The 140,388-nt window shown below is 41.3% G+C and overlaps 3 protein-coding genes across 5 annotated transcripts; all 3 read left to right on the top strand.

Moving 5' to 3' along the window:
• The first annotated feature begins 26,107 nt into the window (after positions 1-26,107).
• Positions 26,108-85,899, top strand: Anhx (anomalous homeobox). Its single transcript, XM_087601103.1, is given in 9 exon segments — positions 26,108-26,204; positions 26,982-27,238; positions 74,471-74,598; positions 76,944-77,067; positions 77,880-77,906; positions 77,908-78,057; positions 79,425-79,557; positions 85,337-85,455; positions 85,725-85,899. Coding segments are annotated over 9 exon segments (1,095 nt in total). The 5' UTR covers positions 26,108-26,170; the 3' UTR covers positions 85,848-85,899.
• On the top strand, positions 46,396-51,962 carry LOC147998219 (odorant-binding protein 1a-like). 2 transcript variants are annotated; one of them, XM_087600973.1, is made up of 7 exons: positions 46,396-46,531; positions 47,534-47,673; positions 48,594-48,667; positions 50,015-50,125; positions 50,797-50,895; positions 51,128-51,162; positions 51,753-51,962. In XM_087600973.1, the coding sequence occupies exons 2-6, from the start codon at positions 47,651-47,653 to the stop codon at positions 51,145-51,147; spliced, it is 327 nt and encodes a 108-aa protein (XP_087457099.1). In that variant the 5' UTR covers positions 46,396-46,531; positions 47,534-47,650; the 3' UTR covers positions 51,148-51,162; positions 51,753-51,962. The 2 variants fall into 2 exon arrangements, with proteins under 2 accessions (XP_087457099.1, XP_087457100.1); XM_087600974.1 differs by lacking the exon at positions 46,396-46,531 and adding an exon at positions 46,830-47,065 and having other exon boundaries at positions 51,753-51,961.
• A 28,417-nt stretch (positions 85,900-114,316) lies between the features above and the next one.
• On the top strand, positions 114,317-134,203 carry LOC108348181 (odorant-binding protein-like). 2 transcript variants are annotated; one of them, XM_087598928.1, is made up of 7 exons: positions 114,317-114,421; positions 127,849-127,988; positions 128,417-128,487; positions 129,351-129,461; positions 133,094-133,195; positions 133,379-133,408; positions 133,991-134,200. In XM_087598928.1, exons 2-6 carry the CDS (start codon positions 127,939-127,941, stop codon positions 133,393-133,395), a joined length of 351 nt encoding a protein of 116 aa, XP_087455054.1. In that variant the 5' UTR covers positions 114,317-114,421; positions 127,849-127,938; the 3' UTR covers positions 133,396-133,408; positions 133,991-134,200.
• The last annotated feature ends 6,185 nt before the right edge of the window (positions 134,204-140,388 follow it).

The raw sequence follows: 140,388 nt of genomic DNA, 5'->3' as shown, positions 1-140,388 counted from the left end.
ATCTAAACTTCAACTCAATATTTACAGACTTTAACAAAGCAATTTTAAACTTCATATGAGAGAAGAAACAAAAACAAACAAAATCCCAGGATAGATAAAACAGTCCTATTAAAAACAAAAACAATCAAAACATAAAATGGTAAAAGACAAAAATAAACAAAAACTTTCACTATCTGTGACCTCAAGCTGTACTTCAGAACAATATTAATGAAAACTGCCTGGTATTAATATAGGAAATGTGACCAAGTCGGCTCAGTCACCAGGGTCTTAAGGGTGAGAGTGAGGCTTGAAAAGAAAAAGACAATTAGAAAACACTATGACTCCAGCCAGTGCTGAGGCTGAAGCAGGTTTAATTTTCTCCAGTCTGCATTTCTACCATTCTAGGTCATGCAAAAAAAAATTGTCAGTCTTAATTCATAAAAGAAGTAGTTAAAGAACAAACGAAGCATAAAGGTCCACGATTATTTTATTCAGGGTTATAACAAGACCCATCAAGATACAAAGAATACTTTCCTAACCTGTATTCATCTTGAGCTTACTTGTCCTAGATCAATGTCAAATTCCTAGAAGCAGTCCCCAAAGCACTCCACATCCGCCCCTTACTTATTTCAAAAACAAGACTGTGCCTGTCTTATGTTGTTCTGACAAGAATGCCTTCCTTACCCTTCTTGGAATATGCATTTTCAAACCAATTTAATTCTGTCTTTGGTTGCTAAGGGGGGGTCTGTGCAGTATCTTACCCCTCATTGGCTGCCATCCTGTTAAATTAATGACTCTTTATGGGGATTCATTTTTAGGTTCAAGCCACGTATATGACCACCAATATGTTGATGCTGTTAAAGGCAAATTTTATCACAATGGTCAGGAATAAATGTATTCCCAGGACAGGAAGGGACAACATGATCAAGCTATATAAGCTATTCAGGAACCCAAGCAACAGAAACCAAGAATACATGGCACCATCGGAGCCCAATTCTCCCATCATGATGCTGGAGGACTTCAAGAAAGACGTGAAGTCCTTCTTTAAATGAGGAAAAAGAATACCCTTGGCAGGGAAGGGAGAGGCAAAGATTAAAACAGAGACTGAAGGAACACCCATTCAGAGCCTGCCCCACATGTGGCCCATACATATACAGCCACCCAATTAGACAAGATGGATGAAGCAAAGAAGTGCAGACCGACAGGAGCCGGATGTAGATCGCTCCTGAGAGACACAGCCAGAATACAGCAAATACAGAGGCGAATGCCAGCAGCAAACCACTGAACTGAGAATAGGTCCCCCGTTGAAGGAATCAGAGAAAGAACTGGAAGAGCTTGAAGGGGCTCGAGACCCCAAAAGTACAACAATGCCAAGCAACCAGAGCTTCCAGGGACTAAGCCACTACCTAAATACTATACATGGACTGACCCTGGACTCTGACCCCATAGGTAGCAATGAATATCCTAGTAAGAGCACCAGTGGAAGGGGAAGCCCTGGGTCCTGCTAAGACTGAACCCCCAGTGAACTAGACTATGGGGGGAGGGTGGCAATGGGGGAGGTTTGGGAGGGGAACACCCATAAGGAAGGGGAGGGGGGAGGGTGATGTTTGTCCGGAAACCGGGAAAGGGAATAACACTTGAAATGCATATAAGAAATACTCAAGTTAATAAAAAAAAAAGAAAGAAAGAAAGACGTGAAGAACTCCCTTAGAGAACAAGTAGAAGCCTACAGAGAGGAATCGCAAAAATGCCTGAAAGAATTCCAGGAAAACATAAATAAACAAGTAGAAGCCCATAGAGAGGAGACACAAAAATCCCTGAAAGAATTCCAGGAAAACACAATCAAACAGTTGAAGGAATTAAAAATGGAAATAGAAGCAATCAAGAAAGAACACATGGGAACAACCCTGGATATAGAAAACCAAAAGAAGAGACAAGGAGCTGTAGATACAAGCTTCACCAACAGAATACAAGAGATGGAAGAGAGAATCTCAGGAGCAGAAGATTCCATAGAAATCATTGACTCAACTGTCAAAGATAATGTAAAGGGGAAAAAGCTACTGGTGCAAAACATACAGGAAATCCAGGACTCAATGAGAAGATCCAACCTAAGGATAATAGGTATAGAAGAGAGTGAAGACTCCCAGCTCACAGGACCAGTAAATATCTTCAACAAAATCATAGAAGAAAATTTCCCTAACCTAAAATAAGAGATTCCCATAGGCATACAAGAAGCCTACAGAACTCCAAATAGATTGGACCAGAAAAGAAACACCTCCTGCCACATAATAGTCAAAACACAAAACGCACAAAATAAAGAAAGAATACTAAAAGCAGTAAGGGAAAAAGGTCAAGTAACATATAAAGGCAGACCTATCAGAATCACACCAGACTTCTCGCCAGAAACTATGAAAGCCAGAAGATCCTGGACAGATGTCATACAGACCCTAAGAGAACACAAATGCCAGCCCAGGTTACTGTATCCTGCAAAACTCTCAATTAACATAGATGGAGAAACCAAGATATTCCATGACAAAACCAAATTTACACAATATCTTTCTACAAATCCAGCACTACAAAGGATAATACATGGTAAAGCCCAACATAAGGAGGCAAGCTATACCGTAGAAGAAGCAAGAAACTAATCGTCTTGGCAACAAAACAAAGAGAAGAAAAGCACACAAACATAACCTCATATCCAAATATGAATATAAGAGGAAGCAATAATCACTATTCCTTAATATCTCTCAACATCAATGGCCTCAACTCCCCAATAAAAAGACATAGATTAACAAACTGGATATGCAACGAAGACCCTGCATTCTGCTTCCTACAGGAAACACACCTCAGAGACAAAGACAGACACTATATCAGAGTGAAGGGCTGGAATACAACTTTCCAAGCAAATGGTCGGAAGAAGCAAGCTGAAGAAGCCATTCTAATATCAAATAAAAATCAATTTTCAACTAAAAGTCATCAAAAAAGATAAGGAAGGACACTTCATATTCATCAAAGGAAAAATCCACCAAGATGAACTCTCAATCCTAAATATCTATGTCCCAAATACAAGGGCACCTACATGCGTAAAAAAACCTTACTGAGCTCAAAACACACAATGCACCTCACACAATAATAGTAGGAGATTTCAACACCCCACTCTCATCAATGGACAGATCATGGAAACAGAAATTGAACAGAGACGTAGACAGACTAAGAGAAGTCATGTGCCAAATGGACTTAACAGATATATATAGAACATTCTATCCTAAAGCAAAAGGATATACCTTCTTCTCAGCTCCTCATGGTACTTTCTCCAAAATTTACCATATAGTTGGTCAAAAAACGGGCCTCAACAGGTACAGAAAGATAGAAATAATGCCATGCATGCTATCAGACCACCACGGCCTAAAACTGGTCTTCAATAACAATAAGGGAAGAATGCCCACATATACGTGGAAACTGTACAAAGCTCTACTCAATGATAAACTTGCCAAGAAAGAAATAAATAAAGAAATTAAAGACTTTTTAGAATTTAATGAAAATGAAGGTACAACATACCCAAACTTATGGGACACAATGAAAGGTGAGCTAAGAGGAAAACTCATAGCACTGAGTGCCTGCAGAAAGAAACAGGAAAGAGCATATGTCACCAGCTTGACAGCACACTTAAAAGCTCTAGAATAAAAAGAAGCAAATACTCCCATGAGGAGTAGAAGGCAGGAAATAATCAAACTAAGAGCTGAAATCATCCAAGTAGAAACAAAAAGGACCATACAAAGAATCAACAGAACCAGAAGTTGGTTCTTTGAGAAAATCAACAAGATAGATAAACCCTTAGCCAGACTAACGAGAGGACACAGAGAGTGTGTCCAAATTAACAAAATCAGAAATAAAAGGGGAGACATAACTACAGATTCAGAGGAAATTAAAAAAATCATCAGATCTTACTATAAAAGCCTATATTCAACAAAACTTGAAAATCTGCAGGAAATGGACAATTTCCTAGACAGATACCAGGTACTGAAATTAAATCAGGAAGAGATAAACCAGTTAAACAACCCCATAACTCCTAAGGAAATAGAAGCAGTCATTAAAGTTCTCCCAACCAAAAAGAGCCCAGGTCCAGATGGGTTTAGTGCAGAATTCTATTGGACCTTCATAGAAGACCTCATACCAATAGTATCCAAAATATTCCACAGAATTGAAACAGATGGAGCACTACCGAATTCCTTCTATGAAGCCACAATTGCTCTTATACCTTAACCACACAAAGAACCAACAAAGAAAGAGAACTTCAGACCAATTTCCCTTATGACTATCGACGCAAAAATACTCAATAAAATTCTGGCAAACCGAATCCAAGAGCACATCAAAACTATCATCCACCACGATCAAGTAGGCTTCATCCAAGGCATGCAGGGATGGTTTAATATACGGAAAACCATCAATGTGATCCATTATATAAACAAACTGAAAGAACAAAACCACATGATCATTTCATTAGATGCTGAAAAAGCATTTGACAAAATTCAACACCCCTTCATGATAAAAGTCCTGGAAAGAATAGGAATTCAAGGCCCATACCTAAACATAGTAAAAGCCATATACAGCAAACCAGTTGCTAACATTAAACTAAATGGAGAGAAACTTGAAGCAATCCCACTAAAATCAGGGACTAGACGAGGCTGCCCAAACTCTCCCTACTTATTCAATATAGTTCTTGAAGTTCTAGCCAGAGCAATCAGATAACAAAAGGAGGTCAAGAGGATACAGATCAGAAAAGAAGAAGTCAAAATATCACTATTTGCAGATGATATGATAGCATATTTAAGTGATCCCAAAAGTTCCACCAGAGAACTACTAAATGATAAAAAAAACTTCAGCAAAGTGGCTGGGTATAAAATTAAATCAAATAAATCAGTAGCCTTCCTCTACAAAAAAGAGAAACAAGCCGAGAAAGAAATTAGGGAAACGACATCTTTCATAATAGACCCAAATAATATAAAGTACCTCGGTGTGACTTTAACCAAGCAAGTAAAATATTTGTACAATAAGAACTTCAAGATTCTGAAGAAAGTGGCTATTAGCCCAAATGCTTGAATTACCCTAGATGCCTAGAACAAATGAAACTCAAGACGGATGATCAAAATGTGAATGCTTCACTCTTTCTTTAAAAGGGGAACAAGTATACCGTTGGCAGGGACTAGAGAGGCAAAGATTAAAACAGAGGCTGAAGGAACACCTTCAGAGGCTGCCCACATGTGGCCCATACATATACAGCCACCCAAATAGACAAGATGGATGAAGCAAAGAAGTGCTGGCTGACAGGAGCCAGATGTAGATTGCTCCTGAGAGTCACATCCAGAATACAGCAAATACTGCGGCGAATGCCAGCAGCAAACCACTGAACTGAGAATAGGACCCCTGTTGAAGGAATCAGAGAAAGAACTGGAAGAGCTTGAAGGGACTCGAGAACCCATATGTACAACAATACCAAGCAACCAGAGCTTCCAGGGACTAAGCCACTACCTAAAGACTATACATGAACTGACCTTGGACTCTGACCTCATAGGTAGCAATGAATATCCTAGTAAGAGCACCAGTGGAAGAGGAAGCCCTGGGTCCTGCTAAGACTGAACCCCCAGTGACCTAGATTGCTGGGGGGAGGGCGGCAATGGGGGGAGGGTGGGAAGTGGAACACCTATAAGGAAGGGGAGGGGTGAGGGGGATGTTTGCCCGGAAATCGGGAAAGGGAATAACACTCCAAATGTATATAAGAAATACTCAAGTTAATAAAAAAAAGTAAAAAAAAAATTAACTCAAATAAATCAGTAGTCTTCCTCTACACAAAAGAGAAACAAGCCGAGAAAAAATTAGGGAAACGACACCCTTCATAATAGACCCAAATAATATAAAGTACCTCGGTGTGACTTTAGCCAAGCAAGTAAAAGATTTGTACAATAAGAACTTCAAGACACTGAAGAAAGAAATTGAAGAAGACCTCAGAAGTTGGAAAGATCTCCCATGCTCATGGACTGGCAGTATTAATATAGAAAAATGGCCATTTTACCAAAAGCGATCTACAGATTCAATGCAATCCCCATCACAATACCAATCCAATTCTTCAAAGAGTTAGACAGAACAATTTGCAAATTCATCTGGAATAACAAAAAACCCAGGATAGCTAAAACTATCCTCAACAATAAAAGGACTTCAGGGGGAATCACTATCCCTGAACTCAAGCAGTATTACAGAGCAATAGTGATAAAAACTGCATGGTATTGGTACAGAAACAGACAGATAGACCAGTGGAACAGAATTGAAGACCCAGAAATGAACCCACACACCTATGGTCACTTGACTTTGACAAAGGAGCCAAAACCATCCAATGGAAAAAAGATAGCATTTTCAGCAAATGGTGCTGGTTCAACTGGAGGTCAACATGTAGAAGAATGCAGATCGATCCATGCTTATCACCCTGTACAAAGCTTAAGTCCAAGTGGATCAAGGACCTCCACATCAAACCAGACACACTCAAACTAATAGAAGAAAAACTAGGGAAGCATCTGGAACACATGGGCACTGGAAAAAATTTCCTGAACAAAACACCAATGGCTTATGCTCTAAGATCAAGAATCAACAAATGGAGTGGCTATTAGCCCAAATGCTTGAATTGCCCTAAATGCCTAGAACAAATGAAATTCAAGACAGATGATCAAAATGTGAACGGTTCACTCCTTCTTTAAAAGGGGAACAAGAATACCCTTGGCAGAGAAGAGAGAGGCAAAGATTAAAACAGAGACTGAAGGAACACCCATTCAGAGTCTGCCCCACATGTGGCCCATGCATATACAGCCATCCAATTAGACAAGATGGATGAAGCAAAGAAGTGCAGACTGACAGGAGCCGGATGTAGATTGCTCCTGAGAGACACAGCCAGAATACAGAAAATACAGAGGCGAATACCAGCAGCAAACCACTGAACTGAGAATAGGACCCCCGTTGAAGGAATCAGAGAAAGAACTGGAAGAGCTTGAAGGGGCTCGAGACCCCATATGTACAACAATGCCAAGCAACCAGAGCTTCCAGGGACTAAGCCACTACCTAAATACTATACATGGACTGACCCTGGACTCTGACCTCATAGGTAGCAATGAATATCCTAGTAAGAGCACCATTGGAAGGGGAAGCCCTGGGTCCTGCTAAGACTGAACCCCCAGTGAACTAGACTGTTGGGGGGAGGGAGACAATGGGGGGAGGGTGGGGAGGGGAACACCGATAAGAAAGGGGAGGGGGGAGGGGGATGTTTGCCCGGAAACTGGGAAAGGGAATAACACTCGAAATGTATATAAGAAATACTCAAGTTAATAATAATAAAAAAAAAGGAATCAACAAATGGGATCTCATAAAACTGCAAAGCTTCTCTAAGACAAAGGACACTGTGGTGAGGACAAAACGGCAACCAACAAATTGGGAAAAGAACTTTACAAATCCTACAACAGATAGAGGCCTTATATCCAAAACATAGAAAGAACTCAAGAAGTTAGACCGCAGGGAGACAAATAACCATATTAAAAAATGGGGTTCAGAGCTAAACAAACAATTCACAGCTGAGGAATGCCGAATGGCTGAGAAACACCTAAAGAAATGTTCAACATCTTTAGTCATAAGGGAAATGCAAATCAAAACAACCCTGAGATTTCACCTCACACCAGTGAGAATGGCTAAGATCAAAAACTCAGGTGACAGCAGATGCTGGCGTGGATGTGGAGAAAGAGGAACACTCCTCCATTGTTGGTGGGGTTGCAGACTGGTACAACCGTTCTGGAAATCAGTCTGGAGGTTCCTCAGAAAATTGGACATTGAACTGCCTGAGGATCCAGTTATACCTCTCTTGGGCATATACCCAAAAGATGCCCCAACATATAAAAAAGACACATGCTCCACTATGTTCACCGCAGCCTTATTTATAATAGCCAGAAGCTGGAAAGAACCCAGATGCCCTTCAACAGAGGAATGGATACAGAAAATGTGGTACATCTTCACAATGGAATATTACTCAGCTATCAAAAACAATGAGTTTATGAAATTCGTAGGCAAATGGTTGGAACTGGAAAATATCATCCTGGGTGAGCTAACCCAATCACAGAAAGACATACATGGTATGCACTCATTGATAAGTGGCTATTAGCCCAAATGCTTGAATTACCCTAGATGCCTAGAACAAACGAAACTCAAGACGGATGATCAAAATGTGAATGCTTCACTCTTTCTTTAAAAGGGGAACAAGTATACCCTTGGCAGGGAAGAGAGAGGCAAAGATTAAAACAGAGACTGAAGGAACACCCATTCAGAGCCTGCCCCACATGTGGCCCATACATATACAGCCACCCAAATAGACAAGATGGATGAGGCAAAGAAGTGCAGACTGACAGGAGCCGGATGTAGATCGCTCCTGAGAGACACAGCCAGAATACAGCAAATACAGAGGCGAATGCCAGCAGCAAACCACTGAACTGAGAATAGGACCCCCGTTGAAGGAATCAGAGAAAGAACTGGAAGAGCTTGAAGGGGCTCGAAACACATATGTACAACAATGCCAAGCAACCAGAGCTTCCAGGGACTAAGCCACTGCCTAAAGGCTATACATGGACTGACCCTGGACTGTGACCTCATAGGTAGCAATGAATATCCTAGTAAGAGCACCAGTGGAAGGGGAAGCCCTGGTTCCTGCTAAGACTGAACCCCCAGTGACCTAGACTGTTGGGGGGAGGCGACAATGGGGGGAGGGTTGGGAGGGGAACACCCATAAGGAAAGGGAGTGGGGAGGGGAACGTTTGCCTGGAAACCGGGAAAGGGAATAACACTCAAAATGTATATAAGAAATACTCAAGTTAATTTAAAAAAAAAAGTAAAAAAACTCAGGTGACAGCAAATGCTGGTGAGGATGTGGAGAAAGAGGAACACTCCTCCATTGTTTGTGGGATTGCAGACTGGTACAACCATTCTGGAAATCAGTGTGGAGGTTCCTCAGAAAATTGGACACTGAACTACCTGAGGACCCAGCTATATCTCTCTTGGGCATATACCCAAAAGATGCCCCAACATATAACAAAGACACGTGCTCCACTATGTTCATAGCAGCCTTATTTATAATAGCCAGAAGCTGGAAAGCACCCAGATGCCCTTCAAGAGAGGAATGGATATAGAAAATATGGTACATCTACATAATGGAATATAACTCAGCTATCAAAAACAATGACTTTATGAAATTCATAGGCAAATGGATGGGACTGGAAAATATCATCCTGAGTCAGGTAACCCCATCACAGAAAAACACACATGGTATACACTCATTGCTAAGTGGCTATTAGCCCAAATGCTTGAATTGCCCTAGATGCACACAACACATGAAACTCAAGAAGGATGACCAAAATGCGAATGCTTCACTCCTTCTTTAAAAGGGGAACAAGAATACCCTTGGGAGGCAAAAGGGAGGCAAAGTTTAGAACAGAGGCAGAAGAAAAACCCATTCAGAGCCTGCCACACATGTGGCCCATACATATACAGCCACTCAGTTAGATAAGATGGATGAAGTAAAGTAGTGCAGGCCGACAGGAACCGGATGTAGATCTCTCCTGAGAGACACAGTCAGAATACAGCAAATACATATGTGAATGCCAGCAGCAGTCCACTGAACTGAGAACGGGACCCGAGTTGAAGGAATCAGAGAAAGAACTGGAAGAGCTTGAAGGGGCTCGAGACGCCGTATGAACAACAATGCCAACCAACCAGAGCTTCCAGGGACTAAGCCACTACCTAAAGACTATACATGGACTGACCCTGGACTCTGACCTCATAGGTAGCAATGAATATCCTAGTATGAGCATCAGTGGAAGGGGAAGCCCTTGGTCGTGCCAAGACTGAACCCCCAGTGAACATGATTGTTGGGGCAAGGGTGGTAATGAAGGGAGGATGGGGAGGGGAACACCCATATCGAAGGTGAGGTGGAGAGGTTAGGGGGATGTTTGCCCGGAAACAGGGAAGGGGAATAACAATCGAAATGTAAATAAGAAATACTCAAGTTAATAAAGATGGGAAGAAAGAAAAAAGAAACCAACTCCCCCCACCCCCTAATCTTACAGGGAAAGCCTTTGGGATCTTCTATTCATTCTTTTTTTTTATTAACTTGAGTATTTCTTATATACATTTCAAGTGTTATTCCCTTTCCCGGTTTCCGGACAAACATCACCCTCCCCCCTCCCCTTCCTTATGGGTGTTCCCCCCCCAACCCTCCCCCCATTGCCGCCCTCCCCCCATAGACTAGTTCACTGGGGGTTCAGTCTTAGCAGGACCCAGGGCTTCCCCTTCCACTGGTGCTCTTACTAGGATATTCATTGCTACCTATGGGGTCAGAGTCCAGGGTCAGTCCATGTATAGTATTTAGGTAGTGGCTTAGTCCCTGGAAGCTCTGGTTGCTTGGCATTGTTGTACTTTTGGGGTCTCGAGCCCCTTCAAGCTCTTCCAGTTCTTTCTCTGATTCCTTCAACGGGGGACCTATTCTCAGTTCAGTGGTTTGCTGCTGGCATTCGCCTCTGTATTTGCTGTATTCTGGCTGTGTCTCTCAGGAGAGATCTACATCCGGCTCCTGTCAGTCTGCACTTCTTTGCTTCATCCATCTTGTCTAAATGGGTGGCTGTATATGTATGGGCCACATGTGGGGCAGGCTCTGAATGGGTGTTCCTTCAGTCTCTGTTTTAATCTTTGCCTCTCTCTTCCCTGCCAAGGGTATTCTTTTTCCTCATTTAAAGAAGGAGTGAAGCATTCACATTTTGATCATCCGTCTTGAGTTTCGTTCGTTCTAGGGATCTAGGGTAATTCAAGCATTTGGGCTAATAGCCACTTATCAACGAGTGCATACCATGTATGTCTTTCTGTGATTGGGTTAGCTCACTCAGGATGATATTTTCCAGTTCCAACCATTTGCCTACGAATTTCATAAACTCGTTGTTTTTGATAGCTGAATAATACTCCATTGTGTAGATGTTCCACATTTTCTGTATCCATTCCTCTGTTGAAGGGCATCTGGGTTCTTTCCAATTTCTGGCTATTATAAATAAGGCTGCTATGAACATAGTGGAGCACGTGTCTCTTTTATATGTTGAGGCATCTTTTGGGTATATGCCCAAGAGAGGTATAGCTGGATCGTCAGGCAGTTCAATGTCCAATTTTCTGAGGAACCTCCAGACTGATTTCCAGAATGGTTTTACCAGTCTGCAATCCCACCAACAATGGAGGAGTGTTCCTCTTTCTCCACATCCTCGCCAGCATCTGCTGTCACCTGAGTTTTTGATCTTAGCCAATCGCACTGGTGTGAGGTGAAATCTCAGGGTTGTTTTGATTTGCATTTCCCTTATGACTAAAGATGTTGAACATTTCTTTAGGTGTTTCTCAGCCATTCGGCATTCCTCAGCTGTGAATTCTTTGTTTAGCTCTGAACCCCATTTTTTAATAGGGTTATTTGTTTCCCTGCGGTCTAACTTCTTGAGTTCTTTGTATATTTTGGAAATAAGGCCTCTATCTGTTGTAGGATTGGTAAAGATCTTTTCCCAATCTGTTGGTTGCCGTTTTGTCCTAACCACAGTGTCCTTTGCCTTACAGAAGCTTTGCAGTTTTATGAGATCCCATATGTCGATTCTTGATCTTAGAGCATAAGCCATTGGTGTTTTGTTCAGGAAATTTTTTCCAGTGCCCATGTGTTCCAGATGCTTCCCTAGTTTTTCTTCTATTAGTTTGAGTGTGTCTGGTTTGATGTGGAGGTCCTTGATCCACTTGGACTTAAGCTTTGTACAGGGTGATAAGCATGGATCGATCTGCATTCTTCTACATGTTGCCCTCCAGTTGAACCAGCACCATTTGCTGAAAATGCTATCTTTTTTCCATTGGATGGTTTTGGCTCCTTTGTCAAAAATCAAGTGACCATAGGTGTGTGGGTTCATTTCTGGGTCTTCAATTCTATTCCATTGGTCTATCTGTCTGTCTCTGTACCAATACCATGCAGTTTTTATCACTATTGCTCTGTAATACTGCTTGAGTTCAGGGATAGTGATTCCCCCTGAAGTCCTTTTATTGTTAAGGATAGCTTTAGCTATCCTGGGTTTTTTGTTATTCCAGATGAATTTGCAAATTGTTCTGTCTAACTCTTTGAAGAATTGGATTGGTATTTTGATGGGGATTGCATTGAATCTGTAGATTGCTTTTGGTAAAATGGCCATTTTACTATATTAATCCTGCCAATCCATGAGCATGGGAGATCTTTCCATCTTCTGAGGTCTTCTTCAATTTCTTTCCTCAGTGTCTTGAAGTTCTTATTGTACAGATCTTTTACTTGCTTGGTTAAAGTCACACCGAGGTACTTTATATTATTTGGGTCTATTATGAAGGGTGTCGTTTCCCTAATTTCTTTCTCGGCTTGTTTCTCTTTTGTATAGAGGAAGGCAACTGATTTATTTGAGTTAATTTTATACCCAGCCACTTTGCTGAAGTTGTTTATCAGCTTTAGTAGTTCTCTGGTGGAACTTTTGGGATCACTTAAATATACTATCATGTCATCTGCAAATAGTGATATTTTGACCTCTTCTTTTCCGATCTGTATCCCCTTGATCTCCTTTTGTTGTCTGATTGCTCTGGCTAGAACTTCAAGAACTATATTGAATAAGTAGGGAGAGAGTGCGCAGCCTTGTCTAGTCCCTGATTTTAGTGGGATTGCTTCAAGTTTCTCTCCATTTAGTTTAATGTTAGCAACTGGTTTGCTGTATATGGCTTTTACTATGTTTAGGTATGGGCCTTGAATTCCTATTCTTTCCAGGACTTTTATCATGAAGGGGTGTTGAATTTTGTCAAATGCTTTCTCAGCATCTAATGAAATGATCATGTGGTTCTGTTCTTTCAGTTTGTTTATATAATGGATCACGTTGATGGTTTTCCGTATATTAAACCATCCCTGCATGCCTGGGATGAAGCCTACTTGATCATGGTGGATGATTGTTTTGATGTGCTCTTTAATTCGGTTTGCCAGAATTTTATTGAGTATTTTTGCGTCAATATTCATAAGGGAAATTGGTCTGAAGTTCTCTTTCTTTGTTGTGTCTTTGTGTGGTTTAGGTATAAGAGTAATTGTGGCTTCGTAGAAGGAATTCGGTAGGGCTCCATCTGTTTCAATTTTGTGGAATAGTTTGGATAATATTGGTATGAGGTCTTCTATGAAGGTTTGATAGAATTGTGCACTAAACCCGTCTGGACCTGGGCTCATTTTGGTTGGGAGACCTTTAATGACTGCTTCTATTTCCTTAGGAGTTATGGGGTTGTTTAACTGGTTTATCTGTTCCTGATTTAACTTCGATACCTGGTATCTGTCTAGGAAATTGTCCATTTCCTGAAGATTTTCAAATTTTGTTGAATATAGGTTTTTATAGTAAGATCTGATGATTTTTTGAATTTCCTCTGAATCTGTAGTTATGTCTCCCTTTTCATTTCTGATTTTGTTAATTTGGACGCACTCTCTGTGTCCTCTCGTTAGTCTGGCTAAGGGTTTATCTATCTTGTTGATTTTCTCAAAGAACCAACTTTTGGTTCTGTTGATTCTTTCTATGGTCCTTTTTGTTTCTACTTGGTTGATTTCAGCTCTGAGTTTGATTATTTCCTGCCTTCTACTCCTCCTGGGTGTATTTGCTTCTTTTTGTTCTAGAGCTTTTAGGTGTGCTGTCAAGCTGCTGACATATGCTCTTTCCTTTTTTTTTTTTTTTTTGTAGGCACTCAGCGCTATGAGTTTTCCTCTTAGCACAGCTTTCATTGTGTCCCATAAGTTTGGGTATGTTGTATCTTCATTTTCATTAAATTCTAAAAAGTTTTTAATTTCTTTCTTTATTTCTTCCTTGACCAGGTTATCATTGAGTAGAGCATTGTTCAATTTCCACGTATATGTGGGCATTCTTCCCTTATTGTTATTGAAGACAAGTTTTAGGCCGTGGTGGTCCGATAGCACGCATGGGATTATTTCTATCTTTCTGTACCTGTTGAGGCCCGTTTTTTGAACAATTATATGGTCAATTTTGGAGAAAGTACCATGAGGAGCTGAGAAGAAGGTATATCCTTTTGCTTTAGGATAGAATGTTCTATAAATATCCGTTAAGTCCATTTGGCTCATGACTTATCTTAGTCTCTCGACATCACTGTTTAATTTCTGTTTCCATGATCTGTCCATTGATGAGAGTGGGGTGTTGAAATCTCCCACTATTATTGTGTGAGGTGCAGTGTGTGTTTTGAGCTTTAGTAAGGTTTCTTTTACGTATGTAGGTGACCTTGTATTTAGGGCATAGATATTTAGGTTTGAGAGTTCATCTTGGTAAATTTTTCCTTTGATGAATATGAAGTGTCCTTCCTTATCTTTTTTGATGACTTTTAGTTGGAAATTGATTTTATTTGATATTAGAATGGCTACTCCAGCTTGCTTCTTCTGACCATTTGCTTGGAAAGTTGTTTTCCAGCCTTTCACTCTGAGGTAGTGTCTGTCTTTGTCTCTGAGGTGTGTTTCCTGTAGGCAGCAGAATGCAGGGTCCTCGTTGCGTATCCAGTTTGTTAATCTATGTCTTTTTATTGGGGAGTTGAGGCCATTGATATTGAGAGATATTAAGGAATAGTGATTATTGCTTCCCGTTATATTCATATTTGGATTGAGGTTATGTTTGTGTGCTTTCATTCTCTTTGTTTTGTTGCCAAGACGATTAGTTTCTTGCTTCTTCTAGGGTATAGCTTGCCTCCTTATGTTGGGCTTTACCATTTATTATCCTTTGTAGTGCTGGATTTGTAGAAAGATATTGTGTAAATTTGGTTTTGTCATGGAATATCTTGGTTTCTCCATCAATGTTAATTGAGAGTTTTACTGGATACAGTAACCTGGGCTGGCAGTTTTGTTCTCTTAGGGTCTGTATGACATCAGTCCAGGATCTTCTGGCCTACATAGTTTCTGGCGAGAAGACTGGTGTGATTCTGATAGGTCTGCCTTTATATGTTACTTGACCTTTTTCCCTTACTGCTTTTAATATTCTTTCTTTATTTTGTGTGTTTGGTGTTTTGACAATTATGTGACGGGAGGTGTTTCTTTTCTGGTCCAATCTATTTGGAGTTCTGCAGGCTTCTTGTATGTCTATGGGTATCTCTTTTTTTAGGTTAGGGAAGTTTTCTTCTATGATTTTGTTGAAGATATTTACTGGTCCTTTGAGCTGGGAGTCTTCACTCTCTTCTATACCTATTATCCTTAGGTTTGATCTTCTCATTGAGTCCTGGATTTCCTGTATGTTTTGGACCAGTAGCTTTTTCTGCTTTACATTATCTTTGACAGTTGAGTCAATGATTTCTATGGAATCTTCTGCTCCTGAGATTCTCTCTTCCATCTGTTGTATTCTGTTGGTAAAGCTTGTATCTACAGTTCCTTGTCTCTTCTTTTGGTTTTCTATATCCAGGGTTGTTTCCATGTGTTCTTTCTTGATTGCTTCTATTTCCATTTTTAATTCCTTCAACTGTTTGATTGTGTTTTCCTGGAATTCTTTCAGGGATTTTTGTGTCTCCTCTCTATGGGCTTCTACTTGTTTATTTATGTTTTCCTGGAATTCTTTCAGGGATTTTTGTGTCTCCTCTCTATGGGCTTCTACTTGTTTATTTATGTTTTCCTGGAATTCTTTCAGGGATTTTTGCAATTCTTTCAGGCATTTTTGCGATTCCTTTCTGTAGGCTTCTACTTGTTCTCTAAGGGAGTTCTTCACGTCTTTCTTGAAGTCCTCCAGCATCATGATCAAAAATGATTTTGAAACTAGATCTTGCTTTTCTGGTGTGTTTGCATATTCCATGTTTGTTTTGATGGGAGAATTGGGCTCCGATGTTGCCATGCAGTCTTGGTTTCTGTTGCTTGGGTTCCTGCGCTTGCCTCTCGCCATCAGATTATCTCTAGTGTTACTTTGTTCTGCTATTTCTGACAGTGGCTAGACTGTCCTATAAGCCTCTGTGTTTGGAGTGCTGTAGACCTGTTTTCCTCTCTTTCACTCAGTTATGGGGACAGAGTGTTCTGCTTTCAGGCGTGTAGTTTTTCCTCTCTACAGGTCTTCAGCTGTTCCTGTGGGCCTGTGTCTTGAGTTCACCAGGCAGCTTTCTTGCAGCAGAAAATTTGGTCTTACCTGTGGTCCCGAGGCTCAAGTTCGCTCGTGGGGTGCTGCCCACGGGCTCTCTGCAGCGGCAGCAACCAGGAAGAATTGTGCTGCCGTTTCCGGGAGCTTCAGTGCACCAAGGTTCCAGATGGTCTTTGGCTTTTTCCTCTGGCATCTGAGATGTGTGAGCAGAGAGTAGTCTCTTCTGGTTTCCCAGGCTTGTCTGCCTCTCTGAAGGTTCAGCTCTCCCTCCCAAGGGATTTGGGTGCAGAGAACTGTTTATCCAGTCTGTTTCCTTCAGGTTCCAGCGGTGTCACAGGCAGGGGTCTTGCCGCTCCTGGGCCCTCCCCCACGGGAGCCCAGAGGCCTTATACAGTTTCCTCTTGGGCCAGGGATGTGGGCAGGGGTGGGCAGTGTTAGTGGTCTCTTCCGCTCTGCAGCCTCAGGAGTGCCCACCTGACCAGGCGGTTGGGTCTCTCTCTCACAGGGTCTGGGAGCAGAGAGCTGCTGCGGGCCGGGATCCGCGGGTGTGGGACTTCCGGTAAACACAGAACGTGCCCGGTCCTAGAGGAATTCTGCTTCCGTGTGTCCCAAGCTCACCAGGCAGCTTTCTTGCAGCAGAAAAGTTGGTCTTACCTGTGGTCCCGGGGCTCAAGTTCACTCGTGGGGTGCTGCCCACGGGCTCTCTGCAGCGGCAGCAACCAGGAAGACCTGTGCCGCCGTTTCCGGGAGCTTCAGTGCACCAGGGTTCCAGATGGTCTTTGGCTTTTTCCTCTGGCGTCCGAGATGTGTGTGCAGAGAGCAGTCTCTTCTGGTTTCCCAGGCTTGTCTGCCTCTCTGAAGGTTCAGCTCTCCCTCCCACGGGATTTGGGTGCAGAGAACTGTTTATCCGGTCTGTTTCCTTCAGGTTCTGGCGGTGTCTCAGGCACAGGGGTCCTGCCGCTCCTGGGCCCTCCCCCACGGGAGCCCAGAGGCCTCATACAGTTTCCTCTTGGGCCAGGGATATGGGCAGGGGTGAGCAGTGTTGGTGGTCTCTTCTGCTCTGCAGCCTCAGGAGTGCCCACCTGACCAGGCGGTTGGGTCTCTCTCTCACAGGGTCTGGGGGCAGAGAGCTGCAGTGGGCCGGGATCCGCGGGTGTCTCTTCCATTCACTCTTAAAAGTGAGTGCAAGCCCAACAGTTTGAGCACCGTTTGTAGTGGTTATTAGTTATCTGCTCTAAACTCCCAGGACAATACTCATTTGCTTCTCCTTACCTGCCAGAAGTGTTGGCTTCATGAAAGAAGCACACATGCAGCGTTATGTTTAATATGTCCTAAACAGCTCAAAGGATGGGCCATTCTTGCTATCCCAGAACCTATTGGGGCTGCTTCCCTGACTCTTACATGGGTCGATACTTTCTCTCCTGCTCCCTCTAATCTGAACTCTCTGCTTTCTTGTCATTCTAATCCTCCTTCTTCTCTTTCTCCCGTCTGGCAAATCTAAAGTCCTGTCTCTGTCTCTCTGCTCAGCCATTGGCTGCTGGCAACTTTATTTTCTAATCAGAACCAACTGTTGGCAGGAAACCTCAGCCCAGACACATGGGGGCCTGGTGAGATTTTGTGAGCTGAATTAACACAAATAGCATTAAAACCAATGCACAATAGTTTAATATACAAAACTCAGTAAATTTTATCCAGCACATAAGCAAAAGAAAAAGCACATGATCATTTCAGTGGGTGCAGAAAGGGTCTTTAATGAACTCCAACACCCATAGAGAATAAATGTCTTTGAAAGAATAGGGATACAAGATACATACTTAAATATAACAGAGGCAATTTACAACAAGCCTATGGCCTATATCAAACTAATTGTAAAGAAACTGCGAGCAATTCCACAGAAATTAAAAATAAGACAAGAAACTCTCTCCATACTTATTTAGTCTAGTACCTGAAATTGTACCTCAAACAGTAAGACCACACTGAAGGAGATCAAGGAGATACAAATTGGAAAGGAAGAAGTCAAAGTATCTTTATGTGCTGCTGATGTGATGCTATGCATAAGTGCCCCAAAAATTACACTAGGAATTCCAACAGCTGATAAGCTGATAAACACTTTCAGCATAGAGGCTATAATGAATACCATAATCAATAATATAAAATACATTGGATGCCTTGTAGTAGGAGATGCAATGGCAGATGAGCTTCCTGGAGATGACCTAATCTCTTGGGTAATTTTCCTGCAGAATAATATAAAGATAGACTGTCGTAAAACAGTATTGTTTACATGAATGAATGATTTTAAAAAGTCCTAATCTGATTTAAATATTTTAGTAAGTTGGAGTAATTGATAGAAAGTTTAAAGAGATGGTTTAAGTTGTTTTGCTAGAAAGATAAAACAAAGTTAAAATTAAGAGAAGAATGTGCCCTCCCTTGTAGAATAGTGAGGGCTTCATGGGGTAGAAAAGGAATACAGTGCACTTTCATGCAATTACAAGCACATAATTGTACTTAGAAGAGAAAAATAGGCTTGGAACAAGTTAATGATCAAAGAAAACCTTCATTCTAGGTTTGGTCTGAGTTCCTGGATCTTGTGATCTGTGGATGTGGCCATATGTTTCAGTGTGCACCATGAAAAGGCAAGATTATGAAAAAGAATAAATCATTCTATTATGAGCATACAATAGAGAATAGATGATTAACCACTTTAGTTGAGCAAAATGTCAAAAACAAGATCTAAGGTACATGAGGGTCTGTTTCTTTGTAAATATAAATTGTCATCAGCTCAGCATAGGAGAAAACATGCTACTATAGACTGCTTAGCTTAAATTTTGTTAATGACAAAAGGATTACTGCTTTGGGGTTATGAACTTGTGGGGTAAAGAACTTGTGGAGAGAAAGATAAATGGGAAATGTTTAGTAAGGCATGAGTTTCAAAATCAGAATACACAATCAATAATCTTATTATAATTTCCTTTTCTGTAATAATTTTAAGCTATTCTTGAATATGTTCTTATGGTGATTGTTTTTAGAGAATATGTAATTTGTGGCCATGAGGTAATCTTTTTCTTACATAGAGCCTTTGTATAAAAAGTCTAACAGAAAAAATAAAGTTGTTGGAAATTTGTTCCATCTACAAAATCCGTGTGTGTGCATATATTTGTATATATGTAAAGAATTTGGATCATTGCTCCATCTACCCACTATGTGAATCTGTATTTCAATTTATGTATATATGTAATATATATTATATGTATATATGAGATATGTATATGTATGTATACATGGGGGTATGGGTGTGTATGTGTGATGTCATTGGATCTTGCTTATTGGAGCTTGCTTCACCGTGTGTGTATGTGTGTGTGGTTGTGTGCCTGCTTTGTATCACTGACAACCACACATCCCCTCCTTGGATTGCTGAACATACTGTTAGAGCTAGTATTTGACAATAATACACTATACACTAAATACTATAATGAATTTCTAAATTGAGAAGTCAATAAACATTCTTCTAAAAAGTATGATCTGGTATTTTTGTGAACTTTAGAAAGTGGTATGTGACTTTTTCTAGAAAGTTGTGAAGGAAAAACTATTTAATCCAGTTAGGGCACCAATGAGGAACCAAAGAAATTATTCTACCCATGTTAAACTTAGTGAACAATTGAGGCTCTTCGATTTACTTTCAGAAGCATTGTGATGGGCCACTTATATACATATAAGTAATTCAAAAGCAGCAAGCAGCTGCATCACATTTTTTTAAATTTCTTTTTCTTGGATATTTTATGGATGTACATTTCAAATATTATCCCCTTTCCCCCTCTCCTATACAACTTCCCCCTGCCCCTGCTTCTATGAGGATCCCCTACTCCCACACACCCACTCCAACCTCAGTGCCCTAGCATTCCCATACACTGGGGAAACAAGCCTTCACAAAACCAAGGGCTTTTCCTCCTATTGATGCTGGACAATGCCATCCTCTGCTACATATGTGGCTAGAGTCATGGCTCCCTGCATGAATAATCACTGGTTGGTGGTTTAGTCCCTGGGAGCTCTGGTGGGGTCTGGTTGGTTGATATTGTTGTTCTTCCTATGTTGTTGCAAACCCCTTCAGCCCCTCCAGTCTTTTCTCTAACTCTTCCATTGGGGTCCCCTTGTTCAGTCCAATGGTTAGCTACAACCATCCTCATCTGTATCAGTAGGGATCTGGCACAGCCTGTTTGGAGACACCCATATGTGGCTCCTGTAAGCAGGCACTTCTTGGCATCAGCAATAGTGACTGAGTTTCTTCAGTTCCTGTTGTACTCTTTGTCCCTGTATTTCATCCTGTATTTTGGAGCATTCACCAGCTGCAATAACAAGCAATTAATACAATTAGTTTGTAGGTATGTAAGAGCTTATGTTTGGTAATTTAGCCTCAGATGATTCAAGTGAAAATGTTCCTCTAATAAATTTTATTTCTGTTTATATTATTTATGGGAGAAATAGACATAGGCACTTGCTCCCTTAAAAAGATTGTTTCTATCTTTACATAAGCACTCTGTTTTCTTTTGTTTTCTGTGAGAGAACAGTGACACACAGTAATGGATAACACAGGCCTAGTAACTAGAGATCCTGGCAACAGGGAGATGGTGGAGAAATTTCTTACTGTAAATGGATCAAAGACATCAATGCAAAACTTGAAATGCTGAATCTGTACAGTAAACGGGCCATGAAAGAATACCCGGACATTGGCATGACTCATAAGTCTAGAGACTGAACTACCAAGCAAAGAAATTAGACTGGATGAACCTAGGCCTTCCTGTACATATGTAGCAGATGTGTGGCTTGGTCTTAATGTGAGTTCCAAACAACTGAAAGGGGTGGGGTATATCCCAAAAGCTGAGACCTGTGTGTGAGATATGTTCTAGCTGGACTGCCTTGTCTAGCCTCAGTACGAGAGGATGTGCAAAGCCTTGCAGAGACTTGATGTGCTGAGTTGGGGGTAAATTCAGGGGACTCCCACCTGCTTAAAGGAGAAGTGGAGATGGGATGAGGGAAGGATTGTGGGATGGGGTGTCCAGGAGGGGGCAGTGAGCAGGGTGTAAGTGAATAAGTAAAACATTACAAATTTTTTTCTCAAAAAGGCGCTGACCCTGGCATGACCAATAGCTCCTAGACTTGAAAGTCCCTGCCCCCACTGACTCAACATTAATGGCCAAACAAGGATTCTTATGCAGGATATTTTACCACTATGCTTACTTGTACATGCTTGAAAAATCCTATACAAAGTCTTCCCCTCTGTCCAGTCCTCATCAGTCTGTCATCATTCAGAAGCAGCTGTTCTATGATTATGTATTCAAATTGAACGTATTCTATCAGCCTAAGGGTCTTTACTATAAATGGTCATACACTGTATTAATTTCTCTTGCTCTCTTGTGACTTCTTCTATTAACCATGACAACCATGGTAATTGAGGGTTATCCCCTTGAATAGCTGTTACCAATCCACTCCAGTCTTGGGGAATAATTCTATATTCAGTAGTACAATTACTTAGAGTTTCACACAGGGACAGTGCATCCCTTAAGTCATCCATCATTACCACTTAAAATATCTTAGGTCCATCACTTCCATAAGATACCATCTTATCTCATTATAATGGTGTAGATTATCCCCATTAGCAACATATGCTTTATAGCTAATAGGAAGGCTGTTGGTGAAATTTTGACCAATAACTGCCTGTTCTGAAAAGGTGCTATGTGTTCAATCCTGTTTCCTGAAAAAGGCTGTCTTGTCTCAACTGGGCATCCTCCCACTTATATGAAGAATAACAACCTATGTGAAAAACCTTTGTTGACTATCAGCATTGCTTCCTACCAGTAAGTGGATTTTCATGGACCATTTGGGACAAACCATGTGAAACAGTCAGGAGTCATAACTTGCTCTGTGAGGTTCTGAAATATGTTTGAGTCAGAAACAAAAAAAGTAGGAACCAAAATTAATCATACTGGTGACCAAGTATTTAAATTTATGAACCTATGGGAAATTGACATTTCTATTTTATTTTTCAGTTTTATCTATCTTATCCATCTGTCTGTCTATCTCTCTATGTATATGTCTGTCTGTCTGTCTATCTATCTATCTATCTATCTATCTATCTATCTATCTATTCACTTTGTATCCCGACTGCTCCATTCCTGTCTCCTACCAGGCTCACAGCTCCAAAACCTTTCCCACTGAACCTCACTATTCCCTGAAAAAGAGAAGTCCCCATTGCATACTGCCTCACCATGGGACACCCATTTAAAAGAGGACAAACTATAGTCTCTCCCACTAGGACCACACCAGACAGTACAGTTCAGGGAAGGGGTTCTAGTGGAAGGCAACAGAGTCAGAGAGAACCTCTGCTCAAAGAAAAGCATGCAGAGGTCTTTGAGGAGGAAATTAATAAATTCCTTAAAAATATACAAGAAAATACAATTAAATGAGTGAAGGAAAAGAACAAAATGGATCAAGACCTGATAATGGAAATAGAAGCAATAAACAAAACAGAAACTGATGGATTCCTGGAGTTGTAAACCCAGAAAAGAGAATAGGAACAACAGACACAAGCATCACTAACAGAATACAAGAGACTGTAGAGAGAATCTCCTGTGTAGAAGATATGAGAGAAGAACCTAATACATGAGTCAAAGAAATATTAAATCTAAACATTTCCTTTCATAAGACATCCAGGAAATCTGGGATACCATGAAAAGACCTAACCTAAGATCAATAGGAATAGAAGAAGGCAAAGAGTCTCAGCTACATCCCAGAAATATTTTCAATAATAACATACAAGAAAAATATTTCCCAACAGAAGACCAGTTAGATTGGACTAGAAAACAAAATCCTATGGCCACATAATAATCCAAACACTAAATTTATAGAAAAAAGAAAGAATATTGTGAATATTATAAGTTGCAAACTAACATACAAGCAATGACCTACCAGCAGCACAACTGATTCCTCAACAGAGATTCTAAGAACTAGAAGGGCCTGGACAGATGCCTTATAGCCTCTAAGAAACCTCATTTGCCAACCTAGACTACTATAGCCAGCAAAACTCTCAGTTAACACAGATGGAGAAACCATGATATTAAACAAACCAAATTAAAACAGTTTCTATCCATAAATCCAGGCCTACAGAAAAATACTTGAAGGAAGACTATAAGGGACACTCTTATTGTAAACACCAGCACAACTAAACGTAGGCAGCCTCAGATAGAAACAATATCTTTATGGTCTCTTGGCTTTACATATTTTGGGGAGAGCTGGCACTGTGACTACTTTCTTGTTGGCAATATAGGCTCTTGGTATAAAGCCCAGGCTGGCCTCAGATTCATAGTGCTCCTGATATAGATTCACCACTGAGGATGTCACACATAACATCTATTTTATTGTGGTTTTGTATTGATTTTGTGTAGTGTATGTATGTGTGTGCTGATATGTGGGAAAGTTTGTGTATGAATGATACATGCATATGTATGTGTGAAAGCTAGAGGTCAAACTTAGGTGCCACTGCTTCTCAAGTGTCATCCACCTTGTCTTTTAGAGACAAGTTCTTTCACTGAGACCTACTTTATTTAGGGTCTCCAGCCAGACAATTCCAGGCATCTACTTTCCTTTGTCTCACTAGGGACAGGCTTACAAACTTGCGCCACCAAGAGGAACTTGTTACTTGGTTGCTGAGCATTAAAGTCATGTTCTGTCCTTGATCTTGAGGTACACACACTTTCCCAGCAGAACTATGTCCTCATGCCCACTTTATTCTGATTTTTCACACACTCTTCCAGTTATCTGAAAAATTGTCTCTCAACATACCAATGATTTACCATCTGGTATTTTAATAATGATTGCCCCTTGTTGCTCTGGAGTTGTACCTTTGCCTGATGTAAGCTTTCATTGGAGTATGGGAATGGAGGTGGTGTATACTTGTCTTAGTCAGGGTTCTCTTGAGTCACAGAACATATGGGTAGTCTCTATATAGTAAGAGAATTGGTTGATAACTTACAGTCTGTAGTCCAACTCCCCAACAATGATCAGCAGCAGCTGTGAATAGAAGTCCAAGGGTCTAGCAGTGGCTCAGTCCTACAAGGCAGGCAGACATGCAGGCAGGCGAAAAAGAGAGACTCTTCCTTCTTCCAATGTCCTTATGTAAGTCTCCAGCAGAAGGTGTGTCCCAGATCAAAGGCGTGTACCACCATGCCTGGATCTGGGACTTGCTTTGTCCCAGGTAGCCTTGACTTCAGAGATCCCCTTGCCTTAAGCTCCTGGGATTCATAGCCACTTTGCCTCAAGATCTTCACACTGAGATCCAAGTCAGAAACTTGTATCTCCCAGCCTTAAGATCAGGATCAAAGGTGAACCCTCCAATTCTGGATTGTAGTTCATTCCAGATATAGTCAAGTTGAGAACCAGGAATAGCCACTAAAGTGGTATAACAAGTCCCAAGACTCAATAGGCCCTGAGACCATAGCACACCAGACTCCCAGATGGTGCCTTTCAAGTTCAACTCAAGCTGCAATAACTATCATGTAGATGGTTCCACTTGCCAATACTAAAACAAAGACCCAATCCATCAAAATCCATATAGATCTAGGAAATTCTCTAAATGTACTAAGCTTGCAGTTTTGCTGCTGTAGTTCTTTTTCTGGCTAACAGTTCTTGTTAATGAAAGTATGTCAACCCAGGACATGGTTGATATGTTAAAAGCTCACTCCCTCCCCCCAGAAAGGTTCATTGTTGAACTGGGATCCTGAACACACAGTTTACTTGCCAACTGACTAAAGAAGACATTCTATTGGCTTGAACTCATGTCCCTGCAGTCTTCTCTGATGAATAACCAACAAACAATGGGATGTTGTGGAGGAAATGCTGCAACAGAAAAGCTTTTGCCTTTAGGAGTCAAATTTTCATCAACTTTTCAATATCCAGGTATTGCTTGCTGTGTGTAGTTTTGTTATCTTTGCTTCATCTCAAATCACAATAAAATTGTGAACAAACCATCATACAACTGGAAAGGGCTAGCACCACAAACTAGTTTGGTTTTGAACACACCAACTTGATAAAAGGTTTTATTTTAAACAGTGAACTATACAATGATTATATGATACAAAAGCCATGAATACATATGAAAGAATACCAGGACATAGAAATAAACAGAACACTTTGCTAATATGTACATGCACAGATAGGTAAACACATCTTGAACACACCACACTCGCCTGTAGATACTACACATACATTTGCATATGAATACAGACATGTATCATATACCTATGCGCGCGCGCACACGCACACACACACACACACACAATCTCTGAGTATTTAGAAACTATACAATGCTCTCTGCTAAAGGCCTGCAAAGCTCCACAACTTGGCTATCCTTTAGGGCTTATATCAGGAGTGCCTCTAATCCCATATGGCCAAGGACAAATCAAGGAGCACAGTGGACCAGAGTGATCCAACAAGGAAGACCCATGATGTGCCCTGGACCAACTTTCCCCCAGTGTGCTAAATAGCAGGCATCTTTGCTTCTTGTAGGCATATGCAATTTTTAAAGTGGCCTCTGGCCGGGTGGAGCAGAGACTGAAATTTGGATACTTTGTAGCTGTAGCTTGCAACCCATGGAGAACTAGCCCTGGAAGCTACAAAAGCTGTGATGGGGGATTTCAGAGGGAGGTGTGGGAAGAGTATAGGGTGGGACGATGTTGCAGGGAGGTGCTTCAGGTAGGCCAATGGGTGGTGGTGTCCAGAAGCCAGATGGGCTCTAGTGCAGACTATTGTGCCTTCCCAACTCCACATCCGGTGTTTGGAGTCTAGCATCTACGAGCATCTCCTTCCGTAAGACCATTTTGAAAAGGTACCAGGCACTGTGGGCTGGCTTTCTGGTCCCATTGTGGGTGGGGTTTCATTGAAAGCCCCTTTCTTCTCAGATAAAGGTCTCACAACACACAGAACCTGTACCTCATCCAGGAGGGAGCTGCACAAAATACTGAATGAAAACGGAATCCCAAGATAGAACTGCTCCAGGTTTGTGAGAACCATGAACCCTTTTCTGTTGAGATTTCATGAGTCACCTGATGTACACCCCAATGTGTGAAGGAAGTAGACTGGGGGAGGCTCTTGCTAGCAGGCATAGCAGGCTGGGCACCCTGCAAGCAGACTGTCCTCAGCCTCACTTTTGGAGGATATTCCGTACAAACAGGATCTCTGCGCTGAGGTTTTATGCCTGAAAATCTCTCGACATGTTGCACCGATGTCCTCGGTGCGGGGGGGGGGTCTCTTCAAGCTTCAAAATTTGCTGAGAAATTGCTGAGATTTGTGTTCTAGCAGCTCCCTCCTGTTGTAAGATGCTCCAGGACCCAGCATTTCGATCTGGAAATCAGTGTTCCATGCTCTGAAAAGAGCGATTGTCTGTAATTGGATGACCGTCATGTCACCCATGCAGCAGATGCCAAGGCTTCTGGGAAACCCACAGAGGATACAGCAAAGAGCAAATGGAAACCCAATCCTAGCTTCTGTGAAACCATGGAGCATAGGAAGAAGGATTGAGGCTCAGAAAGTTGAGATTGGGTGGTTGCAGAGTGCCCTGCTCAGTGGTCTCTGCACAGTTGCTTTCATCAAGAGCAGGGTTATTTTGGGGAGCTAGAAGGAGGATGTGAGAAAGCACCCGAGCTTTTCCCAAGTGAGTTATGCCACCTTGGACATGGTATAACCTGAGGCTCAATATCATCTGTCTCGTGTAATGGGTCTGAAGAGTGGTGGATAGAAACTAGTTGATATCAGTGTTACTCTGAATGTTCTCAGTTGACAGGATGCAGGACTTCCTGAGGCTGCTGAGGGAGCATGGGGACACCAGCTCTCCCCGACCAGACTTGTTGACCCTGGCAGGCAAGCTGTGTTGGGACTTCCAAGACAACCCTGTTCAGGTGCTACATTTGGTGGAAGCCATTCTGAACAGCAAGCTTTGCTGGGATCTTCTGAACAATGCAGACGTGAACCTGGTATGTGCTCAGGTCCTGTTCCAGCAGGAGCAGCACCATTTAGCCCTCCAGATTCTAGAGGTATGATGAAGGTATGGTGGTTGGTACAGAGAGAAGTGGGGACACAGTGTCTCCCACTGTCCTCCGAGGTGTTATGTCCTGAGGCAGCATGCACACTGATTTGAGCAAGTAACACCTAGCTTGGTAACCTTGGAATATACCCTTTTAGAACTCCTTATTTGGTGGGGACCGTGGACCAAGTGGTAAGATAATGTATAGTTCTGATGTCCTTGTGTGGGAAAACTTCTCCTGGGGAGATGAAAACCATTTGTCTGCTCACCCCAGATAGGGAACCCACAACAGACCAAAGTAGCAATACTAGCAAAATGCCACCCCTGGCACCATGGTTTTCACTTAGTAACCTTGTAGACTCAGTATGTGTCCTTTTGGATTCCAATTACCCCAACCTTGGTAAGGCAGTAGGTTGATGGAAGTTACATTGCACAGACATGTCTCTGCAATGGTTTTCCAAATCTGTACAACACTCAGACATTGGAATTATAGCATTTGTATGAGAAAAGCTTTACTTGAGGATGGGCGGGAAAGGCAACATCCCAAACCACCATCCTGTAAGGTATAGTGCAACTAAAATTAACCTTGGCAAAAACAGGCATGACAGTCTATTGTCTTCTGCTCTCAGCAGAGGTCAAGTGATCCCAGAACTTCACAATTTAGAGCATACTAGATTCAAGCATAAACAAGGCCTTATACAGCATGGAAAGGTTCCATACATATATTATCAGTTGCTTATTTGGTCCACCATGGTGGATACAAAGCATGGATACGAGGAGCTAACTTCATTGCTCCCTGTAATCCTTGGTCATTCTCTCTGAGTCAATACATATCCATGTCTTAGAGTTCTTCCTTAGAGCATCCCTACATTTCTCCACACCTGATAATCTCAGCGGGCCTGACTTAAATCCACTCAGTCCTACCACCCAGTGCCAAAGGGGACCATGGTCTTGCTCTGCTCGGCTGCATCTGCCACTTGGTGTTAGCAGTGGGGACATGTATAACTGTTGCCTCCTCTTTGACAATACCTGGCTGACGGAGAGTTCCTGACTGGGTAAACTATCTCCACCCTTAGCATAACTTCAAGTCAGGGAAAATTCCCTTCCTTTGTCTGTGGTGTGTATGCATGTATGTTTGCATGTGTGTGCGTGCATGCATGCATGCGTGTATATGTGTGACTGTGTGTGTGACTGTGTGTGCCTGTGTGTGTGTGTGCCTGTGTGTGTGTGTGTGTGTGTGTGTGTGCCTGGGTGTGTGTGTGTAAATATGGCATAGGACTGGCTTGTTCTTTATCACCTGTAATGTTCTATCCTGGAAGTCTTCTGTGAAGTGGTCTTCAAGCTTTAAGACTTCCAGAAGATCCTTAGCACAAAATTTGTTTTGTTTTGTTTGTTTGTTTGTTTGTTTTTTGTTTTAGATCAACATTTTTCTTAGGAACTCCACTTCCACTCAAATGCAGCCTCATTTGTCTTTGAGTAAACCAGATAGAACTCTTTTCTCCACTTGCCTTTTTTCTCATCTCTGGGTTGCTCTCTAACTTACAGACTCTCCTTACAGGCTGGATTAAGTGAGTTAGATCAACAAAGCCTTTCCTACTAATTAAAGATCTTGTGCCTCCAAAGGGCTCAGGAAAACAGACCAAATCTCCATGGTGGCTTTGAAGGCCCTGCTGAGGCAACTTTTTCTTTGGCACCTCTATGAACATAGCTCTATCTGATCCAGTGAACAGAGACTCAAACACAGCTCCTTTTATTCCTAGTTCCCTCAGTAGCTTCTGCCGCTTGTCTGTGGTCCTTCAAGTCCCTGTTGTTTATTGCCATTTCAGACAGACATCACCAAGTATTCCTAATGGTTTTGATAAGTCAGTATATCAAGGACTTATTTCTCTCACAAGGTCCCAGGTTAAGCATCCTTTGCATTACAGAAAGATTGGTAGTTATATTACTCAGTATTCCTGGATCTACCACAGCAACACAGATCCCATCCACTCCCATGTCTCCCAGCCTTGCAACTCAGGCTGAAACAGGTTCTTTCATTACTTGTTTGAAAGTATCTTCCTTCATTCCAGCTGTTCTTGTGATGAATGGACCACACTAGTTTCTTGCATTGGGCGACGGTCAATGCCCCCCATCTTCAATTTGAATTACATTTTCTACCTCTTTTTCTACTAAACTTTGGACTCAAGGGGTATCTTCAGTGCTCTCTCTCTCTCTCTCTCTCTCTCTCTCTCTCTCTCTCTCATTCACTTTAGTTGCTAAATTGGCAGCTAAGACTAGGGATGTTATCTGCATCTCTCTTTCTTGTTGTAATTGGCCCTGTATAAAAACAAGTTCCTGTATGGCTGCCATCCCAGCCTCAGATGAATTTCTAACTATACACATCGGTGGTCAGGGAACCTCTGCTGCTGATTATATCAATCTGCACTTTTGTGCACTAACTTCAAAGATTGCAAAATTCCTTCTAAGCCTTTAACTGTTTCCAGCAATTCTCTGTAATTACATGGCAGACTCCACTCTTCCGTCTGACAAGCCACCCCATTCCACATGTAGAAGAATGCTGTCCTTGGATTTGTTCCAAGGACACTCCTAAACCCGATGACTCGGTCTTAGTTTCATGTCTCGCTTGCCACAGAAAAGATCATGTAACTGCTGTCAGAGCACACAATCACCCTATATACACTCCACAAGAATGGCCAATGGTAACAGAATTTCCTGGACTGATGCTTTCCCCACAGGCCTCCCAGCCTCAGATATTATCCTTGCATGGATATTGAGGTCCATGTACTCCCTCTTTACCAATTCACCTTTGGTTCTGTTTGGCCCCTGTTTGGGCTCCAATCATGCTGTTTGACATATTTATATATACATATACATAAGCATATACATATACATATATTATATACATACATACGCACACATTTACATATATATATACATATGTAGTCTATATATGTCAATGTGTATTTATACATATATATGCATATAAATGTATATATACACACATACAAACAAAAAGGGGGGCAGCAAGAGAGACAAAACCCTTTTGTCTACTCACCCCAGAAAGGGAACCTATGACAGACCAAAGAATGGATACTACTGAAATCCAGATGTTGAACCAATGAGTTCTATTGGGGTTATTTACAGGAATATGGGTGAGGGATTACTTCCAGTAACAGAAATGACTCAGACATCTCCAAGGCCTACCTCAGCATGTGAGACAGCTCACAAAAACAGGTAGCCTGGAACATACTGCATGACCTATAAGCCGTGACTTATAGGCTTATATGCCTATAAACACAGGTCACTCAAAACATTGGAGGGTGTCCTTTCTACTTGCCTCAATTGGTCTAAACATCTTCTAGACAGCTTGACTGGTTTCTTCTCATTCTAGGCAGCTACTATGGTGTCAGTCTTTGGATCATTGCTTGGTCAAGTGTGTTCCTTGCATCTTTACTCTACTGTGTCTCTGGGTCTTGGCAGCTGGTCTCTGTTAACTCTGCCAGGGTGAGCTCCAGTGAATATGGTCAGATTCAGGGTGCCCATGAAGCTAATTCCTTTTTTAAAAAAATCAGGACCACTGCGTCTGAGACACTGCCGGAACCTGAAGGAAACAGACCGGATAAACAGTTCTCTGCACCCAAATCCCGTGGGAGGGTGAGCTAAACCTTCAGAGAGGCAGACACGCCTAGGAAACCAGAAGAGACTGCACTCTACACACACATCTCGGACGCCAGAGGAAAACACCCAACGCCATCTGGAACCCTGGTGCACTGAAGCTCCCAGAAACAGCGGCGCACATCTTCCTGGTTGCTGCCGCTGCAGAGAGCTCGTGGGCAGCACCACCCGAGCGAACTTGAGCCTCGGGACCACAGGTAAGACCAACTTTTCTGCTGCAAGAGACCTGCCTGGTGAACTCCGGACACACAGAGGCAGAATTCCTCTAGGACCGGGCACCTCTTGTGTTTACCGGGAGTCCCACACCCGCGGATCCCGGCCCACAGCAGCTCTCTGCTCCCAGACCCCGTGGGAGAGAGACCCCACCGCCTGGTCAGGTGGGCACTCCTGAGGCTGCAGAGCAGAAGAGACCACCAACACTGTCCACCCCTGCCCACATCCCTGGCCCAAGAAGAAACTGTATAAGGCCTCTGGGTTCCCGTGGGGGAGGGCCCAGGAGCCGCAGGACCGCTGCGTCTGAGACACCGCCAGATCCTGAAGGAAACAGACCGGATAAACAGTTCTCTGCACCCAAATCCCGTGGTAGGGAGAGCTAAACCTTCAGAGAGGCAGACACGCCTGGGAAACCAGAAGAGACTGCACTCTGCACACACGTCTCAGACGCCAGAGGAAAACACCAAACGCCATCTGGAACCCTGGTGCACTGAAGCTCCCAGAAACAGCGGCGCACATCTTCCTGGTTGCTGCCGCCGCAGAGAGCTCATGGGCAGCAACACCCGAGCGAACTTGAGCCTCGGGACCACAGGTAAGACCAACTTTTCTGCTGCAAGAGACCTGCCTTGTGAACTCAAGACACAGGCCTGCAGGAATAGCTGAAGACCTGTAGAGAAGAAAAACTACACGCCCGAAAGCAGAACACTCTGTCCCCATAACAGGCTGAAAGAAAACAGGAAAACAGGTCTACAGCACTCCTGACACACAGGCTTATAGGGCAGTCTAGCCACTGTCAGAAATAGCAGAACAAAGTAACACTAGAGATAATCTGATGGCGAGAGGCAAGCGCAGGAACCCAAGCAACAGAAACCAAGACTATATGGCACCATCGGAGCCCAATTCTCCCATCAAAACAAATATGGAATATCCAAACACACCAGAAAAGCAACATCTAGTTTCAAAATCATATTTGATCATGATGCTGGAGGACTTCAAGAAAGACGTGAAGAACTCCCTTAGAGAACAAGTAGAAGCCTACAGAGAGGAATCGCAAAAATACCTGAAAGAATTCCAGGAAACATAAACAAACAAGTAGAAGCCCATAGAGAGGAGACACAAAAATCCCTGAAAGAATTCCAGGAAAACATAAACAAACAAGTAGAAGCCCATAGAGAGGAGACACAAAAATCCCTGAAAGAATTCCAGGAAAACACAATCAAACAGTTGAAGGAATTAAAAATGGAAATAGAAGCAATCCAGAAAGAACACATGGAAACAACCCTGGACGTAGAAAACCAAAAGAAGAGACAAGGAGCTGTAGATACAAGCTTCACCAACAGAATACAAGAGATGGAAGAGAGAATCTCAGGAGCAGAAGATTCCATAGAAATCATTGACTCAACTGTCAAAGATAATGTAAAGGGGAAAAAGCTACTGGTGCAAAACATACAGGAAATCCAGGACTCAATGAGAAGATCAAACCTAAGGATAATAGGTATAGAAGAGAGTGAAGACTCCCAGCTCAAAGGACCAGTAAATATCTTCAACAAAATCATAGAAGAAAACTTCCCTAACCTAAAAAAAGAGATACCCATAGGCATACATGAAGCCTACAGAACTCCAAATAGATTGGACCAGAAAAGAAACACCTCCCGTCACATAATAGTCAAAACACCAAATGCACAAAATAAAGAAAGAATATTAAAAGCAGTAAGGGAAAAAGGTCAAGTAACATATAAGGGCAGACCATCACACCAGACTTTTCGCCAGAAACTATGAAGGCCAGAAGATCCTGGACAGATGTCATACCGACCCTAAGAGAACACAAATGCCAGCCCAGGTTACTGTATCCTGCAAAACTCTCAATTAACATTGATGGAGAATCCAAGATATTCCATGACAAAACCAAATTTACACAATATCTTTCTACAAATCCAGCACTACAAAGGATAATAAATGGTAAAGCCCAACATAAGGAGGCAAGCTATACCCTAGAAGAAGCAAGAAACTAATCGTCTTGGCAACAAAACAAAGAGAAGAAAAGCACAAAAACATAACCTCACATCCAAATATGAATATAACAGGAAGCAATAATCACTATTCCTTAATATCTCTCAACATCAATGGCCTCAACTCCCCAATAAAAAGACATAGATTAACAAACTGTATATGCTATGCAGAACCTAAATTCTGCTGCCCACAGGAAACACACCTCAGAGACAAAGACAGACACTACCTCAGAGTGACAGGCTGGAAAACTTTCCAAGCAAATGGTCAGAAGAAGAAAGCTGGAGTAGCCATTCTAATATCAGATAAAATCAATTTTCAATTAAAAGTCATTAAAAAGATAAGGAAGGACACTTCATATTCATCAAAGGAAATATCCACCAAGATGAACTCTCAATCCTAAATATCTATGCCCCAAATATAAGGGCACCTACATACGTAAAAGAAACCTTACTAAAGCTCAAAACACACATTGCACTTCACACCATCACACAATAATAGTAGGAGATTTCAACACCCCACTCTCATTAATGGACAGATCATGGAAACAGAAATTAAACAGAGACGTAGACAGACTAAGAGGTGTCATGAGCCAAATGGACTTAACAGATATTTATAGAACATTCTATCCTAAAGCAAAAGGATATACCTTCTTCTCAGCTCCTCATGGTACTTTCTCCAAAATTGACCATATAATTGGTCAAAAAACGGGCCTCAACAGGTACAGAAAGATAGAAATAATCCCATGCTTGCTATTGGACCACCATGGCCTAAAACTGGTCTTCAATAACAATAAGGGAAGAATGCCCACATATACGTGGAAATTGAACAATGCTCTACTCAATGATAACCTGTTCAAGGAAGAAATAAAACAAGAAATTAAAGACTTTTTAGAATTTAATGAAACTGAAGGTACAGCATAAACAAACTTATGGGACACAATGAAAGCTGTGCAAAGAGGAAAATTCATAGCGCTGAGTGCCTGCAGAAAGAAACAGGAAAGAGCATATGTCAGCAGCTTGACAGGACACCTAAAATCTCTAGAACAAAAAGAAGCAAATACACCCAGGAGGAGTAGAAGGCAGGAAATAAACTCAGAGCTGAAATCAACCGAGTAGAAACAAAAATGACCATAGAAAGAATCAACAGAACCAGAAGTTGGTTTTTTGAGAAAATCAACAAGATAGATAAACCCTTAGGCAGACTAACGAGAGGACACAGAGAGTGTGTCCAAATTAACAAAGTCAGAAATGAAAAGGGAGACATAACTACAGATTCAGAGGAAATTCAAAAAATCATCAGATCTTACTATAAAAACCTATATTCAACAAAACTTGGAAATCTACAGGAAATGGCCAATTTCCTAGACAGATACCAGGTACCGAAGTTAAATCGGGAACAGATAAACCAGTTAAACAACCCCATAACTCCTAAGGAAATAGAAGCAGTCATTAAACGTCTCCCAACCAAAAAGAGCCCAGGTCCAGACGGGTTTAGTGCAGAATTCTATCAGACCTTCATAGAAGACCTCATACCAATATTATCCAAACTATTCCACAAAATTGAAACAGATGGATCACTACCGAATTCCTTCTATGAAGCCACAATTACTCTTATACATAAAACACACAAAGACCCAACAAAGAAAGAGAACTTCAGACCAATTTCCCTTATGACTATCGACGCAAAAATACTCAATAAAATTCTGGCAAACCGAATCCAAGAGCACATCAAAACAATCATCCACCATGATCAAGTAGGCTTCATCCCAGGCATGCAGGGATGGTTTAATATACGGAAAACCATCAACGTGATCCATTATATAACAAAGTGAAAGAACAGAACCACATGATCATTTCATTAGATGCTGAGAAAGCATTTGACAAAATTCAACACCCCTTCATGATAAAAGTCCTGGAAAGAATAGGAATTCAAGGCCCATACCTAAACATAGTAAAAGCCATATACCAGAGAAAGAACTGGAAGAGCTTGAAGGGGCTCGAGACCCCAAAATACAACAGTGCCAAGCAACCAGAGCTTCCAGGGACTAAGCCACTACCTAAAGACTATACACGGACTGACCCTGGACTCTGACCCCATAGGTAGCAATGAATATCCTAGTAAGAGCACCAGTGGAAGGGGAAGCCCTGGGTCCTGCTAAGACTGAACCCCCAGTGAACTAGTCTATGGGGGAAGGGCGGCAATGGGGGGAGGGTTGGGAGGGGAACACCCATAAGGAAGGGGAGGGGGGAGGGGGATGTTTGCCCGGAAACCGGGAAAGGGAATAACACTCGAAATGTATATAAGAAATACTCAAGTTAATAAAAAGTAAAAAAAAGCCATATACAGCAAACCAGTTGCTAACATTAAACTAAATGGAGAGAAACTTGAAGCAATCCCACTAAAATCAGGGACTAGACAAGGCTGCCCACACTCTCCCTACTTATTCAATATAGTTCTTGAAGTTCTAGGCAGAGCAATCAGACAACAAAAGGAGATCAAAGGGATACAGATTGGAAAAGAAGAAGTCAAAATATCACTATTTGCAGATGATATGATAGTATATTTAAGTGATCCCAAAAGTTCCACCAGAGAACTACTAAAGCTGATAAACAACTTCAGCAAAGTGGCTGGGTAAAAAATTAACTCAAATAAATCAGTAGGCTTCCTCTACACAAAAGAGAAACAAGCTGAGACAGAAATTAGGGAAACGACACCCTTCATAATAGACCCAAATAATATAAAGTACCTCGGTGTGACTTTAACCAAGCAAGTAAAAGATCTGTACAATAAGAACATCATGACACTGAGGAAAGAAATTGAAGAAGACCTCAGAAGATGGAAAGATCTCCCATGCTCATGGATTGGCAGGATTAATATAGTAAAAATGGCCATTTTACCAAAAGCAATCTACAGATTCAATGCACTCCCCATCAAAATACCAATCCAATTCTTCAAAGAGTTAGACAGAACAATTTGCAAATTCATCTGGAATCACAAAAAACCCAGGATAGCTAAAGCTATCCTCAACAATAAAAGGACTTCAGGGGGAATCACTATCCCTGAACTCAAGCAGTATTACAGAGCAATAGTGATAAAAACTGCATGGTATTGGTACAGAGACAGACAGATAGACCAATGGAATAGAATTGAAGACCCAGAAATGAACCCACACACCTATGGTCACTTGATTTTTGACAAAGGAGCCAAAACCATCCAATGGAAAAAAGATAGCATTTTCAGCAAATGGTGCTGGTTCAACTGGAGAGCAACATGTAGAAGAATGCAGATCGATCCATGCTTATCACCCTGTACAAAGCTTAAGTCCAAGTGGATCAAGGACCTCCACATCAAACCAGACACACTCAAACTAATAGAAGAAAAACTAGGGAAGCATCTGGAACACATGGGCACTGGAAAAAATTTCCTGAACAAAACACCAATCGCTTATGCTCTAAGATCAAGAATCGACAAATGGGATCTCATAAAACTGCAAAGCTTCTGTAAGGCAAAGGACACTGTGGTTAGGACAAAACGGCAACCAACAGATTGGGAAAAGATCTTTACCAATCCTACAACAGATAGAGGCCTTATATCCAAAATATACAAAGAACTCAAGAAGTTAGACCGCAGGGAAACAAATAACCCTATTAAAAAATGGGGTTCAGAGCTAACAAAGAATTCACAGCTGAGGAATGCCGAATGGCTGAGAAACACCTAAAGAAATGTTCAACATCTTTAGTCATAAGGGAAATGCAAATCAAAACAACCCTGAGATTTCACCTCACACCAGTGAGAATGGCTAAGATCAAAAACTCAGGTGACAGCAGATGCTGGCGAGGATGTGGAGAAAGAGGAACACTCCTCCATTGTTGGTGGGATTGCAGACTGGTACAACCATTCTGGTAATCAGTCTGGAGGTTCCTTAGAAAATTGGACATTGAACTGCCTGAGGATCCAGCTATACCTCTCTTGGGCATATACCCAAAAGATGCCTCAACATATAAAAGAGACACGTGCTCCACTATGTTCATCGCAGCCTTATTTATAATAGCCAGAAGCTGGAAAGAACCCAGATGCCCTTCAACAGAGGAATGGATACAGAAAATTGGTACATCGACACAATGGAATATTACTCATCTATCAAAAACAATGACTTTATGAAATTCGTAGGCAAATGGTTGGAACTGGAAAATATCATCCTGAGTGAGCTAACCCAATCACAGAAAGACATACATGGTATGCACTCATTGATAAGTGGCTATTAGCCCAAATGCTTGAATTACCCTAGATCCCTAGAACAAACTAAACTCAAGACGGATGATCAAAATGTGAATGCTTCACTCCTTCTTTAAATGAGGAAAAAGAATACCCTTGGCAGGGAAGGGAGAGGCAAAGATTAAAACAGAGACTGAAGGAACACCCATTCAGAGCCTGCCCCACATGTGGCCCATACATATACTGCCACCCAAATAGACAAGATGGATGAAGCAAAGAAGTGCAGACCGACAGGAGCTGGATGTAGATTGCTCCTGAGAGACACAGCCAGAATACAGCAAATACAGAGGCGAATGCCAGCAGCAAACCACTGAACTGAGAATAGGTCCCCCGTTGAAGGAATCAGAGAAAGAACTGGAAGAGCTTGAAGGGGCTCGGGACCCCAAAAGTACAACAATGTCAAGCAACCAGAGCTTCCAGGGACTAAGCCACTACCTAAAGACTATACATGGACTGACCCTGGACTCTGACCCCATAGGTAGCAATGAATATCCTAGTAAGAGCACCAGTGGAAGGGGAAGGCCCTGGGTCCTGCTAAGACTGAACCCCCAGTGAACTAGACTATGGGGGGAGGGCGGCAATGGGGGAGGGTTGGGAGGGGAACACCCATAAGGAAGGGGAGGGGGGAGGGAGATGTTTTCCCGGAAACCGGGAAAGGGAAAAAAAAAGAAATGTATATAAGAAATACTCAAGTTAATTTAAAAAAAAAGTAGGGAAGATCCTTGAACACATGGACACTAGGAAAAATTTCCTGAACAAAACACCAATGGCTTGCTCTAAGATCAAGAATTGACAAATGGGACCTCATAAAACTGGAAGGCTTCTTTGAGTCAAAGTACAATCTCATTATGCCAAAATGGCAACCAACAGATACAAAAATATCTTTACCAATCCTACATCCGATAGAGAACTAATATCCAATATATACAAGGAACTCAAGAAGTTGTACTCCAGAGAGCCAAATAACCCTATTAAAAAAGGGGTACACAGCCAAACAAGGAATTCTCCCCTGAGGACTATCTAATGTTTGAGAAGTAACTAAAGAAATGTTCAACATCCTTAGTCATCAAGGAAATGCAAATCAAAATAACCCTGAGATTCCAACTCACACCAGTCTGAATGACTAAGATCAAAAACTCAGGTGACAACAGATACTAGCAAGGATTTGACAAAAGAAGAACACTCCTCAATTGTTGGTGTTTTTGCAAACTGGTACAATCACTATGGAAATCAGTCTGGAGGTTCCTCAGAAAATTCGATATTGTACTACCTCAGGACCCAGCTATACCTCCCTTGGGCATGCATATACCCAAAATATGCTCCAACATACAACAAAGACACATGCTGCACTATGTTCATAGCAGCCTTATTTATAATAGCCAAAAGCTGCAAAGAAACCAGATGCCCTTCAACAGAGGAATGGATGCAGAAATTGTGGTACATCTACACAATGGAGTACTACTCAGCTATCAAAATCAATGATGTAATGAAATCATAGGCAAATGGATACAACTAGTAAATGTCATCTTGAGTGAGGTAACCCAATCACAGAAAAACCCCATGAGAAATGGATATTAGACCAAAAGCTTGGATTACCCAAGATACACTCCGCGGAACTTCAAAGAGGAGGATGACCAAAGTGTGGATGCTTCACTCCTTCTTAAAAGAGGAACAAAAATATTAATAGGAAGGAATATGGAGACAAAGATTGGAGTAGAGACTGAATGAATGGTCATTCAGAGCCTGCCTCGCATGGATATACAGCCCATATATGTACAGCCTCCAAAACTTGATAATACTGATGAAGCCAAGAAATGCATAATGACAGGGGCCTTTTATAGCTGTCTCCTGAGTGGCTGTGCCAAAGCATAACAAATACAGAGGCGAATGCTCACAGCCAACCATTGATGTGAGAATGGGGTCCCCATGGAGGACTTAGACAAATGACTGAAGGAACTTCAAGTGTTTGCATCCCCATAAGAACAACAATACCAACCAAGGCTCTCAGGGACTAAATTACCATCCAAAGTGTACACATGGACAGACCCATGCCTCCAGCTACATATGTAGCACAGGATGGCTTTGTTGGGCACCAATAGGAGGAGAAGCTCTTGGTCCTACCAAGGCTGGATCCACAGTGTAGAGGATTGTCAGGAAGGAGGAAGGAAGGGGGTTGTTCAGGGATGGGGAACACCCTTATAGAAGAAGTGAGGGGGATTCTCATAGGGGGCTTATGGCCAGGAAACCGGGAAAGAGAATACCATTTGAAATGTAAATTAAAAATATACACTACTAAAAAAATAGTAAAAGAAAGAAAAATCATAAATACTCAAAACAAGGACCATGAGAAAAGAAAAACCCAGAAAATTGACAAGCAACTTATTTTAATTTTTAAAAATTATTTTATTTACATCAATCTGTTTCTCCCCTTCCAGTTCTCCTGCAAGAGTTCCTTATCCCATTTCTTTTCTCCCTTGCTTTGGAGAGTATGATCACACATCACATCCCAGCGGGTATTCCCCTACCCTGGGGCCTCCAGTCTCTTGAGGATAGGCACATTTCTCCCCCTGGGACCAGAACAGGCAGTCTCCTGCAATCTAGGTGCCAGGGGTTCTTGGACTAGCCCTTGTATGCTCATTCTCTGGGAGCTCCCAGGGGTCCAGAATAGTTGAGGCAGCTGATCTTCCTAAGGTGTTGCCCTCTCCTTCAGCTTCTTAATTCTTCCCATAATTCAAGCACAGGGGTCCTCAACTTCAGACCAATAGATGGGTGTAAGTATCTGCCTCTGTCTCAGTCATCTGCTAATAGGGCTTCTCAGAGGAAAGCCATACTAGCATCCTGTCTGTAAGCACATTACAGTATCAATAATAGTGTCAGGCTTGTTATCTTGCCATGAGGTAGAGCTGCATTTGGGCCAGTCACTGTACCACCTTTCCTTCAGTCAATGAGTTCGAGTCTTTCCCACTTTACCTTCTAATAGATTTTGTGTATCTGATTTTATGTTGTGTTCCTTGATCCACTTGGACTTGAGCTTTGTGCAAAGTGATATATGGATATATTTTCATTCTTCTACATACAGACTGCCAATCAAAGCAGCATCATTTATTGAAGACATTTTCTTTTTTTTTTCCCATAGGATGATTTTGGCTTCTTTGAAAAAGATCGACTGTCCATAGATATGTGGGTTTATTTCTATGTCTGATGTACAAGGAGGGCTGAAGATACAAAAATTCATCAATGTCGTAAACTATGTAAACAAACAAGAAAAACATAAGATGATCATCTCATTAACTGTTGAAAATGCCTTTGACAAAATACAACACACCTTCTTGCTAGATTGGAGAGATAAGAAAGTCAAGACACTTAAACATAATAAAAGCAATAAATAACAAACTAGTAGACAACGGCAAATTAAATGGAGAGAAACTAGAAACTATCCCACTAAATTCAGAGACAAGACAAGCCTCCCCACTCTCTCCCTATCTATTCAATATAGTACATGCATTTTAAGATACATTCTCCATCTTATCCTAATATAATGATACTTGTTCATATATGTTCATTGCTCCTACATGCATATCAGCTAGGAAAGAAAAATAACATAAATCTCCTAAAACTGTCTTATGGCTAATAAAAAATTGTACATATATACTATGGAATACGATTCAAAAATGAGGAAAAAAGGAATTGTGAAATTTGCAGATAAATGATGTGTTGCCCCATTCAGAGCCTGCCCCACATGTGGTTCATACATATACAGCCACCAAACTAGATAAGATGGATGAAGCAAAGAAGTGCAGGCTGACAGGAACTGGATGTAGATATCTCCTGAGAGACACACCCAGAATACAGCAAATACATAGGCGAATGCCAGCAACAAACCACTGAACTGAGAACGGGACCCCTGTTGAAGGAATCAGAGAAAGAACTGGAAGAGCTTGAAGGGGCTCGAGACCCCATATGTACAACAATGCCAAGCAACCAGAGCTTCCAGGGACTAAGCCACTGCCTAAAGACTATACATGGACTGACCCTGGACTGTGACCTCATAGGTAGCAATGACTATCCCAGTAAGAGCACCAGTGGAAGAGGAAGCCCTTGGTCCTGCCAAGACTGAACACCTAATGAACGTGATTGTTGGGGGGAGGGTGGTAATAGGGAGAGGATGGGGAGGGGAAGCCCATATAGAAAGGAGGGGGAGGGGTTAGGGGGATGTTGGCCCGGAAACCGGGAAGGGGAATAACAATCAAAATGTAAATAAGAAATACTTACGTTAATAAAGATTAAAAAAATGATGTGTTGCCTGGAGCTTGCATCTTTTAGCCTACTCTTTGTATAAGTTCAAAAAGTGAGAAAGGAGTCTGATGATGCAATAACAGCATAGATAAAGGGCTTTTGGTTCAATTCCCTGAGTGTTTAATCACAGTGAACACTGAATTTATAGTCAATACTCTTGGTTGACTCTGAATACAATATAAAAATAATGGTGAAGAGGAAAGGTAAACTTAATTAACCTTTTGATATTTAGGACTCTATAAATAGTAAGGCATTATCCAATACAAAATGTATATGCTTTGACACCAGCAAGGATACATGGAAGCATATTTTCCAATTGTAAAAAAAGAAGGAATCTGATGCAAGCAGAAAACAAAAAATACATAAATTATGATTTGACATAATTTGTATGGATGATGATAATATAATTGGATGGTATAGAAATCCAAAGTCAAATGTACTGCTGGAGGTTGAGACTTTTCAGATGATTTTTCAGTCAACACAAACGAAAGAGTATTGGTTTAAGAATCATCATGGTTGATTCATCCTGATGCTGTATAAATTAAAATAAATTATAGCTTGTATTATAGCTAAGTTATCTATTTTAGAATAACAGTATCCAAATGTTATTATTAATTTTGGAATAATAAAATTAAAATGGTTTGTTAAAATGTCAAGAAGCTTATGGATGTTAGATGTTCTATGCAGAATGATTTTGATAAATAGTTGAATTTAAAATTGACTTCTTCCTACAATGTATTTATTCTTTAGGAAAACACATGGGCATCTATAACCAGAAACTTCTCCCTCATTTACACAATGTATAGATCCGTATCCTGGAAAATCAGAGGGCAATATATTTGAGAGGCAAAGCTGGATAAGATTTAGGATAACTGAACACTCGAAGCTTTAATATCTTGGATATAAGAGAGAAGAAAACTCATTTTGGACAACAATTAATCAACGTCTGAATTATCCAATAAAATAGACAGAGAGGCAGAGGCAGAGAGACAGGGTAAATATTACACAAATTTAGATATTTGGAACTTGGAGACAGGGTGAAAACAGATTTAACAAAAACATATATATTTGATAAGTTATTTAAGTATATTTTTAAAAGAGCACATGTATCAGAATGTATAAATACCTTAAAGGTATTAATAAAATGAACACAGTAAAGATAAATCACTCATAATTTGAACTGAGGAATATAGAAAATAATGAAATGGTGCAATCATGTAGTATGTCACTTTATTCTTTCTGAAAATATAAAATAAAATTACAGCTTGAAATCTTAAAATGTCTGTTTTTGTGCACGATGTGTGAATATTGCCAAAATGGTGGAGGCATTAAATCAACACAGGTGTTTGGGAACTATGAATACATACAGGTGCCTTCTCCTGTTCATATTGATTTTGAGTATTAAGTCCAGAAATACAGCAGCTGGCTTCTTAAGAAACAGAAGTCAGTGAACCATCCATTTGGTTTGAAAAGGTCAACAGAGAAGCATATCATCAATCTGTAATTGGATTATAGTGTGGACTAACTTCTCATTCTCACTAGCAGGCAACAGAAGACAAATGCACGGGAAGAATGTGTGGTTTCTCAGGGATAGCTCCAGTAATGTGCTTTTTTTCAGTAATGTGCTTTTATATTAAAATTTTGTTTGTTGACAATATCACACATAGAAAAGTATTCTGTTAATTCTCCTGTCCCATTTCAACATTCTTCATCTCAAGCTTGTCAAATCCCCTACATACAACAGGTTCCTTTCACAGTATCAGTTATATTTAGCTTTATTAGTGGTCCTATTAGTATCATCAGGGCTATATGTGTTGTTTTGACTTTGTAAATAACTCTTGGGCCTTAATGGCCTCACAGGGTATCAACAGGAAATGTCAGTGTTCTTCCTATCTTGAAACCTATCAGTAGTCTCTAGCTAAGAAAGGAAGTGTGCAGTCCCACGATCCAGGTACTCATTGTTGCTGTCTAGCAGACAGAAAAAAGCTACTATAGTCCCTGCAGGGAAACATACTAGCTTTGAACTAATATCCAGAATACAAAAAAATTAAAACAAAATGTGTCAGAAAGCCCATGGTGGATTTCTTGTGAGAAATTGACATGAAGATAAATGTTTAAAGAGAAGACAAGCAGAGAGAAAATGAGAGGGCTCAGAGACACCTTCTGGAAGGATATCAAAATTGTAGAGCTACTCTGAAAAACAGTGTGGAGAATTCTCAATTGGGTAAAAGTAAATGCACCATGTGTCTCTGTCAACCAATTCTTGGATTATGGACCAAATGACCCAACATGTTTTTTCTCAGATACTTGTTTATATATGTTCATTTCTCCTATATTCATATCAGGTAGGAAAGGAAATATAACATGAATCTCCTAAAACTGTCTTATGGCTAATAAAAATTATACATATATACTATGGAATACTATTCAATGATGAGGAAAATTGGAATCATGAAATTTGCGGATAAATGATAGGTACTTTAATAGATTGTGTTGAGTGAGACAACATAGATCAAGAAAGGCAAATGTGGCATGTTTTGTCTTTTGTGTTCTTCCTAGCTCCAACTCTTCAGATAAAGGTTTAGGAATTACCTGAGACATTATAACAGTCATGCCTAAAGTCAATATCTCCATCAAATCCTTCCCTTTAGGGTACAGGAAACCCTGTGGAAGGGAGATAGAAAGACTATTAGGGCCATGGGTGATGGAGAACACCAAGAAAACAAGGCCTTCTAAATTAATATGATGGGTGGACATATGAACACACTGAAACTGAAGCACCATGCAGAGGGCCTGTATATGTCTGTACCACATGGTGACCTGGAGCTAAGAGTTGTGGACACATGCCCCATTCCCAACTGAGAAGCAAAGTCCAATTGATAGTCACTTTCAAATGAAACCTTAATTTCCTTTGAGGGAATCTCACTGAGGAATCAAGCTAAAGTAAAGCATAGACGCAAGCCTATCCATAGATGGCCAGCAGAAATCAGACTCAACAGCATCTTTAGAGGTTTTTCTTTTCTCACAATGCTCCTTTTTCCTCTTTTGAAAAAAGATTATCTGTTGTTAAAATTTATTTATTTTATTTTATAATAGTATTTTCCACTTTTCAATGAATTATTTATTATTTAATAGTTTTATTTATTTACATTCCAAATATTGCCTGACTATATTCCCCTCTGAGTGTTCTTCCCCCCAATTCCCTTTCCCTTCACCTCTTCTCTTTCCACTTTTAAATACTGTATGTCATTTTCATATATATTATGACTTCTAAGTTAGTGATTTTATGGGATTACAGAGAGTGTGAATGTATATGTATCTGTTTCTTGTGTCTTCCCTTGGGCCCTTTTTTTCTGTTTGTTTTGCCCAATTTAAACATGTTAGTGTGTTGTCTTACTATATTATGTTTTATTTTATTATTATTCCTTAGAAGAGTTTTTGCTTTTTAATGAGAGATAGAAATCCAATACATCTAAATGAGAGGGAAGGTGAGGAGGAGCTGGGAGTAACAGATAGATGGAAATCCTTAAACTGTACACATTGCATGAGAAAAAAATACTTTCAATAAAAGAAAAAGGGCTTAAGACTCACTCTTTACAATAAAATCTTCCATTTGTCACAGCAGTTGGACACCAGTACAATAAAACAGAACCAACCAATATACAGAGATATTGAGCCCAGTCATATTTATTCTACAGATTCAATGCATAAGATGCTGGCTTCATTGCAGAAGAAGGAATGGAAGGATTGTAATGGATCAAGGAAGAGAGAGTTAGAAGGAAGAGTAGAAGAAAGAAGCCACAGCCAAAAGTAATACTCTGACAAAATATGAGTTCAATTGGGAGAACTATAAAACTGATAACTTGTAGATTAGAAGACCATGAAGCAACAAATCTATATTAAGAACTACAGTTAATGAAGGAAGTTGAGAGTAGGAAGAGGGGAACAAATGGTTATTCAACATCACATGGTCAGCCCTGCAAACATATGTACAAGCTAAACTATTTATTGGAGCACTACATACTTGTGTGTGTGTGTGTGTGTGTGTGTGTGTGTGTGTGTGTGTGATTGTATCAAGAATATGTGAAGAAAGCAGTCACAGAATTTAACGGGATCATGTGGGTACGTATGGGAGCATTATGAGGGAGGAAAGGGATGTTGAAAATTATGTTATATTAATTCAAGAACAAAATAAATGGAGATAAAATGGAATGTAATTTAAAGAAAGTGTCACAAAGAACACACCTTTCATGTTTTACAATGATGTAGCTATGTACCAACAAAACATTCAAACAAAATAGCACAGTGCTAAGTATATCTTATTCCATGTGTTAGAGAGTATAGTCCCAGAAGATAAACAATACTCTACAATTTTGATAGTATTTTTTGTTGTTCCTATATATGGCAGATGTTTCCTGTTTCTAATGACAATAGAGATCTTGGATTTGATTCGTAAAGAAGTCAAAATATTACTGAGAAGAGGGACAATTCCTTAAGAAATATATAGCATAAATTTTAGCTTTAATATAGTCCATTTACACATATGCATAGTCTTTCAGAATGTTCTTACTTTTTACAGACTTTTATACTTGCTTTGGTTTCTCCATATCAATAATATTTGTATTTATAAACAGTGAACATCTGACCTAATTTTCTTCTGTATTTATCCAGTTATTTTTTCAATGATCTCTCTTGTAGCTCGGTACATGTTATAGTGGATAGTTTACTGGAAGAATGGAGAAGTCAATATATGGAAAGGCTTAAAAGTAGGAGAAGACTTATGACTCTATCCTTCTAGAAAACTCTCCTTACTCTTTAACATCTTGTCTTGCAAGTAAGTGGTTATTCTCGATCACATTGCCCAGGCCACCTTTTTAATTTCCTTTAACTGAATAGTATTAGGCTAAGATTCAGAATGTGTCTTAAAATGCATGTCACATTATTTAAATGAATCATATAAGATATATTGATAAGCACTGTGATATTTACCCACCACTATTGTTCTGGAGCCAAAACCATTACTTATAAATGCTATCCTAAAGATAGTTCTTTCATTCTAACAGGAAGGCTCAATTAATCACCACAACATATTCTGACCTGAAGGATAATCTTATTAGTTTAAGGACATGAAATCACACATCATCCATCTGGGCCCAGCAGGAAATGCTGGACAGAACTAGGTTGTTGTGATGGGAAATCATTGGTTGATTCCATGTCCCTCCCTCTCACTCACTGTATAAAAACCTTTGTCAGTCCACATCCTCACAACTACTTATCTACTTTGAGCTTCTGTAGAAGAGCAAAGTCTGGTGCCATCATGGTAAAATTTCTGTTGCTGGCTTTGACATTTGGACTGGCTCAGGCTCAGGTAAATCCATGAGGTCTGTGTTTATGTGTGAGCTTCCTCAATAGCACTATTCTGTGGATGTGATGTGTCATTTGGTTAATCCATGCAAGGCCATGAAATAACCTTTTTGACTTTCACTCAGGTACACTTTTCCAATCAGATGTTCTCTAGGATGAAAGAAGTAAAAAAAAAGGGACTGGATTTGTAAAGTATATGAGGACAAAACATTAGCAGTCTCAGTTTCATAATTCTATTTTAATCATGTCCTTGTGTTGCTCTGCATTCGGCTTCATTCCTGGAAACATTATCTTGAACTAACAAATGAAAAATTATTGATGACTATTTCAAATATATTAAGAATTGAGAGAAGAGATGTCAACATTTATTCCTATTATAAAGGGTTATATTCTTTTGAGAGAAGACATGTGAATGCCAACTCAAACTCTAAAAGTCTGTATGGTTTTCTTGTCATTTTTATTGCTTCTACAGATCGGGGGAAAATATAAAACTGTTGCAATTGCTTCTAGCAGGACTGAGAAGATAGAGTTAGGTGGAGAACTGAGGATCTATTGTCGTGAACTTTCTTGTGATGAGGAATGCAAGGAAATGAAAGTCACATTTTATGTCAAGTAAGCAAATTATCCAGAATGTAAACTGAGCAAACTGATTTCACTTACTGCCCTTAATGCTGTGTAATTTACAAGGGGGAATGTTTTGGTTCTGATCATGAAAGCAAAGACCTCATTTTTACCAATTTGATGATAATATTCTATAATGCGGTCATTATCTGGACACCACAGAGAGGTAATCAGTGTCTCTGCTTTCATGAGTACATCCCTAGGAATCATTTGCGTTGGAGGCTGCCACTGAATTTTATCATCTGTATTAGAGAGAGAAACCTCTAAAGAAATCATTTGCAGTTATGTGAAGCATGTGATCACATAGGTCAGAGCCATAGAACTTATATTATTCGATCAGTGATTTCATAAACACCTTCCACAAAAGGATCAGATAAATATAGTCTTAGAATCTTTTTCTGATTGTCTACATTCAAATGTTCTCTCTGACATTTCGATAACTATGTTCAATGCAGGTGTGCATAACTCAGTAAGAACTGAAAATGCTTACAACCATTTCTATCTTGTAGTCACAACTTTAACTTTTAGGTTATGTATAACATCACTTCAAACGCATACATATAAACCCATGTATATATTATGGCTGAACCAGAACAAGAGAATTTTCATACAGAAAATCTTATTTAATGACTCTTGATATTTGTATAAGGATATCACCAGAATCTTCATACCATGGGGCAAAATTGGCACCAATACAGGAAGATAACTCTGTGTCTGCAAACAGTATGCCATTTTCTAAATAAGAATTAGGAAAAATTGAAGTGAGCATCAGTAATTATTTCCTACCACTGTATAGTGATAACTTCATTACTTATAGTACTTTCTCCAATGCATTATAACACTTGAGCATCTTTAATACAAATTTGATGTTGGCAAAGAAGAAATCATAACTTCTCTCATTGATTTTATAGTGAAAATGGACAGTGCTCATTGACCACAATCACTGGGTATTTGCAAGAAGATGGTGAGACCTACAGAAGCCAGTGTAAGTACAGTTCAGCTGCCCAAACGTACTTAGGTCAAGAGCAAATTTGTTTGTTTAGAAATTTATGATTTGCCCCAACCACCTAAGATATGTTACCAAGTTCAAATAAATTCTAGGCCCCCTTAGATTTACTTGGAGATGGCCACTATTATGTAAAGATGTGCATAATTCTGACAATATATTTTCGAGTAATTTTCCCACAGAAACATTCTTTGCAGATAACTTTCCTGTGTTTTTCCTTTCATATGTTGCATAATTTTTATTTGCCAAATCTGCTACTCCCTAGGAGGCCTCAATGTTATCAAACATCTTTGCCAAGTTCTTATCTCTGGCTCCCCTGTTCTTGCATTAAAAACATGGTCTCTCATCCTTGACTGAGGGAAATTTTAGTTTACACTCTTATTTTAAATATTTTATCACATTTTGTAGATTTTAATAATCAGAATATTGAATAATCAACTTAAATTTTAAAAAAGCAGTTATGGATAATATCTCTTAAGCTATTTCAGACTGACTCCTTCAAATTTCTAAGAATTGCTAAAACAATAGTAACATTATTCAACTAAATTATACACAATTTGACTTTTGGCTTGATATTAAAACAGGCAAAACAAACACACAATCAAACACCAGATGGCATATCCTATTGTCAAGAAAATGCTTTCACTAGTTTTAGATGATTATTCAAAAACAGTCTTGGAATTGAAAGGGACCAGATCCTGGAATTCTTTTACTTTCTTGTGACTAACTCTTATCATTGAGTAAGTGGAAATGTTTCACACAAATCTCTCTCTGTCGCTGTCTCTGTCTCTCTCTGTCATAGACACATACACACTGTGAATGTCTGGTAATCTCTAAAAGTTTCATACTTACATCCTTTTCATCAATAATAGAAAAAGGGAAACTGTTTTGTGCATGTTACTAATTAGCAACTATCTCTTTTGCACATGTATACATTTCCCATCAAGTGTTCCTATGTTTTAAAATTAGAGTTTTAACTTCTCATAAAATTTACATGGAGCCTTTGATATCTGGTTGAAAATGTCAGGAACACCTAACCAATTGTCCCGCTAGTCTTGACACAAGATATTCAGAGACATGGAAAGTGTCTCTACACAGGATTTTTAATCAGTTTTGCAGCATAGAAATAGATATTCTTCACATTATTGTGTAGTATACAAAATGAATACCTACAGGAATAGCCATGAATGCATGGGTTATGTATTAGTAAATCAGTGATGATTGCTGCTGTCACGGTCAACATAAATGTTTCACAAATAGGTGACATCAAACAAAGTAGAGAATTAAGTGTCACTAACTTTTGAAATATTTTAATTATCATTACAGTTCAAGGGGATAATCATTATTCAGCTGTGAAGCAGACACAAGAGTATATAGTCTTTTATAGTGAGAATGTTGACAGAGACAACCAGAAGACAAAATTGGTGTTTGTTGTTGGTAAGAATGGCAGGGGATCCCTGAAATAGTAACAAAAGTGCTGCTCTGCAAATAAGGTCTAAGTCAGATTCACCCCCTAAATACGCTGTTATAAGATTTCCAAAGTCCTTTCCAATAACTGATAACCAGAGTCTGTGTGGACCAAACTGTACATTATATTGTAATTTGAGTAGCATGAAACGGAAGGCTGTGGGCAATGAAGGAATTGATTGAAAGAGTTCATGTTCATGCTTCCTCCTGGGAAAATGGAGCATGTGTGATTTTCCCAAATTTCAGATATTTTCAGTGTCAATTCACTAAATGTGTAGAATATTAAAACATAGTGTATAGCCCAAGAGAAATGTGAAGTTTCCATTGACAGGATTTCTTGGCATTTTTATTTTTAAGAGTAGATGGGATTAAGATGTGTAATTTCCATAGACAAATAGTTCCTATGATTTTGTTCATCATGAAATATTGGAAATTGCTTTTATACCAAAATTTTCACCTTATTAAGTGTGTCCATGACCCTTGGGTTAATATTTATTATCCATATTGACCCATCCAGGGTGGATGAATTTGGAGAAGTTGGGACTTTTCATTAAATATCATGGTGGGACACAAAGGAAGCAATGTACATAATGCAGAACTGTCATGAACAGATCTCTGACATTATTATTCCTGGATTGCAGGCAATCAACCTTTAACACCTGAACAAAGGGAAACACTCGTACAATATGTTGTATCAAAGGGCATTCCTCCTGAAAATATTCGAGATGTCCTGGAGACAGGTAAAGTCAACGCATGTTGTTTTTTCTATAACTTATATATGTTTGTGTGTGTGTGTGTGTGTGTGTGTGTGTGTGTGTGTGTGTGTGTGTGTGTGGGTGTGGGTGTGGGTGTGGGTGTGGGTGTGGGCGTGTGTGTCTATCTTCCCTGATTTAGATAGAATTATATTATTTGGGAGCTGTCTTCTTTTTCTAATAATTAAAAGTCTTTTACCCCACCCACTTTCTTTTACAGATACCTGCCCTGACCTGTAATAATGATTTTTGTAGGTGAGTAGAAATGAAAGTCATAAATACTATATCTATGTTTTAATGAAGAAGGCTTTTTGTGTAAAAATTTGACATAAGCATGTGAGTAAAAATTTCTTTTCTTAAATGGAGTAAAATCATGACAGATTGTTACTAGTGCTTGATATTTGAATATCCTATAGTGGCCAGCATGATGTAGAGAATAATTTAATTTATAAAACAATGTTAAAGATTTTGTATGATTCAGAATTTTTAACGTTTTTGTTTTGAAAAATATTCCATCAGAATGTTTTTAACTTGAAAACTTTCAATTTATATAAGGTTTGTGGTACATATTTTCCACAGACTTGATATAAGCCTGTTGATTTTTCAATACATACTTTGTTCACCCTCGATTTAAATTTACATATAGGGCCACTCAGTGTCATTATTTCCTGTAGAAACTCTCTCTATATCCAAATGTATGGGGCACAGGTGATTTCTCTGAAAGGAACTTCTTGTGTATAATTCTTTCTCTATAATCTACATTTTTATATTTAACTTTGTTCTCCTGCAATCCTGGTGATGAAACCTTTACTTTCAGCTCAACCATTTTTTTCATGTTTGCACAGATAACAACAGCATGAGAATTATGCATCATATCCTCCTGATCATGGAATCAGTATCGTATATAATTCATCTTTTCCTTCAAAATACCTTTTTCCTCTACTGTGCAGTCAGGCTACTGCATACCAAAGGCCTGACTTGACTTCTCTTCCTCTGCTCATGATCTATGACTTGTTCTTCACTTTTGGATGATTAAATAAAGTGATTCAAGAAGCAATGATGACCTCGTGAAAATAGTCTCACTCAAAAGGCACATTAACGTAATACATAAATAAATGCAGCACATAAATGTGGACCAAATGGTAACTTTATAACTAAAACTATTTTAGTTTTGAAAATGTCATATTTCTAGAGGCATTTCCAAGAACACAGAAGGGAACATTATAATTTGCTTAGTATTTAGTTTCACCTGTAATTCAGGATAGGAGGGTGAATTATCCCAGCACACTAAAGTATTTCACACAACAAACTCATTGGTTCTAGCTACATTTTCCACATTACTTAAAACAGACAAAATACATCTCTTTTCCAAAAATCCGTGTAAGGGGTTTATGTTTTTGCTTAATGGCTTCATCAATCAAATAAATCTGGGTAAATTTAAATAGTGTAGAAATGAGTCAATCTGTTTTGAGGAATAGAATAAATTCACTGTAATGTTAGTGCATAATGCCAAACCCTACAAATATGCATTTATATACTACATGTTTCTATAAATATCGCAATGATTCCTTAGAATGTAGTTAGCTGTCAAAACATAAAAGGCAGACGCAGTCTTCTTTGAGGGATTGGACCAGTGAAAGGGAGAAGAATCTAGACAATGGTGTTACATCCTGTTTCCTAAAGTCTAATGATGAAACAGGTGCAAAGTAGGATCCATAAACAGCGTATGTAATTAAGAAACCATGACATAGTCTTTTTGTTGTTGAAAGAAGGCTGTTATTTCACATTCCTTTCTGTGCCATGTAAAAAGACGTTACATTAAAAAATCACTTGCCTTTTTTGAAAGTAATAATAATAATTATTATTAATCTTTTATACAGTCCAGCCATTATCTCCCTCTTAGTCCACCCTCAAAGAGTTCCTCATCCCATTCCTCCTCCCCTGTCTCCAAGAGGATATCCCCACACCCCTACAACACCCCCACCCTGTGAGTCCTCTCCACTCCCTAGGGTTAGGGCCTCGAGTTTCTCAAGGGTTAGGTGCATCTTCTCTCATTGAAGTCATACCAGGCAGTCCTCTGAGGTGTATGTGTCAGGGGCCTCATGCCATCTAGTGTATGCTGCCTGATTTTTGACTCACTGTCAGAGACCATAGGGGTCCAGGTCCACAGCTGGTCTTCCTATGAGGTCACGCTTCTTCTCAGCCTCTTCCACAGGGGTCCTTGACTTCAGACCATTGGTTGGGTGTAATTATCTGCATCAGTCTCACTCAGCTGGTTGTTGGGACACTTGGAGGTCAGCTACTCTAGGCTTCTGTCCATAAGCATAGCACAGCATCAGTAATCGTGCCCCGCCTTGGAGCTTCCCCGTGAAATGTGTCCCAATTTGGGCCAGTCACAGACACTCCTTGCCCTCAGTCTCTTCTCTATTTTTGTCCCTGCAGTTCTTTTAGACAGGAACAATTCTTGGTTAAGAGTTTTTGGCTGCGGCATGGCAACCCCATCCAGATACTTGATGCCTTATCTTGCTGTGGGAGGTGGGCTCCACAAGTTCTCTCTCCCCACTGAAGGGCATTTCATCTAAGATCCATCCCTTTGTGTTCTGAGAGTCTCTCACCTCCCAGGTCTCTGGTATATTCTAGAGTTTGCCAGCCTTCCACCTTCTGAGGTTCCCTGTCTCCATTTGTTCTGTTGGTCATTAAGTCTTCACTGCTGCCCTCTTCACCTTAATACCTGGTAATGTTGCCCTCCCTATCCCTCGCCTACCCAGATCTCTCCATCCTCTGCCCCCTGTGATTGCTCTCTTCACCCTCCCAAGTGAGATTGAGGAATCTGCACTTGGGCCTTTATGCCTCTTAACCTGCTTGAGTTCTGTGGATTATATGCTGCATGTTCTGTACATTTTCGGCTAATATCCACTAATCAATGAGTATATTCCATGCACATCCTTTTAGGTCTGAGGTACCTCACTCAGGATGATATTTTCTAATTCTATCCATTTGCGTGCAAAACGCATAATGTCCTCATTTTTAATAGCTAAATAGTATTCAGTTGTGTAAATGAACCACACTTTCTGTATCCATTCTTCTGTTCTGGGACAACTGGGTTGTTTCCAGTTTCTGTCTATCATAAATTAGGCCATTATAAACATAGTGCAACATGTGCCCTTGTGGTATAATAGTGCATCAATTGGGTATACGGCCAGGAGTTGTATAGCTGGGTATTCAGGTACAACTATTTCTAATTTTCTGAGGAACCTCAAGATTGATTTACATAGTGGTTGTACCAGCTTGAAATCCCATCAGCAATGAAGGAGTGTTTCTCCTTCTCCACATCCTCACCAACATGTGATGTCACGTGAGGTTGTTTTATTTTATTCTAGCTATTCATTTTTTAAAATTTATTTTTCTCAGATATTTCATGTATTTACATTTCAAATGTTATCCCCTTCCCCAAACCACCTCCCCCTACTTCTACAAGGGTTCTCCCATTCTCACATACCCACTCTCACCCAAAGGACCTGTCATTCCCCTACATTGGAGAAAAAAGCCTTCAGAGGACCGAGTGCTTTTCCTCCTATTGATGCTGGACATAGCCATCCTCTTCTACACATGTGCCTGGAGTCATAGGATTGCATGCTGCTACAACCACTTTGGAAACCATTCTGGGCATCCTCAGACCATTGGAAATAGTACTAACTGAAGACCCAGGTATACCACTCCTGGGCATGTACACAAAAGATGCTCCAACATATAACAGGAACACATGCTCTACTAAATCTATAGCAGCCTTATTTATAATAGCCAGAAGCTGGTAAGAACACAGACATCCTTCAATAGAGGAATGACACAGATAATGTGGTACATCTACACAGTTGAGTACTACTCAGTTATTAAAAACAATGACTACATGAAGATCTTAGGCAAATTGATGGAACTAGAAAATATCACTCTGAGTGAGGTGACCCAGTCACAAAAGAACACACATGGTATGTATTCATTGATAAGTAGATATTAGCCCAAAACCTCGAATTACCCAAGATACAATGGACAGATTACATGAAGCTCTAAAAGGATGACCAAAATGTGGAACTTCACTTCTTCTTAAAAGGGGGAACAAAAATATCCATAGGAGGGGATATGGAGGCAAAGTGTAGAGCAGAGACTCAAGGAACGGCCATTCAGAGCCTGCCCCACATATGATCCATATATATACAGCCACCAAAAGCAGATAAGTTCAGTGAAGCTAAGAAGTGCTTAGAAATTTTTAAAGCATTTTTCTCATTTATTCTCCATTCTATTAAGATTAATATCTAGAGGAAGCTGATCACCCAGACGTGTGGGCACTCCTGAGTCTGCAGGGCAGGAGAGACTGAGACCTCTGCCCACTTTTTCCGACATACCTGGCACAAGAGGAAAATGTATAGGACCTCTGGGAACAGGAACATAGGGGCAGTCAAGCTGCAGGAGCCCTGTGGTCCAGTTCGCACCCAAATCTGAAGGGACCCGGTCAAACAGGGCCCTGCACCCAAATCTCAGGGGAGGAAGAGCTAGACCTTCAGAGGGGCAGACACGGCTGGGATGCCAGAGAAGAGTACTCTCTGCCCACATTTCTGATTCTAGAGGAAAACGCCTAATGCCATCTGGACCCCTGTGCTCAGGGACCCCGGAGAAGTAGGGACAGGCCCTTCTGGTTGCTGCCCTCATAGAGAACTGGAACGCAGCCCTGAGGAGTGACATCAGGCCTGAGACCAGAGTAAGAAAAACTTTTCAGCTCCAATTGAACTGCCTGGTGGATTCAGTACACATGCCAACAGGAACAGCTGAAAGTCAGTAGAGAGGAACAACTACATGCCTAAAAGCAGAACACTCTGTTCCCATAACAGGCTGAAAGAAAAAGAGGAAAACAGGTCTACAGCCCTCCTGACACACAGGCCTATAGGACGGTCAAGCCACTGCCAGAAATAGCAGAACAAGGTAACACCAGAGTCAACCTGATGGCAGGAGGCAAGCGCAGGAACCCAAGCAACAGAAATCAAAACTACATGGCATCATTGGAGCCGAATTCTCCCAACAAAGCAAACACTAAATATACAAACACACCAGCAAAGCAAGATCTAGATTTAAAAATCACATTTGATCATGATGATTGAGGACTTTAAGAAAGACATAAAGAACTCTTTAGAGAAATGCAGGAAAACATGAGTAAACCAGTAGAAGTGCTTAGAGAAGAAACACAAAAATCTGTGAAAGAATTAAAGGGAAACACACCCAAACAGGTGAACAAAGTAAAAATGGAAATAGGAATAAAGAAAGCACGAATGGAGAACTCAAGAAGTTAGACTGCAGGGAGACAAATAACCCTATTAAAAATGGGGTTCAGAGCTCTCTGCTCCCTAATCCCGTGGGAGAGAGACCTCACTACCTGGTCAGGTGGGCACTCCTGAGGCTGCAGAGCGGAAGAGACCACCAACAGTGCCCACCCCTGCTCACATCCCTGGCCCAAGAGGAAACTGTATACGGCCTCTGGATTCCCATAGAGGAGGGCCCAGGAGCAGCAGTTCTGCTGCATCTGACACACCACCAGAACCTGAAGGGACCGACCGGATAAACACTTCTCTGCACCCAAATCCCATGGGAGGGAGAGCTAAACCTTCAGAGAGGCAGACACGCCTGTGAAATCAGAAGAGACTGCACTCTGCACACATCTCTGACGCCAGAGGAAATCACCAAACGCCATCTGGAACCCTGGTGCACAGAAGCTCCCGGAAAGGGCGGCACAGATCTTCCTGGTTACTGCCGCCACGGAGAGCTCATAAGCAAAACCGCACGAGCAAACTTGAGCCTCGGAACCACAGGTAAGACCAACTTTTCTGCTGCAAGTGACCTGCCTGGTGAACTCAAGACACAGGCCCACAGGAACAGCTGAAGACCTGTAGATAGGAAAAACTACACGCCCGAAAGCAGAACACTCTGTCCCCATAACTGGCTGAAAGAAAACAGGAAAACAGGTCTACAGCACTCCTGACACACAGGCTTATAGGACAGTCTAGCCACTGTCAGAAATAGCAGAACAAAGTAACACTAGAGATAATCTGATGGCGAGAGGCAAGCCCAGGAACCCAAGCAACAGAAACCAAGACTACATGGCATCATCGGAGCACAATTCTCCCACCAAAGCAAACACAGAATATCCAAACAGACCGGAAAAGCAAGATGTAGTTTCAAAATCATATTTGATCATGATGCTGGAGGACTTGAAGAAATCATGAAGAACTCCCTTAGAGAAACACGGGAAAACATGAATAAACAAGTAGAAGCCTACAGAGAGAAATCACAAAAATCCCTGAAAGAATTCGAGGAAAACATAAATAAACAAGTAGAAGCCCATACAGAGAAGTCACAAAAATCCCTGAAAGAATTCCAGGAAAACACAATCAAACAGTTGAAGGAATTAAAAATGGAAATAGAAACAATCAAGAAAGAACACATAGGAACAACCCTGGATATAGAAAACCAAAAGAAGAGACAAGGAGCTGTAGATACAAGCTTCACCAACAGAATACAAGAGATGCAAGAGAGAATCTCAGGAGCAGAAGATTCCATAGAAATCATTGACTCAACTGTCGAAGATAATGTAAAGGGGAAAAAGCTACTGGTGCAAAACATACAGGAAATCCAGGACTCAATGAGAAGATCAAACCTAAGGATAATAGGTATAGAAGAGAGTGAAGACTCCCAGCTCAAAGGACCAGTAAATATCTTCAACAAAATCATAGAAGAAAATTTCCCTAACCTAAAATAAGAGATTCCCATAGGCATACAAGAAGCCTACAGAACTCCAAATAGATTGGACCAGAAAAGAAACACCTCCTGCCACATAATAGTCAAAACACAAAACGCACAAAATAAAGAAAGAATATTAAAAGCAGTAAGGGAAAAAGGTCAAGTAACATATGAAGGCAGACCTATCAGAATCACACCAGACTTCTCGCCAGAAACTATGAAAGCCAGAAGATCCTGGACAGATGTCATACAGACCCTCAGAGAACACAAATGCCAGCCCAGGTTACTGTATCCTGCAAAACTCTCAATTAACATAGATGGAGAAACCAAGATATTCCATGACAAAACCAAATTTACACAATATCTTTCTACAAATCCAGCACTACAAAGAATAATACATGGTAAAGCCCAACATAACGAGGCAAGCTATACCGTAGAAGAAGCAAGAAACTAGTCGTCTTGGCAACAAAACAAAGAGAAGAAAAGCACACAAACATAACCTCATATCCAAATATGAATATAAGAGGAAGCAATAATCACTATTCCTTAATATCTCTCAACATCAATGGCCTCAACTCCCCAATAAAAAGACATAGATTAACAAACTGGATATGCAACGAAGACCCTGCATTCTGCTTCCTACAGGAAACACACCTCAGAGACAAAGACAGACACTACATCAGAGTGAAGGGCTGGAATACAACTTTCCAAGAAATGGTCGGAAGAAGCAAGCTGAAGAAGCCATTCTAATATCAAATAAAAATCAATTTTCAACTAAAAGTCACCAAAAAAGATGAGGAAGGACACTTCATATTCATCAAAGGAAAAATCCACCAAGATGAACTCTCAATCCTAAATATCTATGTCCCAAATACAAGGGCACCTACATACGGAAAAGAAACCTTACTAAGCTCAAAATACACATAGCACCTCACCCAAAAATAGTAGGAGATTTCAACACCCCACTCTCATCAATGGACAGATCATGGAAACAGAAATTGAACAGAGATGTAGACAGACTAAGAGAAGTCATGGGCCAAATGGACTTAACAGATATATATAGAACATTCTATCCTAAAGCAAAAGGATATACCTTCTTCTCAGCTCCTCATGGTACTTTCTCCAAAATTTACCATATAATTGGTCAAAAAACGGGCCTCAACAGGTACAGAAAGATAGAAATAATGCCATGCGTGCTATCAGACCTCCACGGCCTAAAACTGGTCTTCAATAACAATAAGGGAAAAATGCCCATATATACGTGGAAACTGTACAAAGCTCTACTCAATGATAAACTTGTCAAGAAAGAAATAAAGAAAGAAATTAAAGACTTTTTAGAATTTAATGAAAATGAAGGTACAACATACCCAAACTTATGGGACACAATGAAAGCTGAGCTAAGAGGAAAACTCATAGCACTGAGTGCCTGCAGAAAGAAACAGGAAAGAGCATATGTCACCAGCTTGACAGCACAGATAAAAGCTCTAGAATAAAAAGAAGCAAATACTCCCAGGAGGAGTAGAAGGCAGGAAATAATCAAACTCAGAGCTGAAATCATCCAAGTAGAAACAAAAAGGACCATACAAAGAATCAACAGAACCAGAAGTTGGTTCTTTGAGAAAATCAACAAGATAGGTAAACCCTTAGCCAGACTAACGAGAGGACACAGAGAGTATGTCCAACTTAACAAAATCAGAAATAAAAGGGGAGACATAACTACAGATTCAGAGGAAATTAAAAAAATCATCAGATCTTACTATAAAAGCCTATATTCAACAAAACTTGAAAATCTTCAGGAAATGGACAATTTCCTAGACAGATACCAGGTACCGAAGTTAAATCAGGAACAGATAAACCAGTTAAACAACCCCATAACACCTAAGGAAATAGAAGCAGTCATTAAAGGTCTCCCAACCAAAAAGAGCCCAGGTCCAGACGGGTTTACTGTAGAATTCTACCGGACCTTCATAGAAGACCTCATACCAATATTATCCAAAATATTCCACAGAATTGAAACAGATGGAGCACTCCCGAATTCCTTCTATGAAGCCACAATTACTCTTATACCTAAACCACACAAAGACCCAACAAAGAAAGAGAACTTCAGACCAATTTCCCTTATGAATATCGACGCAAAAATACTCAATAAAATTCTGGCAAACCGAATCCAAGAGCACATCAAAACAATCATCCACCATGATCAAGTAGGCTTCATCCCAGGCATGCAGGGATGGTTTAATATACGGAAAACCATCAACGTGATCCATTATATAAACAAACTGAAAGAACAAAACCACATGATCATTTCATTAGATGCTGAGAAAGCATTTGACAAAATTCAACATCCCTTCATGATAAAGGTCCTGGAAAGAATAGGAATTCAAGGCCCATACCTAAACATAGTAAAAGCCATATACAGCAAACCAGTTGCTAACATTAAACTAAATGGAGAGAAACTTGAAGCAATCCCACTAAAATCAGGGACTAGACGAGGCTGCCCAAACTCTCCCTACTTATTCAATATAGTTCTTGAAGTTCTAGCCAGAGCAATCAGATAACAAAAGGAGGTCAAGAGGATACAGATCGGAAAAGAACAAGTCAAAATATCACTATTTGGAGATGATATGATAGTATATTTAAGTGATCCCAAAAGTTCCACCAGAGAACTACTAAAGCTGATAAACAACTTCAGCAAAGTGGCTGGGTATAAAATTAAATCAAATAAATCAGTAGCCTTCCTCTACACAAAAGAGAAACAAGCCGAGAAAGAAATTAGGGAAACGACATCTTTCATAATAGACCCAAATAATATAAAGTAACTCGGTGTGACTTTAACCAAGCAAGTAAAATATTTGTACAATAAGAACTTCAAGACTCTGAAGAAAGTGGCTATTAGCCCAAATGCTTGAATTACCCTAGATGCCTAGAACAAATGAAACTCAAGACGGATGATCAAAATGTGAATGCTTCACTCTTTCTTTAAAAGGGGAACAAGTATACCCTTGGCAGGGAAGAGAGAGGCAAAGATTAAAACAGAGACTGAAGGAACACCTTCAGAGGCTGCCCACATGTGGCCCATACATATACAGCCACCCAAATAGACAACATGGATGAAGCAAAGAAGTGCAGGCTGACAGGAGCCGGATGTAGATCGCTCCTGAGAGACACATCCAGAATACAGCAAATACTGCGGTGAATGCCAGCAGCAAACCACTGAACTGAGAATAGGACCCCTGTTGAAAGAATCAGAGAAAGAACTGGAAGAGCTTGAAGGGACTAGAGAACCCATATGTACAACAATACCAAGCAACCAGAGCTTCCAGGGACTAAGCCACTACCTAAAGACTATACATGGACTGACCTTGGACTCTGACCTCATAGGTAGCAATGAATATCCTAGTAAGAGCACCAGTGGAAGAGGAAGCCATGGGTCCTGCTAAGCCTGAACCCCCAGTGACCTAGATTGCTGGGGGGAGGGCGGCAATGGGGGGAGGGTGGGAAGTGGAACACCTATAAGGAAGGGGAGGGGTGAGGGGGATGTTTGCCTGGAAACCGGGAAAGGGAATAACACTCGAAATATATATAAGAAATACTCAAGTTAATAAAAAAAAAGTAAAAAAAAATTAACTCAAATAAATCAGTAGTCTTCCTCTACACAAAAGAGAAACAAGCCGAGAAAAAATTAGGGAAACGACACCCTTCATAATAGACCCAAATAATATAAAGTACCTCGGTGTGACTTTAACCAAGCAAGTAAAAGATTTGTACAATAAGAACTTCAAGACACTGAAGAAAGAAATTGAAGAAGACCTCAGAAGATGGAAAGATCTCCCATGCTCATGGATTGGCAGTATTAATATAGAAAAATGGCCATTTTACCAAAAGCGATCTACAGATTCAATGCAATCCCCATCAAAATACCAATCCAATTCTTCAAAGAGTTAGACAGAACAATTTGCAAATTCATCTGGAATAACAAAAAACCCAGGATAGCTAAAACTATCCTCAACAATAAAAGGACTTCAGGGGGAATCACTATCCCTGAACTCAAGCAGTATTACAGAGCAATAGTGATAAAAACTGCATGGTATTGGTACAGAAACAGACAGATAGACCAGTGGAAGAGAATTGAAGACCCGGAAATGAACCCACACACCTATGGTCACTTGACTTTGACAACGGAGCCAAAACCATCCAATGGAAAAAAGATAGCATTTTCAGCAAATGGTGCTGGTTCAACTGGAGGTCAACATGTAGAAGAATGCAGATCGATCAATGCTTATCACCCTGTACGAAGCTTAAGTCCAAGTGGATCAAGGACCTCCACATCAAACCAGACACACTCAAACTAATAGAAGAAAAACTAGGGAAGCATCTGGAACACATGGGCACTGGAAAAAATTTCCTGAACAAAACACCAATGGCTTATGCTCTAAGATCAAGAATCAACAAATGGGATCTCATAAAACTGCAAAGCTTCTGTAAGGCAAAGGACACTGTGGTTAGGACAAAACGGCAACCAACAGATTGGGAAAAGAACTTTACCAATCCTACAACAGATAGAGGCCTTATATCCAAAACATACAAAGAACTCAAGAAGTTAGACCGCAGGGAGACAAATAACCATATTAAAAAATGGGGTTCAGAGCTAAACAAACAATTCACAGCTGAGGAATGCCGAATGGCTGAGAAACACCTAAAGAAATGTTCAACATCTTTAGTCATAAGGGAAATGCAAATCAAAACAACCCTGAGATTTCACCTCACACCAGTGAGAATGGCTAAGATCAAAAACTCAGGTGACAGCAGATGCTGGCGAGGATGCGGAGAAAGAGGAACACTCCTCCATTGTTGGTGGGATTGCAGACTGGTACAACCATTCTGGAAATCAGTCTGGAGGTTCCTCAGAAAATTGGACATTGAACTGCCTGAGGATCCAGTTATACCTCTCTTGGGCATATACCCAAAAGATGCCCCAACATATAAAAAAGACACGTGCTCCACTATGTTCACCGCAGCCTTATTTATAATAGCCAGAAGCTGGAAAGAACCCAGATGCCCTTCAACAGAGTAATGGATACAGAAAATGTGGTACATCTTCACAATGGAATATTACTCGGCTATCAAAACCATGAGTTTATGAAATTCGTAGGCAAATGTTTGGAACTGGAAAATATCATCCTGGGTGAGCTAACCCAATCACAGAAAGACATACATGGTATGCACTCATTGATAAGTGGCTATTAGCCCAAATGCTTGAATTACCCTAGATGCCTAGAACAAATGAAACTCAAGACGGATGATCAAAATCTGAATGCTTCACTCTTTCTTTAAAAGGGGAACAAGTATACCCTTGGCAGGGAAGAGAGAGGCAAAGATTAAAACAGAGACTGAAGGAACACCCATTCAGAGCCTGCCCCACATGTGGCCCATACATATACAGCCACCCAAATAGACAAGATGGATGAAGCAAAGAAGTGCAGACCGACAGGAGCCGGATGTAGATCGCTCCTGAGAGACACAGCCAGAATACAGCAAATACAGAGGCGAATGCCAGCAGCAAACCACTGAACTGAGAATAGGACCCCCGTTGAAGGAATCAGAGAAAGAACTGGAAGAGCTTGAAGGGGCTCGAAACACATATGTACAACAATGCCAAGCAACCAGAGCTTCCAGGGACTAAGCCACTGCCTAAAGACTATACATGGACTGACCCTGGACTCTGACCTCATAGGTAGCAATGAATATCCTAGTAAGAGCACCAGTGGAAGGGGAAGCCCTGGTTCCTGCTAAGACTGAACCCCCAGTGACCTAGACTGTTGGGGGGAGGGCGACAATTGGGGAGGGTTGGGAGGGGAACACCCATAAGGAAGGGGAGGGGGGAGGGGGGTGTTTGCCTGGAAACCGGGAAAGGGAATAACACTCAAAATGTATATAAGAAATACTCAAGTTAATTTAAAAAAAAAGTAAAAAAACTCAGGTGACAGCAAATGCTGGCGAGGATGTGGAGAAAGAGGAACACTCCTCCATTGTTGGTGGGATTGCAGACTGGTACAACCATTCTGGAAATCAGTGTGGAGGTTCCTCAGAAAATTGGACATTGAACTACCTGAGGACCCAGCTATATCTCTCTTGGGCATATACCCAAAAGATGCCCCAACATATAACAAAGACACATGCTCCACTATGTTCATAGCAGCCTTATTTATAATAGCCAGAAGCTGAAAATAACCCAGATGCCCTTCAAGAGAGGAATGGATATAGAAAATATGGTACATCTACATAATGGAATATAACTCAGCTATCAAAAACAATGACTTTATGAAATTCATAGGCAAATGGATGGGACTGGAAAATATCATCGTGAGTGAGGTAACCCCATCACAGAAAAACACACATGGTATACACTCATTGCTAAGTGGCTATTAGCCCAAATGCTTGAATTGCCCTAGATGCACACAACACATGAAACTCAAGAAGGATGACCAAAATGCGAATGCTTCACTCCTTCTTTAAAAGGGGAACAAGAATACCCTTGGGAGGCAAAAGGGAGGCAAAGTTTAGAACAGAGGCAGAAGAAACACCCATTCAGAGCCTGCCACACATGTGGCCCATACATATACAGCCACTCAGTTAGATAAGATGGATGAAGTAAAGTAGTGCAGGCCGACAGGAACCGGATGTAGATCTCTCCTGAGAGACACAGCCAGAATACAGCAAATACATATGTGAATGCCAGCAGCAGTCCACTGAACTGAGAACGGGACCCGAGTTGAAGGAATCAGAGAAAGAACTGGAAGAGCTTGAAGGGGCTCGAGACGCCGTATGAACAACAATGCCAACCAACCAGAGCTTCCAGGGACTAAGCCACTACCTAAAGACTATACATGGACTGACCCTGGACTCTGACCTCATAGGTAGCAATGAATATCCTAGTATGAGCATCAGTGGAAGGGGAAGCCCTTGGTCGTGCCAAGACTGAACCCCCAGTGAACGTGATTGTTGGGGCAAGGGTGGTAATGAAGGGAGGATGGGGAGGGGAACACCCATATCGAAGGTGAGGTGGAGAGGTTAGGGGGATGTTGGCCCGGAAACCGGGAAGGGGAATAACAATCGAAATGTAAATAAGAAATACTCAAGTTACTAAAGATGGGAAGAAAGAAAAAAGAAACCAACTCTCCTCACCCCCTAATCTTACAGGGAAAGCCTTTGGGATCTTCTATTCACTCTTAAAAGTGAGTGCAAGCCCAACAGTTTGAGCACCGTTTGTAGTGGTTATTAGTTATCTGCTCTAAACTCCCAGGACAATACTCATTTGCTTCTCCTTACCTGCCAGAAGTGTTGGCTTCATGAAAGAAGCACACATGCAGCGTTATGTTTAATATGTCCTAAACAGCTCAAAGGATGGGCCATTCTTGCTATCCCAGAACCTATTGGGGCTGCTTCCCTGACTCTTACATGGGTCGATACTTTCTCTCCTGCTCCCTCTAATCTGAACTCTCTGCTTTCTTGTCATTCTAATCCTCCTTCTTCTCTTTCTCTCGTCTGGCAAATCTAAAGTCCTGTCTCTGTCTCTCTGCTCAGCCATTGGCTGCTGGCAACTTTATTTTCTAATCAGAACCAACTGTTGGCAGGAAACCTCAGCCCAGACACATGGGGGCCTGGTGAGATTTTGTGAGCTGAATTAACACAAATAGCATTAAAACCAATGCACAATAGTTTAATATACAAAACTCAGTAAATTTTATCCAGCACATAAGCAAAAGAAAAAGCACATGATCATTTCAGTGGGTGCAGAAAGGGTCTTTAATGAACTCCAACACCCATAGAGAATAAATGTCTTTGAAAGAATAGGGATACAAGATACATACTTAAATATAACAGAGGCAATTTACAACAAGCCTATGGCCTATATCAAACTAATTGTAAAGAAACTGCGAGCAATTCCACAGAAATTAAAAATAAGACAAGAAACTCTCTCCATACTTATTTAGTCTAGTACCTGAAATTGTACCTCAAACAGTAAGACCACACTGAAGGAGATCAAGGAGATACAAATTGGAAAGGAAGAAGTCAAAGTATCTTTATGTGCTGCTGATGTGATGCTATGCATAAGTGCCCCAAAAATTACACTAGGAATTCCAACAGCTGATAAGCTGATAAACACTTTCAGCATAGAGGCTATAATGAATACCATAATCAATAATATAAAATACATTGGATGCCTTGTAGTAGGAGATGCAATGGCAGATGAGCTTCCTGGAGATGACCTAATCTCTTGGGTAATTTTCCTGCAGAATAATATAAAGATAGACTGTCGTAAAACAGTATTGTTTACATGAATGAATGATTTTAAAAAGTCCTAATCTGATTTAAATATTTTAGTAAGTTGGAGTAATTGATAGAAAGTTTAAAGAGATGGTTTAAGTTGTTTTGCTAGAAAGATAAAACAAAGTTAAAATTAAGAGAAGAATGTGCCCTCCCTTGTAGAATAGTGAGGGCTTCATGGGGTAGAAAAGGAATACAGTGCACTTTCATGCAATTACAAGCACATAATTGTACTTAGAAGAGAAAAATAGGCTTGGAACAAGTTAATGATCAAAGAAAACCTTCATTCTAGGTTTGGTCTGAGTTCCTGGATCTTGTGATCTGTGGATGTGGCCATATGTTTCAGTGTGCACCATGAAAAGGCAAGATTATGAAAAAGAATAAATCATTCTATTATGAGCATACAATAGAGAATAGATGATTAACCACTTTAGTTGAGCAAAATGTCAAAAACAAGATCTAAGGTACATGAGGGTCTGTTTCTTTGTAAATATAAATTGTCATCAGCTCAGCATAGGAGAAAACATGCTACTATAGACTGCTTAGCTTAAATTTTGTTAATGACAAAAGGATTACTGCTTTGGGGTTATGAACTTGTGGGGTAAAGAACTTGTGGAGAGAAAGATAAATGGGAAATGTTTAGTAAGGCATGAGTTTCAAAATCAGAATACACAATCAATAATCTTATTATAATTTCCTTTTCTGTAATAATTTTAAGCTATTCTTGAATATGTTCTTATGGTGATTGTTTTTAGAGAATATGTAATTTGTGGCCATGAGGTAATCTTTTTCTTACATAGAGCCTTTGTATAAAAAGTCTAACAGAAAAAATAAAGTTGTTGGAAATTTGTTCCATCTACAAAATCCGTGTGTGTGCATATATTTGTATATATGTAAAGAATTTGGATCATTGCTCCATCTACCCACTATGTGAATCTGTATTTCAATTTATGTATATATGTAATATATATTATATGTATATATGAGATATGTATATGTATGTATACATGGGGGTATGGGTGTGTATGTGTGATGTCATTGGATCTTGCTTATTGGAGCTTGCTTCACCGTGTGTGTATGTGTGTGTGGTTGTGTGCCTGCTTTGTATCACTGACAACCACACATCCCCTCCTTGGATTGCTGAACATACTGTTAGAGCTAGTATTTGACAATAATACACTATACACTAAATACTATAATGAATTTCTAAATTGAGAAGTCAATAAACATTCTTCTAAAAAGTATGATCTGGTATTTTTGTGAACTTTAGAAAGTGGTATGTGACTTTTTCTAGAAAGTTGTGAAGGAAAAACTATTTAATCCAGTTAGGGCACCAATGAGGAACCAAAGAAATTATTCTACCCATGTTAAACTTAGTGAACAATTGAGGCTCTTCGATTTACTTTCAGAAGCATTGTGATGGGCCACTTATATACATATAAGTAATTCAAAAGCAGCAAGCAGCTGCATCACATTTTTTTAAATTTCTTTTTCTTGGATATTTTATGGATGTACATTTCAAATATTATCCCCTTTCCCCCTCTCCTATACAACTTCCCCCTGCCCCTGCTTCTATGAGGATCCCCTACTCCCACACACCCACTCCAACCTCAGTGCCCTAGCATTCCCATACACTGGGGAAACAAGCCTTCACAAAACCAAGGGCTTTTCCTCCTATTGATGCTGGACAATGCCATCCTCTGCTACATATGTGGCTAGAGTCATGGCTCCCTGCATGAATAATCACTGGTTGGTGGTTTAGTCCCTGGGAGCTCTGGTGGGGTCTGGTTGGTTGATATTGTTGTTCTTCCTATGTTGTTGCAAACCCCTTCAGCCCCTCCAGTCTTTTCTCTAACTCTTCCATTGGGGTCCCCTTGTTCAGTCCAATGGTTAGCTACAACCATCCTCATCTGTATCAGTAGGGATCTGGCACAGCCTGTTTGGAGACACCCATATGTGGCTCCTGTAAGCAGGCACTTCTTGGCATCAGCAATAGTGACTGAGTTTCTTCAGTTCCTGTTGTACTCTTTGTCCCTGTATTTCATCCTGTATTTTGGAGCATTCACCAGCTGCAATAACAAGCAATTAATACAATTAGTTTGTAGGTATGTAAGAGCTTATGTTTGGTAATTTAGCCTCAGATGATTCAAGTGAAAATGTTCCTCTAATAAATTTTATTTCTGTTTATATTATTTATGGGAGAAATAGACATAGGCACTTGCTCCCTTAAAAAGATTGTTTCTATCTTTACATAAGCACTCTGTTTTCTTTTGTTTTCTGTGAGAGAACAGTGACACACAGTAATGGATAACACAGGCCTAGTAACTAGAGATCCTGGCAACAGGGAGATGGTGGAGAAATTTCTTACTGTAAATGGATCAAAGACATCAATGCAAAACTTGAAATGCTGAATCTGTACAGTAAACGGGCCATGAAAGAATACCCGGACATTGGCATGACTCATAAGTCTAGAGACTGAACTACCAAGCAAAGAAATTAGACTGGATGAACCTAGGCCTTCCTGTACATATGTAGCAGATGTGTGGCTTGGTCTTAATGTGAGTTCCAAACAACTGAAAGGGGTGGGGTATATCCCAAAAGCTGAGACCTGTGTGTGAGATATGTTCTAGCTGGACTGCCTTGTCTAGCCTCAGTACGAGAGGATGTGCAAAGCCTTGCAGAGACTTGATGTGCTGAGTTGGGGGTAAATTCAGGGGACTCCCACCTGCTTAAAGGAGAAGTGGAGATGGGATGAGGGAAGGATTGTGGGATGGGGTGTCCAGGAGGGGGCAGTGAGCAGGGTGTAAGTGAATAAGTAAAACATTACAAATTTTTTTCTCAAAAAGGCGCTGACCCTGGCATGACCAATAGCTCCTAGACTTGAAAGTCCCTGCCCCCACTGACTCAACATTAATGGCCAAACAAGGATTCTTATGCAGGATATTTTACCACTATGCTTACTTGTACATGCTTGAAAAATCCTATACAAAGTCTTCCCCTCTGTCCAGTCCTCATCAGTCTGTCATCATTCAGAAGCAGCTGTTCTATGATTATGTATTCAAATTGAACGTATTCTATCAGCCTAAGGGTCTTTACTATAAATGGTCATACACTGTATTAATTTCTCTTGCTCTCTTGTGACTTCTTCTATTAACCATGACAACCATGGTAATTGAGGGTTATCCCCTTGAATAGCTGTTACCAATCCACTCCAGTCTTGGGGAATAATTCTATATTCAGTAGTACAATTACTTAGAGTTTCACACAGGGACAGTGCATCCCTTAAGTCATCCATCATTACCACTTAAAATATCTTAGGTCCATCACTTCCATAAGATACCATCTTATCTCATTATAATGGTGTAGATTATCCCCATTAGCAACATATGCTTTATAGCTAATAGGAAGGCTGTTGGTGAAATTTTGACCAATAACTGCCTGTTCTGAAAAGGTGCTATGTGTTCAATCCTGTTTCCTGAAAAAGGCTGTCTTGTCTCAACTGGGCATCCTCCCACTTATATGAAGAATAACAACCTATGTGAAAAACCTTTGTTGACTATCAGCATTGCTTCCTACCAGTAAGTGGATTTTCATGGACCATTTGGGACAAACCATGTGAAACAGTCAGGAGTCATAACTTGCTCTGTGAGGTTCTGAAATATGTTTGAGTCAGAAACAAAAAAAGTAGGAACCAAAATTAATCATACTGGTGACCAAGTATTTAAATTTATGAACCTATGGGAAATTGACATTTCTATTTTATTTTTCAGTTTTATCTATCTTATCCATCTGTCTGTCTATCTCTCTATGTATATGTCTGTCTGTCTGTCTATCTATCTATCTATCTATCTATCTATCTATCTATCTATCTATTCACTTTGTTTTTTTTATGTATATAAATATACATTTATTTACACATCCCTGCATAAAGCTAGTAACTTGTGTTACACAATAAATATCAGCACCTCTGAGTTTTCCTTATTCTCACCGGCTCCCACCCTGTACAGAGTCAGAACTTCTGAAAACTCTTTTTTATAAAAACTCTTGAATATCAAAATAATAGTATCTTAACTATGGTTTTATTGCTTTGATGAAACACCATGACCAAAAAGCAAGTAAAGGGTTTATTTGGCTTATACTTCTAGATCACAATCTATCACTGGAGGAAGTCAGGACAGGAACTCAAACAGGGTTGGGCCTGGAGGCAGGAGCTGATGCAAAGGCCATGGAGGGGCACTGCTACTGGCTTGCTCAGCCTGCCTTCTTTTTTTTTTTTTTTTTACAAGCAAATAAACCCTTGAGCATTTATTTTTTTTTGTTACAAATTTCTTTTTTTTTTTATTAACTTGAGTATTTCTTATATACATTTCGAGTGTTATTCCCTTTCCCGGTTTCCGGGCAAACATCCCCCTCCCCCCTCCCCTTCCTTATGGGTGTTCCCCTCCCAACCCTCCCACCATTGCCGCCCTCCCCCCATAGACTAGTTCACTGGGGGTTCAGTCTTAGCAGGACCCAGGGCTTCCCCTTCCACTGGTGCTCTTACTAGTATATTCATTGCTACCTATGGGGTCAGAGTCCAGGGTCAGTCCATGTATAGTCTTTAGGTAGTGGCTTAGTCCCTGGAAGCTCTGGTTGCTTGGCATTGTTGTACTTTTGGGGTCTCGAGCCCCTTCAAGCTCTTCCAGTTCTTTCTCTGATTCCTTCAATAGGGGACCTATTCTCAGTTCAGTGGTTTGCTGCTGGCATTCGCCTCTGTATTTGCTGTAATCTGGCTGTGTCTCTCAGGAGTGATCTACATCCGGCTCCTGTCGGTCTGCACTTCTTTGCTTCATCCATCTAGTCCAATTGGGTGGCTGTATATGTATGGGCCAAATGTGGGACAGGCTCTGAATGGGTGTTCCTTCAGTCTCTGTTTTAATCTTTGCCTCTCCCTTCCCTGCCAAGGGTATTCTTTTTCCTCATTTAAAGAAGGACTGAAGCATTCACATTTTGATCAGAAAGCATTTGACAAAATTCAACACCCCTTCATGATAAAAGTCCTGGAAAGAATAGGAATTCAAGGCCCATACCTAAACATATTAATAGCCATATACAGCAAACCAGTTGCTAACATTAAACTAAATGGAGAGAAACTTGAAGCAATCCCACTAAAATCAGGGACTAGACAAGGCTGCCCACACTCTCCCTACTTATTCAATATAGTTCTTGAAGTTCTAGGCAGAGCAATCAGACAACAAAAGGAGATCAAAGGGATACAGATTGGAAAAGAAGAAGTCAAAATATCACTATTTGCAGATGATGCGATAGTATATTTAAGTGATCCCAAAAGTTCCACCAGAGAACTACTAAAGCTGATAAACAACTTCAGCAAAGTGGCTGGGTATAAAATTAACTCAAATAAATCAGTAGCCTTCCTCTACACAAAAGAGAAACAAGCCGAGACAGAAATTAGGTAAATGACACCCTTCATAATAGACCCAAATAATATAAAGTACCTCGGTGTGACTTTAACCAAGCAAGTAAAAGATCTGTACAATAAGAACTTCAAGACACTGAGGAAAGAAATTGAAGAAGACCTCAGAAGATGGAAAGATCTCCCATGCTCATGGATTGGCAGGATTAATATAGTAAAAATGGCCATTTTACCAAAAGCAATCTACGGATTCAATGCACTCCCCATCAAAATACCAATCCAATTCTTCAAAGAGTTAGACAGAACAATTTGCAAATTCATCTGGAATCACAAAAAACCCAGGATAGCTAAAACTATCCTCAACAATAAAAGGACTTCAGGGGGAATCACTATCCCTGAACTCAAGCAGTATTACAGAGCAATAGTGATAAAAACTGCATGGTATTGGTACAGAGACAGACAGATAGACCAATGGAATAGAATTGAAGACCCAGAAATGAACCCACACACCTATGGTCACTTGATTTTTGACAAAGGAGCCAAAACCATCCAATGGAAAAAAGATAGCATTTTCAGCAAATGGTGCTGGTTCAACTGGAGGTCAACATGTAGAAGAATGCAGATAGATCCATGCTTATCACCCTGTACAAAGCTTAAGTCCAAGTGGATCAAGGACCTCCACATCAAACGAGACACACTCAAACTATTAGAAGAGAAATTAGGGAAGCATCTGGAACATATGGGCACTGGAAAAAGTTTCCTGAACAAAACACCAATGGCTGATGCTCTAAGACCAAGAATCGACAAATGGGATCTCATAAAACTGCAAAGCTTCTGTAAGGCAAAGGACACTGTGGTTAGGACAAAACGGCAACCAACAGATTGGGAAAAGATCTTTACCAACCCTACAACAGATAGAGGCCTTATATCCAAAATATACAAAGAACTCAAGAAGTTAGACCGCAGGGAAACAAATAACCCTATTAAAAAATGGGGTTCAGAGCTAAACAAAGAATTCACAGCTGAGGAATGCCGAATGGCTGAGAAACACCTAAAGAAATGTTCAACATCTTTAGTCATAAGGGAAATGCAAATCAAAACAACCCTGAGATTTCACCTCACACCAGTGAGAATGGGTAAGATCAAAAACTCAGGTGACAGCAGATGCTGGCGAGGATGCGGAGAAAGAGGAACACTCCTCCATTGTTGGTGGGGTTGCAGACTGGTACAACCATTCTGGAAATCAGTCTGGAGTTTCCTCAGAAAATTGGACATTGAACTGCCTGAGGATCCAGCTATACCTCTCTTGGGCATATACCCAAAAGATGCCCCAACATATAAAAAAGACACGTGCTCCACTATGTTCATTGCAGCCTTATTTATAATAGTGAGAAGCTGGAAAGAACCCAGATGCCCTTCAACAGAAGAATGGCTACAGAAAATGTGGTACATCTACACAATGGAATATTACTCAGCTATCAAAAACAACGACTTTATGAAATTCGTAGGCAAATGGTTGGAACTGGAAAATATCATCCTGAGTGAGCTAACCCAATCACAGAAAGACATACATGGTATGCACTCATTGATAAGTGGCTATTAGCCCAAATGCTTGAATTACCCTAGATCCCTAGAACAAACGAAACTCAAGACGGATGATCAAAATGTGAATGCTTCACTCCTTCTTTAAATGAGGAAAAAGAATACCCTTGGCAGGGAAGGGAGAGGCAAAGATTAAAACAGAGACTGAAGGAACACCCATTCAGAGCCTGCCCCACATGTGGCCCATACATATACAGCCACCCAATTAGACAAGATGGATGAAGCAAAGAAGTGCAGACCGACAGGAGCCGGATGTAGATCACTCCTGAGAGACACAGCCAGAATACAGCAAATACAGAGGCGAATGCCAGCAGCAAACCACTGAACTGAGAATAGGACCCCTGTTGAAGGAATCAGAGAAAGAACCGGAAGAGCTTGAAGGGGTTGAGACCCCATATGTACAACAATGCCAAGCAACCAGAGCTTCCAGGGACTAAGCCACTACCTAAAGACTATACATGGACTGACCCTGGACTCTGACCTCATAGGTAGCAATGAATATCCTAGTAAGAGCACCAGTGGAAGGGGAAGCCCTGGGTCCTGCTAAGACTGAACCCCCAGTGAACTAGACTGTTGGAGGGAGGGCGGCAATGGGGGGAGGGTTGGGAGGGGAACACCCATAAGGAAGGGGAGGGGGGAGGGGGATGTTTGCCCGGAAACCGGGAAAGGGAATAACACTCGAAATGTATATGAGAAATACTCAAGTTAATAAAAAAAATCAGTTATTGGGTTCCCTGCTTAAGGAACCCCCTTGCAGGATGGAGTGTTTTAATCTGGGAGGAAAATGTCACACAACACATGTGGTGACACATTTGACAAGGATACCTGACCTTAAGCTTACCACAGAGGTTCATAACTGCAATCTGAACATTTGTGAGACCTTGCCAAGACTGTGGCTAGTTTTCAGGCCAGCCTGCGATAAATGATAACACACAATCATTCGGTAGGAATGTAGTAAACAGAGAGGGACTACATGGTTGTTCTGAGGAGAATACAGAATGGTGGTTAGTAGCTTTGGTGATCAGAACACCTGAAGTGGGACTAGAATCTCACTGAGACAGTTCGTGCCTAGAGCCAGAGAAGGAGAACAAGCCATGGTGAAGATGCTATGCTTTCTTCTTTGTACTGGAGTGACTGAGTAGAGGACTGGCTGGCTTATTTTTTGGAGGGTTGTGGGGCTTAAGCTGAGAAAGCAGGCCTCTGATCTATTCATGTCTGGCATGATGTCTGCTATGTCCTGTGTGGTAACTGGCTGGGCCAGGGTGTCACCTCCTCAGAGCCTGCTGGTACAGGAGAACTCTTACATTTGGCTGATATTGGTGGTTTGCAGACCCAGATGATTGCCTTTCCCAAAGGCTGGGTTGGTATGGATGATCAATTTGCCACCTAATCTATGGAGGATAAAGGTGACTGGGTTTCAGCAGGTTTTTCTTACAGGTGTGTCACGTGCCAGGAGGCAGCCAGGAGCTGACACATCTCTGGAATAACATCCACTACCACTTGACCATGAGGAGGCTGGGTGTCACCAAGCTGAGTTCAGCACAGAGGTTTCGATGCACAAAGAGGTATTTGCTGATTGTCCTCTGTGCAGGCTCCATGGGATTTCCAGGAAAGGAATGTGACCTCCAAATCCCAAGGGGCTGAGCAAACAAGGACAGGAAGTCACCTTAGCTGTATTTATTACACTATAATGAACTGTATGGCTCCCATGTTTGTCAAATCCTGGTGTGCCTGTCAACAATCTGATGCTTCAGTGTTTCGAAGGCTGGAAATAGATGACAAGAGGCAGCTCTGGCATCTTGACTGTATAGATTTCTCTTCATCGCTAGACACAGAGCCTGTGGATGGAGATAATGAGTAGTATAGCTAATTGAGTTTTGCTTAACTACTTCTCATATCATTTACTCCCCATGCCCTAGGCATCATGCTATCTCCTGGGGAATGCAGGAGGAGATTGTTATCAATTATAGTCTCACCTTCATCACTGATGGAGGACAAAGCTGGCATGGAGCAGACAAAACACCCCTGCCTGAGATGGTTTTAGTTTGTTTGTTTTTTGTGTTTGTGTTTGTGTTTGTGTGTGTGTGTGTGTGTGTGTGAGAGAGAGAGAGAGAGAGAGAGAGAGAGAGAGAGAGAGAGAGAGAGAGAGTTACAAGGCCAGATTTTACTAGACACTGAGACTGTGAAGCCTTTGCTTATCATCCACAGCCTCAAACTAGAGATGGGGGACAGAAGGTTTTGACACTTGGAGCAATGCAGGCTTGCTGAGTCACAGGGTCCTCTCAGTAGATTATCAGCCTTGTGATGGGAGATAGGGCCATTTCACCGCAGGGGCTGATAGCCCAGCAGAGTGCAGCTGAGCAGTAACAGTGTCATGTCCCTGTGTTTGTGAAGTGTTCTCAGAGTGCTGGGTGCTTGCAGGTTGTGGGTGTAGACCAGCCGTATTTCCTGCAGCTGTCCAAGGGATAGGTTCAATAGAGAAGAAATAAAATGAATTTCCTCATGTAGGGCTATGCCAACAGTAAGAGGACTCAGACAGATCAGGTCTTTGCTATTGGGAAGGGGCACACATTTGACCATGTGATTAGTTATAAGCCCAGCCAGGCCTTGGATGAGAGTGGGGAAAACACACAGACAAAATTTTCAGGCTGGAAGATCACAAGCCAAGATTGAGAGGTACCTGCTGTCTTGGAGCAGATAGCAGACACCACAAGAGAGTTTGAGTTTGTTCTCAAATACAGTTTGGTTCTCAGCCTGTGACCATAGGAAAAGGTGGTGCTTGGTTCACATCCCCCATCCCAGGGACTCCTGAGACATTTGACAAGCAACCTCAGAAGGATGCGGGCAAAGACCAGAACATGGGCTTTGGTGTAACTATGCTGGTCAGCCCTGCAGTGTTCTGAAGGCCAGCTGTGGCCCAGGACTGAAGTCTAGGCAAGAGGAGTTCCCTACTGAGTATGAATTCTCATGCCCAGGGCACTTTGTTCTGGTTGTGTCTGGGCAGGAGGAGGCTCTGGGTTTACAGGTGAATTCCATTTGGGATGTGTTAAATGAGATGGTCCTTGGATGTACAGGCATGGCACACATATGTCATATCTATATGTCATGTATTCCTCAGAAAAGTGACCTTTAATACATGTTGTGTGTCCTTTATTAAGAAATTCTAAAGGAAGAGCAGGAAAATCAGTGTAGGAAAAAGGGAATGATAGCTACATGGTCCCTTCAGCCATCCTGAAATCCCTGTGCTGTGTAGAGACCAGAGGGAAAAACAATACCATGGGCCTCCTGCACGGTGCAGGGGCTCTCCAAGCCAGGAAGAGCAGCAAGAGGAGGAGAATGGAGGACATGAGGGATTGAGAAGCATAATTTAGAGGATGAGTGAGATGGGCCAAGTGGAAAAGACAGACAGACAGACAGACAGACAGACAGACAGACAGACACACACACACACACACACACACACACACGAAGGTTGCAGTCATGATATTGGCCATTCTCTGAGAAGTTGTTCTGCTAGGGACCAAGTCAGGAGGGCAACTAGAGGGATTCATGTATAAGGTGAGAGATTCATAGCTTTGCTAGCTCATGGAGATGACCCTGAGTAAGAGAAACAGATGGTGCAGAACAGTGTTAATAAACCTGATATGAACAGAGCAGGAGAGAGATGGTTCTTGTGCTGGTCTGGCCATGGGGGGCCTGTGCTCAATCATTGGGTGAGAGTAGAGAATGGTGGACCACCAGTCGGCATCTCAGAAAGAAGGAACCAGGCTACTCTCAGTGACTGGGACTGAGGTGCAGGGGTGGACTGGAGAATGCTTCTCAGAACTCCCCTGCTGAGAAGTCCCAGGCGCTGTGATGATGGAACTTGTGCTATACGTGTTATATAAATCCTCCTGCCCCCCCCCCGTAGGAATCCACCATCCCTTACCATCTGTCTTGAGAGTCCTAAGAACTGGAACTTTCCCCCAGAGGTTCACAGCTATCTGCAGGACTTTGCCAGAGGTGTAAGTGCTTATCCCAAGAAGGTCCAGTTGGTAAGGAAAACACCCACTCTAGGTGGCTTATCTGCTACACTTCCAGAGACTTCCCTCATCCATAAACCCTGTCTCCCTACCCCCTCCAGAATTAACTCTTCTCTCTTCTTTCTAGGAAGCTCTCCCTACCTCCTCTCAGCAGACTTCCCTCCCTCACTTCCCCAAGGTGCCTCATTGTCTTCTTCCCAGAACCATCTTTTGGTGGCTACCCTCCACTATGTAACTTCTTGAGCTTTCTGTGTCTCCTCCTGGGCTCACTGGGGTCCACAGCCCCCTCCCTGGTTTTATTTGCCCCCAGCCCCCATGTTCCCAACATCTCTGTGAGGCCTGGTTTTCTCATGAGGGTCTGCCACTTCCCAGCCTGGTCAATTCCCAAATGCTCCCCAGTTCTATGCTTGTGATTCTGAGCTGAAAGTCCCAGTGTAGAAGAGAATGGACATTGTTTGGGACAGTGCAGACACTGATCCAAGAGCTCAAGGTAGTTTCAATCTGGCCCTTTTTTAAAATTAGGTCTTGGGTTTGGGTACTCATGAATGTCAGCTGGTCCAGAATGGTATGTGTGTGTGTGCATGTGTGTGTGTGTGTGTATGTGTGTGTGTGTGTGTGTGTGTGTGTGTGTGTGTGTCTAGCTACTTCTTCAGCACATGTTTCAGAGACAATCTGTTTTTCCCTGCACCAGTTCACTGATCACAATATCTGCATCCTTTCAGGGGTCAAACTGGCTGTACCCAGTTTGCTATGTGAATATTAGCTGCCCAGACACTTTTTTGAACCCCTGTAACTGAAGGATGTTTTCTTTGGGGGGGGTACAGGAAAAACTGGCTTTGGAGACAGGCTTGAAATACTGAGCAGGTGTACAACTGGTTTGCTAATTATCGGTGGCATCAGAAGGCTCTTCTCCAGCATGTGGCAAGAGCCCAGATGGCCATATCAGAAGTTCCTGGGGAAAGGATCATGTTCCTGAGCCAGTGCAGCTCTCAGGAAACCATTGTGAGTTTCTGACTGTATCTCAGTGCTCAGATGAGCAACCCAAGGGACAGTTGGGGACTGATTTCTGACAAGATCTAGCTGACTGTGAATTGCCCCTGCCATGGCTGTGTGTGTCTGGAGGTGGGGTTTGACATAGCCTTTAGGACCTAAAATGAGTTATTTGGGAAGTGAATCAGTCTCCAGGCTTCGAACTATTAGTTTGCACTGAAGTAAGACAAAGCGACAAAAATATTGGTATGACTCAAGATCACTTGCATCCCCCCCCCTCATTTGTTTCCAGCTGGATGTGAAGGAAGTGGGACTCTACAATAACCAGAGACCACCCAACAATCTAAGGGGCTGAAGTCCCCAGCTGTGAGGTTTTCTAGAGACAACACAACACCACAACCACTGGGTTTCAGGTAGTGTCATTCACTCAGGCCAGGGAACAGGTCTCCTCTTTAGTCCCCTCCTCCTTTAGTTGGAGACCAGAGCATAATTTATCCTTAAACCCAGCCCTTTCCCTTCTGGGCCCTAACATGGTGGTTTGCTTTTATTATATTTTTCCTCAAGATTTGGTTGTCCTTTTATTTCATGGAGTAAGCAGCAGCCTGTATGTACCTCACCTTCTGGGCCTCCATGTGCTCTACTCCCCTGTGATAAGAAAGACAGGAGCCTCCTGCATACAACTCGGTGCTGGTCAGTCATAGGGTCAGTGCCAGACTGGACACTGCCCAGGTGTGTGAACCCCTCAGTTTCTTGTGAGCTCTTACCTATGAAATGGGGATGTGGCAGGGCCTACCATATAGGCTATGGGGAGGGGGTGTTTAACAAGAGATCTGATCATGTTTGGGGCACATTAGCCCTGATAAACATTCATTAAATCACTGTCAGCTTCTGCCTAATGTTTCTTTAATATTAACCACCATTTATTCATTTGACATTAGGGTCTTGCAAATCATTCTCTCTTTTCTGGTTCTGTGTAATAAACAATTGTAATTATATGTGACTCTGGGCATGTCGGGAGCAGCCCTTGGTAGCTGCAAGGAAGATCAGGCAGGATCATTAGTGGCAGTGATGTGCAACCTTCCACAGCATCATTGGTGTCAGCCCATACTACCAACTTTGCCTGGATTCTCCTCTAACACCTACCCATTCCACCCTGGCCTCTACCCACCAGGGCACATTGTTTGCTTATGTTCCCCAGGTCACTATATGGATGGGAAAGGCACCCGGAGTGGCGAGGTCATCATGCTGCCAGCCTCACACCCATGGCCCCTGCCAATGGGCCTGGCCTCTGCTCTCTGGCTGCTGGCAGTAACATGCTTGATTCCTCCGTGAATGTCCCTGCATCTTGTATGATGCCCCTTACACTGCCATCCTCCAAGGAAGTTTTCCTCCCAGTGGAGCAACTGGAGCAACCGTTTCATAAACAATATCTGAACTCTGGGATGGGGATGGATCTTGAAGTTGTTCCTATGTCCATGGCTGTTGCTGCCCTCAGTGATCTCAGCCATGCAGGTGAGTATACCATACACAGACTGTGATATTTGGGGCCAGCCCCAACAACTACACAGGTCCTCAGGTACTGTGTTGGACTAGATGTGTGGATGTGGCCACCATGTACTTGAATCAGGAATGTTCAGTGAAGTCCAGAACTACTAAGTCAGAACAGAGTCTTCAGAAATATCCAAGATTATTTTCCATTTGTGTCTCTTATGGGGAAAATTCTCATGAATGGCCAACAAGAAAGAGTTAAAATGGGTAGCAATATTTAACTGCCTGCATACATCAGCATCCCCAGCTGTCCTACCTTACCTGTGAGTACCTGTGCAGCAGAGGAAGGCAGACACATGAGACATGTCCCTCCACACCCTGCACTTCATTCTGGGATAAAAACTGCCTGGAGTTTGTTTTTCAGCACCTTTGCAATTTTTTGTCTCCAATGGGATTATGTGACTTTTCATCTTACAAGGCCAGTGGGTTTGCTTGCATTTCTTAGCATTCTGTGAGCAAAATGCAGGCTTTCATGTCTAGCAGTTTTTAATTTCCTCCTTAAAAAAAGCTTAAAGTAGCTGATTTTGTTCACATTTCTAATGCTTCACAGAATTTCTAGCATGCCATTTGTAAACTTACTTCTGGGGTCCTCCTTTGCCCAGTCTCTAGGTAGATGAGGGCTCCTCAGGTCTGGGATTGTAGTTCATGCCAAAGGCAACCTTCATTCCCCACGCCTGACTTTGCACAAGTCCTCCATGCACTGCGGCTCTTACATGACCGATCACATTCCCACATGCCTGCAGGACCAAAGGAAGGTGAACTAGAAGTGGGGTAAAGCTGTAGTTCTCAAAGCCCACCCCCAGGAATAAACTTTCTACAGCAAGCCTCCATCATCTAAAGGTTCCATATCCCCCACCCATGCAAAAGCACCACCAAAGGAGGGCCAAGTTTTCAAATACCTTGGCTAAGTGAGACTTTCTCACTCAAAGCGCCACAGGCTCCACTTATACTCTCTCTCTCTCTCTCTCTCTCTCTCTCTCTCTCTCTCTCTCTCTCTCTCTCTCCCCATCTATGTGTGTATGGACAGTTCCTACATGCCAGCACACACAGGGAAGTCAGGTTTGGATCCTAGCATTCTACCTTGTTTAAAACAAAGTCTCTTGTTAGACCGTGAACCACCAGAGTTTCTTTGGTTGATACATACTCCCATCTTGGCAGTGAGAACAGAAAGGCTACATATCCATGCTTTGCCATCCAGATTTTGTAAGGGTCCTTGAACTCAGGTCCTCATGGCTACCTGACAAGACCCTTACACACTGAGCCATATTCCCAGCCCAAGTTCCACATTTTAGTACTTGTGCCACTCTGCAAGCCACAGGCTTCCCTGGTACCTGAACTTCCAAAGTTGTAGCAACTGGGTATGCCCATTTTCACTTTTGTTTCTCATAGAAAAGATTTAAAAAAACCCTGCTGTGTTGTGTGTGATATAGGATATCTGCCTTGGCCCTGCAACCTCACAATATTTATTAAGAGCGGTGTCTTTCAAATTCTTCAGAAATGAAGAAATCAGAAATGAAGATTGAAGTATGCACAACATGTCCAGAAAGAGCTTTTTGACCTTAGAATGTCTTGGGCAGTGGGCACCACATTAGGCAGATAGATATTCTTGTGGTCGGGCAGGAGGCTAGAATAAACCTTGTCCTAGGCCTCATGTTCTGGTCTGAGGTCAGTGTTATGTTAGTGCTGACAATACTAGCCCATCATGGACCCAGGGAAGTATGAAGCCTGCATAAAGCCTGCCCTTAAGGCTTCTCTCCTGCCTGTGTGCCCAGTTAGAGATGACCAAATCTACTAGCTTGTCTTTTAGACTCGGCCACCTTCAGAGAAGCTCTAACCTGCAGCAGATAGGAACAAATACAGAGACCCCCCCCCAGTAGACACGCAGAGAGAGGGAGGGAGGGAGGGTTAGAGAGAGAGGAAGAGAGAGGGGAGGAGACAGGGAGGGGGAGACAGGGAGAATTGGGATTACACATCTCTAAATATGATGATCAGAGGTCTCCATCAAATCCCTCCCCCAGAGCTCAGGGAAACCACAGAAAAAGAAGTTGAAAAACTGTGAGAGCCAAAGGTGTTGGAGGACACCAGGAGTACAAAGCCCTATAAATCAACTGATCCAAGCTCATATGAACTCACAGAGTCTAAATCAACAAGCATAGGGCCTACAGGGGTCTGTACCACATCCTCCGCATAAATATTATTGCTTTCAACTTAGTGCTTTTGTGGGACTCATGAGTGTGTGAAGGAATGGGCCTCTGATTGTTTTGCCTTCTCTCGGGACTCCTTTCCTTCTGTTGGTTTGCCTTGTCCAACTTCAACGTGATTGTTTTTATTTTACCTTATTATAGTTTTGTTTGTTGTATTTTGTTGGTATCTCCTAGAAGCCTGTTCTTTTTAAATGAGAGACAGATACGCAGTGGATCTGGATGGGGGAGGGTGGTGGAGAGGAACTGGGATGAGTAGTGGGAAGAGAAACTGCAATCGAGATACATTGTATTTTCAATAAAAGGGGGTGGTGGTGGAAGAGTCAAAGACCTTTCAAGACACTCCCTGGCTAATGTAGTGAGAAAGCCAAAGGCAGAGTGTGGCAGCAATGGCTTTTCCCTCAAGAACATCTCAGTGAAGTAGTGGGTAAAAAGTGGAAGCACCGAAGCGGCAGTGTGGCCAATGCCTGAAGTACAACTTGCATGACTTTGCTAACTGGAGAAATTGAGACTCTGCCTTTGGACAGTGGGAAGCCCACAGTGGCAAAGGCTAGATCAGAGTCAAGAGATATGGACTTTCCCTCAGTTCCTGGAAGTCTATGATAGGTCTTAGAGGTGGTGGCTCTGTCCATTCTTTCCTTGGGAGGGAAGCTGAGTCCTAGGGATGGTAAACTCCTTTTTGTACAGTCAACTTTGTGTCCTGCAGACAAGTGGCTGTGCCCAATGTGTGTGCATGCCTTCCTTTCACCTGTGGTTTGTGGAATTTTGTTATCTGTAGGATTTACTGAGCAGTGGATAAGCCATCCTCAGAGCTTGCACCCAGAGGAGGGTCCAGGACCCAGAAGTGGGCAAGCAGCTTCCACTGCAGTCTCTAAAATTCATCATCAACATAGGTAATCCTGAAGGGCCCTGGGCTTTCTGTGGGTCACAAGATATGATTGGGTTTCCTTTGTAGACTCACTTTTTCAGAGTTTGAGATCGTATCTTTCCTTATGTCTTTCTGAAAAACTTAACACTTTTTCTCAAAAAAAAGAAGACCCCAAACACAGGCAACATGGGTGGGCATCCCACACTTTGGATAGTGTACAGGCTCATTGCTGGCATAGACCCCTTGGTTTTATTACCCTGTTCCTCATGTTTATTTCACAAACAAAGCCTGCTGGTTTCTGAGAGGCATGGAGGTTTTACCTCTTGATATTGCAAATTGTTGTCTGAAAAGTATTGAAAGTCCTAAGAGATACCAAGGTATGGACTGTTAAGACAGAAGACCTGTCAGCAAACACTTCTTGGCATCAGCAATAGTTACTGGGTTTGGTGGTTCTGTGTATATGGGCTGGATCCCCAGGTGGGGCAGGCTTTCGATGACCTTTTCTTCAGTCCCTTCTCTATTCTTTGTCCCTGTATTTCCTCCCGTGAGTATTTTGTTCTCCCTTCTAAGAAGGACTGAAGCATCCACATTTTGATCTTCCTTTTTCTTGAGCTTTGTATGATCTGTGAATTTATTTTCTTAGAGATTCCAAGCTTTGGGGCTAATATTCACTTGGTGTCCGGGTTACCTCACTCAGGATGACATTTTCTAGTTCTGTCCATTTGCCTAAGAATTTCATGCTGACAGGAGCCAGATATGGATGTCTCCTGAGAGGCTCCTGGTACAGAACCTTACTGATTCAGATGAGGATGCTTATTGATACAGATGAGGATTGAGCATGGGGACTCCAATGGAAGAGTGTGAGAAAGGACTGAAGGATCTGAAGGGGTTTGCAACCACATAGGAATAACAACAGTATCAACCAAACAGATCCCATCAGAGCTCCCAGGGACTAAACCACAAACCAATGAGTACACATGGAGGGACCCATGACCCCAGTCACATATGTAGCAGAGGATGGCATTGTCCAGTATCAATAGGAGGAAAATTCCTTGGTCCTGTGAAGGCTCATTTCCCAAATGTAGGGGAATGCCAGGGTGTTGAGGTGGGAATGGATGGGTGGGAGGGAGAGCACCCTCATAGAATCAGGGGGAGGGGGATGGGAGATCGGGGAAAGAGGATATTACATTTGAAATGTAGATACAAAAAAAATCCAAGAAAAATAAAAGAAAAGAAAAAAGAGGATCTGGCTTTCTGAGGCATGAGTCCAGTGGTCCTGTGGTAGAAAGATAATATCCAAAGTCACAAAGGATTGCAGATGGGAAGATGGATAGTGTCCAGGGTGGTCCAGTCCTCTGTGATTGAGAGAAGATGCCCAAGGTTTTCACAAGACTGCAGATAGGGTCAGGATATGGAGTGGTCTGAGGTCTTCTGGTATAGAAAAGTTGGCAAAGATCTCCATGTTGGCCACTGGCTCCAGAAAGCTGTAACTGTTGTCTGGGCCTTCTGGTGGAGAGGGAATTGCTACTGCTCATCCCATTTCGGTGGACACTTCTCATGTCTACACTAGCGTCAACCAAGTCCATGATTCCAGGTCATGATAGAAGCTTCCTCATCCAGCATGTCTCTGATACTACTGCTCTATGGGATGCCCTTCAGTTGTAATGATTAGCTGCATCACTGAGTGTGACACTGTTCCTAGGGGAGATAAGAATAAATGTCTGCTCACCCCAGATAGGGAACAGATGGCTACTCATGCCATGCAGGGAACAGGTGACAAAATAATGATAAAAAGTCCATCCTGGTGAATGGCTGTGTTTACTGGGGTAAGGAGTTGCTTACAGAGCAGGCATGACCAAGGGTAGTTGGGCATCACCAAACCGCAACCAGTGTAGGTGATGACTCATGAGAGCTGAGACCCCTGGAGCACTCTTGCAAGCTGCTTGTCAAGTGCAGCATCCTTGCTAGGCAATTTAGCTCATCAGAGGGAGTCTTCTCCGGGCAGCTCGGCTGGTCAGAGTCCCTGCCCTCAGCCGATGCTTGCTGCTTCAATTAACTCTGGGGAGGGACTTTTACAGATCTTAAAGTTTCGGCTTTCCCAGACATTAAGTTAGTTTATTTCCCTAGTCTCATATGCCTCGCTGCTTCTTCCTGGAAGGAACGTCTCAAATCTGAGAATATGAACCCACGACAGTTCAGTAGGAATCCATGTAAATAGAATCATATACTGTGCACTAAAGTTTGTTTTAGAAAGGTGGCATAAGGTCTCTTTGTGTAGATCTCCTTAGCCTCTAAATGCCCCTATCCTCCTGCTATAGCCTGTTGAGTGCTGTAATTGTCAACCTGGGCTCCATGCCCCAACCTTGTTTTTTTCTTTTTTTATCCATTTGTTTCTTTTTTATTTGCTCTAGTGGCCAGTGCTTAGTGTGTCCACTGTAAGATTTGTCCTGCTAGGACTCGGTTAGCCTCAGTGATGACCTCCTCAGTTGCTCCCTATGACTTGCTAGATGAGGCTGATCACATTAACATGTTTCCCTCTGCGCAGATTGCCTCGTCTGAACAATGGTCACGATTTCGTCAATTACTCAGAATGTCTTAGATGTATAGATGTAGGACTGTGGGGATCATGTGACCCAGTGTTGCCATGAGACAAAACCTTTTCTGATGTGAGAAGCACAGTTGTATAAGATAGAGCTCTTCTCTTTCAGTTCTCTGGAAGTGATGCCAGCATTACCTGCCATGCCAGCACCTCTGTCCACGATGAAGCTGAGCCAACCCTTGCCCTTCAGCAAGGTGAGATATTCTGGGGTTTGCATGGTTTTCTTCTCAGAGCTACTAGTACTGCTGGGTGGCCAATAAGGAGCAGAAATGACTTCTGGGTGGATGTTACTAGATCCAAAACTGCGCTGGAATTTAGGGTAGAGGGCCGTGGTAGATCCTCTCCTAAGTTCAGAATAGGTTTTATGTTGCCAGGAGGTACTCTGGTGGGAAGGCAGGTATCCTGAAACCTGGCTGAACATGACTCTGTTTGTAATGCTGTGCTGTTCTTTGTTTTCTTTCAGGTACAAAGGGCTGATGACCAGCCCTCATGAGATGCTTTCTGGGGAGCCACAATGCTCCTTGAGTTTTCTGAGGGACCCCTGGGCCAAACCGCCCATGTAGAGATGGAGCAGCACATGGAATGAACAAGTGTGGACTGTGCATCTGTTCAAAACGAGTTTCAGAGATTCACTGTGAACAAAAATCGATGTTCCCAGAGTTCCTCACAAGTGAGTCTGCTGGGAAGCCCCAAGAGCATCTTGTCATACTACACTGTTTGAGTAGTTTGGGTGGTAAATTTCTTTATTGCAAAGTTTTTAGAGAACTGTCTGTGGTGTCATAAGTCCACGGTGGTTCTGCTCCACTCAGGTAATGATAGATGTTTAGTTGAGCCTCCCAACAAGTGCTGGGAAAAGGCTCACTAGGTCAGAGAAGAGTATTCCACTGGTGAACCCTCCTACTGCCATGTACACAGGGACACCCTCTTCCACTCATTAACTTTGTGAGTGGGTTCAGAGAGTGATTTCATATTTTTCTGGACATGAGACCCACCTCCTTGAGTGCTAAGTTGCAAAGTTAACTAGAGTCAGTCCAGATAGGGTTCAGCAGAACAGATTTACTTGCCACCTGTCATTTGTTATGCTTCTGAAAGAAATGTTTTATTAACTTAAATTCCCAGGACTCTTATGACCTCTTCGTTTACTGTGGGTACTGTATAACAAGGTATAGACCCCCTCTGGATGCTTTGGTTATAGCACCTGGTTCTATTTCCTTCCTCTGAATACATTGGGTATTGCATGGAAAATTGTTACCTGCTTTGGGATACATAGAGCACTACATGGGCCTCTATCTCCTTCTTCAAGATGTTTTGGATCATGCATGTGAAGCTATTGCCCTTTCCTAGATGGTTTGGGTAGTTCATGGTACTCTATCTACCTTCTCTGTCCACTATGGTGTTGCCCTCTTATGGGTACCTTGGGTATTGCATAGAGCTGTATCACCCTCCTCTGTAAAGGTATTGCCCTTGTTTAGATGCTTTGAATACTACACAGGGTGGTTAGCTCCCTTCTCTGAGCACATTGTATACTGCAAGGAGCTCTACTGCCCTTTTCTAGTCACTGTGGGCATTGCATGGGAAGGCATCACATTCTCTGGCTGCTTTGAATCTGCACTGGAAGTTAATATCCAATTTTTTGGATGCTACAAGTGCTTCACCAAAGCTTTCTTCTGGATGTTTTAGGTGCTGTATAGGAATTTTTATCTGCTTTTGGATACTTTCGATACTGCATAGGAAGCTAGCAACTTCCTGTTGCTTTGGGTACTTTACAAGTCTCTATCACCCTCTCATGGATGCTTTGGATACTGCATCCTTAAGTGATGGGCTTGAAGCAGAAGTGTAAGCTAAATAAAACCTTTCTTCCTTCATCAAGTTGCATTTGGTCCTGGTGTTTCATCCCAGCAGTAGAAACCCTAAGACAAGAAGGTACAAGAAACTGACATGGAACAATGTTAACTCTTTTTTTTTAGTTAACTACTTATTGAGTCAGTAATAAAATATTTTCCTCCAGGGGCACATTTAAGACCAGGTGGATTCGATACTGAACCCATCCAACCACTTTAAAAAGAAGTAAACAAGGAGCGGCAGGACCCCTGCCTGAGACAACGCCTGAACCTGAAGGAAACAGACCGGATAAACAGTTCTCTGCACCCAAATCCCGTAGGAGGGAGAGCTAAACCTTCAGAGAGGCAGACAAGTCTGGGAAACCAGAAGAGACTGCTCTCTTGACACACATCTCGGACGCCAGAGGAAAACACCAAAGGCCATCTGGAACCCTGGTGCACTGAAGCTCACGGAAGGGGCGGCGCATATCTTCCTGGTTGCTGCCGCTACAGAGAGCCCTTGGGCAGCACCCTGCGAGCGAACTTGATCCTCGGGACCATAGGTAAGACCAACTTTTCTGCTGCAAGAAAGCTGCCTGCTGAACTCAAGACACAGGCCCACAGGAACAGCTGAAGACCTGTAGAGAGGAAAAACTACATGCCCGAAAGCAGAACACTCTGTCCCCATAACTGACTGAAAGAAAGGAAAACAGGTCTACAGCACTCCTGACACACAGGCTTATAGGACAGTCTAGCCACTGTCAGAAATAGCAGAACAAAGTAACACTAGAGATAATCTGATGGCGAGAGGCAAGCACAGGAACCCAAGCAACAGAAACCAAGAATACATGGCACCATCGGAGCCCAATTCTCCCACCAAAACAAACATGGAATATCCAAAGACACCAGAAAAGCAAGATGTAGTTTCAAAATCATATTTGATCATGATGCTGGAGGACTTCAAGAAAGACGTGAAGAACTCCCTTAGGGAAACAAAGGAAAACATTAATAAACAAGTAGAAGCCTACAGAGAGGAATCGCAAAAATCCGTGAAAGAATTCCAGGAAAACACAATCAAACAGTTGAAGGAATTAAAAATGGAAATAGAAGCAATCAAGAAAGAACACATGGAAACAACCCTGGATATAGAAAACCAAAAGAAGAGACAAGGAGCTGTAGATACAAGCTTCACCAACAGAATACAAGAGATGGAAGAGAGAATCTCAGGAGCAGAAGATTCCATAGAAAACATTGACTCAACTGTCAAAGATAATGTAAAGCGGAAAAAGCTACTGGTCCAAAACATACAGGAAATCCAGGACTCAATGAGAAGATCAAACCTAAGGATAATAGGTATAGAAGAGAGTGAAGACTCCCAGCTCAAAGGACCAGTAAATATCTTCAACAAAATCATGAAAGAAAACTTCCCTAACCTAAAAAAAGAGATACCCATAGACATACAAGAAGCCTACAGAACTCCAAATAGATTGGACCAGAAAAGAAACACCTCCCGTCACATAATTGTCAAAACACCAAACGCACAAAATAAAGAAAGAATATTAAAAGCAGTAAGGGAAAAAGGTCAAGTAACATATAAAGAGAGACCTATCAGAATCACACCAGACTTCTCGCCAGAAACTATGAAGGCCAGAAGATCCTGGACAGATGTCATACAGACCCTAAGAGAACACAAATGCCAGCCCAGGTTACTGTATCCAGCAAAACTCTCAATTAACACTGATGGAGAAACCAAGATATTCCATGACAAAACCAAATTTACACAATATCTTTCTACAAATCCAGCACTACAAAGGATAATAAATGGTAAAGCCCAACATAAGGAGGCAAGCTATACCCTAGAAGAAGCAAGAAACTAATCGTCTTGGCAACAAAACAAAGAGAATGAAAGCACACAAACATAACCTCATATCCAAATATGAATATAAAGGGAAACAATAATCACTATTCCTTAATATCTCTCAATATCAATGGCCTCAACTCCCCAATAAAAAGACATAGATTAACAAACTGGATACGCAACGAGGACCCTGCATTCTGCTGCCTACAGGAAACACACCTCAGAGACAAAGACAGACACTACCTCAGAGTGAAAGGCTGGAAAACAACTTTCCAAGCAAATGGTCAGAAGAAGCAAGCTGGAGTAGCCATTCTAATATCAAATAGAATCAATTTCCAACTAAAAGTCATCAAAAAAGATAAGGAAGGACACTTCATATTCATCAAAGGAAAAATCCACCAAGATGAACTCTCAATCCTAAATATCTATGCCCCAAATACAAGGGCACCTACATACGTAAAAGAAACCTTACTAAAGCTCAAAACACACATTGCACCTCACACAATAATAGTGGGAGATTTCAACACCCCACTCTCATCAATGGACAGATCATGGAAACAGAAATTAAACAGTGATGTCGACAGACTAAGAGAAGTCATGAGCCAAATGGACTTAACGGATATTTATAGAACATTCTATCCTAAAGCAAAAGGATATACCTTCTTCTCAGCTCCTCATGGTACTTTCTCCAAAATTGACCATATAATTGGTCAAAAAACGGGCCTCAACAGGTACAGAAAGATAGAAATAATCCCATGCGTGCTATCGGACCACCACAGCCTAAAACTGGTCTTCAATAACAGTAAGGGAAGAATGCCCACATATATGTGGAAATTGAACAATGCTCTACTCAATGATAACCTGGTCAAGGAAGAAATAAAGAAAGAAATTAAAAACTTTTTAGAATTTAATGAAAATGAAGATACAACATACTCAAACTTATGGGACACAATGAAAGCTGTGCTAAGAGGAAAACTCATAGCGCTGAGTGCCTGCAGAAAGAAACAGGAAAGAGCATATGTCAGCAGCTTGACAGCACACCTAAAAGCTCTAGAACAAAAAGAAGCAAATACACCCAGGAGGAGTAGAAGGCAGGAAATAATCAAACTCAGAGCTGAAATCAACCAAGTAGAAACAAAAAGGACCATAGAAAGAATCAACAGAACCAAAAGTTGGTTCTTTGAGAACATCAACAAGATAGATAAACCCTTAGCCAGACTAACGAGAGGACACAGAGAGTGCGTCCAAATTAACAAAATCAGAAATGAAAAGGGAGACATAACTACAGATTCAGAGGAAATTCAAAAAATCATCAGATCTTACTATAAAAACCTATATTCAACAAAATTTGAAAATCTTCAAGAAATGGACAATTTCCTAGACAGATACCAGGTATCGAAGTTAAATCAGGAACAGATAAACCAGTTAAACAACCCCATAACTCCTAAGGAAATAGAAGCAGTCATTAAAGGTCTCCCAACCAAAAAGAGCCCAGGTCCAGAAGGGTTTAGTGCAGAATTCAATCAAACCTTCATAGAAGACCTCATACCAATATTATCCAAACTATTCCACAAAATTTAAACAGATGGAGCCCTACCGAATTCCTTCTACGAAGCCACAATTACTCTTATACCTAAACCACACAAAGACCCAACAAAGAAAGAGAACTTCAGACCAATTTCCCTTATGAATATCGACGCAAAAATAATCAACAAAATTCTGGCAAACCGAATCCAAGAGCACATCAAAACAATCATCCACCATGATCAAGTAGGCTTCATCCCAGGCATGCAGGGATGGTTTAATATACGGAAAACCATCAACGTGCTCCATTATATAAACAAACTGAAAGAACAGAACCACATGATCATTTCATTAGATGCTGAGAAAGCATTTGACAAAATTCAACACCCCTTCATGATAAAAGTCCTGGAAAGAATAGGAATTCAAGGCCCATACCTAAACATAGTAAACGCCATATACAGCAAACCAGTTGCTAACATTAAACTAAATGGAGAGAAACTTGAAACAATCCCACTAAAATCAGGGACTAGACAAGGCTGCCCACTCTCTCCCTACTTATTCAATATAGTTCTTGAAGTTCTAGCCAGAGCAATCAGACAACAAAAGGAGATCAAAGGGATACAGATCGGAAAAGAAGAGGTCAAAATATCACTATTTGCAGATGACATGATAGTATATTTCAGTGATCCCAAAAGTTCCACCAGAGAACTACTAAAGCTGATAAACAACTTCAGCAAAGTGGCTGGATATAAAATTAACTCAAATAAATCAGTTGCCTTCCTCTATACAAAAGAGAAACAAGCCGAGAAAGAAATTAGGGAAACGACACCCTTCATAATAGACCCAAATAATATAAAGTACCTCGGTGTGACTTTAACCAAGCAAGTAAAAGATCTCTACAATAAGAACTTCAAGACACTGAGGAAAGAAATTGAAGAAGACCTCAGAAGATGGAAAGATCTCCCATGCTCATGGATTGGCAGGATAAATATAGTAAAAATGGCCATTTTACCAAAAGCAATCTACAGATTCAATGCACTCCCCATCAAAATACCAATCCAATTCTTCAAAGAGTTAGACAGAACAATTTGCAAATTCATCTGGAATAACAAAAAAATCCAGGATAGCTAAAGCTATCCTCAACAATAAAAGGACTTCAGGGGGAATCACTATCCCTGAACTCAAGCAGTATTACAGAGCAATAGTGATAAAAACTGCATGGTATTGGTACAGAGACAGACAGATAGACCAATGGAATAGAATTGAAGACCCAGAAATGAACCCACACACCTATGGTCACTTGATTTTTGACAAAGGAGCCAAAACCATCCAATGGAAAAAAGATAGCATTTTCAGCAAATGGTGCTGGTTCAACTGGAGAGCAACATGTAGAAGAATGCAGATCGATCCATGCTTATCACCCTGTACAAAGCTTAAGTCCAAGTGGATCAAGGACCTCCACATCAAACCAGACACACTCAAACTAATAGAAGAAAAACTAGGGAAACATCTGGAACACATGGGCACTGGAAAAAATTTCCTGAACAAAACACCAATGGCTTATGCTCTAAGATCAAGAATCGACAAATGGGATCTCATAAAACTGCAAAGCTTCTGTAAGGCAAAGGACACTGTGGTTAGGACAAAACGGCAACCAACAGATTGGGAAAAGATCTTTACCAATCCTACAACAGATAGAGGCCTTATATCCAAAATATACAAAGAACTCAAGAAGTTAGACCGCAGGGAAACAAATAACCCTATTAAAAAATGGGGTTCAGAGCTAAACAAAGAATTCACAGTTGAGGAATGCCGAATAGCTGAGAAACACCTAAAGAAATGTTCAACATCTTTAGTCATAAGGGAAATGCAAATCAAAACAACCCTGAGATTTCACCTCACACCAGTGCGATTGGCTAAGATCAAAAACTCATGTCACGATAGACCAATGGAATAGAATTGAAGACCCAGAAATGAACCCACACACCTATGGTCACTTGATTTTTTACAAGGGAGCCAAAACCATCCAATGGAAAAAAGATAGCATTTTCAGCAAATGGTGTTGGTTCAACTGGAGGGCAACATGTAGAAGAATGCAGATCGATCCATGCTTATCACCCTGTAAAAAGCTTAAGTCCAAGTGGATCAAGGACCTCCACATCAAACCAGACACACTCAAACTAATAGAAGAAAAACTAGGGAAGCATCTGGAACACATGGGCACTGGAAAAAATTTCCTGAACAAAACACCAATGGCTTATGCTCTAAGATCAAGAATCGACAAATGGGATCTCATAAAACTGCAAAGCTTCTGTAAGGCAAAGGACACTGTGGTTAGGACAAAACGACAACCAACAGATTGGGAAAAGATCTTTACCAATCCTATAACAGATAGAGGCCTTATATCCAAAATATACAAAGAACTCAAGAAGTTAGACCGCAGGGAAACAAATAACCCTATTAAAAAATGGGGTTCAGAGCTAAACAAAGAATTCACAGCTGAGGAATGCCGAATGGCTGAGAAACACCTAAAGAAATGTTCAACATCTTTAGTCATAAGGGAAATGCAAATCAAAACAACCCTGAGATTTCACCTCACACCAGTGAGAATGGCTAAGATCAAAAACTCAGGTGACAGCAGATGCTGGCGAGGATGTGGAGAAAGAGGAACACTCCTCCATTGTTGGTGGGATTGCAGACTGGTAAAACCATTCTGGAAATCAGTCTGGAGGTTGCTCAGAAAATTGGACATTGAACTGCCTGAGGATCCAGCCATACCTCTCTTGGGCATATACACAAAAGATGCCTCAACATATAAAAGAGACACGTGCTCCACTATGTTCATCGCAGCCTTATTTATAATAGCCAGAAACTGGAAAGAACCCAGATGCCCTTCAACAGAGGAATGGATACAGAAAATGTGATACATCTACACAATGGAATATTACTCAGCTATCAAAAACAACGAGTTTATGAAATTCGTAGGCAAATGGTTGGAACTGGAAAATATCATCCTGAGTGAGCTAACCCAATCACAGAAAGACATACATGGTATGCACTCATTGATAAGTGGCTATTAGCCCAAATGCTTGAATTACCCTAGATCCCTAGAATAAAGGAAACTCAAGACGGATGATCAAAATGTGAATGCTTCACTCCTTCTTTAAATGAGGAAAAAGAATACCCTTGGCAGGGAAGGGAGAGGCAAAGATTAAAACAGAGACTGAAGGAACACCCATTCAGAGCCTGCCCCACATGTGGCCCATACATATACAGCCACCCAATTAGACAAGATGGATGAAGCAAAGAAGTGCAGACCGACAGTAGCCGGATGTAGATCGCTCCTGAGAGACACAGCCAGAATACAGCAAATACAGAGGCGAATGCCAGCAGCAAACTACTGAACTGAGAATAGGACCCCCGTTGAAGGAATCAGAGAAAGAACTGGAAGAGCTTGAAAGTGCTCGAGACCCCAAAAGTACAACAATGTCAAGCAACCAGAGCTTCCAGGGACTAAGCCACTACCTAAAGACTATACATGGACTGACCCTGGACTCTGTCCCCATAGGTAGCAATGAATATCCTAGTAAGAGCACCAGTGGAAGGGGAAGCCCTGGGTCTTGCTAAGACTGAACCCCCAGTGAACTAGACTATGCGGGGAGGGTGGCAATGGGGGGAGGTTTGGGAGGGGAACACCCACAAGGAAGGGGAGGGGGGAGGGTGATGTCTGTCCGGAAACCGGGAAAGGGAATAACACTTGAAATGTATATAAGAAATACTCAAGATAATAAAAAAAAATAAAATAAAAAAAAAAAACTCATGTCACAGCAGATGCTGGCGAGGATGTGGAGAAAGAGGAACACTCCTGCATTGTTGGTGGGATTCCAGACTGGTAAAACCATTCTGGAAATCAGTCTGGAGGTTCCTCAGAAAATTGGACATTGAACTGCCTGAGGATCCAGCTATACCTCTCTTGGGCATATACCCAAAAGATGCCTCAACATATAAAAGAGACACGTGCTCCACTATGTTCATCGCAGCCTTATTTATAATAGCCAGAAAATGGAAAGAACCCAGATGCCCTTCAACAGAGGAATGGATACAGAAAATGTGGTACATCTACACAATGGAATATTACTCAGCTATCAAAAACAACGAGTTTATGAAATTCGTAGGCAAATGGTTGGAACTGGAAAATATCATCCTGAGTGAGCTAACCCAATCACAGAAAGACATACATGGTATGCACTCATTGATAAGTGGCTATTAGCCCAAATGCTTGAATTACCCTAGATCCCTAGAATAAAGGAAACTCAAGACAGATGATCAAAATGTGAATGCTTCACTCCTTCTTTAAATGAGGAAAAAGAATACCCTTGGCAGGGAAGGGAGAGGCAAAGATTAAAACAGAGACTGAAGGAACACCCATTCAGAGCCTGCCCCACATGTGGCCCATACATATACAGCCACCCAATTAGACAAGATGGATGAAGCAAAGAAGTGCAGACCGACAGTAGCCGGATGTAGATCGCTCCTGAGAGACACAGCCAGAATACAGCAAATACAGAGGCGAATGCCAGCAGCAAACTACTGAACTGAGAATAGGACCCCCGTTGAAGGAATCAGAGAAAGAACTGGAAGAGCTTGAAAGTGCTCGAGACCCCAAAAGTACAACAATGTCAAGCAACCAGAGCTTCCAGGGACTAAGCCACTACCTAAAGACTATACATGGACTGACCCTGGACTCTGTCCCCATAGGTAGCAATGAATATCCTAGTAAGAGCACCAGTGGAAGGGGAAGCCCTGGGTCTTGCTAAGACTGAACCCCCAGTGAACTAGACTATGCGGGGAGGGTGGCAATGGGGGGAGGTTTGGGAGGGGAACACCCACAAGGAAGGGGAGGGGGGAGGGTGATGTCTGTCCGGAAACCGGGAAAGGGAATAACACTTGAAATGTATATAAGAAATACTCAAGATAATAAAAAAAAATAAAATAAAAAAAAAAACTCATGTCACAGCAGATGCTGGCGAGGATGTGGAGAAAGAGGAACACTCCTGCATTGTTGGTGGGATTCCAGACTGGTAAAACCATTCTGGAAATCAGTCTGGAGGTTCCTCAGAAAATTGGACATTGAACTGCCTGAGGATCCAGCTATACCTCTCTTGGGCATATACCCAAAAGATGCCTCAACATATAAAAGAGACACGTGCTCCACTATGTTCATCGCAGCCTTATTTATAATAGCCAGAAAATGGAAAGAACCCAGATGCCCTTCAACAGAGGAATGGATACAGAAAATGTGGTACATCTACACAATGGAATATTACTCAGCTATCAAAAACAACGAGTTTATGAAATTCGTAGGCAAATGGTTGGAACTGGAAAATATCATCCTGAGTGAGCTAACCCAATCACAGAAAGACATACATGGTATGCACTCATTGATAAGTGGCTATTAGCCCAAATGCTTGAATTACCCTAGATCCCTAGAACAAACGAAACTCAAGACAGATGATCAAAATGTGAATGCTTCACTCCTTCTTTAAATGAGGAAAATAATACCCTTGGCAGGAAGGGAGAGGCAAAGATTAAAACAGAGACTGAAGGAACACCCATTCAGAGCCTGCCCCACATGTGGCCCATACATATACAGCCACCCAATTAGACAAGATGGATGAAGCAAAGAAGTGCAGACCGACAGGAGCCGGATGTAGATCGCTCCTGAGAGACACAGCCAGAGTACAGCAAATATAGAGGCGAATGCCTGCAGCAAACCACTGAAATGAGAATAGGTCCCCTATTGAAGGAATCAGAGAAAGAACTGGAAGAGCTTGAAGGGGCTCGAGAACCCAAAAGTACAACAATGCCAAGCAACCAGAGCTTCCAGGGACTAAGCCACTACCTAAAGACTATACATGGACTGACCCTGGACTCTGACCTCATAGGTAGCAATGAATATCCTAGTAAGAGCAGCAGTGGAATGGGAAGCCCTGGGTCCTGCTAAGACTGAACCCCCAGTGAACTAGTCTATGGGGGGAGGGTGGCAATGGGGGGAGGGTTGGGAGGGGAACACCCATATGGAAGGGGAGGGGGGAGGGGGATGTTTGCCCGGAAACCGGGAAAGGGAATAACACTCGAAATGTATATAAGAAATACTCAAGTTAATAAAAAAAAAAAGAAAGAAAGAAAGGCTGGAAAACAACTTTCCAAGCAAATGGTCAGAAGAAGCAAGCTGGAGTAGCCATTCTAATATCAAATAAAATCAATTTCCAACTAAAAGTCATCAAAAAAGGTAAGGAAGGACACTTCATATTCATCAAAGGAAAAATCCACCAAGATGAACTCTCAATCCTAAATATCTATGCCCCAAATAAAAGGTCACCTACATACGTAAAAGAAACCTTACTAAAGCTCAAAACACACATTGCACCTCACACAATAATAGTGGGAGATTTCAACACCCCACTCTCATCAATGGACAGATCATGGAAACAGAAATTAAACAGTGATGTCGACAGACTAAGAGAAGTCATGAGCCAAATGGACTTAACAGATATTTATAGAACATTCTATCCTAAAGCAAAAGGATTTACCTTCCTCTCAGCTCCTCATGGTACTTTCTTCAAAATTGACCATATAATTGGTCAAAAAACTGGCCTCAACAGGTACAGAAAGATAGAAATAATCCCATGCGTGCTATCGGACCATCACAGCCTAAAACTGGTCTTCAATAACAATAAGGGAAGAACACCCACATGTACGTGGAAATTGAACAATGCTCTACTCAATGATAACCTGGTCAAGGAAGAAATAAAGAAAGAAATTAAAAACATTTTAGAATTTAATGAAAATGAAGGTACAACATACCCAAACTTATGGGAAACAATGAAAGCTGTGCTAAGAGGAAAACTCATAGCGCTGAGTGCCTGCAGAAAGAAACAGGAAAGAGCATATGTCAGCAGCTTGACAGCACACCTAAAAGCTCTAGAACAAAAAGAAGCAAATACACCCAGGAGGAGTAGAAGGCAGGAAATAATCAAACTCAGAGCTGAAATCAACCAAGTAGAAACAAAAATGACCATAGAAAAAATCAACAGAACCAAAAGTTGGTTCTTTAAGAAAATCAACAAGATAGATAAACCCTTAGCCAGACTAAGGAGAGGACACAGAGAGTGCATCCAAATTAACAAAATCAGAAACGAAAAGGGAGACATAACTACAGATTCAGAGGAAATTCAAAAAATCATCAGATCTTACTATAAAAACCTATATTCAACAAAACTTGAAAATCTTCAGGAAATGGACAATTTCCTAGACAGATACCAGGTATCAAAGTTAAATCAGGAATAGATAAACCAGTTAAACAACCCCATAACTCCTAAGGAAATAGAAGCAGTCATTAAAGGTCTCCCAACCAAAAAGAGCCCAGGTCCAGACGGGTTTAGTCCAGAATTCTATCAAACCTTCATAGAAGACCTCATACCAATATTATCCAAACTATTCTACAAAATTAAAACAGATGGATCACTACCGAATACCTTCTCCGAAGCCACAATTTCTCTTATACCTAAACCACACAAAGACACAACAAAGAAAGAGAACTTCAGACCAATTTCCCTTATGAATATCGACGCAAAAATAATCAACAAAATTCTGGCAAACCGAATTCAAGAGCACATCAAAACAATCATCCACCATGATCAAATAGGCTTCATCCCAGGCATGCAGGGATGGTTTAATATACGGAAAACCATCAACGTGCTCCATTATATAAACAAACTGAAAGAACAGAACCACATGATCATTTCATTAGATGCTGAGAAAGCATTTGACAAAATTCAACACCCCTTCATGATAAAAGTCCTGGAAAGAATAGGAATTCAAGGCCCATACCTAAACATAGTAAAAGCCATATACAGCAAACCAGTTGCTAATATTAAACTAAATGGAGAGAAACTTGAAGCAATCCCACTAAAATCAGGGACTAGACAAGGCTGCCCACTCTCTCCCTACTTATTCAATATAGTTCTTGAAGTTCTAGCCAGAGCAATCAGACAACAAAATGAGATCAAGGGGATACAGATCGGAAAAGAAGAGGTCAAAATATCACTATTTGCAGATGATATGATAGTATATTTAAGTGATCCCAAAAGTTCCACCAGAGAACTACTAAAGCTGATAAACAACTTCAGCAAAGTGGCTGGGTATAAAATTAACTCAAATAAATCAGTTGCCTTCCTCTATACAAAAGAGAAACAAGCCGAGAAAGAAATTAGGGAAACGACACCCTTCATAATAGACCCAAATAACATAAAGTACCTCGGTGTGACTTTAACAAAGCAAGTAAAAGATCTGTACAATAAGAACTTCAAGACACTGAGGAAAGAAATTGAAGAAGACCTCAGAAGATGGAAAGATCTCCCATGCTCATGGATTGGCAGTATTAATATAGTAAAAATGGCCATTTTACCAAAAGCAATCTACCGATTCAATGCAATCCCCATCAAAATACCAATCCAATTCTTCAAAGAGTTAGACAGAACAATTTGCAAATTCATCTGGAATAACAAAAAATCCAGGATAGCTAAAGCTATCCTCAACAATAAAAGGACTTCAGGGCGAATCACTGTCCCTGAACTCAAGCAGTATTACAGAGCAATAGTGATAGAAACTGCATGGTATTGGTACAGAGACAGACAGATAGACCAATGGAATAGAATTGAAGACCCAGAAATGAACCCACACACCTATGGTCACTTGATTTTTGACAAAGGAGCCAAAACCATCCAATGGAAAAAAGATAGCATTTTCAGCAAATGGTGCTGGTTCAACTGGAGGTCAACATGTAGAAGAATGCAGATCGATCCATGCTTATCACCCTGTACAAAGCTTAGGTCCAAGTGGATCAAGGACCTCCACATCAAACCAGACACACTCAAACTAATAGAAGAAAAACTAGGGAAACATCTGGAACGCATGGGCACTGGAAAAAATTTCCTGAACAAAACACCAATGGCTTACGCTCTAAGATCAAGAATCAACAAATGGGATCTCATAAAACTGCAAAGCTTCTGTAAGGCAAAGGACACTGTGGTTAGGACAAAACAGCAACCAACAGATTGGGAAAAGATCTTTACCAATCCTACAACAGATAGAGGCCTTATATCCAAAATATACAAAGAACTCAAGAAGTTAGACCGCAGGGAAACAAATAACCCTATTAAAAAATGGGGTTCTGAGCTAAACAAAGAATTCACAGCTGAGGAATGCCGAATGGCTGAGAAACACCTAAAAAAATGTTGAACATCTTTAGTCATAAGGGAAATGCAAATCAAAACAACCCTGAGATTTCACCTCACACCTGTGAGAATGGCTAAGATCAAAAACTCAGGTGACAGCAGATGCTGGCGAGGATGTGGAGAAAGAGGAACACTCCTCCATTGTTGGTAGGATTGCAGACTGGTACAGCCATTCTGGAAATCAGTATGGATGTTCCTCAGAAAATTGGACATTGAACTGCCTGAGGATCCAGCTATACCTCTCTTGGGCATATACCCAAAAGATGCCTCAACAGATAAAAGAGACACGTGCTCCACTATGTTCATTGCAGCCTTATTTATAATAGCCAGAAGCTGGAAAGAACCCAGATGCCCTTCAACAGAGGAATGGATACAGAAAATGTCGTACATCTACACAATGGAATATTACTCAGCTATCAAAAACAATGAGTTTATGAAATTCGTAGGCAAATGGTTGGAACTGGAAAATATCATCCTGAGTGAGCTAACCCAATCACAGAAAGACATACATGGTATGCACTCATTGATAAGTGGCTATTAGCCCAAATGCTTGAATTACCCTAGATCCCTAGAACAAACGAAACTCAAGACGGATGATCAAAATGTGAATGCTTCACTCCTTCTTTAAATGAGGAAAAAGAATACCCTTGGCAGGGAAGGGAGAGGCAAAGATTAAAACAGAGACTGAAGGAACACCCATTCAGAGCCTGCCCCACATGTGGCCCATACATATACAGCCACCCAATTAGACAAGATGGATGAAGCAAAGAAGTGCAGACCGACAGGAGCCGGATGTAGATCACTCCTGAGAGACACAGCCAGAATACAGCAAATACAGAGGCGAATGCCAGCAGCAAACCACTGAACTGAGAATAGAACCCCCGTTGAAGGAATCAGAGAAAGAACTGGAAGAGCTTGAAGGGGCTCGAGACCCCATATGTACAACAATGTCAAGCAACCAGAGCTTCCAGGGACTAAGCCACTACCTAAAGACTATACATGGACTGACCCTGGACTCTGACCCCATAGGTAGCAATAAATATCCTAGTAAGAGCACCAGTGGAAGGGGAAGCCCTGGGTCCTGCTAAGACTGAACCCCCAGTGAACTAGACTATGGGGGGAGGGCGGCAATGCGGGGAGGGTTGGGAGGGGAACACCCATAAGGAAGGGGAGGGGGGAGGGGGATGTTTGCCCGGAAACCGGGAAAGGGAATAACACTCGAAATGTATATAAGAAATACTCAAGTTAATAAAAAAAAATGGAGTTCAGAGCTAAACAAAGAATTCACAGCTGAGGAATGCCGAATGGCTGAGAATCACCTAAAGAATTGTTCAACATCATTAGTCATAAAGGAAATTCAAATTAAAACAACCCTGACAATTTACTTCACAGCAGTGAGAATGGCTAAGATCACATAGGTGACAGCAAATGCTGGCGAGGATGTGGAGAAAGAGAAACATGCCTTCATTGTTGGTGGGATTACAGACTGTTACAACTATTCTGGAAATCAGTCTGGAGGTTCCTCAGAAAATTGGACATTGAACTACCTGACGACCCAGCTATAGGACTCTTGGGCATATACCCAAAATATGCCCCAACATATCACAAAGACACCTGCTCCACTATGTTCGTAGCAGCCTTATTTATAATAGCCAGAAGCTGGAAAGAACCCAGATGCCCTTCAACAGAGGAATGGATACAGAAAATGTGGTACATCTACACAATGGAATATTACTCAGCAATCAAAAACAATGACTTTATGAAATTCATAGACAAATGGATGGAACTGGAAAATATCATCCTGAGTGAGGTAACCCAATCACAGAAAAACACAGATGGTATGCACTCATTGATAAGTACCTATTAGCCCAAATGTTTGAATTACCGTAGATGCACAGAACACAAGAAACTCAGAAAGGATGACCCAAATGAAAATGCTTCACTCCTTCTTTAAAAGGGGAACAAGAATACCCTTGACAGGGAATAGGGAGGCAAAGTATAAAACAGAGGCAGAAGGAACACCCATTCAGAGCCTGCCCCACATGTGGCCCATACATATACAGCCACCCAATTAGACAAGATGGATGAAGCAAAGAAGTGCAGACCGACAGGAGCCGGATGTATATCGCTCCTGAGAGACACAGCCAGAATTCAGCAAATACATAGGTGAATGCCAGCAGCAAAGCTCTGAACTGAGAATGAGACCCCCGTTGAAGGAATCAGAAAAAGGACTGAAAGAGCTTGTAGGGGCTTAAGACCCCATATGAACAACAATGCCAACCAACCAGAGCTTACAGGACTAAGCCACTACCCGAAGACTATGCAGGGCCTGACCTTGGGCTCCAACCTCATAGGTAGCAATGAATAGCCTAGTAAGGGCACCAGTGGAAGGGGAAGCCCTTGGTCCTGCCAAGACTGAACTCCCAGTGAACATGATTGTTGGGGGAAGGGTGGCAATGGGGGGAGGATGGGGAGGGGAAGCCCATATAGAAGGGGAGAGGGAGGGGTCAGGGGGATGTTGGCCTGGAAACCCGGAAGGGGAATAACAATAGAAATGTATATAAGAAATACTCAAGTTAATAAAGATAAAAAATAAAAGCTATAAAAAAGAATATTAAAAGTGGAATAAAGCAAGCAAAGACCAATTTTATGAAAACTACACATTAACAATATGATAAAATCAATTTTCTTTTTTTCTGAAACAGGACGGTTTTAATATTGAAAACACTGCTCAGGACCCTGTTCCTACCACCCACAATGGGCTTGGTCTTCCTACATCAATTAAAATCAAGATAGCCCTCCATAAACATGCACATAAATAATTCCTCATTAAGGCTCTCTTTCTAGTTGATTCTAAGATGTGTCAAGATGGCAGAGCTAACAGAGGTAGAGAGATTTTCTTTGTCTTTCTGTCTTTCATTTATAAATTGTTTATTTTATTTATTTACATTTCAAATGTTATCCCCTTTCCTGGGTTTCCACTCCACAAAACCACTATACCATTCCTCCTCCCCCTGCTTCTATAAGGGTGCTCCCACCCACTCCAACCATAGTGTTCCCCAACATAGGGACTTCCAATCTTCACAGGACTAAGGCCCTCCCCTAACAGTGATGCCAACTAAGGCCATCCTCTCCTACATATGCAGCTGAATACATTCTTCCCTCCCTGTCTACACTTTGGTTGGTGGATTAGTGCCTAGGAGCTTTGGGGTGTATCATTGGTTAATGTTGTTCTTTCTATGGCCTTCCAAATCCCTTCTGCTCCTTCAGTCCTTTTTGTATCTTCTCCATTGTGGCCCTCATGTTCAGTCTGATGGTTCGCTGCGAGCATCCTCATTAGTATTGGTCTGGCTCTGACACAGCATCTCAGGAGACAGCTATAACAGGCTCCTGTCAGCAAGTGCTTCTTGGCATCAGCAATATTGTCTGGGTTTGGTGGCAGTATATGGGATGGATCCCCAAGTGGGGCAGTCCCTGGGTGGCCTTTCCTTCAGGCTCTGTGCCACACTTTGCCTCCATATTTCCTTTAGACAGGTGCAATTCCAAATTAAATATTTTAAATTGGTGTGTGGTCCCACCTCTCAATCAGGAGTTGCGTCTAACCTCTGGTTATGGTCCCTACAGGTTCTCTCTGTCCCCTATGTTGGGTATTTCATCTAATGTCATCCCCGTTGGGTCATAGAAAACTCTCTTTCCTGGCATCTGTGAATTTCTGGTGGCTACCCTCAGTTCTCCATCCCCATTGCAACAAATCTCTGTGCAAATTCCTGACCCTCTGTACATCTCTCCTGTCTCCTCCTTCCATATCTGATTGTGACTCCCTTTCCCTCCCTCCCTGTCCTGTCTTCCTCATAAGTCCCTCCCACCATCAGCCTCCCATGATTATTTTGTCACTCCTTGTACGAAAGACTGAAGCATTCACAATTTCGTCTTCTTTCTTCTTGGGCTTCATGTGATCTGTGAATTTTTCCTTAGGTATTCGAAGCTCTGGGAATAACATCCATTTATCAGTGAGTGCATACCATGTGTGTTCTGTTATGACTGGGTTACCTCACTCAGGATGATATTTTTTACTTCCATTCATTCCCCTAAGAATTTCACAAACTCATTGTTTTTGATAGCTAAATAGTAGTCCATTGTGTAGATGTACCACATTTTCTATGTCCATTCCTCTGTTGAAGGACATCTGGGTTCTTTCCAGCTTCTGGCTGTTATAAATAAAGCTGCTATGAACAAAGTGGAATATGTCTTTGTTTTATGTTGGAGCATCTTTTGGGTATATGCCCAGGAGTGGTCTACCTGCGTCCTCAGGTAGTGGAATGCCCAATTTCCTAAGGAACCTCCAGACTGATTTCCAGAGTGGTTGCAATCCCACCAACAATGGAGAAGTGTTCCTCTTTCTCTAAATCCTCACCACCATCTGCTGTCACCTGAGTTTTTTATCTGACCCATTCTAACTGGTGTGAGATGGACTCTCAGTGTTGTTTTGATTTGCATTTCCCTGATAACTAAGGATGTTGAACATTTCTTTTTTTAATTTTTTTTATTAACTTGAGTATTTTTATTTACATTTCAAATGTTATTCCCTTTCCCAGTTTCCAGGCCAACATCCCCCTAACCCCTCCCCCTCCCCTTCTTTATGAGTGTTCCCCTCCCCATCCTCCCCCCATTGCTGCCCTACCCCAACAATCTAGTTCACTGGAGGTTCAGTCTTAGCAGGACCCAGGGCTTCCCCTTCCACTGGTGCTCTTACTAGGATATTCATTGCTACCTATGGGGTCAGAGTCCAGGGTCAGTCCATGTATAGTCTTTAGGTAGTGGCTTAGTCCCTGGAAGCTCTGGTTGCTTGGCATTGTTGTACATATGGGTTCTCGAGCCCCTTCAAGCTCTTCCAGTTCTTTCTCTGATTCCTTCAACGGGGGTCCTATTCTCAGTTCAGTGGTTTGCTGCTGGCATTCGCCTCTGTATTTGCTGTATTCTGACTGTGTCTCTCAGGAGTTATCTACATCCGGCTCCTGTCGGTCTGCACTTCTTTGCTTCATCCATCTTGTCTAGTTGGATGGCTGTATATGTATGGGCCATATGTGGGGCAGGCTCTGAATGGGTGTTCCTTCTGTGTCTGTTTTAATCTTTGCCTCTCTATTCCCTGCCAAGGGTATTCTTGTTCTCCTTTTAAAGAAGGAGTGAAGCATTCACATTTTGACCATCCGTCTTGAGTTTATTTGTTCTAGGCATCAAGGGTAATTCAAGCATTTGGGCTAATAGCCACTTATCAATGAGTGCATACCATGTGTGTTTTTCTGTGATTGGGTTACCTCACTCAGGATGATACTTTCCAGTTCCAAACATTTGCCTATGAATTTCATTAAGGCATTGTTTTTGATAGCTGAGTAATACTCCATTGTGTAGATGTACCACATTTTCTGTATCCATTACTGTGGTGAAGGGCATCTGGGTTCTTTTTTTTTTTTTTTTTGATAAATCTAATTTTATTTTTTTTATTAATTTGAGTATTTCTTATATACATTTCGAGTGTTATTCCCTTTCCCGGTTTCCGGGCAAACATCCCCCTCCCCCCTCCCCTTCCTTATGGGTGTTCCCCTCCCAACCCTCCCCCCATTGCCGCCCTCCCCCCATACACTAGTTCACTGGGGGTTCAGTCTTAGCAGGACCCAGGGCTTCCCCTTCCACTGGTGCTCTTACTAGGATATTCATTGCTACCTATGGGGTCAGAGTCCAGGGTCAGTCCATGTATAGTCTTTAGGTAGTGGCTTAGTCCCTGGAAGCTCTGGTTGCTTGGCATTGTTGTACATATGGGGTCTCGAGCCCCTTCAAGCTCTTCCAGTTCTTTCTCTGATTCCTTCAACGGGGGACCTATTCTCAGTTCAGTGGTTTGCTGCTGGCATTTGCCTCTGTATTTGCTGTATTCTGGCTGTGTCTCTCAGGAGCGATCTACATCCGGCTCCTGTCGGTCTGCACTTCTTTGCTTCATCCATCTTGTCTAATTGGGTGGCTGTAAATGTATGGGCCAAACGTGGGACAGGCTCTGTGCCCCGACCCGCAGGGCAGTCGACCAGGGTCTGGGGTACACCTAGGAGAGAATGGGGGACAAGAGACGCAAAGAACGGACAGCAAGTCAAGAAGTCTGATCAAGCTGACAATTTTTAATTTTTCTCAGGCTGAAGATATACTGGTAGAAGCAAAATGTGGGGAGGGGTTGGGTGACCACAAAGAATGGGCCTGGCTTGATAACCAGGATATTGGCCAGGTAAATCAGCCAAGCGGGGGAACAGCAGGGTGGGTTGCTTAGTGACCTGACCGTCAGTGCCTGACCACCAGTACTCAGTGATCTGACACCTAGATTTATGCTATCTATTGAATTTATGTAGAGCTGCAGGTGCTGCTTTGATCTAACCTAAGGCTATTGTTTTTTGTTCTATCATAAGGCTAAAATATAATTGCTTTTTAACCTGAAGAATATTGCTTATTATTCCAGCATAAGGCTAGAACACAATTGCTTTTTAACTTGAAGGCTGCTTTCACCATCTCAAGGCTGCTCCCAACATCTCCCCCTTTTTCTTTACCTAGAAGGACCATGGTGGTAACAATTTTTCTTTTTTCTTTCTTTTTGCTAAGGTAGGGATAGAGGCCTGACTTCTGGTATTTTTGGCTGGTGTTAACTCTCACGTATGTTGTCTGGATACAGAGGCCCATGAGGCAAACAACACTTAGCTCAGGCAAGGGAAGGCACAAGCAGGCAGGGTGGTCTCGGGCAGGACTTTAAGCCATGAGAGAGCCCCTGGGGAACTGCGCCTGTCTTAGGTTGGAGCAAACCATTCTTAGGTCTCTAGGCCCGTCATTGGATAAGGCAGCAGCTTATGGCGGCCCTCCTGTCTTAGGCCTCAAATGGTCAGAGAATGTTGCTCTCTTACCCGTCATTGACTGTCCAGTTCAGCTCACAGGGGGAGGTGGTTGATAGCAAGGCACACACCTCGATCATTCATCTCATGGTGATGACAATGGACCTGCATATGCCTAGCTTGAGTGGTTTCGGGTTGTTGCTTACATGCCATGAGCGTGTTGAAAATCACGGGTCCCCGTAACCACAGACAAAGTATTAATTAGGGATCTTATAAAGAGCATCAAAAGAGCCAGGCTTGTCTCTCAGGGGGCCCAGGAGCTTTGTATAAAGGCATCCCCTTGTAGTGTCTCATCTCGCCTCCCTTAGCAAAGGTAGAAGGAACTTTGTCACCAAGAGGGTGGAGGGCCTGGGACACCTCCCCTTATTAGGTCCTGGGGCAGAAATGCCCTTTCTTAGGTTGGGTGGAGATGGGAGTGGGAAGTGCCCGAGGTGGGATAATATTTTTGTCTTGTGTTTGTTGATCCTCCATAGCCAACCTATGATAATGAATCTGTATAGGTTTAGCCATTAAATCATCTATTTGTCGCTTTATAAAGCCTGTAAGTCTACTGAGAGCCCAAGGGCCAAATGAAATAAGCAAAATTAATCCTACCAGTGGTCCTAAAATGGAGGGCAGTAAGGTGGTAAGCCATGGGGAGGTTGAAAACCAGTTCTGATACCAGCTTTCATCTTTTTCTCTCTCTTTCTTTCTCTTTTCTAAGCCTTCTCTAACCTTTTTCATACTCTCTTTTACCATGCCTGTTTTGTCTACATAGAAGCAACACTCTTCTTTGAGTGCTGCACAGAGTCCTCCTTGTTGTAAAAAGAGCAGATCAAGTCCTCTGCGATTCTGAAGGACCACTTCTGCGAGGGAAGACAGAGAGTCAGACAGGTCATCAACCCCTTGCTGGAGTCTTTGGACGTCAGCATCGATGGTAGCGCTGAGTTCTTGGTACCTGGATTTAGAGAGAACGAGTGAAGAGATACCTGTTCCTGCTCCCACGGCACCAAGGCCAAGGAGTACTGATATGGTGATGGCAGAAATAGGTTCTCGTCGCTGACGGACCAAGGTGGGGGATAGGTCAGAAGACTGATCCCAGAGATGAAAAAATTCCTCTGAACGATAATAACTTAATCGAGGAACTAATTGTACAAGAATACAAAAATCTGACTTCATGGGGGAAAAGGCCTCAGTTGAAAGGCAGGGAGTAAGGCCATCGAGGCAAACCCACCAGGCATCATTAGGGGGCAACAGGTATTGACTGTTTTTATCAGGGGCAAGGGTGAGATTACAAAGGTGGGCATACTGTAAGGGGGGAGTTATAAGGGTAACACAGAGGCCCAATCCAGAGACCTGGGAGAGGGACAAACCATTCCATTCTCCAGGTTGCCAGCGGCAATGTCTAGAATCATTGGTGGGAAAAAACGTGCCAGGAATAGCAATTCCCTCATAAAAGGGTGGCTGAGAGTGATAACATAGACAGCAATTATCCATAAGATCGGGGGAAGTAGCATTAAGCGTAAGAAAGGTTTGATTTATTAGGGTAAGGACGAGGTTCTGGGGAGAAGAAACTAACAATGTGGGAACATGACTAGCAGAGGTAGGGGACTGTGGTTCTGAAGGAGATTGGAGTGGAGGTACTAAAATGGGATTAGGCCCAATTGGTATTGGCTTGGAAGCATGGACAGGTTCTTTGAGAAGTTTTATGGTGAAAGTGAGACCAGTGTCTGACCCAACCTGATATAGACGAAGGCCCCATGAGAAGCCATGTGCCCAATCCTTGCCCTTTGCGTGATTGGTAAATTTAATATCTAGGGGAAGACACCAACCTCGGGTGGATGGTTCACTGCTCTAACAGAGGGGGTTGCGATGGAGATAGTTAGAGGGGGGAGAAAAATTTCTAGATACTGTGATGTAATCCCAGGAAGAAGTTGGTTTCCAATAAGTTGTTCCAGTGGTCTCACATCCCCAGGAGGCACAATAGTGATCTGACTCGCCACCACACTTATTGTGGAATGTACGACCTCTGTGATATCCAGGGCATACGTAAAAGTCAGTGGCCTGAAGCAAGGTGCGTCTGATTGCATTATCGCAGCCAGGCTGGGCAGATCTGTGGGTCGAAATGAACAAATTGTGGGTTTGTTGGCTCTGAGTGTGGAGCATGTTATCCTCTGGGGCTACTTGTAACTCAAGCTGATGTTCAAGGCCCCAAGGGGCCCCGGCCCCGAGGGCTAATTTACAGAGGTCTGGGTGGAGTGAAGTAGGCCACCAGATAGCAGTAGAGATTTGTGAAATTGACCAAGCCACATCTTGTCTTTCTGTAAGAACTATCCAGGTGTAGTTCCAAGGCATATGTCTATTGTTAGAGTACTTGGGCTGTTGGCGAGGAGGGATGGAGATCACCTCTGTCAGTAGCAGGATCAAAAGGATCTTTTTCCGGAGCAGCATCTGGAAGAGAAAAGGGATAAGTCTCAGGAGGAGACGACAGCTCCATTCTGGACATTGGTGGGTTAACAGTTCTTATGAGTCTTTCTGGCAACCACCTTGGGCCAGCATTCTCTTTGTCATATATACAAGCAGATCCTCGTCCCCAAATGAGGATGGGGTCCGGTCCTTTCCAGTGTCCCGTGAGGGGATCTTTCCATCGTACTAACGCATGGGAATCTTGTGACTTAGGGTGCCACAAACGGTCAGCAGCTGACCTGCCCTCAATATCAAGAGATAGGAAATTAAGTACGAAAAGGGCATGATTGAGCCTATTTCGAGGTGTCAGAGGAGAATAAGCATCTGTGACTGTTGTTAGACGTTGAAGCATGTTCTTTAAGGTTTGATGGGCCCGTTCTACTATGCCCTGGCCCTGAGGATTATATGGAATACTTGTAATATGTTTAATACCAAACTGGGCACAAAATTGTTGAAATTTAGCCCCCGTGTATCCAGGACCATTGTCAGTTTTGATAATCTGTGGCTTTCCCATGGTAGCCATACACTGTAAAGTGTGGGTGATCACATCACGCGACGCTTCTCCTGAAAGGGGGGACGCATGAATGAACCCACTATAAGTGTCTATGGTGACATGAAGGTATTTTAGCCTTCCGAAGGAGGGAAGGTGGGTGACATCCATTTGCCATCGTTCGTTGGGGACCAGTCCCCGGGGGTTGACTCCTAAGTGGGGAACTGGCAATAATGTGGCGCATCCTCCACAGGACTTAACTATTTCTCTTGCTTGATCTCTGGAGATCTTAAACATCTGACGCAAGGTGGAGGCATTTAGATGGTGTAGTGCATGAGCCCGCCTTGCCTGATCTATGGGGTCTATAAGGGCAGGGAATATAGCACGAGTGGCCTCATCAGCCAAGGTGTTCCCTTTTGACAGAGAGCCACCTAGACCAGAGTGGGCCCTTAAGTGTCCCACGAAAAATGGCTCTGTTCTCTTAATAATAAGGGATTGAATTTCTACAAACAACTTGGAAGCAGTAGAAGCAGGCTTAATATATGGGACCGTTTCTAATACTGGAATAGAGTGAGCCACATAGGCACTATCAGTATATAGATTAAATGGGGTTGTTGCTAATTTTTTAAAGACCTGAAGTACGGCAAACAACTCAACAAGCTGGGCAGAGGAGTATGGGGACTGTATTGTGGTGACTTGTTCCTGTATAACATAGGCAGCTTTGCCAGTTGAGGAGCCATCTGTAAATACCAAGGCACCTTCATGCAACGGGGTCTTGGAGGTAACTTTAGGAAAGGTCAAGGAATGTATTTTTATGAATTGTATAAGGGGGTCATTTGGGTAATGATTATCTATAATTCCTGCAAAGGAGGCACAAGCTATGGCCCAATCGTCATTAGACTGAAGTAGCCAATCAACTTGCACTGAAGTATAGGGAACAATAATAATGTCAGGATCTTTTCCAAAATATTGTCTAGACATTTTTCTTCCTTTTTTAATTAAGGCAGCAGATAGGGAGTAATAGGTGGCCAAAACCTTGTTTGGATTGGAGGGAAAATATACCCAAAATAGAGGGCGTCCTTTTTCTTTTGGAGCCCGGGGTTGTTGCCAAAAGACTCCCACTGGGGTATGTGTAGTAGCACAGACAATAAAATATAGGGGGGAAGCATAATGTATCTGGAATGAGACCTGAGAGGAGATAGCCTGACCTATCTGTTGTAGTGCCAAGGTGGCCTGGGGTGTGAGGACTCGGGGGGACAAGGGATGAGAATCTCCTGAAAGAAGTTCATTAAGAGGGACTAAAGCCTCGGGGGGAATCTTTAAATAGGGGCGGATAAATTGAAGGTTTCCAAGTAATTGTTGAAAATCATGTAGAGTTTTAAGGGATGAAAGCTGGAGTTCAACTTTGGGGGTACGGATCTGTTCAAACTCGAGTTCATATCCCAGATAGAAATATGGGTCTCGTATTTGAATCTTTTCAGGGGCAATTTTAAGTCCCCGGGAGCTAAGGGCCTCTTGGAGTTGTTGGAAGCATGAAAAGGCCTGTTGCTTATCAGGACCACCCAATAATATATCATCCATGTAATGAAGAAGATAAATTTGAGGCCAAGCTCTCCTGATGGGCTGGATTACCTGGGCTACGTATTTTTGAGCCAGGGTAGGGCTGTTGGCCATGCCCTGAGGAAGGACACGCCAATGAAAGCGGTCCATAGGACCCTGGAAATTAACTTGGGGAATGCTGAATGCAAAATGGTGACAATCTTCTGGGTGAAGAGGTATGGTAAAGAAGCAATCCTTTAAATCGATAATGATTTTAAAAAGCTCAGCAGGAATGGCAGCAGGGGAAGGAAGACCAGGTTGTAGTGCTCCCATGGGTACCATAACTTTATTTACTGCGCGAAGATCCTGTAAGAGCCTCCATTTGCCAGATTTTTTCTTAATGACAAAAATTGGGGTATTTCAGGGGGAAGAGGATGGCTCAATGTGGCCAGCTGCTAACTGTTCCTGCACTAACTGTCTAGCAGCTATCAGTTTTTCTTGAGTTAGCGGCCACTGATCAACCCAGACAGGGACATTATCTCTCCAAGAGATCTTCTCTGCATGAGAGACAATTTCTGTATGAGCCTGGGGGGCAGGCATGACTGTGGCCGCTAAGGAAAATGTGAAGGCGGAGATCCCAAACCTCTTCGATCTAGTTTCTGTGTCATAACCAATGGTTCTTTAATGCCCTGTGCCTGTTTTCCCAATCCTTGTCCAGGTAGAAATCCCTGAGCCAACATCTGTTTTGTAACTGCCTCGTTAGGGCTACACATGATAACATTCATCTGGGAAAGGATGTCTCTCCCCCAGAGGTTAATTGGCAAGTCAGGTATTACATAGGGAATCACAGTTCCTGAATTTCCTTCTGGATCTGTCCATCTAATAGTCTGAGCACTGACTCGTGGATTTTTAGAGTGTCCAATTCCTTGTAAGTGAGTGGCTGAATCAGTTAATGGCCAGGCAGCAGGCCAAAACCTGTCAGAAATAACTGTGGCGTCAGCTCCCGAGTCTAAAAGTCCTTCGAAAGTTTTTCCATTCAGACTCAAAGTAAGCATAGGCCGAGAAGCAGATATCTTCTGGACCCAAAACACCTCAGATATTCCTTGTTCTCCCGGGGCTCTGGCATCTTTATGATGTGGATTTCTGACTGGCAGCTTAGGGAGTAACAATAACTGTGCAATGGCTTGTTGTGTAGGTATAAGTATCGGGCCACTTGTGGCACTGGCCAGGACCCGTATTTCTCCTTGGTGGTCGGGGTCTATAACCCCAGGTGTGATCTGGAGTCCTTTCAGGGAGAGGGAAGCTCTACCCAAAATCAAGCCAAGAGTATTTAGGGGTAAGGGGCCATAAACGCCCGTGGATATGGCCTGGATACCTTCCTCAGGTGTTAGTATTGTACTGGCGGAGGCACAGAGGTCCAGTCCTGAGCTGTTCTTTGTGGCTCGCCAGAGATGGGCAATTGATTGGGTGAGGGGTGGGATTGATTGGGTGAAGTGTGGCTGGCTTGCTGAGGGACAAACCCTATTGCCCCGGGGCCTGTCCTGAAGGAGGGGGCCGGAGGCTGCCCCCGTGGGAAGTTTCCCGACTGCCGTGGAGGCAGAGGGCGGCCTTGGCTGTCAGTTTTGGATCGGCATTCGTTAGCCCAATGTCGACCTCTAGAGCAGCGGGGGCACAACGTAGTAGGTGGAGCCCTCATTGGGGAAGCATTCCCTTGTCCCTCAGCTGGGGGTCTTTTATATTGACGAGGGTGGGGGCATTCTCGCATGAAATGACCAACTTGTTTGCAGTTAAAGCAGGTTTTTTGAGAATTAAAGCCTGCCTTTTGAAGAGCAGCTCCAATAGCTAAACCTATAGCATGGCTTGTTCCTGCCCCTGCGCAGAGGCGAACATACTCTGCCAAAGGCTTTGACCGGTGGTGTTTGAGAATATCCTGGCAAGTGGAATTAGCATTTTCAAATGCTAGCTGTTTAATAAAGGGATTTTCAGGCTCTTGAACACCAAACAAGTGCTCTGCTGTCTCAGTCAAACGGCTGACAAAAGAATTTTATGGTTCGTCAGCTCCCTGGAGTACCTTAGTGAGCGTGGAGGAGAAACCAGACTTGGGAGGCAACTTTTTCCAGGCTGCCAGGCATGCCTGACGAATTTGAGCCAAAAGACCAGGAGAAAATTGCATTTGAGACTCTAAAGTATTAAAGGGTGGCTCACCAAGAATCTTTTTTGCTGTCCATGACCTGGTATCAGGACGTACACGATTTTTTGTTTCAATTTCTTTTGCGGCTTCAGCCATTTCAGATTTCCAAAGCACAAAGTCGCCGCCTGAAAGCGCGGCTCGGGCAAGCTGCGAAAACTCGTTTGGTGTGAGCCATCCTTCAGTAGAGGATTCTAAAAGTGCCAGTGTAAAGGGGGCCACAGGGCCATAATTTGATACCGCTGTTTTGAGCTTTTCTAATATTTTAAAATCTAGGGGTTGATAATGATAGCGTGGAGGACCCGGTGCAGCCCGAGCTGCGCGGGACCCAGGGCCAGCAGCCGTATCTCCTGGCTCCGGTGAGTCGGGGTGAAGTTCTGTCTCCTCCTCAGAATCACCATCTGTAACTCGATCCTCCTCCTCCTCCAGGGTTCCTGGGGTGGAGGGGTCTCTAGGGACTTTTGCCCCGCTCCTCAGGGAGAGGGGAAAGGCTAAAACTTTATGTTTCTTGTTTGGAGTTTTACCCTGGCCTGTAGCCTTAAGCTGGGGACTCTGTAAGGGTGTCAGCTCTGTCAATTTTGTCTCTAAATCGCGAAGAGCTATAAGCAATTGTACCTGCTCTTTTCTAGTCTCTACCATGTGTCTCAAGGATGTCACATCGTTGGTCAGCTGGCGACAAGCATCTGAGACAGGGGGTGAATCAAGGACTGCATCTAGGAGGCCATAAGGCGGAGGGGGAAAAGATAAGGGAGAGCGAGTACCAGCTCTGATACCATCTGTGGCCAGTGCTATAGTGGCTGTTTTTGACTCAAAACGAGCAGCTCCTGCCTCTATTTTAACCTCCTGCTCAGGAGAAGAAACACCACCTTTGCCTAAATCTTGAAGAGAAGGATAAAGTTGTCTATGAGGTTGGCATTCTGGTGTATTGGGTGGAGCATTGGACATAATCTTTTCAGCGGAGAAAGGTCTAGCAGGGATAGAATCAAAGGCACTCTCCATATCAATAATGACCAATGGGGGGGGAAGGCGACGACTTAACTCCAGAGGCCGACTCCTCTCCCAGTATGGGGTCAACAGGTAAGGGGAGGGGAGTAAGCTCCCTCAGCGAGCTTTCCTTCAGTGAACGCTCTCCTTCCTTGACTAAATGCTGAAGATCTGGCCATTCAGAGGTGGTTCTAAGGATATCATTAATAAGAGACCAATAACTGAAGGCAGTGATTGGAATTTTCGTAGGACCAAGAACCTCATAATAATCTTTAAAACAATCTCCAACTCTGAGCCACCTTTTTTGATCAATTGTCCCTTCCCGGGGAAACCAGGGACATATATCTTCTACCAAATCTAAAAATTTTATTAAATCCTTCTTTTTAACCCTAATTCCTCGCGTCTTGAGTGACTGCTTTAGTCCTGTCACAAATAGTGACTGCTTTGAAAATGCTTGTCCCATCACTTACTAACCTTAAGATCTGCACCGCGCTATGAACTCCTCCCGGACTGTCTCACTGCAGGTGTTCCGTGGCGTCCTAGCATCCAAAGTCACTCTCTGGTGCTTCAGAAAAGGGCGGACAGGCCTGTCCTTACTGATGAGCGGCTTTCTCTCCTCTGTGACCCCCAGGGGGTCCCTGTTCGGGCGCCAGTTGCCCCAACCCGCAGGGCAGTCGACCAGGGTCTGGGGTACACCTAGGAGAGAATGGGGGACAAGAGACGCAAAGAACGGACAGCAAGTCAAGAAGTCTGATCAAGCTGACAATTTTTAATTTTTCTCAGGCTGAAGATATACTGGTAGAAGCAAAATGTGGGGAGGGGTTGGGTGACCACAAAGAATGGGCCTGGCTTGATAACCAGGATATTGGCCAGGTAAATCAGCCAAGCAGGGGAACAGCAGGGTGGGTTGCTTAGTGACCTGACCGTCAGTGCCTGAAGACCAGTACTCAGTGATCTGACACCTAGATTTATGCTATCTATTGAATTTATGTAGAGCTGCAGGTGCTGCTTTGATCTAACCTAAGGCTATTGTTTTTTGTTCTATCATAAGGCTAAAATATAATTGCTTTTTAACCTGAAGAATATTGCTTATTATTCCAGCATAAGGCTAGAACACAATTGCTTTTTAACTTGAAGGCTGCTTTCACCATCTCAAGGCTGCTCCCAACAGCTCTGAATGGGTATTCCTTCAGTCTCTGTTTTAATCTTTGCCTCTCCCTTCCCTGCCAAGGGTATTCTTTTTCCTCATTTAAAGAAGGAGTGAAGCATTCACATTTTGATCATCCGTCTTGAGTTTCGTTTGTTCTAGGGATCTAGGGTAATTCAAGCATTTGGGCTAATAGCCGCTTATCAATGAGTGCATACCATGTATGTCTTTCTGTGATTGGGTTAGCTCACTCAGGATGGTATTTTCCAGTTCCAACCATTTGCCTACGAATTTCATAAACTTGTTGTTTTTGATAGCTGAGTAATATTCCATTGTGTAGATGTACCACATTTTCTGTATCCATTCCTCTGTTGAAGGGCATCTGAGTTCTTTCCATTTTCTGGCTATTATAAATAAGGCTGCGATGAACATAGTGGAGCACGTGTCTCTTTTATATGTTGAGGCATCTTTTGGATATATGCCCAAGAGAGGTATAGCTGGATCCTCAGGCAGTTCAATGTCCAATTTTCTGAGGAACCTCCAGACTGATTTCCAGAATGGTTTTACCAGTCTGCAATCCCACCAACAATGGAGGAGTGTTCCTCTTTCTCCACATCCTCGCCAACATCTGCTGTCACCTGAGTTTTTGATCTTAGCCAATCGCACTGGTGTGAGGTGAAATCTCAGGGTTGTTTTGATTTGCATTTCCCTTATGACTAAAGATGTTGAACATTTCTTTAGGTGTTTCTCAGCTATTCGGCATTCCTCAGCTGTGAATTCTTTGTTTAGCTCTGAACCCCATTTTTTAATAGGGTTATTTGTTTCCCTGTGGTCTAACTTCTTGAGTTCTTTGTATATTTTGGATATAAGGCCTCTATCTGTTGTAGGATTGGTAAAGATCTTTTCCCAATCTGTTGGTTGCCGTTTTGTCCTAACCACAGTGTCCTTTGCCTTACAGAAGCTTTGCAGTTTTATGAGATCCCATTTGTCGATTCTTGATCTTAGAGCATAAGCCATTGGTGTTTTGTTCAGGAAATTTTTTCCAGTGCCCATGTGTTCCAGATGCTTCCCTAGTTTTTCTTCTATTAGTTTGAGTGTGTCTGGTTTGATGTGGAGGGCCTTGATCCACTTGGACTTAAGCTTTGTACAGGGTGATAAGCATGGATTGATCTGCATTCTTCTACATGTTGACCTCCAGTTGAACCAGCACCATTTGCTGAAAATGCTATCTTTTTTCCATTGGATGGTTTTGGCTCCTTTGTCAAAAATCAAGTGACCATAGGTGCGTGGGTTCATTTCTGGGTCTTCAATTCTATTCCATTGGTCTATCTGTCTGTCTCTGTACCAATACCATGCAGTTTTTATCACTATTGCTCTGTAATACTGCTTGAGTTCAGGGATAGTGATTCCCCTTGAAGTCCTTTTATTGTTGAAGATAGTTTTAGCTATCCTGGGTTTTTTGTTATTCCAGATGAATTTGCAAATTGTTCTGTCTAACTCTTTGAAGAATTGGATTGGTATTTTGATGGGGATTGCATTGAATCTGTAGATTGCTTTTGGTAAAATGGCCATTTTTACTATATTAATCCTACCAATCCATGAGCATGGGAGATCTTTCCATCTTCTGAGGTCTTCTTCAATTTCTTTCCTCAGTGTCTTGAAGTTCTTATTGTACAGATCTTTTACTTGCTTGGTTAAAGTCACACCGAGGTACTTTATATTATTTGGGTCTATTATGAAGGGTGTCGTTTCCCTAATTTCTTTCTCGGCTTGTTTCTCTTTTGTATAGAGGAAGGCAACTGATTTATTTGAGTTAATTTTATACCCAGCCACTTTGCTGAAGTTGTTTATCAGCTTTAGTAGTTCTCTGGTGGAACTTTTGGGATCACTTAAATATACTATCATGTCATCTGCAAATAGTGATATTTTGACCTCTTCTTTTCCGATCTGTATCCCTTTGATCTCCTTTTGTTGTCTGATTGCTCTGGCTAGAACTTCAAGAACTATATTGAATAAGTAGGGAGAGAGTGGGCAGCCTTGTCTAGTCCCTGATTTTAGTGGGATTGCTTCAAGTTTCTCTCCATTTAGTTTAATGTTAGCAACTGGTTTGCTGTATATGGCTTTTACTATGTTTAGGTATGGGCCTTGAATTCCTATTCTTTCCAGGACTTTTATCATGAAGGGGTGTTGAATTTTGTCAAATGCTTTCTCAGAATCTAATGAAATGATCATGTGGTTCTGTTCTTTCAGTTTGTTTATATAATGGATCACGTTGATGGTTTTCCGTATATTAAACCATCCCTGCATGCTTGGGATGAAGCCTACTTGATCATGGTGGATGATTGTTTTGATGTGCTCTTGAATTCGGTTTGCCAGAATTTTATTGAGTATTTTTGCGTCGATATTCATAAGGGATCCCTTATTGTTTTTGAAGACCAGCTTTAGGCCGTGGTGGTCTGATAGCACGCATGGGATTATTTCTATCTTTCTGTACCTGTTGAGGCCCGTTTTTTGACCAATTATATGGTCAATTTTGGAGAAAGTACCATGAGGAGCTGAGAAGAAGGTATATCCTTTTGCTTTAGGATAGAATGTTCTATGAATATCCGTTAAGTCCATTTGGCTCATGACTTCTCTTAGTCTGTCAACATCACTGTTTAATTTCTGTTTCCATGATCTGTCCATTGATGAGAGTGGGGTGTTGAAATCTCCCACTATTATTGTGTGAGGTGCAATGTGTGTTTTGAGCTTTAGTAAGGTTTCTTTTATGTATGTAGGTGCCCTTGTATTTGGGGCATAGATATTTAGGATTGAGAGTTCATCTTGGTGGATTTTTCCTTTGATGAATATGAAGTGTCCTTCCTTATCTTTTTTGATGACTTTTAGTTTAAATTGAATTTATTTGATATTAGAATGGCTATTCCAGCTTGCTTCTTCAGACCATTTGCTTTGAAAGTTGTTTTTCAGCCTTTCACTCTGAGGTAGTGTCTGTCTTTGTCTCTGAGGTGTGTTTCCTGTGGGCAGCAGAATGCAGGGTCCTCATTGTGTATCCAGTTTGTTAATCTATGTCTTTTTATTGGGGGGAGTTGAGATAATTTATGTTGAGAGATATTAAGGAATAGTGATTATTGCTTCCTGTTATATTTATATTTGGATGTGAGGTTATGTTTTTGTGCTTTTCTTCTCTTTGTTTTGTTGCCAAGACGATTATTTTCTTGCTTTTTCTAGTGTGTATCTTGCCTCCTTATGTTGGGCTTTACCATTTATTATCCTTTGTAGTGCTTGATTTGTAGAAAGCTATTGTGTAAATTTGGTTTTGTCATGGAATATCTTGGTTTCTCCATCTATGTTAATTGAGAGTTTTGCAGGATACAGTAACCTGGGCTGGCATTTGTGTTCTCTTAGGGTCTGTATGACATCTGTCCAGGATCTTCTGGCTTTCATAGTCTCTGGCGAAAAGTCTGGTGAGATTCTGATAGGTCTTCCTTTATATGTTACTTGACCTTTCTCCCTTACTGCTTTTAATATTCGTTCTTTATTTTGTGCATTTGGTGTTTTGACTATTATGTGACTGGAGGTGTTCCTTTTCTGGTCCAATCTATTTGGAGTTCTGTAGGCTTCATGTATGCTTATGGGTATCTCTTTCTTTAGGTTAGGGAAGTTTTCTTCTATGATTTTGTTGAAGATATTTACTGGTCCATTGAGCTGGGAGTCTTCACTCTCTTCTATATCTATTTTCCTTAGGTTTCATCTTCTCATTCAGTCCTGGATTTCCTGTATGTTTTGGACCAGTAGCTTTTTCCGCTTTACATTATCTTTGACAGTTGAGTCAATGTTTTCTATGGAATCTTCTGCTCCTGAGATTCTCTCTTCTATCTCTTGTATTCTGTTGGTGATGCTTGTATCTACAGCTCCTTGTGTCTTCCTTTGGTTTTCTATATCCAGGTTGTTTCCATGTGTTCTTTCTTGATTGCTTCTATTTCCATGTTTAATTCCATCAACTGATTGTGCTTTCCTGGAATTCTTTCAGGAATTTTTGTGATTCCTCTCTGTAGGCTTCTACTTGTTTATGTTTTCCTGCATTTCTCTAAGGGAGTTCTTCATGTCTTCCTTGAAGTCCTCCAGCATCATGATCAAATATGATTTTGAAACTAGATCTTGCTTTTCTGGTGTGTTTGGATATTCCATTTTTGCTTTGGTGGGAGAATTGGGCTCTGATGATGCCATGTAATCTTGGTTTCTGTTGCTTGGGTTCCTGCGCTTGCCTCTCACCATCAGATTATCTCTAGTGTTACTTTGTTCTGCTATTTCTGACAGTGGCTAGACTGTCCTATAAGCCTGTGTGTCAGGAGTGCTGTAGACCTGTTTTCCTGTTTTCTTTCAGCAAGTTATGGGAACAGAGTGTTCTGGTTTCGGGCGTGTAGTTTTTTCTATCTACAGGTCTTCAGCTGTTCCTGCTGCCCTATGCCCTGAGTTCACCAGACAGGTCGCTTGGAGCAGAAAAGTTGGTCTTGCCTGTGGTCCCTAGGCTCAAGTTTGCTCGTGTGGTGTTGCTTATGAGCTCTCCGTGGGGGGGGGGGCAGCAACTAGGAGGACTGGCGCCGCCCTCTCCGGGAGCCCCCAAGCACCAGAGTCCCAGATGGCGTTTGGTGTTTTCCTCTGGAGTCAGAGATGTGTGCAGAGTGCAGTCTCTTCTGGTTTCCCAGGTGTGTCTGCCTCTCTGAAGGTTTAGCTCTCCCTCCCATGGGATTTGGGTGCAGAGAACTGTTTATCTGGTCGGTCCCTTCAGGTTCCGGCGGTGTCTCAGACGCGGTGGACTTGCTGCTCCAGTGCCCTTATCCAAGGGAACCCAGAGGCCGTATACAGTTTCCTCTTGGGCCAGGGATGTGGGCAGGGGTGGGCAGTGTTGGTGGTCTTTTCTGCTCTGCAGTCTCAGGAGTGCCCACCTGTCTCGTCGTTGAGCTCTCTCTCCCATGGGGTTTGGGAGCTTGAACATTTCTTTAAGTGTTTCTGGGCCATTCAATATTCCACAGTTGAGAATTTTTAAGCTATATAACCACCTTTTTATTAGGATTACTTGGTTTTCTGGAGTCTAACTTCTTGAGTTCTTTGTATATATTGGATATTATCCCTCTATCAGATGTAGGATTGGAAAAGGTCTTCTCCTAATCTATTGGTTGCTGCTTTGTCCTATTGACAGTGTCCTTTGCCTTACAGAAGGTTTGCAATTTTATGAGGTCCTATTTGTCCATTCTTGATCTTAGAGTGTAAGCCAATGGTGTTCTGTTCAGGAAATTTTCCTCTGTGCCCATGTGTTTGAGGCTCTTCTCCACTTTCTATTCTATTAGTTTCAGTGTATCTACTTTTCTGTGGAGGTCCTTGACCCACTTGGACTTGAGCTTTGCCCAAGGAGATAAGAATGGATTGATTTCCATTCTTCTACATGCTGACCTCCAGTTGAACCATCACCATTTTTGGGAAATGCTGTCTTTTTTCCACTAGATGATTTTAGCTTCTTTGACAATGTTGAAGTTACCATAGGTGTGTAAGTTGATTTCTGGGTCTTCAATTCTTTTTCTTTTTAACAATTTGTAACCAAAACTTTAATCCCAAGGATTCTCATGAACATATTACAAATGACATCATGAAAAAATTATGCACAGTAACTAAAAAGTTCAGTTCTACAATGTACCCTTAAACTGATAGGACACTGGTATCTTAGTTTTACATTTCCAAATAAAGACTTTGCAACAGCTCTGCATCCATATACACAACCAGGAAGGAACTGCTTTGAAAACCTTCAGAGTGCAGTCCCTATCCTTTATCTGTTGCTTTTAAAGAAATGGTAAACAGTGCCACAGTGTATCTCAGATACTAGAGGAACTATGGCTTTATTCAATTTCCACAAGTTGTTTTATTTCATTAGTACATCATACTCAAAACTGGGGAGGATGTAGGTTTATTTCAGTCTATGAAAAACTAAAAATTCAAAGAAAATTCAACCTCGCTTAAGGAAAGATTGTAAAGCAACAATTCTTGATATCATATGCATCATAGGATCCATTTAAAACCATAGAGAATTACCATTGAGTAGCTACCTGCCTATCTGTGTACTAATACCATACAGTTTTTATCACTGTTGCTCTATAATACTGCTTGAGGTCAGGGATGATGATTCCCTCAGAAGTTCTTTTGTTGTTGAGAATAGTTTTCCGTATCCTGGATTTCTTTCTTATTCCAAATGAATTTGAGAATTGCTCTTTCTAACGCTATGAATAATTGAATTGGAATTTTAATGAAGATTGCATTGAATCTACAGATTGCTTTTGGCAAGATGGCCATTTTTTCTATATTAATCCTGCCAATCCATGAGCATGGGAAATCTTTCCATCTTATGAGATCTCTTTGATTTCTGTCTTCAGGGACTTGAAGTTCTTGTCATGCAGATCTTTCACTTGCTTGGTGAGAGTCACAGCATGATATTTTATATAGTTTGTGACTATTAAGAAGGGTATCCTTTCCCTATTTTTTTTCTCATCCCATTTATCATTTGTATAAATGAAGGCTACTAATTCAAGATAATTTTATATACAGCCACTTTACTGAAATTATTTATCAGCTGTAGGTGATCTCTGGTGGAATTTTGGGCTCATGTAAGTATATTATCATATCATCTGCAAATAGTAATATTTGACTCCTTCCTTTCCAATTTATATCCCTTTGATCTTTTTTTTTCTTGTCTGATTGTTCTGGCCAGGACTTTGAGTACTATATTGAATAAGTAGAAAGAGAGTAGACAGCCTGTCTAGTTCCTGATTTTAGTAGGATTGCTTCAAGTTTCCTTCCTGATTTTAGTGGGATTGCCTCAAGTTTCTCTCCATTTAGTTTAATGTTGACTATGGGATTGCTGTATATGGCTTTTACTGTGTTTGGGTATGGGCGTTGAATTCCTGATATTTCCAATACTTATAACATGAAGGAGTATTGTATCTTGTCAAATAATTTTTCCTCAATCAATGAAATGATCATGTGATTTTTTTTCTTTGAGTTTGTTTATATGGTGGAATACATTGATGGATTTCCATATATTGAGCCTCGGTGCATCCCAGGGATAAGTCCCACTTGATCGTGGTGAATGATCATTTTTGTGTGTTCTTAAATTCAATTTGGAAGAACTTTGAGTATTTTTGCATCAATATTCATAAGAGAAATTGGTCTGAAGTTCTCTTTTTTTGTTGGGTCTTTGTCAGATATCAGCGTAACTGTGACTTCATAGAAAAAATTAGGTAGCGTTCCTTCTGTTTCTATTTTGTGGAATAGTTTGAAGAGTATTGATATTAGGTCTTCTTTGAAGGTCTGATAGAATTCTGCATTAAAACCATCTGGTCCTAAGCTATTTATGGTTAGGGGTCTATTAATGACTGCTTCTGTTATCTTAGGGGTAATGGGACTGTTTAAAGGGTTTATCTGATCCTGGTTTTACTTTGGTACCAGGTATCTGACTAGAAAATTGTCCATTTCATCCAAACTTTCAAGTTTTGATGATCATAGGATTTTGTAATAGGATGTGATGATGTTTTTCTGAGTTTCTGTTGTCCTGTCTCCCTTTCCATTTCAAATTTTGTTAATTTGGATACACTCTCTGGGCCCTCTGGTTATTCTGGTTAAGGGTTTATCTATCTAGTTGGTTTTCTTGAAGAGGCAGTTCCTGGTTTTGTTGATTCTTTGTATAGTTCTCTTTGTTTCTACTTTGTTGGTTTCAGCCTTGGGTTTGATTATTTCCTGCCATCTACTCTTGTGTGTATTTGCTTCTCTTTGTTCTAGAGCATTTCTGTGTGCTGTCAAGCCACTAGTGTATGCTCTCTTCAGTTTCTTTTGGGGAGCACTCAGAGCTATGAGTTTTGCTTTTAGCACTGCTTTCATTGTGTCTCTTAATTTTGAGGATGTTTGCCTCCATTTTCATTAAATTCTAAAGTCTTTAATTTCTTTCTTTATTTCTTCCCTGACCAAGTTAACATTAAGTAGATAGTTGTTCAGCTTCCATGTATACATAGGATTTCTGTCAGTTTTTTTATTTGTTTGTTTGTTTTTGTTTTGTTTCGTTTCATTTTTCTTATTGAAGACCAGCCTTAGCCTGTGGTAAGCTAATAGGATGCATGGGATTATTTCAATCTGCTTGTATCTGTTGAGGCTTGCTTTGTGACTGGTTATATGGTCAGTTTTGGAGAAGGAACCATGAGGTACCTAGAAGAGGGTATATTATGTTGTCTTAGAATGAAGTGTTCTATAGATGTCTGTTAAATCTGTTTGCTTCATAACTTCTGTTAGTTTCACTGTGTCCCTGTTTAGTTTCTGTTTCCATGATCTGTCCATCGGTGAAAATAGGGTGTTGCAGTCTCCAATTATTATTGTGTGAGGTTCCATGTGTGATCTGCGGTTTAGTAAAGTTTCTTTTATGAATGTGGGTGCACTTGCATTTGTGGCATAGATAGTTAGGATTGAGAGTTCATCTTGGTGTGTTTTTTCCTTAGATGGGTATAAAGTGTCCTTCCTCAATTTTTTGGTAACTTTTGGTTGAAAGTCAATTTTATTCATTATTAGAATGATTGTTCTTGGGACCATTTGCTTGGAAATTATTTTCCACCCTTTTACTCTGAGGTAAAGTCTGTCTTTGTCACTGAGAAGCAATTCCTGTATGCAGCAAAATGGGTCGTACTTACTTACCCAGTCTGTTAGTCAATGTCTTTTTATTGGGGAACTGAGTCCATTGATGTCAAGAGATATTAAGGAATAGTCATTCTTGTTTCCTGTTACTTTTGTTGTTAGAGGTGGAATTATGTTTGTGTGGATCTCTTCTTTTGGGTTTGTTGTAAGAAGATTACTTTCTTGCTTTTTCTTGGGTATAGTTTCCCTCCTTGTGTTGGGGTTTCCAATCGAGTATCCTTCGCAGGGCTGGATTTCTGGAAAGATATTGTTTATATTCGGTTTTGACATGGAATACCTTGGATTCCCGATCTATGGTAATTGTCTCCTCATGGAGATGGGAGAAGGAGAAGAGGTATGGGATGTGGAACAGTTTGATGGTAGACCGGGGGGGGGGAATAAAATCTGGAGTGTGAAAATAAATATATAAGTAAATAAGTAAATAAATAAGTAAATAAATAAGTAAATAAATAAATAAATAAATAAATAAATAAATAAATTAGACACACATCACAGAAAGCCAGACTCTGAGAATTACAGGATTTCTCAACAATAAATCAGAGAAACAGCAAGCTCCATACCTCACCATTAAGAAGTCTCAGAATATCTAGTGCCTCATTTCCCCATGGAGTTGCCTTAAAATTGAATGCAAACAATAATCCATCGATGCAAAGGAAACAAAACAAACAAGTAAAAAATAAACCCAAACACTGTGCCCTATACAAAAGGGGACAAAAACAAGGAAGAGAAAAACTTCAATAAACATTTGTTGTTTCTTTTAGAAGTGAATGTCAATGGCCTATTGAAAAGGAGATAGACTTTTAGCCAAGTTCTGCTCAAAGTTCAGACATCAAAGAGCTCCAAGCTTGGCTATGACTTCAATAACAGAAACCAGTGTACCAATAGTTTATATACATAGACTCTGTCCTTTGAAGTACCGACATTTCCCCTTCTTTTTTAACTTCTCTGCTGTGGACAAAATATGTGGTTAAGGTACTTAATTGGTAAATTACTTGAAGTGGAAACAAGTATATATGTATACATAGTCATGCATCTATAAAATAGAATATATAAACATGAATATAAAATATATTTCTATTTGTATGTGTATACAAATAAATATGTACCCACAGATAGAAAATATATAAAATATGTATACACATGTAAAATATTTATAAATAAAAACATATCAACTATGAAATACACACACATACATATATATATACATATATATATATATATATATATATATGAGTTCAATATTAAATTTCAAATAGTCAGAGAAAATCTTTAAGTTCCATAGGAATAAATGGATGTTTTGACATGAGGCAGAATTTCATTTTATCTTTCCAAGTCTCCAGGTTAGACTGCACTGTGTTATCTTTTCTGGAATCAGGTAAAGGGGAAAGAAAGTCATTTCCCTTAATACATAAGGAAGGAAAACTTGCATTTTGATAAAACTATTGGAAATGTGGAACAATGAATCTGAGTCTGTGCAAAATTGAAGGGAATATTCTAGAAGAATGACTCAGAAAATAGCATAAATGTGTTGTTGTTACTGGATCTGGAGGAGAAATGAGAAGGACTTCAATGTGTGCTCATAAAGTCTTACATAATTTTCCATGTTGGGCAGTATTAAATGATAGCTGTTCGGGGCTGATTTATCTTTGTGTTTTATCCAACATTATCTTTATTCCTAGTCGATAAGTAAATATTTCTCAAGAAACCAAGGGAGGAATATATGTTTGTCTGTAAGCCCAACCTTGTTTCAATGGAACTGAGTTATTTCTTGAATAATCAAACACACAGGAGTAGGCAATAGATCAAGAAGAAAATATGCAAAAAGTATAATAAGAATCATGTATGTATAGTAGACAATGAAATAAGAAAATACATCAAGAACCTATTTGAACATGGGTTGGGTGAATATTTCTTATTTAAAATCTTGGAACCTTGAAAACTAGTTTTTTTAAAAGTTTATTTATTTATTTTATGTTTATAAGCACACTGTAGCGGTCTTCCGAAAACCCAGAAGATGGCATCAGATCCCATTTCAGGTGGTTGTGAACCATTATGTTGTATCTGGGATTTGAACTCAGGGCCTCTGGAAGAGCAGTAAGGGCTCTTTACAATGGAAGTATCTCACCAGCCTAAAAACTAGTTTTGAAACATGCTCTTAGATGAACATTTGCAAATCCTTCTGCTGGTCTAAGTTCTGAATGGTGAAAATGTTGAGAATTAGTTAGACACAATCATGAGAAAATTAACAGATGACTGTTCATTGCATGAATGATTTATGGACAGGGTTATCAAATAAAATAGACTGATAGAAATTCTAGAACAATATTTTCATTAGCATTTTATATAACAAAATGTTGTTAACTTTCAAAAATACACTGATAGAAAACAGATACAAATGTGTGCATATTTATTATTGAAAATGTAAGCTAATGTTTGCATAAGAAATGATCAGGACTTGATATCAATACTGAGCCCATAGAACAATGGGAATTCACACCATTAGAAAATTTCACATTTTCAATGAGAATACCAAATTATAAAACAGTTTAAATCATGAATCAAAATTTCAAATTCCTTCCCAGGAAATAAAACGGTACACTTCTTCACAAAGGCTTTTGCAAGAATGCTCCAGAATGTTGGAGAACATTCCATAGCTCTAGAATGTTCCAGAAATGTGCCCATTGATTTTTAATTGTACAAAAATAATTAAGATTCAGATAGTAATCAATAATCAAAGGGTCTGAGTGATGAGCAATTTATCATTGTTAAAATAACCAGAGTCAGATAACTTCATTTTTTTTATCTTGTTCCAAATGAGAAACTTGGTCTTTAGGGACATGAATATTTGTATTTTCTGACAGCCAGCCCACATCCACAGTGGCCAGAAAGGTCAATTTCATGGCTTAACTCAAGTTAATCTCACTAGGAAAGTATCAGAAAGACAGAATTGTCATCCACAGTTGTTGTCACCTACCAGGATATGCTGGAATTTCACCATGGACAATACATGCCAATCTCAGGCCAATAATCAATACTATATAAGGTGGAGATGGCTCTGGGTTTTTCCACCACCTGTCCTTGGTCTCCGAACTCCATCAGAAGCAGAGAATCCAGGCTCTAACATGGTGAAGTATCTGCTGATTGTTCTTGCATTAGGTGTATCCTGTGCACATCATGAAAATCTTGATATCAGTCCCTCAGAGGTATGTGCATTTGGGGAGAAAAGGGTGTGTAGGGTGTCTATACACTCTGAAGTTGCTTCAAGCATATTTAACATATGTTATAAAATATACATCCATACCATATCTGAATCCTATCTGTAACTCAATCCTAGTGTCTTCCAACTCTTTACATGTTTTCAATGAGATCAGTTTATGGTATGAAAGGTTATGACAAGAAAATTGTAGATTGGACTTTGCATCATTATTGATTGACACAGTGTGAACTGTACCCAATGTCCCATGTTCTAGAGTGAATGATTGATGACATAATCTCACAGCCTACTCTCTAGCAAGGAGAATCTACATTTCACTAGGTACAAGTTCATTTGTTGGCTGACTTAAAATACATGTAATAATTAGGATGATTGTTGCTGAAAAAAGGAACAGATGGACTAACCAATCTTTGAAATGGTGTCTGTCCCATTTAGGTTAATGGGGACTGGCGCACCCTTTACATAGTTGCAGATAATGTGGAGAAGGTAGCAGAAGGTGGATCCCTGAGAGCTTACTTTCAGCACATGGAATGTGGTGATGAATGCCAGGAACTCAAAATCATATTCAATGTCAAGTAAGTGACATTCACCTGATGCACATGGAAACTGGGGACATGGATGTCAGCATGAAATTTTCACTGAAACTTCGGTTATGTGTGAAAACTGGAGTTGATCTGGGCATAGTCGTTCTGAGTTGGGTCCTTGACTTAAGGAACACTAACTGCAATATGTTCTACAGTTTTAAAGGGTTGGGTGACTCAGTTGAAACTAGTCACAAACAGTAAAGGAGGGTAGAATATGAGGACAATCTTCCCTTGGAAGCCTGGGATTTACTGTCCATGTCAATTATAACTCCAGAGTGTCTGTTTCAGTCTTCAGAAATGGGTCTATTTACCCAAATTAAATATTTCCCAAAGGCAGCTAATACTACCACACACTAATGAAATATGAGCAACCTGAAAGAGTAAATTCAGAAGTAAGTTTTTGCTTTGTATTTTTGAAGGTTGGACAGTGAATGTCAGACACACACTGTTGTGGGACAAAAACATGAAGATGGGCGGTACACTACTGACTGTGAGTATGTGATTAGTTAATGGGATCGATAACCCAGGAGAGAGAGAGAGAGAGAGAGAGAGAGAGAGAGAGAGAGAGAGAGAGAGAGAGATTTGCCATGTTTGCCCAAGCTGCAACCTACAGGCCAAGATCCTAGAACAATTTCATTTCATCTGATAAGTTATGATTGAAATTCCAAAATCCAAAACTAAACTTCCAGGTGTTTATGGGAACATTTGAAGTTATGGTACATTACCCACATTCCTATAAATGTATTTCAGTTCCTATTATTTAAGATAAGTGTAACTGACATTTAGAAGGCGATCCTAAAAAGGTGCATGTTTGACTCCTTAAAGATTATATTTTGTGGATAATTATACATTTACAAAACACACACACACACACACACACACACACACACACACACACACACGTTTGTGGTTGCTATTTTTTGAATTTTCTGTGACATGGCTTCTCTGTGTAGCCCTGGTTGTCCTATAACTAGTTCTGAGACTAGGCTAGCCTCAAAAGATCCTCCTGGTTGCTGGGATTTGAGGGTGTGACTCACCACCACCCTGCTACAGCTAATTTTACTATTAGCCTGGTAGTTTTTACTTTTCAAATAGGCTGTGGTAATATAAAGTAATTATGGAAATTACTTTTTATTTGAAAATACATTTTTATTAGAGCAAGATGGAGTCTAAGAGTCTCTCCCACTAAATAGCTCTCATTTACAATTTTATACCATGGTAAAGGACATTTGTCAAACAAAAATATGATCGGTGTGTTATGTCATAAGTAATAATAATCATATAATCATAATTAAAATCATAATAGCTGCAAGAATTCTTCTGATTTCTAAGCTGATTCTCTTTTCATTGCAGACTCTGGTAGAAATTACTTCCATGTTTTGAAGAAGACAGATGACATTATTTTCTTTCACAACGTTAATGTCGATGAGAGTGGAAAGGAGACAAATGTGATTTTAGTTGCTGGTGAGAGTGGTCTCTATCATAGAGTTTCTACTGATATGATAAGCACTGTGACCCAATGAAACTTGGGGAAGAAAGGGTTGATTTGGCTTAAGCTCCTACAACACAGTTAGTTTTCAACAAGAAGTCACTACTTCTCAGCCATTCAAGACTCCGCGGTTAAGAATTCTGTTTAGCCCATTATTTGGTTTAGTTGTTTGTTTGGTTCTCTGGAGTCTAACTTCTTGCGTTCTTTGTATATTTTAGACATTAACCCTCTATTGGATGTAGGGTTAGTGGAACATCCTTTCCCAATCTGTAGGTTGCTGTTTTGTCTTATTGACAGTGTCCTTTGCCTTTCAGAAGCTTTTCAGTTTCATGAGGTCCCATTTGTCAATTGTTGGTCTTAGAGCCTGAGCCATTGGTGTTCTGTTTAGGAAATTTTCACCTGTGCCAATGAGTTCGAAGATATTTCCCAATTTCTCTTCTACTAGATTCCGTACATCGTTTTTTATTTGGAGGATCTTAATCTGCCTTCATTTAAGCTTTGTACAGGGTGAGAAATAAGTATCAATTTGCATTCTTCTACATGCAGACCACTAGTTAGACCAGCACCATTTGTTAAAGATGCTTCCTTTTCTCCACTGTATGGTTTTTGGCTTCTTTGTTAAAGATCAAGTATCCATAGGTGTGTGAGCTTATTTCTGGGGATTCACTTCTATTCCATTGATTGACCTGGCTGTCTCTGTACCAAAGAACTCAAGCGAGGCAGGAACCTGGAGGTAGGAGCTGATGCAGAGGTCATGGAGGGGTGTTGCTTACTGGCTTGCTCTGCATGCTTTCTTATACCACGTAGGACCATTTTCCCTGAGGTGGCACCACCCACTATGGGCTGGTCACTCTACCATCAATCACTAACTAAAGAAAATGTATTGATGAGTTTCCTACAGTGGGCTGTACCCTTCCACATCAAGTGCAAATCTTGAAAATGCCTTCCAAGGTTTCCCACAGAGCAATCTGGTAGCAGCATTTTCTTACTTCAGAATCCTGATGACCCTGCCTTGTGTTAAGTTGAGGAAAACGAAAAATAAAACAACAACCAACCAACCCCTAAACCAACCATTTGCTTTGTTAGACAAAGTTGTGAGGGGAAGGGAGGGAGTAAGGGTAGAATAGTGGGCTTGGGCCTGTGGGCTGTGGGCTGTGGGCTGTTGGGGTGGGTAAGTGGTGAGGTGGTATGATGCTGGCGTTGGGTGTTGAATTCAGGTTCATGAACCTCTTCAGCCTGATTTTACTGCTTATTTCAATAATTATCAATAACTCCAAGACATGTATACTAGAATCTGCACAGAAGATGAGCAGTCACACCATAGACACACATTTAGCTCACATTTTTTTACTCTCTCCATATTTATTCAACAGATTATATATTTTATTGGATATTTTCTTTATTTACATTTCATCTGTTATCCACTTTCCCTATTTCCCCTCTGGAAACCCCTTAACCCATTCCCCCTCTCTTTGCTTCTATGGGAGTGCTCCCACACCCACCTATTCCCCCCCACCTCCCAACCCTGGCATTTTCCTACCCTGGGGCATCTAGCCTTCACAGGACCAAGGGCCTCTCCTCCCACTGATGACCTACAAAGTCATCCTCTGCTACATAAACAGCTGGAGCCATGGGTCCCTCCATGTGTACTCTTTAGTTGGTGGTTTAGTCCCTGGGAGCTCTGGAGGGCTCTGGTTAGTTGATAGTGTTATTATTCCTATGGAGTTGCAAACCCTTTCAGCTACTTCAGTCCTTTCTCTAACTCCTCCATTGGGGACACCATTCTCACTCCAAAGGTTGGTTATGAGCATTCACCTCTGTTCTGGTAGATCCTGTCAGAAGACAGCTATATCAGGCTCCCATCAGCATGCACTTGGCACCTGCAATAGTGTCTGCATTTAGTGACTGGATCACCAGGTGGAGCAATCTCTGGATGGCCTTTCCTTCACACTCTTCTCCACACTTTATCTCTGTATTTCCTCCTGTGAGTATTTTGTTGCATTTCTAAGAAGGACTGAAGTATCCATACTTTGGTTGTCCTTCTTCTTGAGCTTCATGTGGTCTCTAATTGATTTTCCTTATTCTTGAGCTTCATGTGGTCTGTGGATTGAATCTTGGGTATTCTGAATTTTTGGGCTAATATCCATCTATCAGTGAGTACATATCATGTGTGTTCTTTTGTGATTGGGTTACCTAACTCAGGATATTTTCTAGTTCTATCCATTTGCCTAAGAATTTCATGAAATCATTGTTTTTATTAGCTGAGTAATACTCCATTGTGTAAATATACCACATTTTCTGTATCTGTTCCTCTGTTGAAGGGCATCTGGGTTCTTTCCAGCTTCTGGCTAATATAAATAAGGCTGCTATGAAAATAGTGGAGCATGTATCCTTGTTCTATGTTGGAGCATCTTTTGGGTATATGCCCAGTATAGCTGGGTCCTCAGGTAGTACTATGTCCAATTTTCTGAGGAACTGTCAGACTGATTTCCAGAGTTATTGTACCAGCTTGCAATTCTACCAACAATGGAGGAGTGTTCCTCTTTCTCCACATCCTGGCCAGCATCTTCTGTCACCTGAGTTTTTTAACTTAGCCATTCTGATTCTCCTTCTGGTCTGTCTCATGAGAGTTGGGAAAATTCTATCTCTGACGTATTTTGTCAAATATTTTGCTGAATCATCACGTTGTCTACTGCACAGAAGTCGCGTTCAAGCCTGGCTCCTTCCTTCTACCAACTAAATTTTTACACTTGGATTAAGGGTCTATATTTTATCCAGAGTAGTAATGTTTCTGGAATAAAATTCTCCAACCATCTGCAATCTCTAATTGTACTACAGAGCTATAGAGATAAAAGCAGCATGGAATTTGCATAAAATAGACACATTGATCAATGGAATTGAATTGCAGACATAGATATAAGTCTACACACTTATGGACACCTGATTTTTGATGAAGAAGCCAAAATTACAGAGTGGAAATAAATACAGGATCTTCAACAAATGGTGCTGATCAAACTAGATGACTGCATATAGAAGAATACACATAGAGCCATAACTATCCCTCGGCACAGAACTGAACTTTAAGTCTGTCAAGGACCTGAACATAAGACCAGATACTGTGAATCTGATAAAAGAGAAAGTAGGGGATAGCCTTGAACTCATTGGCACAGGAATAGACATTCTGAACAGAATGATGATTAGCTCACATTTTTTAACCACCAGAATTTTATTCAGACCTTTTAGGAAATAAATATTATGCTGATGTGGAAAACATGAATAAATATATAATTGTAGTAGTAGAAGTAGTGATAGTGATGATAATAACAACAGTAACAAAAATAATAATAAAACAATAACAACACAAATAATGATATTCATTAGAATGTGGACTGTCATAATTCCCAAAATTTCTGCTCCATTAAATGTTTTATGTTCACTTTAGAAATCTTAGGTTGATCAGAATGAGGCTCATTGGAATGAGGGAGGGTCCAGAAGGTAGGAGGTTTTCATGGGTCAATATCACACAACCCATTGTAACCGCATCTGTTCTGAGCCACCCAGTATCTTAAGCTACACTTTTTCTTCCTTTCTGTTCCGTGTGATGTAGGGAAAAGAGAGGACCTGAACAAAGCACAGAAGCAGGAGCTTAGGAAGCTGGCTGAGGAATATAATATTCCAAATGAGAATACCCAGCACTTGGTGCCCACAGGTAACATCATCGTTCTTCACACAGAAAATACTTGCACTTGAAAATATCCAGAATAATCATCATTTCAGACTTTTAAATGAGATTTTTAATTATTTAAAGTCACTGGAAATATTAAGGAGCTCTAACAATGTTTTTTTTGTTTGTTTGTTTGTGGTTATTTCCTTCTTCACTTGTCTGTCACAGACACTTGTAACCAATAAAGACACCATATGGGTGAGTACAAGCAGGGCAGCTGAACCTGCTAATATTTTAATCTGCTAGAAATTCATTCATTAGTCTATTAGTTATGCATTTAATACACAATTCTATTCATAATTCTAACTACATATATAATCAAAGGGGGCAAACCTATGATTTATGTTGCTGTTAATCTTTATAACTTGGGGGAAAGTGACTCTCCTACTGCAAAGTGGAGATTTCTTTTATCTTAAAGGTTATAGGGAAGAATTTTGGGAAACTCTTGACTTTTAAAAATAAGTGATATTTGTGATACTCAAGAGTGTATCTTGTATTTGGGAATACTCTAAATGTAAATGAAATTTGTAGAAGTCTCTTTAGTCACTACCTTGCACATAGCTTTTGTGGTAGGTAACATTTATACAGAAAAATGTCAATCTAAAGGCCTGTACTGAGTTATGGAAATAATATGTGTCATTTTTTAAATCAAACCTTCTACCATATTCCTCATCAATTAATTTTTGTTTTTCATTTACAATCTCAGAAAGTTCATGTCAGAACCATCACCTCATGCAATCTTACTCTTTTGTTTGTTTGTCTTGCTTTCTGCTTTTGAAGCTTCACAAAGGACAGCAAGGTCAGCAATATTTCCCACATCACCTTTTCCATGAAATCAGAATCGTGACAATGAAGATAACTCATCCTTTTCTTATTTTTTCTTTTCATCTTTCCTATGAAGCCAGAAAATCTGCTTCGTGGATTTGTTTCCCACCCTCCTATCATGGTACTGATTCTTCTGTTGATAAAATAAATTGATTTTTCATGCACACATCTTGTCTTCCATCAATGTGTCATAATGCACAACATCTTACTTAAGGTTTTATTGCCGTGAAGAGACACCATGACCAAGGCAACTCCATTAAAGGCAAACTATTAATTGGGGCCAGATTACAGGTAAAGAATTTCAGTCCATTGTCTTCATGGCAGGGAGCAGAGTAGTCTGCAGGTAGACATGGTGCTGGAGAAGGAGCTGAGAGTTCTAGATGTTGATTCAGAGGAAGCCAGGAGGGTCTCTCTTCTGCAGGCAGCTAGCAGGAGGTTCTCTTCCTCATTTGGCAGAGCTTGGTCACAGGAGCCTCAAAACCCACTCACATGAAGACACACATGCTCCAACAAGATCATACCTACTCCAATATCGACACACCTCCTAATACCGCCAATTCCCATAAGCAAAACTTTTTCTAACCATTACACAAAACAAACTAGAAATGCACTCTAACTCTTGAAAAATAATCTGGTTTGGGATGACTCAGTGGTCCAGATTAATGAGTGGCCTTGCAGAAGACCTGGGTTTAGTTTGTAGCAACCACATGGCAGTGCACAACCATCTGTAACTCCAGATCCAGAGTAATCTTCTCCCTCTTCTGGCCTGCACAGATACTGAACATGCCTGGTACAATTGCTCATGTGCAGACATTTATATATATATATATACATAACTAAAAATTAAACACATGAAAATGTGATTAATCGGCCATGGTGGTCCATGCTGTCAATTCTGGAGATTGGGAAGCAGATTTCTATGAGTTTGAGTCCAGCCTGTTGTATACGTTGAGTTAAGGATAACCACATTTGAATGTGTTTCAAAATAAAACAATAAACAAATAAAGATTCAATGAAAAACAAACCAGTGTATAATACCAGAAGAAATCATTTAACTGAGAATAATTACATGGTTTGATGATGCCTCATTATTAGACTGAATAAATTATCCATAATATTATATGCATGATAGTCAGTGTGTGATATATCTTTCTGTGATATGTATTTTTTAGTATGTGAGGCTTTTAGCCAGGATGACTTAAGAGTAAAAGGGAGTACTCTTTTTTTAATTAATCCAGAGATAGGAGCTACTGCACAGGCCACGGAATGGTACTACTACTGGCTCTCAGCTTGCTTTCTTATATAACCCAGGACCATCAGCCTAGGGGTGGCTTCACCGAGGGCTGTGCCTTTCTTCATTATTATCTGTGCCCAACAGGCTTATCTGCAGCTCTATCTTATGAAGACATTTTCTCAATTGAGGATCCTTTCTCTTAAATGACTTCAGTTTGTGTAAAGTGATAAAACTCTCCAGCGCCGGCCCGCAGCAGCTCTCTGCTCCCAGACCCGGTGAGAGAGAGACCCAACCGCCTGGTCAGGTGGGCACTCCTGAGGCTGCAGAGCGGAAGAGACCACCAACACTGCTCACCCCTGCCCACATCCCTGGCCCAAGAGGAAACTGTATAAGGCCTCTGGGCTCCCGTGGGGGAGGGCCCAGGAGCGGCAGGACCCCTGCCAGAGACACCGCCGGACCCTGAAGGAAACAGACCGGATAAACAGTTCTCTGCACCCAAATCCCGTGGGAGGGAGAGCTAAACCTTCAGAGAGGCAGACAGGCCTGGGAAACCAGAAGAGACTGCTCCCTGCACACACATCTCGGACGCCAGAGGAAAAAGCCAAAGACCATCTGGAACCCTGGTGCACTGAAGCTCCCGGAAGGGGCGGCACAGGTCTTCCTGGTTGCTGCCGCTGCAGAGAGCCCCTGGACAGCACCCCACGAGCAAACCTGAGCCTCGGGACCACAGGTAAGACCAAATTTTCTGCTGCAAGAAAGCTGCCTGGTGAACTCAAGACACAGGCCCACAGGAACAGCTGAAGACCTGTAGAGAGGAAAAACTACACGCCCGAAAGCAGAACACTCTGTCCCCATAACTGACTGAAAGAGAGGAAAACAGGTCTACAGCACTCCTGACACACAGGCTTATAGGACAGTCTAGCCACTGTCAGAAATAGCAGAACAAAGTAACACTAGAGATAATCTGATGGCGAGAGGCAAGCGCAGGAACCCAAGCAACAGAAACCAAGACTACATGCCATCATCGGAGCCCAATTCTCCCACCAAAACAAACATGGAATATCCAAACACACCAGAAAAGCAAGATCTAGTTTCAAAATCATATTTGATCATGATGCTGGAGGACTTCAGGAAAGACCTGAACACACTTAGGGAAGCACAGGAAAACATTAATAAACAAGTAAAAGCCTACAGAGAGGAATCGCAAAAATCCCTGAAAGAATTCCAGGAAAACACAATCAAACAGTTGAAGGAATTAAAAATGGAAATAGAAGCAATCAAGAAAGAACACATGGAAACAACCCTGGATATAGAAAACCAAAAGAAGAGACAAGGAGCTGTAGATACAAGCTTCACAAACAGAATACAAGAGATGGAAGAGAGAATCTCAGGAGCAGAAGATTCCATAGAAATCATTGACTCAACTGTCAAAGATAATGTAAAGCGGAAAAAGCTACTGGTCCAAAACATACAGGAAATCCAGGACTCAATGAGAAGATCAAACCTAAGGATAATAGGTATAGAAGAGAGTGAAGACTCCCAGCTCAAAGGACCAGTAAATATCTTCAACAAAATCATAGAAGAAAACTTCCCTAACCTAAAAAAAGAGATACCCATAGACATACAGGAAGCCTACAGAACTCCAAATAGATTGGACCAGAAAAGAAACACCTCCCGTCACATAATTGTCAAAACACCAAATGCACAAAATAAAGAAAGAATATTAAAAGCAGTAAGGGAAAAAGGTCAAGTAACATATAAAGGGAGACCTATCAGAATCAAACCAGACTTCTCGCCAGAAACTATGAAGGCCAGAAGATCCTGGACTGATGTTATACAGACCCTAAGAGAACACAAATGCCAGCCCAGATTACTGTATCCAGCAAAACTCTCAATTAACATTGATGGAGAAACCAAGATATTCCATGACAAAACCAAATTTACACAATATCTTTCTACAAATCCAGCACTACAAAGGATAATAAATGGTAAAGCCCAACATAAGGAGGCAAGCTATACCCTAGAAGAAGCAAGAAACTAATCGTCTTGGCAACAAAACAAAGAGAATGAAAGCACACAAACATAACCTCACATCAAATATGAATATAACGGGAAGCAATAATCACTATTCCTTAATATCTCTCATATCAATGGCCTCAACTCCCCAATAAAAAGTCATAGATTAACAAACTGGATACGCAACGAGGACCCTGCATTCTGCTGCCTACAGGAAACACACCTCAGAGACAAAGACAGACACTACCTCAGAGTGAAAGGCTGGAAAACAACTTTCCAAGCAAATGGTCAGAAGAAGCAAGCTGGAGTAGCCATTCTAATATCAAATAAAATCAATTTCCAACTAAAAGTCATCAAAAAAGATAAGGAAGGACACTTCATATTCATCAAAGGAAAAATCAACCAAGATGAACTCTCAATCCTAAATATCTATGCCCCAAATACAAGGGCACCTACATATGTAAAAGAAACCTTACTACAGCTCAAAACACACATTGCACCTCACACAATAATAGTGGGAGATTTCAACACCCCACTCTCATCAATGGACAGATCATGGAAACAGAAATTAAACAGTGATGTCGACAGACTAAGAGAAGTCATGAGCCAAATGGACTTAACGGATATTTATAGAACATTCTATCCTAAAGCAAAAGGATATACCTTCTTCTCAGCTCCTCATGGTACTTTCTCCAAAATTGACCATATAATTGGTCAAAAAACGGGCCTCAACAGGTACAGAAAGATAGAAATAATCCCATGCGTGCTATCGGACCACCACGGCCTAAAACTGGTCTTCAATAACAATAAGGGAAGAATGCCCACATATACGTGGAAATTGAACAATGCTCTACTCAATGATAACCTGGTCAAGGAAGAAATAAAGAAAGAAATTAAAAACTTTTTAGAATTTAATGAAAATGAAGATACAACATACTCAAACTTATGGGACACAATGAAAGCTGTGCTAAGAGGAAAACTCATAGCGCTGAGTGCCTGCAGAAAGAAACAGGAAAGAGCATATGTCAGCAGCTTGACAGCACACCTAAAAGCTCTAGAACAAAAAGAAGCAAATACACCCAGGAGGAGTAGAAGGCAGGAAATAATCAAACTCAGAGCTGAAATCAACCAAGTAGAAACAAAAAGGACCATAGAAAGAATCAACAGAACCAAAAGTTGGTTCTTTGAGAAAATCAACAAGATAGATAAACCCTTAGCCAGACTAACGAGAGGACACAGAGAGTGTGTCCAAATTAACAAAATCAGAAATGAAAAGGGAGACATAACTACAGATTCGGAGGAAATTCAAAAAATCATCAGATCTTACTATAAAAACCTATATTCAACAAAATTTGAAAATCTTCAGGAAATGGACAATTTCCTAGACAGATACCAGGTATCGAAGTTAAATCAGGAACAGATAAACCAGTTAAACAACCCCATAACTCCTAAGGAAATAGAAGCAGACATTAAAGGTCTCCCAACCAAAAAGAGCCCAGGTCCAGACGGGTTTAGTGCAGAATTCTATCAAACCTTCATAGAAGACCTCATACCAATATTATCCAAACTATTCCACAAAATTGAAACAGATGGAGCCCTACCGAATTCCTTCTATGAAGCCACAATTACTCTTATACCTAAACCACACAAAGACACAACAAAGAAAGAGAACTTCAGACCAATTTCCCTTATGAATATCGACGCAAAAATACTCAATAAAATTCTGGCAAACCGAATTCAAGAGCACATCAAAACAATCATCCACCATGATCAAGTAGGCTTCATCCCAGGCATGCAGGGATGGTTTAATATACGGAAAACCATCAACGTGATCCATTATATAAACAAACTGAAAGAACAGAACCACATGATCATTTCATTAGATGCTGAGAAAGCATTTGACAAAATTCAACACCCCTTCATGATAAAAGTCCTGGAAAGAATAGGAATTCAAGGCCCATACCTAAACATAGTAAAAGCCATATACAGCAAACCAGTTGCTAACATTAAACTAAATGGAGAGAAACTTGAAGCAATCCCACTAAAATCAGGGACTAGACAAGGCTGCCCACTCTCTCCCTACTTATTCAATATAGTTCTTGAAGTTCTAGCCAGAGCAATCAGACAACAAAAGGAGATCAAAGGGATACAGATCGGAAAAGAAGAGGTCAAAATATCACTATTTGCAGATGACATGATAGTATATTTAAGTGATCCCAAAAGTTCCACCAGAGAACTACTAAAGCTGATAAACAACTTCAGCAAAGTGGCTGGGTATAAAATTAACTCAAATAAATCAGTTGCCTTCCTCTATACAAAAGAGAAACAAGCCGAGAAAGAAATTAGGGAAACGACACCCTTCATAATAGACCCAAATAATATAAAGTACCTCGGTGTGACTTTAACCAAGCAAGTAAAAGATCTGTACAATAAGAACTTCAAGACACTGAGGAAAGAAATTGAAGAAGACCTCAGAAGATGGAAAGATCTCCCATGCTCATGGATTGGCAGGATTAATATGGTAAAAATGGCCATTTTACCAAAAGCAATCTACAGATTCAATGCAATCCCCATCAAAATACCAATCCAATTCTTCAAAGAGTTAGACAGAACAATTTGCAAATTCATCTGGAATAACAAAAAACCCAGGATAGCTAAAGCTATCCTCAACAATAAGAGGACTTCAGGGGGAATCACTATCCCTGAACTCAAGCAGTATTACAGAGCAATAGTGATAAAAACTGCATGGTATTGGTACAGAGACAGACAGATAGACCAATGGAATAGAATTGAAGACCCAGAAATGAACCCACACACCTATGGTCACTTGATTTTTGACAAAGGAGCCAAAACCATCCAATGGAAAAGAGATAGCATTTTCAGCAAATGGTGCTGGTTCAACTGGAGGGCAACATGTAGAAGAATGCAGATCGATCCATCCTTATCACCCTGTACAAAGCTTAAGTCCAAGTGGATCAAGGACCTCCACATCAAACCAGACACACTCAAACTAATAGAAGAAAAACTAGGGAAGCATCTGGAACACATGGGCACTGGAAAAAATTTCCTGAACAAAACACCAATGGCTTATGCTCTAAGATCA

The sequence above is a fragment of the Rattus norvegicus genome, chromosome X (assembly GCF_021556685.1).
Source record: "Rattus norvegicus strain SHRSP/BbbUtx chromosome X, alternate assembly SHRSP_T2T, whole genome shotgun sequence".
NCBI classification, from domain to species: domain Eukaryota; kingdom Metazoa; phylum Chordata; class Mammalia; order Rodentia; family Muridae; genus Rattus; species Rattus norvegicus.
Note: the sequence above shows the minus strand (reverse complement) of the source record. Positions and strands in the feature narration are given on the sequence as shown.

Bases quoted from the DNA above. Each gene is read 5' to 3' on its own strand.
- LOC108348181 (XM_087598928.1), top strand. From the start codon at position 127,939: ATGGAATGTGGTGATGAATGCCAGGAACTCAAAATCATATTCAATGTC. The intron at 128,488-129,350 runs GTGAGTATGTGA...TTTTCATTGCAG, and splicing joins TGGGCGGTACACTACTGACT to ACTCTGGTAGAAATTACTTC. The intron at 129,462-133,093 runs GTGAGAGTGGTC...CGTGTGATGTAG, and splicing joins AAATGTGATTTTAGTTGCTG to GGAAAAGAGAGGACCTGAAC.
- LOC147998219 (XM_087600974.1), top strand. From the start codon at position 46,910: ATGTCCCTCCCTCTCACTCACTGTATAAAAACCTTTGTCAGTCCACAT. The intron at 47,066-47,533 runs GTAAATCCATGA...TTGCTTCTACAG, and splicing joins TTGGACTGGCTCAGGCTCAG to ATCGGGGGAAAATATAAAAC. The intron at 50,896-51,127 runs GTAAAGTCAACG...TTTCTTTTACAG, and splicing joins TCGAGATGTCCTGGAGACAG to ATACCTGCCCTGACCTGTAA.